The following is a 121896-nucleotide window of genomic DNA, read 5'->3' as shown; positions in this document are numbered from 1 at the left end:
TTACCCATTACATAGCATTGTTCAGAAAGCAGCCGGTTAAACGGAGGAAGACAAATAAAACTTAGAGGAAAAAAAGTGAGACAGATATTCTGCAAATATTATTAAAATTGACTAAATTCAGAGAGCTTTATTTTAGAGGAACACATGCGGCTTACAAAAGGATAACAAATTTGGAGGCATTGAAAATGAGTTTCTTTTTTTCTTCCTGCTATTGCTTTTTCTTTTCTTCTTTTTCTACTGCTCCTCCTTCCTCTTTCAGTTTGCGCATTGCGTAAAAAAGCACCCGTATTTGGTGTCCAAAATTGTGGACCTCCATAGGCGCAGCTAAGGGCGTGCGCATATTTCATTACATATGTACAAATAATGCCATATAATTCTTCGTATACAAATAATGCGTGCGCGAGCCCAATGCTCCAGTTTCGCCACTTCCCAAACTTATTTGGTTCCAAACTTCCAATTCGTCACGAATTTCACCCTCGGACGCATTAACGCCATGCACCCTATTCGAAATGCTGCCGAGATTGCCAAGGACCTGCTCGCGCGCAGTTGCGCGTAGCGCCACCAGATGTCCCTAGGACTGCAGAAGCGGCGGGAGTAACGTCACGCGCATGACATCATCGGGCCGCTAGGAGGAGTGGCGCTCAGCCGGCGCGGCTTTCCCTCGGAACGATCGTACGCGCCGCGCGGAGCGGTCATTGCCGAAGTTGGCTGGCACTTGCCTGGTACGCCGATGTGGAGCGGTCGGTGCCTTTGAAGCAAGCCCTCTTGACAGCGCCGACGGGCTTGACTGCGCCGGCGTTAACGCCGAGATCGCGTGTGTTGACGCGTCTCTAGCGGCTCTAGTGCTTCGACGTAAGATTACCGACAAGCGGCAGCGATGGCTTTGAGTGTATGAGTGTCGCATATCGGAACCCCTGTCTCCCTCCACTGGAATTTTTTTGGTGCGGACGCCGGGAGACTTGACTGTGAGGACGGTCGTCGAAACCTGCGTCGTCTCAGAGAGAGTTGGCGATCGCGAAACGCTCCCGACCGATCGGAACCACCTGGGATCGGTAAGTGCTTTGCCACTGTTGTCTCCTCTGTTCCTTATTGTTTATCTTTTTCTATGTTTTGTTTTCTTAATAACTATACTTGTTTCGTGGACTTGCAAAACGTGCTTGGATTCGTCCGCGCTACATAAGTTCAGGTTACGTACGGAGTGCAACTGCGTCTTCGGCATGAAATCACTTTCGTTCAGTGCAGTCACACCGCGCATGCACTTTGCACGTTGCGGAGGATGAAAACTTAGTCTCTGTTATTTGCGGAAGTACTACGTCGTCTTCACTATAGCTCAATAAAATTTATTCGCTATTCCTTTGAAGCTTGTATGGAGGTTTCGCTTAGATTGCCCCTGCTCGGAAGTGGGGCAATAGTTCTGGCACTTGTAATACTCTTACAACGTTTCTTTCATCTACTCAGGTGGTGACCGGTCATTATATGAAGCGCGTTGTGCGTGTTGCCTGTTTCGTTTAGCGCGTGTCTGCCGGCAGGTCATCCTGACGTGGACGCACGCTGCATGTGTGCGGCTCCTGTGCACAGAGTTTGTAATTGCGACGCGTTTCTTCTTTCTTTCTTTCTTTCTTTCTTTCTTCTTTCTTTCTTTCTTTCTTCTTTCTTTCTTTCTTTGGTGAGTGGGACTCTGCAGTCGCGCTCGTTTATACTGACTCACTTCATGCGTTCCCGCGTACCGCTCATTACAGGACTGCGCCTTCCTCCGCACGTGCAAGTGACACGACGGAAAATTAATTGGTCAACGCCGCTGCAGTTTCATTATAGCATGGGTAGCCCGCAACTCATTTTGTCGCAGCTCGTGCACTTGAGCATTGAATTCGGTTGACATTCGGTGTTTCGCCAAATGTTTCACTCTTTCGTTTACTTATTTTTACTCCCCATTACAAAATTCTCAACCCATGAATGCGTTGAACCTCAAAAACTTTAGTGACGACGCATGGGCGACCGGTTAGTAATTTCTACTGTGTAAGATATCTTGTAGCAGTCGATAGACAAATAAATAAAGGAAAAAGAAGGAAAAAGATAGGTGCGCATATTCTGCATTTCATAATGCTATTGCTTTTGAGCTTTCTGCGTTGGGGACATACGAGCAAATGGGCGTCAAGTAACGCGCACTCTCACCGTGAGCAGGGCTCTCACCGTGAGCAAGGCTCATGAAAACACTGCCGCACCGACGTTCGCGTGGTACGACAGACGTTTTGCCGACTTAGAGAGTGAGAGAGAGAGATAGGAAAAGCAAAACAAGACAGCGCGACGGACTAGATGCAGGAGTAAAGAGAAGCAGATGACACTGACGCAGTCGTCTTCGCGCAGAGCAGCGTTTTTGGAGCGTTCATCTGCGCGTCTCCGCTTCTGCATCCTGTCCGTATGCGATGGTCATGCAATAACTCTCCCTGCTCAACACCCCCGTGTTTAGAAAATATAATCAAACAAAAAGCAGGAAAGGGCGCGTGCATCTCCTTTCGCGAACGTCCGTTTGCTCGGGCCATCCTTCGCGCCCATGTACACGCGCGATGCATCTCTCTGTTTACGCCTGTCCGGCATACACTCTACCTCCCTTCTTCTTCTTCATCATCTCCAGGTGTTTGTCGTTACGGAAGGAGCGAGCGCTCGCTTCAATCGCCGGCGTGAGTGTAAATAGAGAGAGAAGACGACGACGACGACCAAAGAGGAGCCGAGACAGATGACGGGCAAGGAGGGCTGTCTGCACGAGCAAGAGGCGCCCTTCGTTCTCTTTCCATTCGCCGGTTTTTCCTCTCTTCTTCATCTTCTCGTCGTCCTCCCCGCCGGGGCGTGAGAGCAACGGGAGCGTGCGCGCGGCGGTGAAAGAGAGAAAGATCTCATAGACCGCTCGCTTCCCGTGTCGCCACGGACACGCCTTCGCTCAAAAGGAGCAATCAGTCCCCCGCCCGGCAATCCCGGTACCTTCTGTCGTGAATGGAAAGATATAAGAGAGAGAAAGAAGAAGAAAAAAAAGGGAGGAGGGGAGGATCTGGCGAGACCAGCGAGTTCCGCAAGCGTGGGAAAGGAGGAAGATCTGCGGGATGGTTCTCGCAATGCATCTTCTCACAGTTTCCAAAGTAAGGGAAGCGGCTTAACAAAATCTTCATCATCAAGATTCGAACCCAGTACCTGCCGCATACTAGGCAAACGCTCTACCATTTCACTGCCGCTGTGGTTCAGAATGGCAATTTAGGCAAGTTGGTTAGGCGCGATGTAATGATTTTTTAGCATTAACAGACACCGAAAGGCGCCGTGATAAGTTTGGGATGCTTATCTTAAAGTTTGTTTCACGCTTAGTCCGAAGCTTCACAAGAGTGTGAAGGTGCGCTAGTTGGCTGAGCAACATTGCGAGAAAAATATCGGCGCAAAAGAACCTACGAAAACAGCACAGGCGCTGTGTTGCTTCGTCTTTCATTGGTCCGGTTGCTGCGCTGTCTTTCTCGGACTGAAGCTCCAGGTCTTTAACTTCAGATTTCTTCGATATCCACCAAGATTTCGATGATCCGAGCATATCTGACCCTGCTCGATGCGGTTCGCCTCGATTAAAGAGAAATCGAAGAAAGTAGGGAATATGTTGACATGCACTAAATCTTTGATGAAAACGGAAGCATTGAAGTAGCGAATATAGTCTGCAAAAATGTACGAATTTACCCGTAGAGAGGTGCACATCACTGTTCGCGCACGTGAACTCGCATTACCTTTTATTATGCAACCTGTGCAAGGACAAATTCTGCATCCCGCACGAATGCAATGACATTTGACACGCATGCTTAAGATTTCCAGCGCGCAAACAAGGCACATTTTTTCGATAGCTGGCGCTCCCAAATTATCTCTAATTGCGTTGCCCTTTTCGAAGTAAACACCGATGAAGCGAACTGCCTTGTTAGATTTAACAACCACGCTTATGTCCCTCGAGACTCGAATAGTAGACATAATAAAAAGCGAGGAATATGTAAATTTATCAGCACGCTAATTAGACGCTAGGGCTACTGGCATCCATCTTATGCTCTTTGTTACCTTTAATGGTTATTTGTCAAATGAAAGCGACACGGTGTTCAGTTTGGTATGAGTCATTGCAAAGCGATATTGACACGAGAGTACTGAGCGACATTGTCAGCTATACACAGAGCGTATTTTTTTTCTAATTAGCACCTGCTTTCATTGTGGTAACTGCACCGTGCCAATTAATGCACTTGATTTTGCGAGTAGCTGACAGTCACTCCTGAACGTGTCAAACTGCGCAGCCAACTGTCATCATAAGTAGTACTGCTTATTGCAGCGTGCGTTTAGGCGACATCACCATGTGCTATGGAAAAGTAACATCGAACAAAAGGTCATATCGGCTCACTCATTGTCGCACAAATTAATTAACTGGAAAAAAAAGCCTCATATGGTTTGGCAACAACACATCTCATCATCTGCATGCTGCTGTTTCCCTGATCGTATCCCATTACTATTCTTTTGTGCGTGCTGATGTGACGCAGTGCTTAGCACATCATTTAATTGACTCGCGGATGTCTGGAAATCATGATAGTTAAAATGATCTCGGACCCTCGCGTTGGCTAGTTAGTCAAAGTTGATGAGCTGCGGATAGAGTGCCGGAAAAAGCTGATGTCCGTGGGCGCCATCGAAGCCAGACTTCGATGACGGCATTGCCTTTCAGTAGTCGCCACTTTAACCGAAATAATGTTACGAATGGGACCATTGCTAGTATGCTAGCGGCTGAATACTAGTGTCCCGGTGGCGGAATCACAAACGCAGCAGTGTCCGACAGTTTCTCAGCCGCGTGCACGCAATGGGAAACCGCGAACGTGGACATGGCCACGCAATCTTCCTTGTCTCGCCTCGCTTCTTGATTTCCCTACGATCACCACGGGAATGGCCGCATGCACAATGCATCTTTTTTGTTTACGGCAACCTACTTTTTTTGTTTCTAACCCGCACCTAATAAAACTCTCATGTTTCAGCGAGTGACGAACGGTGCTTCGGCGGGAAAAGAATGGGATACAGAAAGAAAGAAAGAAAGAAAGAAAGAAAGAAAAAACTACACTTGTCGCAAATTCGTGGTCACATAAAGCGGCGACCTCGCCGGCACGGCCCCTTCTTTTATATAACGACGCCCGCCAACGCTCGCCGTTAGAGAGGCGACGCGCAATCTGGACTGGGGTAGATGCGCGCGCGCCCGCGCGCGTCAAGTGAAGAGCTGCGCGCGCGATGGGCCGCGCTAGATTGGAATCGCGGCACGGAAGATGGGAAGAACCGAGCAAGTATGAGACACAGGGAGAGGGAGAAAAGGGAAGAGGCCAGCCAGGAAACCACGGAAGCGAAGAGGCGGGACGTAGCTCGGTAAGAAGAATAAACGAAGAAAATAACAAGGATGGGGCGGACGAAATCAAGGCAGGGTTCGCGCGGCGCGCGCGCGCGTGGTGGAGGCAAAGGGGGGTTTCTCCACTGCTTCTGTCAGGCCCGAGCGAAGCCCGGTTATATAGCGTGGCCGGGGCAAGCGCGTCGCCGCTGTGCCGCGCGGAGGAAATTGAATCAATCTCATTTCTGTCTCCCGCTGGCGTGCGTTCGTTCGGCTCTCTCTCGGCGCGGCGGCGGCGGTGGCGGCCGTTTTCGCTCGTTCCCCGACGACGCGAGCGGGCGTGCGTGCGAACGGGAGCCACGCCTCTCGTCGCAGCATGCGGTACCACAATTCCTCGACAAAAAGACGCACGAACAAACACCACCGACGACCCAAGCACGTCTCGAACGCGAGAGCAAGCGAACAAGCAAACTATATAGAGCCGCAAGCGGCACTTCTCGACCCGTATAGTGTCGGCTCGTTCCTTGTCTTGCGCTCGAAGAGTGAAGAAGGTACTCCTACTCTGGGCCTTCATCGCAGTAGTGCATCTTCCCAAGGCGCAGGAAATGAGCCGGCGATTCGTTCGGCGACATTCACCCCCCTTGCTTACATACTGGTCGCCGCTCGCGCGGTGTGCGGCAATTTCGCGCTGTTTGGCTGCGGCGGCCAGCGCCGCGAGTGCGACCGCGGAAAATACGCATCCACCCTTCCCCCCCTCCCCCCCTCCCCTCCCCCACCCCCCACGGATTCTCATTATGCCCTTTCTTTTCTTCCCCCCTCTATTCCCCAGGCCTCAGTTATACAGGTTAAAGATGCCACGCACTAAGGCCCGCTAAGGAAAAAAAAAAAAAAGAAAAAAAAAAGAAAAAAAGATCTCTCGAAGGAATCGACCGAGTCGGCCGGATAGGTTAGCACCACGCACGCATCTTCTTTCTATATGCTCTTTTACGTCTATTTACTCACCTCCTTGTGGCTGCGGCATCGGCGAGTTATTATGCGGTATCGGTATCGCCGAGCCTGCTTTATTATACGATTATCTTTTCGTCCTCCGCTCCTCACAGTTGCCGAAAATATATTCCGTAACCACTGGGCAATCACTTGGGCCGGCCGGTCGGCCGACCGGCCGACACAGTTGGAATGACTGTTTGCGCTCTTATGTATTCCTTTGATTTTGCGCTCATTCATTCTAAAGAACGGGAGGAATGATATGTCGCTTCGCCTTTTTTTCCGGACGGGGCGAACTCTTTTGTCAGAAGCATATGAATTTTTAAACACTGTTGTTATATAGCTACTCATGCGGCGCCATTAAAACATGACGGAAACTTCAAGTGGCGTGATCATTTCCAGCCCATACTTGAGTTATTCTGCTCTTAGTCTTCCAATAAAATTGAGAAGAAAAGGTGGGGAGGCAAACGAGAAGTACGTTTGGTTTGCTACCCTACTCAGTGATAAGGTGGTAAAAGGACTAAAAGAAAGAAACACTCAGTATTTCAAGTTAAGAAGCGTCCTTGCGACCGCAACAAATAGCTGCACATTAGATATACTGCCGACCGTATCGAGCTTTGGAAGCTCCAGAGCAAAATAATTATTTGTGGTGACTTTCAGAAGTGAATCATTTTGGCACGAAGAAAATAAGCACAATATTTTGAACTTGCGCACTAAACATAAACGTAAATAAAGCACGCCGTCGATGTCTTAATTTCGCTGCAATGCACTGAAACGCGGACGGGTCACTTAAACGTTAATGTGATCCTACATAATAACATACTTGCAAGCCCGTCATTTCGCTACACAATTACGTGCTGACAGAAGAAAAAAATGGCTATGAAAGGTCAACATCCGAGGGAAATCAACGCAGACAAAAAGCTCCTTTCTTAAGCGATACCTTAATGCAACGTGACTCAGTTGTCGCTGGAAAATGAGAGACGCGTAAATATCTGTCAAGTTAGAATCTTTGTGAAGCACCGCAGTGTCTGAAGAGAGAGGAAGAACAATCGCTGAGGAAAAAAAAAAAAAAGCACGTAAGCTTGCTCCCTGTCGTTATGTGTACGAGAAGATGGGTTTCCGTCTTTGAAGTTTGCAAGCTCCGAAACACACCGATTGTGTTCGACGAAATAGAAAGCTCATATTAAGGATCACAAAGAAGGTGCAGGCGTTTATAATAACCAATAATAACACAGGAGTAGATTCTCTAGAGTGCCGATAACAGTGCTATGCATAAATGCTTTACAAAGCGGTCACTTTCCATGTTACCAGCGCAGACGAAATGCGGACATTATGGCCAGATTTAGTTAAACACACCTAGCGTCACGAAGTTATTGTTTAATTCTTGATATTTCTTTATGTGTATATTTTTTTCGCCGAATATGCATTGTGAAGTTTAGAGCGAGACAAGGGAGTTATGTGGAAGCAATATGCAGATTACGAGAATGGTATTACAAACAAATGAGGAGTCACCAATTCATCTAGTTAACGTATACGCGCATCTGACCATGGTGATAGCCACAGGACCGAACTTCGCCTATCAGTGTCGCACGGCGAAAGCCGTACATCGTGAAAGAAGGTATAAGGCCTCCAGACGCGGACTCAAGAGAAGAGAACCAGACAGCACAAACGCCGTACACCGCATCTGCCAACCAAGAACTGTAACCCACTACGTGTCGGGGTGAAGGCATCACCCGTTATTCTCTGCTAATCCACCGGTAACGATTTTATTCAACAGGCGTTGTATGCAGCAGGATTAGTGGCGTACTGTGGGGTTCCTTTGCTTCTCTCACACTATTTGTTTACGTGTAGTAAAACTTGCGCTGCACTGCACAGAATTTGTGAAACAGAGCACAGATTTTGAGGTATCACTCATGATCTGAAAAAAAAAAAATGAATTGAAGCCAATAAGTACATCCGTGATGGGGACGTCTTTCTCTTGCTCACGATTATGTCGCCTTCTTAAATTTCGTATATAGCGTTAGCTGGCAGGATTTTTTTTCCAATTATAAGTCATTGACCAGGGCCAAAAGCGTTGTTTGATAATGCCGTGGTTAAACATTTATATACAGCTGGCATCTCTGCGTACGGTTCATCGAATTTGATATTGCACTACGCATGACGCACGCTTGTATACTGGACTGCAGATCGCGAATATTAATAGAAAAGCCGCGATAGAAAGCACATCATACATTTGCGAACGTTCCTCGTCATTCTGCCCATCATGCTTATAATTCATCCTGTTTCCAGATAAACTAATGACGCTGAAGTGACGATGGAGAAATAACTGCTGCACACTCTAATTATGATATAGCGTGCCAGCGTTCAATGAACAGGAAAAGCTTTCTAATTTACGAGGGACATTATACCGTCGGATAATGATAGTTTTGTTCTTTGTCGGGTTTCTCGAGTATCAGAGAAGGTAGGTTGCGTCAAGTCGAAGCTGTATAGAAGCAAAACAAGATGACCTAAGTGGACTACCCCGCCCTTGCTGTGGAGCGTAGAGAAGAATACTAATGCAGACTTGACCTTTCTCCCGTGCGCCGTGTAATTGGCTGGCGCATCCATCACGGGGAGCATTTCACCTCCGGTAACTTCAGCCTCGAGTGGCGGCATGTGAATGGCTTCGGTCGCGCAAGCAGCAGGTGTTAAACGACGGCAGGCCACGGCCCGCGCTAGCAACGCGTTTCATGAACTAGGGATGACCTGTTTCCACCACTTCATCATTCTTTCTCCTGCGTCATCTCTTCGCGAAGTAAATTCTATGTAGAACAACGGGTTCTACCTCTGGGATCGCTTGCAGCAGCAGAGGGCGTTTGCTATCACGTAATAGCTAGGACATCATACATAACAACTTAAACACCAGAGTTTGTTTCACCTACGCTATCAGACCAGCCCTCCCTCCGCCCTTCCGAGATCAGAACCATGGACACCACACTCAGGGTATCAGAGGCCTGATGCTATGGTACGAAATGAGCTTGAATTGCATCTTCTTTCCATCTTCTACGCAGCCCCACTATATACGTTACATGCGCCTCGCGAAAAGAAAGAAAGAAAGAAAGAAAGAAAGAAAGAAAGAAAGAAAGAAAGAAAGAAAGAAAGAAAGAAAGAAAGAAAGAAAGAAAGAAAGCGGGCAAAATAAGGGAGACGACAGGGCGTGAGCAGCGTCGCGCTCTTTTACATACGCTGCGCGTCGCGGCACCACCCTCCCTCCCACCACTCCGAAAAAGCGCACGCGCGTATGTGCTGGTATGGATACGCGAGAACGTATTGTGCTCGAGGCGGTGCATGCTTGCCACCCTTCGTATATGGGAAGCCAGAAGACCGCCCCGGGTTGACGGGAGTGATTGGCAGCCAGCGTGCGCGGCCGCAATGGAAACGGCCGCCCCCGGACAGCAACCACGGCAAGGCTTTCGGGAGGGGAGGGCCTTTTCTTTCTGCCGCGCGGAGATGTGGCCGGCTCGTCTCCCCTGACAGCCGCGCTAATCTGGCGTCTCGGCGCGGACGGCGGCGTTCTCCGGCCCGACGCGTGAGAATCGCGGGGCGCGAGGTTCGTGCCTGGTCAACCCCCGCTCCTTGTACGGCCTGCCACCCAGATGCCCGCCGCGGCTATAGGCGTGAGACTCCTCATCAGCTTCGGGTGCACGCGTGTAACGTTCGCTCGCCTTTGGCCCACACGAGTGAACAGCTGTAGGATGAGATCGCTTGCCCCCACCCATCTTGCCCGGTTGAATGGTTTAGCTCTGTCCCGTAGGGAAGGAGGCAGAGGATCATGGCTGAGTAGCCCTGATCGCCTGACAAGGCGTAGTGGCTGTATAACGTTGCCTGGCGCGTTGCATGCTTTGTCATCTCTCAGTTTCTTTTATACGTTCGAACCTTGGCTCAGCGATGATGGAAGGTATGCCTCGTCGTTGTATTGACCATCTGTTGTTAGGCATTAGCTGAATGAAATTCTTGAAACTGGTGCTACGTAATAAACTAACGTGAGCGGACGTGGTATTGTTGTCTTCATTTGAGCGCGATTTCGGTCAGTACTGATACCAAGTGGTGCGTATTATACAGAGTAGCCTCACACAAGTTTCAGAGTGGCACTGTTTACCAGCAATATCCACTCTGAGGCTCGTGCGATAAGTAGCATGAGTGTCGGGAATAGGCAGATACGCATGTTTGAGTCTTTGCCAGGAGAATATTGACACTGAGCAGTCGCCAGCGAACTGGAGGCGAACGCGGCGATTACTCCTTTCGAGTGGGGTCCGTCTGGAGAGCGCGTACGTTTTCTCCTATATTTCTCGCAGATACCACATAATCAGTGTAAACTCGTAGCACGCTTTGCATATCAAGTTGTTTTTTCTATACTATTTAGCTTTGCTCTCTCTCTCTCTCTATTTTTACTTCCAACTGGGGGATGAAAGTGATCAATACCGGGCGTGAATCAGGCGCCCGCGTGCTTTTCACGAAACAACGTCAAATGTACTTCTTTTCTTTTTCTTCTTCATTTTCATCACCAGTTTTACTCGCTCGAGTGCTTAATGTTCCCGGCGCAGGCGGCGATGCCATGCTTCGGGTGCGGCCCGTGCTTAGGAGGCCGTTGGAGATTCTCAACGGTCGGTCGCCCATAACCCGACAAAAGAGAGAATAAGGTGTGACCCTCTTGCGAGCATGGTGCAAACCGCGAGCGAGGCCGAGCCCCTCGCAGTGTCTGAGCTCTCTCTCCTTGTTACGTTTGCTCACGGCCGCTTTTCGAAACCAGACGAGCACACAAGGGCACAGATTGTTCACCCCTCCACCCCTTCTCTTCGTCCACACCGGAACGAGTCAGCCCCGTCACACGCCCTAGGGTGATTTCGGCTTCTTTCTTTATCCTCTCACTTTCGCCGATGATTAGCCCCATCTGGTATAGAACGATGCGAACACCAGCAGCGGCATGCGGCGGCGCGGCTCGCCAGAGGAGGTGGCAGCAGCAGCAGCAGCAGCAGCGCCAACCGCCATAATTCTCGGCACATAATGCCTCTCGCTGTTTGCCTGACGCAAATGGTTCCTCCCAGTGTTTATTTTGCGCCGGCGTTACCGTGGTAACGAAGCGGCTCAAGCCTCCGGACATGGGACGAAGCACGAAGGCATCACGGGCGATTGTTGTTCGGTACAACGGGGAGGAGGGCCTATTCTATATATCGCCGATTCTTCTATCCCTCTGGCTTTTGCCGGAGTAATGCGATACTGCCCGTTCTCTTTTTTGAAGACTGCCGTAGGCAAGAGGCGTGCAGCACATAAGGGAGGACGGAAAAGGCCAGCAATATAGTGCAAAAAAAAAAAAGAGAAAAGGAAACTTTTTTTCTTTTTTTTTTCGGGATGGGGGTATCGAGGCCGGAGTAACCAAATCGGGTCTTAGTATCCCTTAGAATTGCAAGACCATTTTGGCAACAACAATTCTAGGGTGTAGCGAAGATGTTACTGTTGTGTACGGCAATCGCCGTACAGTTCAGACCGCCGTATGGAAAGGCTGATGCAATAATCTGCGTTTGTCAACGCGTAAAGCAAATAATGCTTGCTACCGTAGAGGCAGTGAAGCGCGCCTTTCCTAACTGTCGTTCGTTCTTTCTTTCTTTTGTTATTTTCTTTGTCCCCCCCCCCCTCCCTTCGTCTTTGTTTTTTTTTTTTATCTTTCCTTCTTTTTTTAGCAGTCATTGTCCGCAATTTGGCTGTGCGCACAAATTTGATCAAAGCGCGTTGCTGACTGACCCCAGCGGAGCCGCGCCACAAACTGAATGATACGCCACGAGACGAGAAGGGAAAAGAAGAAAGAAAGAAAGAAGAAAGAAAAAAAGAAGAAAAAAGAAAGCACTGTATAATCGCAAACCGACACATCTGTGCGCGGGCCAGGGCCACTGACCACTGATGTGACCTCCGAACCTTCCGAACGACGACATCGACGACTTCTAGTGGAGCATACGAGGACGCGACATTGTTGCGGGAAGAGGGAGAAGGACTCCCCCGCCGAGAAAAGCCCTGAGTGTCGCGCGTTAGCTGCGAGGAAGAAGACGGGGCGGTGCGCTTGCAAAGTCCATTCACTTATCTCCCCGGGGCCGCTTCGCCACCGACAAAGGGGGTCAGTTAGCGAGTCTCCCAACCGCGATAAATCGGCGACGCGCCGCTTCTTCCATCCCGCGGACCCTGGTGGAGCTGTCGCGTCGTGCTCGCGTGCTGCTTCCATGCCAGTTGGCTTGGCAGCCTCTCGCTCGCCCCCCGTTTATTATTTCTCGCTTCGCCATCTTTTTGCCCTGTCTTTCTTTCTCTTACTTGTTCCCTTTTCTTTCCCCCCCATCCCGAACGCGACGTCGCACTTCTTCGGTTCTCGCGCTTTTGTGCGATATCCCCTTCTCTATAGTTTCTTTTCTTCGCTCTTCCGCTGCTCATCTCGGTCCCCCTTCTCCTCCGTGCAGAGTGGAACATGCGTTATGGTTTGTATTCTGTTTTCTTCATTTCCTCTATCACTCCTTTCACTTTTCTTTTTCTTTTTCGTATCTCTGTTGTCGGCTAGCGCCCATGAGCCCGTCTTCCAGAACGCGGGGGCCGTTCCCTCTTATGACCGCGCACATGTGCGCACTTGACACCCGGCCATTGTCTACGGTCGTCAAGCCAAGCGCCCCTCTGAGAGTCTCGTCCCCCCCCCCCCCCTCCCCCTCCTCCGGAGACCTCGGGCTGCCGTTCTGTAGCTTCCGTCGTCTCTTGGCTCGCCACTGTCGCTCAGACGCGGCTGCGCCCCGTCTTCCTTTACTGCCTCCGTTCGCGTCTCTTAGTTCTTTTTTTTTTCTAGCTCTTTTGTCTGTTCGTTAGGCCGAAAAGAAAATCTCGTCCCTGACCCCTCCCCGAGCCTCCTCTTTTATCCACTCACTTATCTGGCCGTTTGTGGCGCACCGACCGAGAAGAAGGGGCGAGCATCGTTGCTGTGCCCCGTGTTCTGCTGCCATCTCGTTTTCGCCGCAGGTCGACGAGATAAGCTAAACGCTTCGCGCTTGCATGCGCTTTCCGCGTCTTGCTGGTTTCCTTTCTCCGACTCCCGTGCAGCCAAGCCGCTTCGCTTGCAGCTCCGAGAGTCCTTGACCGCCCGTGCACGTGAAGTAAGAAAGAAGTCGCAGTTTCGTTGAAGTCTTAGGAAACGGCAGGTCGGCAATTTCCCGAGCAGATGTGTCTACAACGTTTCTTCCTAACCTGTCACATGTACGCTCGTTTTCCCCACCTGTTTTTCGCCCAGCGTTTGAACACAGCTTGGTGGTGGCTGTGTTAGGTATTCATTCCAAGGAAGGACGCTTGACAGAAACGGTCTCAGAGCCGTCGTAGAAGACAGGCGTATGCAATGAAGAAAGTGCCACTGACCTGACTCTATCGGTATGTTTTCAACAGCTTTTTTTTTACGTTAAGAGGAAGAAAGTGGGTCGAGTTACAAGTCAAGCTGATACACCCCAACACGACAGCGTTTAAATGCATTTTTCTAACCGGGTTGGGTGAGTCAACCGACCCTTTGGGTTGACAGAACTCGCCTTGGCCTGACCCGCTAGCGTTCGAATGAAGCCGACAACCGGATTTCAGGCCGATAACATGACTCGACGCGACTTTATCGGGTTCACGTAAACATAGCTGAACTTAGCTGGTGAAAAAATTGCCTTTTGTCTCAGGATCTGAACCTCCTACTTAAGATTTCCGTTGAATACCAGAACATGTTTGTTTAGTTGGAGCCCGCGGCTTTGCATTCATCTCTCACATATCCAGGGCATCAAATAATTGTGAACCAAGCACCGAATCTAAATTACATCTGGGTCGATACAAGTCTGTGGAAATCATTGCTTTCTTTTGACGTCACAACAGAAACGCCTGTAATTTGGTACGTTTAAAAGGTCTTCAGGAGGGAGCACTTTATTTGTCCTTATGGCGTCGTATAGTTTCGAAAACTTGCCAAATGACGGCCACGAACGTGCACAGTCCTAATTGTATATTTACAGCTTTGTGCTGATCAAGAATACTGTAGGAAAGGAAATGACGACGTCTGCTTCTAAAATACAAAGTTCAAAGACATTTAACTTCAATAATTCACATCGTAGTATACTGACAACGCTAACTAGCACGAATAAAATGCAGGAGACATGGAAGATCTCGGTTTAATTAACGATAACGAAGACGGTGGCAAAGTCCGTCACCGTCCTTCCCGGTACAATTAATTGCTTTCTGATGAAATAAACCATCTGGGGGCATAAAAAAAATAAGAAACAGCACTTGCAGCATTAAAGAACTGACGTACATTGTATAATGACCTTACTGAAGTTACTGCACTTTCAGCAGATAATATAGTGGCAGGGTATGTATAGAGAACAAGAGAGAGAAAAAAAGAAATGGGGGGGGGGGGGGGGCAGCGCTTTGAGACGACGCATAACTCGTAGTACCACGAAGACGATGAAAAAAGAAAAAAAAAAGAAGCCTTATACACGTGCACGTATGCATACGTATTCACTAATACAGACACGGAATGTGATTGAGAGCATAGCAGTGACACTAGTCGACGACTGTTCAATAGTATTGGTAACATACATAAATAAGAAAATGATAATAGTCATCTTTATGTCCACCGCAAGACGAATGCCTCTTCCATCGATCTCCGATATTACTCCTGTCAGGCACCTGCTGACCCTATCCTATTCCAGCTAATTTCCTAGTTTCATCACAACAGCTTTTTTTTCTTCTGACCTCGACTGTGCTTCCTTTCCCTTAGCAACCATTCAGTGACTCTAATAGACTCTTAATTTCGACTAGAATATCGGCTTGCTCCGTTTGTTCTCTAATCCACATCGCTGTCTTCATGTCTGTTAACGTTACACCTGTCGTCTTTATTCCGTCACTCTAGACTAAACCAGGCAAAATGATGTACGAGCAGGCGGTGAGGCTACATTAGACGAAGCAAAACTTTTTAATTATAGAAAGTGTAAACAGCAAGCAAAAGTGGCCACTACCACAATATCTGGCGAACTTTTGGGCAAAGATGCCCTTGTCTTCTCTATTTCCCTCTTTCCCGTGGTTATACAAGGTGATGCCCACAACCGGACATCCTGGTTCTCTTTCTCGCGTCTGTAAATTCTCTATGACACTCAGCACAGGGCGTTCCGATTTAAAGCAAGACGAAAGAGTAGAAGAGAGCTAGGGCGGTGATACTCGCTGAAAAGAAAGCCGCGTGAAACGGATTTCACCGTCTTTTTCTCCCTGCCCACAGCGTCGAGTGCTACCGGACCCGAAACCAGCCAAGCACGGTGCTTCGAAGCGAAGTAACATAGACGTGTCTTTCATTTCTGTTTCTAATTTTTTGGCGTGCTTGTAAAGCGACTAAGGGTGAACCGAGGACAGCTCGGGGAGCAAGGCAGAGAAGGGAATAGAAAAAAAAGACATAAATGGGTGCCGAGAGCGAGGAAACGAAAGGAACGAAAAGGAAGCGTGCAAGAGAATGCCGGTTACAGAGGCAGCTGCCGACAGACGGAGATTGAGAGTATAGGAGGCGAGGCAAAGGGGTTTCTTCTTAATGGCAAAGTTAACCAGTGCGCTTTTCAAGAGCTGCGAGCACTTCGCGGGAGCTGCTCTAAAGGCTGCTATAAATCAGCGACGTCGACGACGAGACCTGTATTTAGCGCGAAAGGCGGGATGAAATGGCGCTTCTTGTGAGCGCTCAAATAAGCGTTCGGGGCCTCGTGGTGGCGGCTTCCTTGCTACAAAGGTAGACTAGACCCTGGAGGCAAAATTTTTGTTTCAGCGTACGCCTTGGCAGCTCGAATAAACGTATACCGTATTTAAAGAAGTCATTAGTTCGTAGTTTTCTTTTTCTTCACCTCTTCGTCTTTCCTCGTGAAGACCAGTATTATGACAGGTGAAGGCTAAATCAACATCTCGGGTTCATTAAAGACTCTTTCTCTTTTGAGAAAAGTAACTAACTAACTAACTGATTGATTGATTGATTGATTGATTTCTCAGTCATGTGCTGCGAGACCAACGTTGCGATATTCTTTCTTTCTTTTCTAAAGAACATGCACGAGCTCTTTTAACGTACTCTAGAATTTCGGCGCCTGCCACTTGACTTGTACTGCGTACGAGCGCAAAGACCCTAAGGAAACCATGGTCTGGGCGATGATGTTTACGTCGTGAATTATTGAGTCAATATATGCCCAATATTTCTCGGACCTGGCGCTAACCGACGTACATTGTTTCTAAATGTTTATGCATCCATACTAACCATTGCAGATCGGTGCGTTGAAACCTATTGAAACATGTAGTGTGCTGTGAAAGCCAAAAGAAACACAATATGTACAATATTTCAGGATGATCACAGATATTAAGCCTATCTTTATTCTGCTTGAACAGCTTGCTCTTATATAAAGCATATCGTGAGGAGAAGTAAGCGACTATCTGATGGTAGCCTAACACGTCTTTACCGATCAGAGCACATGACAGTTTGTGGTCAGAAACTTAGTGTAATATTGACTCAGCTTCCTAGTTTTCGCAACCATAACAATAGTCCGGAGCTTTCCGTTTTGTTACCATCTCTTCAAAAAAGAAAAAAAAGAAGCTTTTTCTAAAATTCATTTTTTTTGTGACTAGTACGTTTCATACAACAGCAAACTCAAATTTCGAAGTCACCGCTCGCGCGACCGCACTGGCGACACTTTCGCACATTTATTGCTATATACACAAAGACTCAGAGTGTGAAGGACGAGGTTTCTCGTTCTCAAACGAGTCGGAGCACCAGGCGTTTCATACAAGAGCCTGCGCATGCGGCTGGTGTAGCGCCAACAACTTGTCTCTCGCGGAATGCTTTCAAAACTTTTGACGCACACTGCACTAGCCCAGCTCACCCTAATGACTACCTTTACTGTGCCTTCAAATGTCTGGAACACATAAAATGACGCATGCAGCAAGACTGTCTTCTTCGCACATTGTCCTTACCAGAAGAACAGAACTGGCCGATGAACTTTCGATCGCGCTGCTCGCTTCTTTGTATTTTCTCTGAACAAACCAACCGCGAAAATTTGACGGCGCGCGTATATAGGACGAACCTGTTTGGAAGAAGCAATCGCGGAATCCCCCTCAGTTTCTTTATTCTTATTGACGTGCGCTGCTTCATGACTGTGTTTATTTCTCGCCTCTCTGTACCTTCTCCCTCCCTCCCTTCCTCCCTGCCTCCCTCCCTGCCTCCCTCCCTCTTTCCATATACCGCTATTTCTTTGACGAACGTTATTTCGACGGCACATATTTACGATTCATGCCGGCGGCGTGGATCATTCCGCGCCTGGAAAACCATTTTCTCGCATCGGAGCAATACTGCGCAGATTCGGCAATCTATAGTAGCGAGAGAGAAATGGGGTTAGGGGAGGGTTTGGCGGCTCGTGTATGTAGCGGAGGCTGCCCGCACACAACGGTGGCACCGCGAGAAATACGATAAAGGAAAACAGGAGAAACAAAGCGAGATTGTACGTTATCGGAAAATGGCTCTTTGCATGCACTCGTTTCTTTGTAAACGGATCGGGGGATTAATTTTAACATTCAGTTCATTAGGTTCTCTTCTCTTTCTCATGCGCGCAGACGGACGCGCAGGAGAGTTGTGAGCGCCGAAAACGTTTCTGTCGGGAAAAGTAATTGCGAATATGATCATTATGGGGGGTGTGTGGCTTAATTCGCTCTTGCTCTGGTGACAGTGCCTTTTGATATGTCTCAACAGATACCACACTCAGGAATGGAGCTGAAAGCGCAATCCTAGAATTTTTCGAAGTGCTTATTTATTTATTTCTATTTTCGCTGCGTGCTTTAATAAGATAGCCAAAACAATCGCTTCCTCGCTTAGGTGTCCATAGAAAACGCAAAATTTTAATCTTTGGAGTGCGATGAATGTCTGTAAGTTGTGTGTAATTCCCACTTTATGAATTTTCTGACGCATTTTACTTGGCGAAATTCAATTTGTTCAGTCACGCCGATGCGCCACGTGGAGGGCAGGGCCTGCGTGGTTCGGGAAGAATTTTATCTAACGAACAACGACGCCGACCGGGACAGCGGAGTTTCTGCGACAGGGGGCCCTTAACGCTGTCGCGTTAAAATGCATGTTACTAACGCGACATTACGGGCACTCATACTCGGTTCCCTATAAGACTATGATTTCTTGGTGAAACGAAAGGGCCGCGGAGATACGCAGTTCCTCACCCACTTCGCCCATTCCCCTAACGTCGTCATCATCGTAGGGCCAGCTAACACAGTTCTGCAGGGCATTTAAGGATTTCCTTTAGCTTTATGTTTTACATGCAGAAATTGCGCGCGAGCGATAGCAATCAAGCCGAGTCTCGAGACCTACGCGTCCGTGCGGCACCATCTTCGTCAAAGGCAAACGCTGCCGTTCCGGCTACGTGACAGACCGCGAAGCCACGCCGTGAAGTGGCGTCATACCGTGGCCTCGGCCTTTCCTTGGCGTTTGCCGCCGAGGGGCTGCCCGCAGCCGCGGCCTGTGCCGAGGTGAACGAGAAAAGGAAGCGCGCCCACCAGGGCGGAGAAGGCTACCGCGCTGTGTATACTGCAGCAACAGCAGCTCTCGCTCCAGCTACGCAGTGTCAACACTCCATCGTCGCCGTCGCTTTCCCGCGTACAGTGACCCCGCATGGTCGGTTAAATGACGCGAGAGGCGGCTGCGAACGTTCGCTGGCATCGCCTCGCCTCGCTCGATCTCTCGTCGACGAAGGCCGTAGGATGAAGGAGATGGGCGACGCAGCACCACCGGTGGTGGTACTACATGGTCCTGTGCCGTGTGTGACGGGTCTCTCTCTCCTCCATCCCGGCCGGCACCGTCCAAATATTGACGCGCGCCCGGCTCGCCCGTGCAGCGCGATGGGCGAGCGCGCCGCCGTTTCTTGCTGCAAGGGCGGCCGGGATGAATGGGCCGCCGCCGCGCGCCGGTGTGAATCTGGCGGCCCTGTTCTGCCCAGTGACTCGGGCAAACAGACGGGGAGGGGTGGTGGCGGTGCTTCTCCTGTCCTTCCTCTCCGCCCACATATATCATACACGCGCGTGGGTATGCTCGTATTTCCTCGCTCTCTCCTATTGCAGGGGTGCTTTATGGACGCAGCTTCGTCTACAAGACAACCGTATAGTCTGAGCGCCATGTTCCGCGTGTTCACCGTGAACTCGACCTACCCCGCGTCTTCTTTCCACGCGTCGCGCTCGGTGACTCTCTTTCCGCGGAATTGTCACGAATTGCCACGGTACCCAAGGTCTGAGAGATCTGTATACCCCGCGCGGCGCCTTGTGCGTTCGATTGAGCTACCACCGCATACATGCTGCAATACCTTTTTACAGCGAAGCTGTATACCTCTAGCACCCAATGCATTGGTCGTGTTCGTGAACAAAAACTCAACCAATCAGCAAGAGGCGCGAGCCGCGTGCACCGCTGCTTTCCTTGCAGCACCACCAGATGGCGCTCACCTCCGCGTATCCGCGGCAGTGGCGGCGCCGGCCGTGCGGAGGAAAGCAAAAAAAAAAAAAAAGAACTAGTAAGGTCGCCTTCGCGCATAGCGTTCGCCGCGAAGCGTTTCCCTGTAAAGATTAGGTTGCATAAGCTGGAGTTGCCGGGAAATGGCAACTGTAGTATCCGAAGCAGGGAGTGACGTAACTACACTTTCGTATGTAAAATACCAACACGCCTAGCATTTGATTTGTGTTGTGACAGTGCTATGGAAAGGCCACGTATGTAGTGAGGACCCCTGAAGAGACGTGCATGCGAGGCACGGTGAAAGTGTGGTTAAGTGCATTCTCTTGTCTCTGGTCCACTCTTTGTATGTGCACGAAGTAGCGGCGCAAAACAAGTCGCAGGCCTGTTGAAACGTCTTATATCAATAATTAGGTAAAGTGCATGTGAATGTCGCCATGCGAATAATTTCAAGCTACGTCGCAATGGGTAATCGTTCTTGGTGTCGTTTCTAGGAAGTGAGGGAGGAGGTGCAGAGAGGTGATAAATAAACAGTCATGAAGCAGCGCACGTCTAGGTGTCCAACCACTTTCACAACGTGGATTGGAGACCAAGTGGTTTTGTTTCGTGAGCTCTTGTTATGACTATGGCGAGCTAAAAAATTCCATACGAAAGATCCCCCCCCCCCCCCTTGCCGAATCACGGCCCTAACAATAAGACCTTACCTAGTTATGTTGCAATCGCGATGGGCCGTCGTAATCAAGGGGATGACTTTATTGAGGGGCGGGTGCCCGAATGGCGGCCACTGAGCTAGGAAACACTGTGATAAAAGAGAAGGTTAAAAAATATTGGCCCAGTTGAGACTGACACCTGTTTATTGAAAAATGATGTCCGCGAAATCAGTGAGCATTGCCGTGGTTTTTACGTAAGGCAACGGAGGCGTGCAAGGGGCCGAATGTGAGAGAGTTGAAGAATCGGGCCTCGAGGGGGGGGGGGGGGGGGGGAAGACACGTGTTTCTTTTGATATGGGGCGGTGGATGCTGCATAACCGCTCGCATCTGTGAATATTCCTGTTTGTGAGTGCCGGAACTGTATATTTCTATCTGTCAGCAACTCGCAGTAAATTTTGACTAATTGGACAGTGCAACAGCTGTGCCACATGTGTACCGGCGGCCTTTTCACCTTTCGCTGTGGTTCTCTGTCTCTCGTTAAATTTTCTGGTTGTCAGATAAGAGACGAGAAGGGTTTTTTTTCCGAGAGTGCTCTTCGGATTAGCGGGGCTTCGCGCGAGGCCTCGTTGCTTACCGCCACTTTGTATGAGACGAAAGATAAACATAACGAAATGGAAGAGTAGGCCGAACGGGTCCGGGTGAAATCGCCCACGACGCTGGAAAAGCACGCGCTCGAGCGTGGCTGACACTGATGGCGAGGGACGAGAGCGTGAGTTCGAGTGACGTCGAGAGGCGAACGCTCGAAGGGCTCGAGCAGCAAATTGGGTCCCATACATGTAGGACCCATAAGACGCGAGACAGCTGTTGACTGAAGCCAGCACGGCCGCGTCGTCGTTCCATTATTAGCGTCGAAGCTCCCCTCCCGGCAAACACTCGTTCTCCTTGCTTCGGCGCCAATCTCGTGTGAAGTGCATCTGCCGAGTGCTCGGCCGCCGTAGACGAGGACGTGGGAGCGTCGCGCGGACGTAATTATGTTTCTGTCGAGTTCAAATTGGATGCGCTTGTGCGTGATAGGTGGTGTGCGTGTTCGCGAACCGGCACCCGTAGTAAGATGCTCGTAAAGCCTACGGAACAACCGTGAGAAGCGTACTTGTTTTTCAGTGCTCTGTACGCGTCGCGTAGTTGCGTGCGCAATTAAGGAAGACAGGCTGTGCCTGATGGTTATATAGACAGTTCACTTATGCCGTAAATAAAGGGAAACTTTTCAGGACGTGTGAATCCGCTCACAGTATAGTATACGCGGCGTTCCGTGACTAAAGGTTTACGTAAGCGCCCTTTCTGGGTCACTCTTCTTACAGCTGACTATTAGCCATAATTTTTAGGTGAACGTTCTCTACTATTACCCGCTACTCTGCGATTGTGTGCTAGTACCTAACTCTTTCTGAACATTGGGTTAAAAGGTTGCAATGTGGACTTAATTGTTGGTAATCGCGCCACCGTAAACCCTCCAAGCTGGGTTAGAAGCTTTATAGGTCCTCTGTGCCCAAATAAAGCACTAATTACCTCTATAGAGACGTGAATAAATCTTCGCGAAATAGAACTAGGAGTGCCATCGAGCAATTACAGTATGCTTCACTAGGCATACACAGAGCTATCGCAGAAACTTTTCTTTCGACCCTTTCTCATCCAAGCGGCGTGGAGCGCCATCATTTCGAGTCGACAATTGTCAACGCGGACGATGCGTCATAGCTCGTTATTAGCCATTGTGCACTGAGTGCCCGCTGCTCTGGGTCTAAAGCGTCGCGTAACTCGAACGCGTTCACTCCATCGGCCCCGTCACTAGTGTGCTTAGGGACCCCTCCGGGCTACAAGCACCAGGTGTCGAAAAGGAGCCGTTCTTGCGGCGAACCACAATCGAGAGTAAAGCAGCGCCGGCGCGCACCCCTTTTCTCAATCAATAACGGCCGGGCAATCATTCGCGCTTGTGGGCATGTGTCGCGCACCCAGGCCGTGCCCGCACTTAGTGCGAGAACAAGTAGTACCTTCATATAGGGTGCCTTAAATAATAATAATAGTAATCAAGAGGGCTAGGGGGGTGGTAGCAGATACACGGCATTTGTTCCCACACTGAGCGCTTGTATAGCTGCCCTCGAAGCGAAAGATGGTTGTACGCGAAGTGTGTTTTCACAGCCGGCTTCGGACGCTCCTATCTGAAGGGCCCAGGATATAAAACGTGCGCAATGAAAAGGGGAGTGTCTCCTGCAACGGACACTTGAACCAGCCAAAAGTCCCGTCACAGCTGGCGCTGCCAGCGGCGTGTCTAGGCATGCATGCTTGTACGTTGCGTGCGTATAGCTTGATGCGAGAGCCTCTCCAACTTCTCGAGGTGGGCTCGCGCGTTCGTTTCACGATCCTCCACGCATACATAAGCTGAAGGACCGCGCGGCGTCTATGGGACGCCGTCCCACAATAGACCGCCGCGCGCCATATGCGTGCGCGGGGACCAGAGCCTGCAACACACCGCCTTTAGAGCGGTACAGTGTGCATGCGCGATGCGCCGGCGTCTGCAAGGCTCCCGCCCGAGTGTATACATCGATATTCGGAGAGCGAGTTGTTTGTTACTCCTTGGACTCATATTTTCGCATTCGCTGGCCCCGTAACGCGACTATTGTCCTTCGCCTCGCGCTTCTGCCGTGCGCGTAAAAGAGAAAGAGACGGCGGCTCTTTGTCAGCGCTCATACATAGGGAGCCCCGCGCACTGCGCACCTGTCTTTCGTGCCTTCGGAAGGTATGGTAACTATTGGCGTGGTGTATTGCTACAATGGCTCTACAGAATCCCATGCATGCATGCATGCGATCTCAAAGCGTTCCGAGGAACCCTTTTGTATAGGCCTTGTACGATGCTCCTTGTATTGGATCCTCATATATGCACTATAGCGTGACGCCGTTGGGAATATTAGGAGATCCCATTCCTTATAGAACGCAGGTCCGCGAGCCCCCATTTCCTTTTGCTCTCTTGGTTAGCTTTTAGATCGCTGCAATTGGCTACTGTGGCACAACACTACTTTTATGGATGTTTGCACGTATCCGACACTAATATTCCATGTGCTTCTAATTTCGTATAGCAAAATAGATTAAGCAAGGCTTGGGAGTGGGCTATAGGGGAGCACGTGGCGTACGGGGTTCCTTCGGGGTGTCTTCCGCTGCCATCACTCCCTCATAGAAGATTATTCAGAAATGATGCGAAATCTTGTATGGAGACTGGAAGAGACACAAAATTCGGCCCTTATTGTCTCCAAAATGCATTTATTTCTTCCAAATAAATGATAATCAAGGTTTTATGAATAATCTGCTCGGCTAAACAGATTTGGCATTATCTTTTACAGTGTCTATCTCCAGTGTCTGCAGCTTTGTACTGCATGCGGGGACTAACTCTCTTTCGTGACCAACGCTGCCGCAACCTCAACGCTGCATGCTTTATCGTGACCCGTTCTGCGAGGAGGCTTACTCAGGCACTCGGGCAGGACAGCATGAACTAGCGCGCAAGAAACAGCTCAGCGCGATTGCAGTAGGGGGGTCAAAAAGAGAAAATAACTAAATCAAAACAAAACAAGCCACGCTGCGCTGGTGCTGAAACTTACGACTTCAGCAGAGAGCGGACCGCATGAGTGCGCGCCCGATAAGAGAGAGAAGGGAGCTGGGAAAGTGCCGGGGGGGTGTGGGGGTAGGGGGGGGGGGGGGGGGGGCTGGGTGGCTGGAAGCACCTATGCGTACTCACGCATTGTCGCGCTCGAGCGACGTGAACCCGTTGCCAACGTCCCGTCGACTCCCTGTACCGGCTGCGTCCCTTCCTACAAACTTTTGAATCCATGCACCGCCTCCGTGGAAGTGCTCGAACGCGCGCTTTAACAACTCCGTTATGAACGCCCCAACAGTGCCCTTCCCCCCTCCCCCTACCCCAAGAAAATAAAAAAAAAGAACTCGCCTGCCTGCCTTTTCTGCAACCTTTTACTCGCTTTTCTTGCTCCTACACATTTACGAGCCGTGGGTTTACAGCGACCAGTTGTGCAACGACGCGCGCACCGCCGAGGTGATTTGGGCAAGCACGCGCTCGCGTGCCTCGCGCGGTGCAAGAAAATGCGACGCACAGGAAACGCACTCCGTCGGTGCCGCCTCGAAAGCTTCAAAAGCAGCACCGCGCGCAGAGGAAACGAACTGACGCCGAGACGACTCCTCAGGAACAGCGTCGCGCCGAGCCTGTAAGTCAGTGTGCAGCGGTCGGCTGCATGCTTCGCTTGCGTTGGGCGCTTTTCTGCATGCCCCCCTTTTCTGTCATCGTTTCTTTCATAAATGCTCATTTCTCTGTGTCAGTCCGTGGACTCGCGCTCGGTTGACCACTGCGTGCGCACGCAGGTCCCTTTAAATAGGGAGAGGCGGGAAGCGTGAACCGAGAGCCATGGGGTCGAGCGTTTTCGTGCATGCAGCGTCGTTGCGTGGCAGGCAGGCAGTGAGCGCCGCGATTAGCATAGCGCGAGAGCACGCGGCTGCGTATACGAATGGGCTGACGCAGCGGCGGCGGCGGCTGTGCCGTAATGACCACTGTCGTCCGCCAACCGTGCAGACCTGCTTGCGTTCCCCGCGTTCTCCTCTGCATGCTACAGCCCCGCCGTATCCCTTCTCACACCCCCTCTTTCATCTCTGCCCTCGCTAACACTCCCATAATGGCTGTCTAATGGGCGGGCACTCGGAGGGGTTGGCGAAACATGTAAAGAGACCCCCGAAACGTGCAAGCAATCTCTTGTCTCCTTCATTTATTATTAGTATTTTTTTTTTTTGGGGGGGGGGGGGGGGGGGGGCGTTAGACCATTCTGTACATGCTTAGATGGACACGCTCGTTGGTGTCCGCGGCTTTCCTCTTGTCGACCCCTGATGCCCAAAATACTGTAGTGCTCGTCTTCGCAGACGTTTTCGAGGCAAAGGTGAAGGCGGAAGGCTTAGACGACTTTGAGTGATGCGAGGAAGCCGCGAAGTGAACTGGCCAAGGTCGAGAAAAACGTATTTCGGTAACATCATCGTTAATGACCCAGAAAGGGTATGCGAATAGGAAAAGGCAACCACTGGCTTGATCTTGTTGATAGTACGTGAGTTCTGGAAGTTCCATCCGTAGCGTGCATCATACTTCTCCTGCGGTGCAAACTTAGAACCTCAGTTGGAACGCATGTTCGCGCCCTGAACTTCTTAACAAAGCAAGTAGTCGTTCCTAGACCATATATGCCTTTGAAAAAGAAAATAAGCAGATAAAATCAACAGCGACATCAAGCGAAGGCTAATGGTCACGCTGCTTTCCTATTTTCACGTTCTTCAAAAACGGACAAGTCAAATGTATCAACATTGACGAAAGCCGACGGGGCAATGAGGAATTCACTCTATCACCCACCTAATTTGCCTCTGGATGCATGGAGTACAGTGACGTGCGCGCATAATAACAAACGGCACAAGATGAAACACGCTCTTAGCTATGTAAAAGACTCCTAAAGATGGTATTCTATTAGCGAATAAAACTTTACAATCATGGTGAACTCAATCTTCGCGGGCACCTGTATGCATAAAGTGTCACTGACACGTATCAGTGCGGATATACATTTCGTTCGTGATATCTACGTTGATATGTGGCTTAATTAGGATTGTGATGAATGTTATAAACAATATTATAGCGCAGAATTAAGAAAAGCAGTTTGCCTTAGGAATAAAACAAACCATTAAGTGCTGGAGGAATATTGTCCAAATAGGCGTGAAAGTATTTCTGAACACAAAATAAACAAGCGATTCGCATCTGCCGGAAAGCGCTGAGTTGCGTCTACCTTCGCACTCGACTTCCCCCTAATCGACTTCATCCACTCCGGCGTCAATCTCTTTCGTCCCGTGTCAACCCTGTAATGAAAGCTCCTTCTTTTTCTTTTTTTTTATTTTAACATTCGCCGAAGCAGCACAAATCCAGAATCTCATGTATTTCGTCCACGATCGAAAATTCGTTTCGGAAAATGAGACTTCTTTTACACGCTATCAAGGAAAAGAAATAAAACAAATGTATGACAGGCATTATATAGGAAATTTTCAGTCGTGCAAAGCCATTTTCATCGAGCCTGATGATTCATAGGCGCTGTGTTTGGAGAAGTACTACCAATGGGTAGAGAAGGAAAAAAGAAATGAGAAAGAAAGAAGCGGCACGAGATTGGGGGCCAGAAACCTTTCCGTCGCCCTTCCGGGATGACGCCGGCGGCGGAAGCCTACCGCCTCCATCGACACCGGCGTTATAGGAAAAAAGGCGCAGGTCCGCAACGTCGTCCGGCCGGCTCCCTGACTGGCTACACAAAACTCGAATCGCGGCGCGCCGATATCGAATTGCTGTTACGCTATGCGGAGAAGCCCCTCGCGCGTCTTGCGGCGAAGCCTGACGCGTGCGCAGCGCTCTCCGAGCGAAGCGAGACACACTCCCTTCGCCGTCAGAGAACGGTATAGGAGCGAGCGACGGGTATCACTCTCGGGGGGTCTTCCTCCTGTTCCATTAAAAACGGGCGCGCAAATTGAACCCCTCCCGCTCGCGCTCCCTCGCGCGAGAGTGAGCCCGGGTATAATGGGTCTGGGCACCGAAACACGGGGGAAAAAGCCGGTGCGAGCCAGCGCTGCGGGATGAACGACGGAGTGGTGGGAAGGGAAGATGGGACACACAGGGAGGGGGTCGCGCGCGTTCGACTGAGCCGCCGATGCGCGAGGAGAGCGGGCCGTGTCTGCGTGAGGCGACGAGGCAATAAAAATGAAACGAGATTGGTCACGTGTCATTTTTTCGCGCGGCTCCGGTGGCTTGCCGGGCCCCGGCCCGGCGCCTCTGTATTGTTTTCGGCGCACCGCCGGCCGCCGTCATCTCGCGCCGTGGCGCACGCTCGAGCGCCAACGAGATTGGCATCAGTGGCGGCAGGCGCGTGCTCGGTTCGCTGCTGCTGGCTCTCTCGTTGCCGCCGTCGCAGTGGGCGCTAGCCTAACCCCCCCCCCCCCCCCCCCCCTCGCTTCTTCGGGGCACCGGACCGCCGGCTATGAAGCGCGACGCGGTGCAGGCTCCGCTGAAGTCTTTGAGCACCGCGCCCACACCAGTTCTTTCTCTCTTCTTCTCTCTATGCCCAGGCCCACAGACCTTCCACCCTGACAGCGCAAGAGCCATCGTGCTTTGGGGGCGGCACATTGGGGACCATTGCGTGCGCGTTGTGCCTTCGCGCCTCGGAGGTTCCTCTTTTTCTTTCTTCCCCCTCCATGTTTGCTCGGCCTCTCCCAGATTACGCGATTATTATCGCCCCGCCTGCCTCGGTGGTGGTGAAAGGAAAATAAAAGACAGAGACAAAGAAGGGGGCAAGGGCATCATCAGCCCGAGGAGACATCGACGGTGTGTACCCCGCCGACCTCCACTGGTCCCTGCTCTGGGCTGTATAGCTGTTTCTGCACCGACGGCGTAAAAGCTTCTATACAAACCCTGCGAGTGCGCGCTTTCCCCTTCTCGCAGTGCCGAGCGGCCGCCGCGCTGTGGCACTCATTGTTCGAGGCCAGCGAGGCCTGCGCCAAGGCTTATACACTATATATGATGGCAGAGGAGGGGGCGTGCCGTTTTCATTGTGAGCCGGGGCTGTGCCGCACGACTTTCGGACTCCGCGCCTTGCCCCGCTTCTCCCATCGTCTTTTTTCGACGGGAGCAGAGGCGGCATCTCTTGACGAGCGAATGTCAGCGTCCCGGTGAAGGCTCACGCTCGGTTGGGCTTTTAAACGCCGCTGCCACCGCGGGCCTCCCTCCACTGTTGTCGTCGTCGTCGTTGGCGCGGCGGCACGTCTCTAGCGAGCGTTGACGTACACGGTCGGCATGAGTCAGCGAAAGCGGATTTACGACGGCACGAGCGGGCGCGACGCCGAGCTGCAGTCGTGCGTGACCGGTCCTGCGGAGGGGTGGAGTATGCAGTACGGATGAGCGACGGCTCTGATGAAATCGTATAGCCGGGGTCACGTAAGCGACTATACCGGAGGAGAGATGCGGGTTCAGGGTGAGTCGGGAAGGACGGGAAAGGATTGAGCGCGAGCTGGATAATCTAATGCCTGCTTGATGTGTACGCAGCGTTTGGGTTCGTCGTTTTTACCGAAGGGTATCGTGACGCTCCCATCCTGTACGAATCAGGAGAATCGGCCCTCTATCTCTCTTCTCTGTTTACGTTCTCGCCGATACTGTTTTGTATGATGTGCTTAACGTCGCAGCTATATCTGGATTAACTAGGGGCATTTATTTTCTAAAAGGACGCTATCCACAAATGCGGACGCTGTATGCGTTTCTCACGAAAAACCTTACTTACGGAAGGTGTAAGAACATGTGACGGTAATGGAGTACAAACCAAGGAAGCTGCGAATCGCAGACGAGTGTCGTAGCGGCTGCGCCACGGCCTCGACGGGAAGTAGAAGAGAAAGCAATGGCGTTGATGAATTGGCCAAGTAGAGCAGAAATTTTCAGCGAGCTTGATCGATCAGAAGTTCCAATAACTACCTTTGAGATATGAAGTAAACCTGAAGTTCGTATACTTAACTCCACAAAAGCTATTAACCGCCTTGAGGATACAGATTCAGATTTCCTTTCAATAATCGGTTTTACTGTGTTGCGGTTTTCAGAGCATCGATGTCGATCATATAACGCAATATAAACACACGAACTGTACAGCGGCATGATCACTCCCACCGCGGTGACTTGTTCGTCACTCTCATCTTCATTTCGGACACCACTAAAGTACGCCCGAGTTACATCACTATGCTCATTTTTCACATACGACGTAAGACGGTAAGTGAAATAAAATGCTCAAAGGCATGTGCTACAGATTCTAACGATCCGCCATGCCATTTGTCCATTATTTTTGTGACGGTGCTGTATAGTTAAGGGCGAAGGGAGGTATAAGTTCCCATGTATACGGCGGACACTGTATATACTATATGACTGCCTCGCTCGAACACCAGACATTTATACGCGCGGCAACAAAGGAACTACCAGCCCCTGGGCGTTCCCACGTGGTTTACCTAAGAACTGACAAAGAATAATGCTGCTTAGCTTTGATGATGGACAAGAACCAGCGCATCCAGCACGACACGACAGCATCAGTTCGCGCATTTCACTTATTCCGCTTCACTTGTTTACCAGACTCACTATATCGTGTGGAAAATGCGTGCGCATGTGCGTCGAAGTCTCGCAAGATAAAACAAGCAGGAAATAACAAGCAAGCAAGCAAACAAAGGAAACGAGCTGTTTGTCACGACACTCACGAGAAAGCGAGCGGGGCTACGTTCCAGGTTAATTATACATCAACCGCTGGGGCACTCGATAGGCTCCCTCCATGGCTGGAAATCGCCGCGCAATCACCCGCAGCAAACGGAGTGCAAGGAGAGAGAAAAGAGAAAGAAAAGCGCGCGCAGACTGCGTACGCCCGCCGTCGCGCGAAATTACGACGGTCTATCAAGGAAATTAGCGTCACGCGCCGAAAGCCACCTCCAAGGAGGTGAAGGAGAAGTGCAGACCTCTACGAGCGGTAATAAACGAACCAAGGAGCCAACTACCTAGCCGCCGGAAGGAGCCGAGAATAGAGGGAGACAGCGTGCGTGCTGTGGGCTCGCTAATACTCTGCATTGATGTTGAAGCTGTAGAACCCGTGTCAGATAACCACGCAGTCGCTGGACTCAGAAAACCGCTGCCACGTGTAAGAGCGATTCGTGAATGGCCGCCCGAAGCAGTGGCTACGGAGTTCTGGTGCTGGGGTTTCCAGCTCCTTTCCCTGCCGCATAATGGCGCATTTCGATTTGGTGATCCGCAAATTTGGCGTGTGCCAAAGAACGCCGGTTTTCTTTGACGGAGCCCAGCACTATACTGCGCTTCTCATAACATGCCGGCTTTACTTTGCGATGCAAAAATAAACAGAGTAAATAAATCAATAAGTCTGTCAGTCATTCATTCACTTGATTGAGGAACACTCGGTTCCTGAATTGCGTGGCACTGCCTCGGCGGATAGTGATTACTGAGTCTCCAGTCAATCAGGGGTTGTCTCGTGCTCTCTCGTGCGGTGAAACTGCTTGCGGACACAGCCTCCACCGATTGGGTGCTATAACGTTCAGCTTCTACCATGGTGCACGCATCTAGCGAGGCGAGGTAAAGGCATGGTGCAGAGAAGGGAAGGGGAAGAGGGTATAGCGGCCTTCTCCTAAGCGGCGGGGGCAATCTCTTTGGGCGCGAAGATAAATTAGAGCGTGGCCACGGCGCGCGCTGCTGGCGCCCGAGGTCAGTCATTTGTGAGATGACGACGAGATGACGACGACACGCCCGCTGATTGACGCGCGTTTCCTGGGTGCGGTCGTCGTCGTCGCGCGGCGACGCATTCGTACCATTCCCAAATTGGACGTTATTGCGTGGGCTGCCCCCGCAGGTAATGTGGCCTGCGTGGTCTCGGGGAAAAGCACAGCCAGCGCGCATGGCACCAGGGGTGCCTATTTCATGAAACGTATATACGATGTCGGTGCTTGCGGCGCGCGCAATAAGCGGCGTTTAATAGACGAGTGAACGAGAATGAAGACGATGACGAAGATCTGCGATGTGTACGACATGGGCTTTTTTCGTAATTACTATCCTTGACGTCAGCAGATAAGTGCGCAGTGTCGTGACGGAAGACGACAGGAGAGCTGACTAACAGCTGACTCCCTTTTTTGTGCGAGCTTTAGTGTTTGTAAACAAGAGGGACGGTTACGAAGAATGCAATATTGGCGCGCGAATGCGTTTCGCTACATTGAGGAGATTGACGGCAGCAGTTTTTCGTGATTCTCTTGCATACAGTAAACAATTACGTTAGCACCACTGGACTTTCATGACGTGATGCTATAAAACTGTCTGTAGTTGGTACACTTCTAATACTATAGTAAAATGACGTAAAACAAGGAGAAGAAGGGCCTTCCTTCGTAGCTGAGTTCAGCAATTAAGCAATTCAAACGGATTGATGAGCGAGTAACAAACGTTGGGATATTCCCTCAGAGTTCAGGGCGTGTACGAAACGCTAACGAAATCTGCAGCGTCCGATACTTTGACTTTAAGTGACACGTTCGGAAACCGGCACTTCCGGCAAGGGTTCGAAGACCGTCGCAAACCGAAACAATAGTGGTCTTAACAGCTTTGAAACACGCGGGCAAGGCCGGATACCCATAGAGAGTGTCAAGTGGCGTGTGAACGAAGGCGTCGTCCGTAAAGTGCATTCTGTGCACGTGACTTCATCGAACCTATTCGTGACGTTTGCTTAACGTGAACGGATATCACGCACGAAATATATAGACGCATGACTAAACACACGAGCCTATATCTGCTATTTACTGCGATTTTAACGGAAGCCGCCTGGTCGGGAAGATGCGGCACCATTTTGCTATTAGAGAGCTTTAGAAAGCCTTACTCTTCTGCCACTAGATAGGGCTACTGCGTTAAAATGAAGAGCAAGCACGCGTCCGTATTGGATACACTACACCTGAATGTAACTGTACATGTTGGTATAGATGCCAAGATGAGATATCGGTTCTAACGTTTCTTTTATTATACCTTTTCTTTTACTGCGTGATTAAATTTATTCCTATACAAATAAACTTAAATGGTAGTAAGCGCTTGCCTGTCTCTCGTATGAGTCTGTGCTTCGTCCGATGTGCATTGTCAAGCTCTAGCAAGGAAAGTGTGGACTAGCCCAAACTTACATGGCATTCCGCAAGCACTTCTGGCCAAGCATTCTTATTCGAAAGCAAATTCGAGCCACAAAACGCCGAGGTCCTTCGCTCGTCCATGTCGTGTTGCGCAGGGGGCACGCACTTTCCGAGGTTCGGCACCGTGTCTCGGAGAACAATGCTGTACAAAAAAAATTAGGAGTTCACAGCCACGAAAACAAAAAATCCTGATAAAAATAAAGGACAGTTTAACAGGCGCTCCAGAAAAAAAAAAAAAAAAAAAAAAAAAAAACGTGCCTAACGTCGTCCTCGTCGGGTGCCGAGTGAACAAAGACCCAGAGGGAAAGGAGGCAAGGCCTGCTCGGTCTTTACTGTTATTGCTTCCGGCCGACGAGCGACGCTGGAATGGCCGCGGTGGTGTGTTCCAAAGCGGCGATGTGGCAGGGCATCGTTGCTCGCTTGCACGCTGGCGCGAGCGCGCGCGCCTTGCTACTCCCGAGGGTGCGATCAGGACGAGCGTCGCTGGCGCATGGGTCGAGTGCCCGCCGAAACAGCAGGGTCGATGCCGCGGTTCCCGCAAGGGCATCACACCCTCTGCGCGTCAGGAACCCGGTTTCACACTTCCCTTCCCCCGTCACCTCACACATTTCGCACCCCGCGTACTTCTTTCTCCAGGTCCCGCTCGAACTTCCGCGGTGACGTGCCCTTTAAGGATCAACCGGCTGAAATGCGCACGAGCAAAGCGCGATGCCACACCGAGGGAAAAGAGTACCGTAGTTACTCGATCCTAACGGACAGCCATTAAAGTACGATATGCGGGTTAAGATCGAGTACGAAACGAAAAGCGCGATAGGCGGTTTCTACATCCCACCACAAATCTCGAAGGCTATGCTTTGCCGTGCTCCAGATAGCAAAAGCTCCTGCGAGCGCCGTCATCCTCACTCGCCACCTGGCGTCCCAGTCGCAGCACATGTCGACAGCTCAGTTTAAAATTTTCTTCTTCCGAGTGAGAACGGATCGCATTTTTTTTCCTCTTTTACCATGAAAATCAAGTGAAATAATAATTTGGGGTATTGGATTTTGCATTGCTTGAAGTATGACGGGCTGCAATCGATGGCATTGGATTTTGCATTTCTTGTCGTGAAATATAGGGCACGCTCGCACATGGGCGCTGGTAGTGGCTCACTTGGCCGAATACGTGTCTTCGCTGGAGTCGAGAGACATGCCGGGTGTTTCGAAAGAGGCTGAATAAAATGCAGCACTCACTTTTGCAGAACGCCTGCTCGCTATCGACACGCAAGCATGATTTGCTGAAAAGTAGCCGTGTAACATCTATGACTCTTAAAAACAAAACTAAGCAGCTCAAGCGCGGTTCTACTAGCAGAGATGGCTGTAGGAGGGCTACACGCGTAAATAGCCCACGCCGCGCGGAGAGCGTAATCGATTGCGCTTGGCACGCAGCAGAGATGCACATGACTGAACACGTCATTAGGTGTCAAAGTTCAGAGAGCAGCGAGAGAGAGAGAGAGAGGTAGGGGAAATCGATCGAAACGCGTTGCTGAACCGGAACGCGGGCAAGCACAGACGCGCACAAACTCGAAAAGCTATAGGTGAGGGGATCCGCACATTCCGGTATCAGAAGCTTCGGCCTCACGCAACCCCGATCGACTATAGCGCAGAGACCGGGATTCGTCGCGAACGGCTGGGATCCTCGAGGGAGCGAACCAAAGAAAACGTGCTTATGGGCGTCATTTTGGGTGCAGCGCCGAACGTGGCGGCGGCGGCAAAGGGGATATATAAGTATATACAGTGTGGCGCCTTTCCTGCGACGAGGGAAACGACGCTTTTTCGCCGCGCAGGCCTCAGCACCAACAATAACAGCAACTGCCGACTGCACCGCCTCTATCAAACGAACCTCTGGAAGCACGGCGCGGACGTGAGGAGGGGGCCACCCGACGCGCGCATTAGAGAACGGACACATCGGCATCCCGCGCGGCGGCGAGCTCACGCTCGGCCGGGCCGGACCCGGAGTTCGAGCCGCGACGCAATATTTATGGCGCAATATCCATAGCAAGAAGCGAAGGCGGGAGTCGGCGGCAGGAACGGGAGACCCGTGCGCGCTTACACGGCCTGCTGGTCCGCGCACCACCACCACTGCCACCGGCGCCGGCGAGCGGCTGTTCTCTCCGAACGTTCGTCGATGTGGACGGAGGTGAGAGGATGGGGAGCGGGAACGACGGTGCTGGCGCAGGCCGTTCCGGCGTGCGCGCGTCGCGTTCGGCCAAATAAATGGCCCTTTCTGGCGCCTCACGCCCGCAGCTTGCGAGGCGTGGATTGCATGGACGCCAGTACCAGTAGCAACATCAAAAGCATCAGCATCAGCGGCAACTGGACTAGGGGCAGTTCTTGTACCCACAAGTCGTCCAGAAGAGGGGAAGGGGGGCAGACCGTATGGATGTCGGCTGTGAGAGAGGGAGAGGTGGTAGGAGGAGGGGGGGGTGAAGCTGTGGCAAATATGATTTAGGCACCGCAATGTCTACTGCCAAACAGGCATGTCACCTGCCCTACACCTCCACTCCTCATTCTCCCCCTTGTCCCGCATTCGCTCTCCCTCACGCTAACGGGATATACGAGCTCAATTATGCATGGACCAGAAATTTGTACGCACCGCATTCATATTTAGGAGTGCGTTTCCAGGCGCGAGCGCGCGCGCACCCGTCTCCCTGAAGCCCTCCCTTCCGTTCGTCTCTCATACTCCAGCTCTCTTGCTTCTCCCTTCCCCCTTTTTTCTAATCTAGATGCATGAAACGCGCGCCCGTTGTCGGCGATCACGCGCGGTCGTGATGTGCACGCGTATGAGATATATATGCGCGGCGCGAAGCCTCGCCAAGCTCCGCCGAAGCGTGAATGCACGGTACACGCGCCCACCCGCCATCCAGCCAGCCGTCAGGTTGCGCCGATTGCGGACGCCGCCGGTCCGGAGAGAAAGCTCCAGCGGTGTGTGAGGGAGCAGCCCAACCCTCCTGCCCTCTTTCCATTATCCCGTCCTTTCTTTTCCTATCACGGAAACCCCTCCACCCTCCGCTCCGTGCGCCTTCATCCGCCGCCCATTCGTGCTCTTTTCTCTAATGCTCGCAAAATTGGATTGCGAAGTCGCCCCCTCTTCCTCCCCCCCCGTGGCCTGTCGTCCGTGCTCTCCGCCACTCCCGCGCTTCTAGAAGCGCACATCGCGGCGGCGGCGAGGCGCGTTTCTGCGTTATAACGGCGGCGGTGGTCGCTTGTCCCGTCCTTCCCTTTCATTCGCCGGGTCTCCTCGACGTTCGTTATGTATGAACGGCAGGTAATGGTGCGTGAGAGCATGATTTCAGCTGCGATCGACCTGCTGCTGCGTTTGGCAGCGCGCGCAGGGTGGGAGACTCGTCCGGTGAATGAGAACCGCGGTGCTCCTACACACGCGCTCAGTCCCCCCTCCCTCTTTCCCTCCTTCCTCTATTACTTTCGCTCGTTCTACAGCTGGTTCGCCCTCATCTCTCGTCCTACAGTTTTTCTCATGCTTTCTTTCTCACTCCCTGCTTTAACGGCGGGCACCAGTGGGCAAATTGCGAATCGAGCTCGGGACAGGCGCGCCTCGCTTGCACAATGAATGAATAGGGGAGAACATTGCGCGTATACGTGATGATTCCTGCTGGACGGCCGAAAATGAAGGGGAAAAAAAAGTAAAATCAACTTTCGCGCCGGTTTGAATAGCGCGCCGACTCCTCGTGTTCGCTTTTCGTTTTCTCTCCCAGACGACCGTGCAACGGGCCACTTGTACACGGCTTGTGGGACGGATGTTGAGAGGAGTTGCCGCGCGCCCGCGTAATTGCATTTTGACCGGCGAGGCAAATGCGTGTAACGCTTGCCGCCTGCCTACCGAGTTGGCGGCCGGCTGTACATTCGTCACTCGCCATCATCGCATGCAGGTGACGACCTGCCGGTGCGAAGCATAGCGTTTCGTGATGGTGCGAATTGGCGGGGAGCAATGGGCGGTCGCCTTGATTTTTGCTGGGTGTCTGTTACTATTTCTCTTCTGGTCAGATCGGTGAAGGACTGGCAGATTGCTAGAACCTAACAGCGCAAATTAAATATCGAAATTAAATATCGCCTGCACCAAGACCGATGGCAGTTAAAATGACTTCTAGAATTCCCGCCTAACGCCGCGTGCTTCCTGCTAAATCGGTATCTGAGACTAAACATATGGGCGACACTCTCGGGCCGGCTTCGTGCCAGCTAGCGCTTCTACATAAGATTACATCGATCACAATATCAGAGCGAAATGTGCATGAAACAGCCTGTGAAAGCTCTTTGTTATGACTGCAGCTTGTTTTGTCGTCAAATTGTTGCTTTCATCTTGTGTCAGTACTTGTTCTTACGAAGACAGCTTGCGCACGAACATATCGGTGAACTGTCCGTCGTTGGCTTAAACGCTCTGCGGCGAATGCGTTTTACCCCTCCAGAGGACGACATAAGTTCGGAGTTCTCTGTCACTAAACCTGATCTACTGATTTCTAGTTAATTGGTTTTCGCTTGGACGGGTGACGACAAAATACATTTTTTCTTAGAACATCGGTATATTTCTTACTCTTGGACAGTAGTGCGCATCCACCCCCCTTCCTCTATTTAACCGCACCACCAAGAAGTATAAAGCTGTAAGGGATGGCTGGTGGAACCTACAAGTCCTTCTGAGCCACTGACGGACCGTCTGACCGCAAAAGCGCGTCATCGGTATAAAATACGGTACAGGCGCATTAGGCGAACGCACTAGGTAGAACGAAGAAACCATCTGAAACACCCCAAGTTCTATATTACGAGCGTGCTAGGAAGAACAACATTTTGTATCGACTTGAGCGAATAAATTAGCGTACATACAGATCAGGGGGCGTGAAAATTGAAAAGGAACGAGAAAGGGGCTACGAGTAGAGAGAGAGAGAAGAAAAAAAACAAAAAACAAGGAACGCCGGTGGCTGTTCCGCGACGATCGAAATTGAGGTGTTTTTTTTTTTTTTTTTTTTTTTTGGGGGGGGGGGGGGGGGTTTGTGCAATGCGAAAACGGGGCGAAATAAATAAAGAACCCGGACTGAGGAGATTGTATACAAGAGGAAGCGAAATGCGGGAATAACCCTCGTCCCGCAGGCGATAGGATCTATCGACACGAAAAACCGCTCTCTCGAAATTGAGGCCGCCCGGAGAAGGCCAATAAGCGGCAGACATCGTCGCTGCTGTAGCGCGCGCGAGAGCCGCCTTGGGCACCGCGAAATAGAGAAAGCCTGCGCGGATCGCGCGCCAACTACTTCTTTTCTCGTTCGCGCTGTTTCGGTCACGCGAAACGGGCCTGGAGACGACACCTCCGGCATCCGAGCAATTCAAGTTGCCAGAGGCGGTCGTTGCTTCCGTCCTACACGGGGGCAAGCTGGACAACGGGTCGCGCACTTCTGACGCTCTCGGCGAGAAAGCCGCCAACTGTGATGCCCAAGGGTAGGGGGGCTGCGCGATTGAGCGTGGGCGGGGACTGGGTGCGGGGGGGGTCAGAGGTGATTGCCAACAGCGGCGTTGCGACGGTATTGAGCAGGGCTTCCTCGTGTTGATGGCGAAGGGAGGAGAAGGCGTGAATGTAGAGAGCTGAGAGAGGTGCCGTGAGAGGAGGCAAAGAGGAGAAGGTAGTTCGTGCTGCGGCGCCTCCTGCCACTGAATTGACACGCATATTGGCAGCAATAGGGTCCCTCCGCGCCGGCGCTGCCAGCCAGAGAAATAAGGCTCTCGGCAGCGTAGTACGTATGCTGCTGCTGCTGCTGCTGTTGTTGTTGTTGCGGCAGTGACGGCGCGGCGGTGGCCTTTGTAGTGCGTGCCGAGTCGCCCTCTCTGCCTCGTTGCGTGATGATCACGTCTTTCCCCGGTCGACGCGACGTCCCACCACTAGCGCAGCGACCGGGACAGACGGCGCACGGCAATCCAATAAGGGCGGCTACAGTCGTCTCCTCCGCCCGCTCGCGTGATCGCGTGTGAGCGTGCAAGCAGTGGCGCGCGCTTGCGTATTGCCTCGCGCTGCCTGCCCGTATGTCACAGCCGGCCGCGCCGATGCTGCCAACCACGCGTATACGTAAGCGGGCTTTGCCTGCCTGCCTCCACCCTTTCTCTCTATCTATGCTTTTCCTTGCCTCCGCTTATAGCAGGTATACATACTTACACGGCCCACGATCGCCTGCAGTGCTGCTACGAGCAGCAGGCGTCGTTTCTTACGCGGGCAGCAGCATTTGTGTCCCTCTTCGTCCATTGTTGCGCGCGCTCGGGAAGTTCTTGTTTTCCTGCCGCAGCGCCGCTGGATGTCCGTTGTTGGCGTTGCCCACTTGCTCGGCGCGAACTTCTTTGCCTTGTCGGGGGCCTTCGTAGCTTTTATTTCAGTGCCCTCGTCACCGCTGCTGTTCTTGGATTATCGCCCTCCTTGTTGTTCTGTCGTTTTATTTCTTTTCGGTTCCGTGCAGCTGTGCTTTATTGCGGCTATTATTACGGGAGCTATATACACTGACGGACGCACGTACAGCGCGGTTCCTCCTCCAACAGAGCAGGCGCTCGTAGCGCACGCAGATGGGCTGCACATGGACAGCGACTACGTGTCGTGATGCTTTATATATATATATATATATATATATATATATATATATATATATTATTCAATGTAGCCGCATGAGTGGAAGACGAAAGAGTGTCAGTGGAGAAGACTAGAAAGGTTCGGAACGTTTTTGGCCCGACGGAGGCTCGCCCTGAAGCATGTTCAATAAACCCCGTTTTTCTCGCGTCGCGTAACAGTGTATATATATATACATATATATATATATATATATATATATATATATATATATATATATATATAAAGCATGACCGCTTGTTGGCCACTGACGTGTGCAGGACATTGGTTTGCGCTTATCTGTACGAGAGGCAGCGAGCGGGTGCGCACTACAGAGAAACAAAACAGCGGGGGAAGAGGAAAACGCGCAGCGAGAGAGAGGGAGAGAGAGAAGATGAAGAAAAAAGGGAAAACAGTGCGCGGCAGCGGAGAAGCGCGTATAACGCGTGCTTGATAGAGGCACCACGCAGCTCCAATTTCGAAGGCTCGTCGCGTTATGGGGCCGCATACCAGCGGCGGCCGTTCGACAGCAACCGTCGAGGGCGTCACAGGACCCGGCGTTTTTCTCATTTCCTCGTTGGCGCTCCTTTTCAGACGGATAAGCCATGCAGCCGCTTTACCGGCTTTATCTTTCATTACGTTTTTGTCCCTCTTTCTTTTTTCTCTCCGCGGATTCATCGCGTTATTGCGAAGAGGTTTGGCATCGGCATCACACGGGGATCCTGTTTTGCATGCGACATCAGTTTCGAATATGTGTCCTTATATATATATATATATCGTCCTTTTGTACACCCAATCCTGGCGCATACAGCGCCATGCGGGGCCATGCAAGAAATTCCGCGCTCGACAATGAATCATATGGTGAAAGTGAGCCGTGCATCATTGATATGTCTCACGCCGAGCAGCGTGTGGTTAGCCGTGGTCGAGGGAATTGTACTCTGAATATTGAAACGGCAGCTGGGTTGCGATGAGGGCCTCGGCGTGCGACAGTGCTTTGCTATTCGCATGCCTCGATGCAGGTGCGACAGACTCGTCGCGTCGCTGGGGCCCTGCATACTTGAGATTGCCCTGCGGCGGCAGCGATTGGAGATGAATAGTATTTAACGATAACGCCATTGTTCGCGGTGCACCATTATTATATTTCTTGCGACGCTGTCCATACAAGCTAGTGTAAGCAGCGCAAGAATCACATTCTAGCGATAAATGGACGCGAGTGTCCGTGTAATTGCGCTGTTCACCGCTTACCAAGTAGCCTAACTCAACTATTTTCTATAGGCCTTTCATGGAAAGTAATTAGTCCGGGTTCAAGCTTCCTATCTTTCTTTGTGTTCTTTTACTGCGAATAATATAAACGAGATTTCGGCTTGACAAACTGTGACAGCCAGCGTTTGTTTCGGGCAGAGAAAGAAAGCATTGTACAATCAGTTACACCGATTTCAGCCCTCGACTCGTGATTAGAAACTGGTTATGCACATAGTTCTTCTATAAATCTACAAAGAACCATTCCAGGGCACGACAGTCAAAGTAACTTATGCATAAAAAATTATAATTAGACAGTTTTAGAGTAGCGTTTGTCAGCTTACGTACGTTAACCGTAAGCTAGCTTTGCGGGGACGTTACGATGCCCGTCCTTTCAAGACATTTAATTTAGCGTACAGGAACCCAAACGTCGGAAGACGTTGTACAACTAGGGCGCCGCCTGGTGCCTCGTGCCAAACGTATCCAAGCCAAGACAATTCATTAGCAGTCATCCTGTTGTTGCTATGCGGACACGTCTCGTTAGGCCTACGGGCGCCGGAATCGCCGAACAATCTCGAAAATTGGACGCGCTATGCACTCATAACCAACGTTTCACGTAAGTTTAGAGAAAGCGAAAGCTCTTTTCGCAGCGACCATACGGAACATAACGCCGATTGTGTTTTCGGTGTGCCCTCACCCCACCTATTTCGCGCTGCATGTTACTGGCGATGTATACGCGAGTGAGAGCGCAGTCATCACGAGAATTCACACTGAAGCGGGAGACGGGGATGCGGCCATGTTCGACAACGCTATTTCTTTGCGTCCGTATGCATTACAAACGTTAAACTCGCCAAATAAGGTACGTTATCATAGCACCGTAAACACACACACACACACACACACACACACACACACACACACACACACACACACACACACACACACACACACACACACACACACACACACACACACATATATATATATATATATGTGCCGAGAGACGGAGGCAAGTCGCACGAGGGTTGAGCGACAAGCAACGAAACTAGAAGAGAGACTCGCCCAGCGTTCCCTACTCGGCGTACCGCTGGCGAATGAGCCGCGGCACAGTACTCGATTGGCGTCGTGAGAGGCGTCGGGGGAAGCGTGCGCCGATGAGTTTCTTATCCCGAGGCGTGCGGGGAGGGCAACCACCGAATTGCCCATAACCGCGATCTAATTCGAACTCGCCGCCGTCCCGGCGCTGGCGGGAATACATGCGATGGGAAGGGGACAGCGTTCGTCGATGAGGCCGGGCCGAATATACCGAACGGAAAATGAAAAAAAAAAAAAACCAGAAAGAAAGGAACGAATAGGAAACATAGAAAAGGGGCTCAGAACGTAGATGCGCGAGAATGCGCTGGCGCGAGAGGATAAACACAAAAGAAAGAGGGAATGCGGGACGAAGGGATATACGAGGAATGGGTTTTCGGGAATAGGCGATGAACAAGCGCCCCCATCTCTCACGGTCGCCCCTTCCGTGCGCTGCAGAGCAACACGGGAACGAGATTAGGCTAGTTTGCCTCCGCGCCACCACCGCCAGCTACCAACCTCATCCTCGTGCTCTCTTTTATTTTTTATTTTTTTGTCCTGCGCGGAAGATGATGCGGAGAGCAGGGCGCTCCGTGCAGGGGGTCAAAATAATGGCGCCCGGGAGCGGTTTCGCGCCCAAACGTAATAATAGCCGGCACCCACGAGGCGAACCGCCCGCCGATCGAGGTGCGGTTATATGGACAACGTTGACGGCAGGCGCGGGCTTGGACGGGGCCGTGTGCTCTTTTCCCGCATGGCTTCATTTTTTTTTTCTCTGCCCCGTTCGTTCAATTTAATCGTGTCTGTTTGTTTTTTCTTTCCTCTTTTTTGTTGTTGCTGTTTGCTAGTTTGTTTCGTCCATCGAAGATAATGCTGAGAGCCAGGTGAAACTGTGGCGTGAATCTACAAAGTGAACCCAGCTTTTCCCACCACGAAGTTTTCCGGAACCTTGCGAACATCGGCGGGACTCATCTTGTGAATATGTTTCAGCGCAATATATATATATATATATATATATATATATATAGAGAGAGAGAGAGAAGAGAGAGAGAGAGAGATAGTGGGGTACACCACAATCTGATTGGGGGACTCCAGATTCTGACTCTAACTAGTATATATATAAAATCGCATCACTAAATTTAAATAATTAATGTCGCGTCTTGCACTTGACTGACGGGGTTTCATGTCCCGTATAGATGAAAAGTAAGCTGTTAGGAATTACATTGTGGTGGACTAAAAATTCAATTAAGATTCAATTGTTTCCGATATGTTGCTTAAAATAGACGTTCTCGTTCAATATATCTAGCGGGAATTATTGTCAGCCTGCGCGCATGCGCAACCGTGGATACCACATGCCTGTGCATAAGAAGCAACGGGCCTCTTAATATCCACATCAGCACGCAGCAGCACGCGACGATACACGTTGAATTCGAGGCAGCACGTCGCAGTAAATTTTTGTGCGCATATTACGTTCATCCATAGAACGATAATAATTGAGGTTGTGCTACATTAAGTTGACGGCTTGTATATATGTTCGAGACATGTGGCAACTGTTACGTAAGATTTAAAAAAGAAAAAGAAAAGAAGAGGAGAGAGAGAGAAAGAGAAAATGCAGTGGATGTCTCACAAATTAAATACTGGAAATTTTTGGGATCTTCGGGCCTCTTTTGCGCTTATCGCAGTTTTGATGCTGCTGTTGATGCCACATACAGTCTGTTATACTGCAGATCACTAGAGAGAGAGAAAGATGCTGACTTTCATGAAAATCGAGGTTGATGGTGGTTCACAAAAGGCCTGGCATGCTCCTCTTGACGTTACGTGAAAAGAAAATAATGAACTCGTTGTCTCAGTAAAGTCGGTGAAGTCACGCTTTCTAGTGGAATAGACGTAAGCAGCGATTTACACGAACTGGTACTGAAATACTACTGATAACGACGAGTCATTTTCCGGGTCTCATCTTTCTATATATCTTTTTAATTTGCGCCGAATAGAGGTATTGGACGCTGCATACAGCCCGGCAATCTTATCAGCTTCGAAGAGGTCTTCCTTCCGATAGTGTTTGTTGCTTGCTACTCATTCTCACAATAGAAGATTAACGGGATGCTTTTCGTTATCGACAGATAGATGCGGTTTCTTTATTGATTATTGTCGCAGCTTCAAGCACCCAGAGAAAGTGAAGCACTCTATCAACATATATACAGCGTGGTCAGTCTCACTACTCTGTTATCACTGCTAAAAAGTGCTTCTGTTATTCCTGAGAGCTACAGGCCTTAAAAAGACATTCCTGATAACTTTAGCGCGCGTGTGCGTGTTCGTGTGTAGGGTCGTTTGTGCGTTATTAGTATCATTGCGTACACATCATTTGCTACCCATAAGCGCAAGTAGCATGCCAGACCGGGAAGTCGTTACTTTGTGATTAATATCGCGTCGCGTTTAAAGTGCGAGTATAGCAGTAAAGGTTTCAAGCAGCTATATTGTTGAAGTATACGCTGTCTGTATACAGATGTGTGTATCTCTCTGTATATCGTCAGATGACAGCTTCAAGTGGTCCCTTAATGAGTCACATTCGGCACGCCACTGGGCAGGCCACAAACTTCGAATATATAGGAGTAGTGCCTGTTTCCAGTTATTCATTCAGTCCAGCGCTTTTTCAGAATTCGATCTTCAAATGCCCTTCTTTTCTACGGTAATAATTCGCCCAAATCGTCCAAAATCACCTTCTCCCATCTTGCTTCTCGTTTTATTGACTCATTTTTTCTCAAGATTGTCCGCGTACCTATAATCGATGCGTTGGTGAAGCGATAGGTGAAATTATGCACCCTGGCCCTCTTTTACCGACAACACGTCACGCTAATGCTTTTCGCATATTTTGTTGCATGCAGGTGGACTCAGGGCGCACTCTCTGAGTATCAGAGCTCAAGTCCACAACGGACGCATCTCGGAACGGAATGATGGACACGAAATAGTGGAATAAGGTGAGTGTTACAGAAGTATATATGTTGCTGCTGCACACCGCAGTCCTGGCCTAATGTCCACAAAATGCACTCATCAATGAGCCAAAATAGTTATTGATGCTTGCGGCAGTCAAAAAAGCCATTTTTCGCTCTTTCAGACTTGCTAAGATACAATTTGTAGTAGTAACGTCCTAGGAGGGAAATTTAACCTCGCACACATATGAAGTTGATAGTCTCTGGTTTACGTACCCTCCTCCCCCTCCCGCCCTCTCCCCTTAACTACTTCGGGCACATGCCACATTCTGTTAATTTCTCATGCAAGTATGGCGGTGCAATAAATCGGTGATCTGACAACGCAAGTTTTGCGAAACCAGGCCACGTCCAAACATTTTTTTCGATATTTGACCCTAATGACACGGTGCATATGACCGTTGTCCAGTCGCACATGCCGGAGAATGTTTCCCATTACCAGAACCAATTTCCTTGCTGATAAATAGAGAATATAATTAAGTTCCTTGAGTGGGCCGTGGTACGTGTACAAATTCCGACGCGTAATTGACCTGTCAGAATTTTCGGAAGGAATTTTTTTAATGGGAGTCAGACACGCCAACTTCCAAGGCCGAAGTCACGCTCGCCCTCCCACTCGGGGTCTATAATACCAAATTCTCCGGGCCAAAAATCAGTCCTCCCTGGCTTGCCTTTCTTTCACGTTCGTGCTCTGTGATGTGAAATTGATTTGCAACGTCGAACAAATTAGCGCTCGAAAAATGACGCTCCTCCATAGTGCAACTTCGTTTCACCGGCCAAAGCTAACATTGAAGCATCACGGTGATATCAGCAGCGGCCAAACGCGAACGCTTGTTTGTGAGAATGAGTGTGTGCTTTTCGGATGAAATAGTGTCAGCGGTGCAACCTCGACCAGACAAGCGAACAGCGTGTCAGATAAGGTACGCGTGCGTTCCATTTCACTACACTAACTATATGGATACAAATCTGAAGCCCCCTTCCCGTGTTATCTGCACGTCCGAAAGAACAAAACATTGAATTACAACAGTGCATTTTTTTTCTCTTTCTATTTATTTGTTATCCATTCCTTAACGAAGTTTCCGGCGTCCGCGAGTATACGTATATATGCAGCACGCTGTTGCGCCGGGTGACGCACAATATTGCTTTCAGACCGGCGTAATTACACGTCCTCATTACCAGCCACTCTTGAAGCAAGCTCATTTCGACGTGACACACACAAGCACACACACACAACACGATATTTAGTCGACGGTGGACTGACGCGCATTGAGTTGTCAAGCTCGCCAACTGATAGGCGGCGGACTCGCTCGCGGATGAATGGTCCCGCATCGAATGCCTCCTGAAATTTCGTGGCTCTCCCACCTATTACTCCGTGACAGCTATGCCGCGCAATATCGTACAAAAAGACTGGCCTCAAAGTCCACGGTTGAGATTTATGGCGCCGAACGATTGACGCTTTATAATAAACGCGCGCTTGGCCGTCCATGTGGGTACAATGGCGGCACGGGTGATGCGGGTATAGGTTTATTGCGCGGTCGCCTCTCGATGTACTGAGAACCGCAATACGTACGAAAAACAATGGCAGGGCGAACTGATGAAACGACGCGAGCGGATCGGCGAGGGAAAAGAAAACGATGACTGTATAGTTGCCTCCGGCTTCGTGACGACGAAGAGCTCGAGATATGGGCTCCGCCGCGCTATACACTCTGTACTATACGGGTACTTTGCCAACGGCATGCTGGCTTGTCTTGCTCGATGCGGGGCTCGAGCGAGATCAATACCCGTTATATGACTGCTACATGACTGTCAGAAACAGGTGCGCCGAAGCGAGGTTATATCTGGGCTGCCCCAGATGGGAAAGAAAACGACACACGGGACTGAGATGGCCATCAAGTGCAGTTACGTGCAAAAGGACATGTTTGTAGTGTATATGTGCGAGAAGCGCGCTTGTATACCCGTTTTTTGTTTATTTTTTGTTACCTTTCATTCTCAGAGATGCTATGCATGCATATGGACGCGCAATGCACTTTGATTATAAGCAGTAGAGGGCCAAGTGAAGTGAGGGGGCGGGTAGGGGGGGGGGGAGGAGAAGGAGTATGAGTTGGGGGCTGAAATTAACAAACTGTCACAGCCAGTAACAGATACAGATCGACCTTACGCGTGCGCATTCGGAGAAGCATCCCACAGGTGCCATGCGACGGTGCGATCGGTTGCGTAATTTCAGGGCGAGGAGCACGCGGGCAAGGCCATGAGTTATTGAAAGAAACTAGAAAAAGAAAGAGAATACTACCAAGCATAACGAGAAAAAGAAGAAAAAAAAAACTCGGGTGACAGAATGTCGAATACAAATCGCGGAATAAGCGCGAAGAAACAAAAATACTGCGGTGAAAGGAAGGAAATTGCGGATGCGGGTGCCGAGAAAAGGGGGTCACGATGACGACGACGCCGCGAGGAGCGCGAGAGAAGAGGGAGAGAGATAGAGCGTTTAGCGGCGGCAACGGTGGAACGAGAGAGGAGGAAGGAGAGAGCGAAAGAAGAGTAACATGGGGGGGTTTGGGGGTCGACGCTGCGCGAGATCGGAAGCGGAGGAGGCGAGAGGTTATAGCGTGGCCGTGGAGCCAATCTCTAACCGAAATAACGCAGCCGCCGTCGCCGTTGCCGCGGAGCGAGCGACCGTTCTTTCGCTGCTGCCGACGAAGCACGCACGCACACACACGCGCGCACACTCCTTCACGCTACGGAGCCAGCGCAGCAGCAGCAGCAGCGTCGGCGGCGGCGGCGGCGGCAGTTCCACACGGATGACCTCCCGCTGGTTCCAATCATAACTCCTCTCGGCGCCCGGCTTGCTTGCTCGCCTCACCCCCCTTCCTCGCCACCCTGCACGCGAAGAGGGGGCAAGGCAAGGCAGGGAGGCGATTCGAGGATGCAATTCCTCTTTTATATCTCCTCCCGGCGGCGCAGCAGTAGCAGCAGCACCAGTGGTTCCTCGGTGCAGTCGCGGCCAGGGACGCAATATAGGAGACCCCCTCTCTCTCCTCCTCATGCTCCCATCCCACCACACCACCACCGGGCCCCGCTCCTCTTCGAATGAAGTCGAGAAAATGAGCTGGGGGAAATAAAACCTTCCGCCGAGGGGCGAAAGCCCGTAGGGCGGGGAACAGGAAGAAGGGGAGGGGGGGGGGGGGTCGCCCCCCTCTTTTATTTTCTTGCTCGAGGAGCACACAGGCTCAGCGACGGCGGCGGCAGCTCGCATTCGATCGGGCATTTTAATTTAGGAAGGCAGCCAGCGGCAGCCAAGCTCTCCCTCTCTCTCTCTATTTCGCCATCTCCTCTGTTTGTTGCCGGTCGCGGCTTGTGTCCCAGGCGGAGGCGGGTGGCCCATTGTTGCGCGGCTCGGAATTGCGCCGCCGCCGCCACTGTACCACCATCGCAACGAATTTCTTTCTTTTTTTTCCCCTCCCCTGCGCCATCGGACGGTAAGATTCGATACCCCGGCTCGTTATAGGCACACCCCGCTCATCTCTCTCTGCGGTGCAGCGCGACCGCGGTCCTCATAGCCGTAGCGAGAAGAAGAAGCCCGTACATGCGGAACGAGCCCGCGACGTCGCGAGCCTCGGAGCGCTTTCTCATCATCGGCCGCTAGCGAGATGAATCCCGCATCCAGTGAGCCGAGGAATCGAACAGGAGAGGATCGAGGGTTCTCTTCTTCTTCGCCCTCTTTGCGGCATGAGCTGCATTATACCTCGTGTCGCCTGCTTCCGCTGCAGTCGTTGCAGATGCAAGAGGCACCTTGTATGTTTGTTGCAGATACGGTGGTTGGTTGTTATTCTTGTTGGTGGAGTGCTATAATATGATGCTCAACCGGGTGTCGCGCGACCTTAATATGTGACCAGGAGCACAGAGGAACAACAGCAACAAACACGACGACCACGACGACGACACAGAAAACAGCGGTGGGTATACACCTAATTTAACCACCCGATTCATGGACAATCTCTTACTGTGGGTATGCGCCACAACCACTCGGGACAACAACATGTGCCACTTGTGCATAGGAACAACAACAGTGGTGGCACGTATGATTGATGTCAACGGGCCAGCGCCGGTTTCGCCTAGTGCGCATTACCCGTCGTGATTGTTGCGTGGCCGAATGGATGATGATTCGATAACGTACGCTGCTGTCTGACGGACTGCGTTATTTACCCGAGCGTAATTAAGGGCACCGTCTCCCTGCGTGATGCGACATTGGACAGCAGGAGATTGGAGTGTTGCGTACCATGGCAAAATTATGTCGTGATTGTGTAGTGAATCAGAGCTTAGTTAGCTAAACATGGAAGAGCTCGGGGTCCGTGTATTGAGCTGCTCCGGAAATGCCGGAAATGTCGATGAGAGCAAATTTACCGTGCGCAATGCGCTGTCCAAAATTGTCATTGCCGATATGATCGCTGCGCAAAAACACGGCATCAGACCGTGTGCGCGTGGCTTCGTTAATTAGGTTCGCCGTTGCGTTAGAGGATGGATATCGAGTTGCTTCCTGTGGAATCACGAATTCGCTAGATTTAGGCACGTACGTTGTAACAACATTAACGTACGTTCTAATAGTATCGCCTGCTGAATTCGTTTTATGTATTGCTAACCGTTTATTTTGCCTTGTATCTCGTTTCCACCTTTGCAATCTTCGAATCCTGTACTCCCCACACCTTCGAGAGCCCTTCAGCGCTGCAGTATGTTGAAATAAATAAATAAATAAATAAATAAATAAATAAATAATAAATAATAAATAAATAAATAAATAAATAAATAAATAAATAAATAAATAAATAAATAAATAAATAAATAACGTTCATATCTACAATATTACAGATATGTATGGGGGACCGCTGTCCAGCATCCGTGAGGCCAGATAGGTTGTTTGCCCTGACTGATGAAAATAATTTGTAATTTCTCACTTTCACAGGTCTGAAAACACATGAATTCAAAAATCGCACTAAAGAAACAGGAAATTTGGTCCCAAATTTCGAGCTATATATACTGCTCTGAAGTCGGCCGCGCACACTATTATGACGTGGTTCATACGTAACTTAATGCATCTTGTAACCACGGCGAATGATGTAGTGATTCTGGAAACATCGCTTGCCTTAATAAAGCAGTAGCATCAGTAGTGTTATGAGAAATAAGCGATGGCATGGAAGCAATGAACAGTTTCGTAAGAGCTAGCATGGACAAAGTTTACATAGGACAAAAAAATAATAATGGGAAATAGAGGCCAATAAAGAAGTACCTGACCCCTGCGAATCAACCAGCACTTCGACTTGGTAAAGCAAACGCATAGAATACAAGTAGAAAGACATCATCAAATACAAATCCCCATTGCGCGGCGACCAGATGATCAAGGCGGCCGTGCAACTCCAAATCGGGCCTTCCCTAATCCGACCAAATGAAACTCGGATTAGCCAATCCCCGTCCGGATTGACGCGGAAAGCGATGAAGGACGGACGCCGTGCTGGTTCACGCCATGCAGGACGCGTTCACCCGTCACAGCCCGAGAAACCGGAAAATTCGTGATTGCAACATTCATTTTTTAGTTATTTATTATTATTTTTAGAATTCTCCCATATCAGAGCTTGATAGTTTGTTTGCTGGCAATAACCGTTTATCCTTGGCAATTCAGCACCAACAAGAAAAGCCATCTGTTTGATTATAACTGCATGTGTGCTGTGTGCAAACCGTCGTTGTATATACGGCAACAGTTTGCTTACTGAGATGTGTCAACGCATGGTCCTGTCACCAGGTGTGACGCGGTACACGCATGACACGCCAACCTGCACACCGGGCTGCCGCTGCGATAACACCCGCAAATGTCACGTGGTGCTCAGAATAAAACGTACCTGCACGCTACAGTGCGGGCACCATTCGGTTGCTTCGTCTTCTAGCTTGTGTGTGAGATCGAAGATGAAGGTGATGATTAGGCTCCTTTCAAAATAATGCGGCCCTGGATTGCAAGCAAGATAAGCCTTGCCTCTGGCGCTCGAGAGTTTAGGCTCGGGCTCAGTAGGCGACGCAATGACAATCAGGTAACTGTCGACGGAGATCAGGAAATTGCCATTGAGCGCATTCCTTGTTTGTTTGTTTGTTTACTTGTTTGATTGATTTCAAGTGTCTTGTTCCTTTTCGAAATCTTCAGATATAGTCTGTCCGTGTGAAACACAATGAAAGAGAGAGAGATAGAGGAAGGAGTGAGGCAGAACCGATAAAGGACAGACATGCACTTTAACCAGGCTACCTGCAATGAAAACTGGGGAAATGGCACTAAACGATGAGTGGAAGGAGAGAAGAAAAGTTCACTGCATGCCGGCACACATGCACAACAATTCATCGTTCAGCCAGCCACCTGCGGCTGGTAGGTTCAAAGAATGCTGAGCCTTATGTAAACGTTGTTCTTCCGTGCTCACATAATAATGTTGTCGAAACATCTTCCCATCTTTATACTGTTCAAATAAACATGAAAGAAAATGAAACCACAATCGACGCACCTTCTCATGCGTGAAGCGAGGTATCTATATGTCAAGTGTGCGAGGCTGTATAGGTGAGCGACAGAAGTGGAACGCTGGCTTAGACTTCAATCTCGAAAGTCGAGGGTCCTTGCTCCTTCGCGTCTCTATATACGGACGTGCTAGATGCAGCGCAGATTGTGTAAACGTGCGCTGCATCGTATCAGCGAGAATAAAATCGTTGTTGCTGCTGCTGCAACATTGCCGTGGTCCCTGACGCGTGACGCTTCGCGCGTGGTTTGCGTGGGCCGCCAGGACAAGCGATGAAAACTTCAAAAAGAGCACACCGGATCATTCCATTATGAGCCCTGCCATTCGTGCACTTCTCCCTTCCCCCAGCGTAGGGTGGCCAACCGGACTCTTGACTGGTTAACATCCCTGCCTTCCTTATATCCCTCCTCTCTCTCTCTGCGTAGCCTCTCCAAAATGTGCTGCCCACGCTGTGCCATTCCAGCGTAGGTTGCGAGGAGAATGGGAAACGATAGCAGGAAAGAAATACGTGTACAAGATAAAAATAAGTTTATAAAACAGCCTAGGTAAGCGCGGTGCGCTATAGAGATATACATTTGTGTCGCATAAAGCTTTATGTGGAAACTTCAAATCCGTGGTGCCACCCGTTTTTCATTTTTACGTCGACGTATGTCGCATCAAAGATCTGGACCCGAATTCGGGAAAGAGTTCCTTTAGAAGTGTTCGTAAAAGCGGGCGCCAGCCGTTCGTGATGTTGAGCATATCGTGAGCGAGGTTGGCCGGGCAACGGCAAATAGGCCTTTGGTCTTGGTAAATCGAGTGCTCACTACGCAAATTTACTACGACATTTATATTAATTTACCGCGCTCTTCAACCACGTTGCCACGTGCTTCTTAGGCGTGACGTTTTCATCTACATGCCTCTCTATACATGTCGGTCTTATTGCATTCTTGGGCAACCATCACTACGCACTAGTGCCTAATGTGCGGTTTTCAGTGTGTTTGTTCTTCGGTACGATTGATATTGTTGATCGCTGTGCCTTATTCTCGGCGTGAGTGAATCCACTATTTTTATACCCCTTGTAAGACAAAAATAGAGTTACACAGATTGAGAAGTCAGCCGCACCGATTGAGTAATCAGCCCATGGTATTCATCTATCACCTTCTTTTTTGTTCTATATTTTTTTTCTTTCCTCATGCGAGGTCGGCATTTTAAGGCGATTGTAGCATGTTATCCGAAAGCAAGCTTGCAATTTCTCGAGCCAGTTCTTAAAATACGTAGAAAAGTGGCAAAACTAGAAGAAGAGTTAAGAGAGGAGAACGGGTGAATAACGGCTAAATAGAGCCAAAAGGGCGCGCAGTAATACGGAAAGGCGTGTGATTCATGCGTCCTGATTTCGAACAACGATGCTGCGCCCGCGAAAAGTTAACCCTACTCAGCAACTATATAGGGTCCGCGTTACGCCTCTCAACGCCGTTTCTTTCTGTTTGTTTTCCCCTCTTTCTCTGACGCGCGAAAGAGAGAGAAAAAAAATCTTTTGACACCCGAAGAGAGCTGCAGGCTTGACGTCAGCTTTCTTCGCGTTTTCATGCAATTTTTTTTCCCTTTCAAGTTTCCCTCCCTCACCCTCTCCGTTTCAGCCCCAGTCACGGCCCATTCCCAGTAACCCACCCCCACCGGGCCCGCACACCTCGGCCTGTGTGCGTGTGTGTAGTGCTTCTCGCTTCAGCTCCCAACTTTGGCGTGGCCGCCGAAAGCAGCCCGCGCCAAAGAGAGAGGACTCGCGCGAGCGGCGCTCTCCGGCCGTCGCGGCTCGAAAAGCAGCGAACCGGCCAGCGAGGCACGTTATAACGTATAGCTGCACAAGCCGAATCCCAGATTACGCCATAATTTATAGCCGGAGAACCCAGGGACGCCCTATTCTCCGGGCTTCGCTCTCTTTCACCTCCTGCCTCACTGCTTTCATTCCTTCTTCTCTCCATCCTAATCTTTTCCTTTTCTGTCTCTCTATTTATTTATCTTATTTACAACAGCGTGCGTCTCTAGCGCCGTTTCTTTGACTTGCCTGCTTCTCCGGGGCGCGCCGTCTCGTTTTCCCTTTTAATCCGTGTTGCCACAAGAGGCGGTGCTCCCGTTTCCGGCCAGGCGCCGCCGCTGGTTCCACCTCCCCACTCCCTTTGGCTTTATATTCTGTGTCAGATGGAGCTAGACAGTTGTGAGAGGCACGCCGGCAAGTATGGACTTCTGATTGCGTAATCGGCGATTGATAGACCCTGCGGTTATAGCAGTCTTCTCGAAGGAGGCATTACAGGGCCTTGTAAAAAAAAACAAAAAAACAAAACAAACAGCGGTAATGTAAAGTGGCCTTGGTATATATGGAACGCATTTCCGAAGTGCTTTCGGCGCGGCTTCTGCCGACGTTGGCGTGTAAATTTCACGCTGCGTGGTAAGCACGCTATACCGTGGTGGCCAAAATGTGTGTCATGCGGTATCCGCTTTCATGAGTAGCCACGTGGAACGCGTTTCAGCTAGAATTGGGGTGCAGTCATCGGATGCGTGAAATGAATGACGAGCTACGTCACGAGGAAAGTTGGCCTTATCACAGTTTCCGTGCGGATAGTCTTTCAGGCGAGCGGTAATGTGGCTGCGCTACGCGGTAAGCGCTGGGTGCCATTCTAAGGCAACAAGGGTCTTCTGGTGCGGTTAACAGTCTGAGGCAGTTTCGTAAGCTGCTCTGCAGCCAAATAGTCGGGATCGAGATAAATGTTTAATGCAGGTATACTGGTGTTGATAGTTCTGAATAGCTGCAAACTTCATTGCAGGTCGCACAGTTGCTTGAGAAGTGCTGTGTTTTATTTTTATTGAGGAATCGTGCCCATATAACCGTATCGGGAATGAGGAAAAAAGCTGGCGTATACAGCAGCTGCAGACATGATACAATTGTTGTTCATCCTGATGAGAGAAAACTTGGTAAAGATCGTCGCGCAGAGTAGCTACAGAACCAGAAATGTAAATAAGGGATAGTAATCAGTACAAGATAATGAATTACACTTTGGTACGTGAGATTTTGTACATCACATATGAATTTAGGCATAGCTAAACAATGGGTATGTAATCCCGACGACGCTCCGGTCAGGCTGTTAGCGAAACGTGAACAAAACAATGGCCCTCTGAACTACAAACCTCCATCGCATACATTCCCGCGATAACTGAAACACGTCTACGAAGGTCTACGAACTTTTTACAATCATGCGAAAAAAGATAATCATGCGATTAAGTTCAGCAAAACCCAGAACACTGCAGGACACTACTGTAGACCAATGGTTTGCTAACCATCAGTCGTTGTAGAATAATGAGTATGCACGAAAGGGCGAATTCATTGAGTGCTTGCAAGTGCATTTACAGCGACAGCTTGTAACCCGTAAACGCTGTAGCCAGCGATAGTGGTTATGCTCAACGTTACCTAGAGAACCATCACAAGTCACAACGATGCATACAGCACGCACGTCGGGGTAGTAACGCTTATTACTTTGTTTTCAGTCGTATATCGTTGCTTCGAGTGTGAACCTTTCTGTGTCTTAACAGCACCACCGAAGCCAATTGCGATTACTGTTCCGCGTTTGTAGCACTAAGCTGGCTATGGAATTGTTTAACTTTTGCTATAAATTAAAAAGAAAATTCTAGCCAACACCTTCCTTTATCATACACCAAATTTTGCAGAATAGTGGTGTTGTAGTCTTTCTTCGTTTATCCTTAGTTCTACATCCTTCTGCTCTCCAATGCAGGTTAGCAAATCGGGTATTTCCTCCTGGTTAACCTCCTTGACGTTCCCTTCATGTGGATCTGTGTCTCTCTCTTGCAACATGCAATTCACATGATGAGCTGCTAGCCTACTCCCTCTCTCTCTGTCTGTTTCTAAAGGCTTTCACCGAGCACTCACAAAGGAACGCCGGAAAAAGAGTAAAATTCAACAAAGGCCTTCTTTCCCACTTTCTTGCTATTGTACTTATTGCAAAATACTGTCCAAAGAGGAACTAGTGAACTCGCCATTTCGGCATGGTTTCCCCAGCCCGATGGACACGGCGATTCTTGTATAAGTAGAATAGTGCGTGATTTTTTTTTTTTTTTGCCCGAGGGACCATGAAGTATTAAATACATAACGCAGCGTATACTATGCTTTATTTCGAATATGAAGCTTTTCTTGTCGTTAAATGGAACGAGAGGTCAACTGCCGTTATCAAGATCACTACGTAATGGCTGGACACGGTGATATGTCTTTGGGTTACAGCGGCATACTGCTGGCAACCGTCACCGGTAACTATGAGGCAAACGTGAAAAGAAAAGAAAAAGAACAACAAACGCACAGAAGGCTACATAGAAATAAATCTAAAAATACAAACAGCGGCGTTGTCATCCAGTGAGTGAGAGCCGATCCATTCCGTCGGCGCTTGAGGAACACTAGAATCGTGAGCCACGCGTCGACGACAAACCAACATAACCGTTGTATGCCGTCAAGCAGGGCTTCAAGCCTGGAAAGCCAAACGGCACAGATTGAACACCGAAAACAAACAGCATGTATATTATAGGCCAGCCCATTGAACTGTTTCTGTTGTTCGCGCCACCATGTACGACGTATAGGCCTGGTCGTATTCGTGACTGCAGAGCTCCGGCCCAATTTTGCCATCTTCCGTATTGTTCCCTTTTGCCATCTTCTTCCCTTTTGTTTCCTTTCCTCCCCCGCTGCGTGCGGGCCGCTCTCTGTGAGGACAACTTAAATGGCGGCACTCTGCAGTACCGTGCGCGCTGTCACGTGATTCAAAGCGTGTACACTCGAAATGAGCGCGGTGTCAGCGTGCCTCATTTATTTTGCTTGCTGTCACTCACGCAAGCACCCGGCGTCGCTGCGTTTGTTCCGTAGAGCCGTCGGGCTAGAAAATTCTACGACAGCCGCTGCGCTCCCGCTGATCAAAAAGTGGATCTATCTAGGACCGGCCTGCTTCTTGGCGATTTATTTAGAAATCTTAGGTGACACCATCAGTAGCGCAGGCTTACTCTCCTGTTCTTGTTTTAGTATGACAGCAGTTAAGAACGTGACAGCATGGTTTGGCTTGTCCGGTCCTTATACTTCCGTCTGATCCTTCACACAGCGGCGTGCGCCGCCGCCGTGGTCTTCGTGCTACCTCCTGGCAGTGTATTGGCATCTTAGTCGTCGTGTTGTCATCGTTGTTTTCATATATTTGTCACGCATTTGATGACGTCATTATAGCGCCGTAGTCGTAGTAAATGAGCGCAGCGCCAGAAGAATCGCTCAAGTATCTTGCTTTATCGATCTCTAAGGCCATATTGTCTTTCAAATACCTCTCAAACAACAAATGGTAACACATTATGAGGTGGAATGGGGAAAAACAAATAAAAACAAGCAAACAAAAAGACTGTAATGAAGGGATCTTTGTCGACAGTATCGCAACCTGGTGAAACGGTTCTGTATATATTTGCCCTTTTGACAAGAGCCTCGTGGGCGCCGCCATGACCTGCGTTGTGATGCTGTAAGGGCGTTTGAAAACCTGCTCAAGAACACTAAAAGAGTGGCAGTTCCTGCCTTGTGCACCTATACTTGTGCTATTCTACACCTTTTCTGAGGCTAGTGCACAGTGTAGTGCAGCAGGCCATGGAGAGATATAGGCTGTGTGCAAAAATCTGCGGCCTAAATCATGCATCATGTGTGCTCGTTCGCATAGGAATAAATTGTTATAGGCTGGCCCACCTTGGTTAATAATAAGTTCGCTGTTTGTTTCCTCTATTCGGAGGAAAATACTAAATTTCTTCGGTGAACTCTAAATGACCGTCGTCGAATCTGTCGCCGAAGCATCCTTAGTTGGAGTAAATGGAGGGAAAGTATTACGCGTTCTATAGCACGGGGTGCTCGGACGAAGGACGTCGATAAATGGAGTTCTCCATGCGCGGGCAGACACCATCAAATGACGTACATCAGCAGAAATTATCGTTTTAATACTAGCTACAAGCAACCGTATCGTGTACCTGTCACACTGTGTGCATCATTATTTTGGCTAACCTAGCAAAGTTGTTTCTATAAAGGCCACAGATAGATTTGTACTAGAGTTGAGTTGATACCGTACGCTCAGTCGCACACTTTGCAACCTTCTGGCAACAAGTTCTCAAGGATTGAATGAAAACGAGCATCTTAATAAGCGGCAGAATGACAAAAAAAAATGCATATGCAAGAGGCAAGAGTAAAACACTGTCCGAGTGCATGCTGTTGGACACGTACTGAAATCGCTTCTTCGTTAAAATGCGGGCACACGGATCTTCATACCGCCGCTTTGAGATTGTAAAGCGAGATACACAACTCTGAGACGTCCCAGTGACGCTAGCCGCAAGGGGATTAGGTTAGAAAGGAGCCGCGCGAAAGAAACTGCTTGAAGTGTTTCGAGGGAGGAAGAGGGAGACAGTATAGGTATACCGTAGTTTTGCTCACCTAGGATGCAACTGCCGTAAACAGTAGAAAATGAATTCTTAAATTCATATATGTGTATATAGCTCGGGAAGTTAACAGCACCAAAAAAAAAAAATGATGAGCTCCATTTAAAAGTAATGCCAGCGCGTTTACTCCAAGAAAACAGTCTGACCAAAGCATCATATTCCAACGATGAGCACTGTCATAGCTGGCGCGCGTCGATATGAATTAATTGTCGAACTTTGCATGCGGGATGCAGCAGCTTTCTTAGCGTTCACCCTACGAATGTTACGAGTGACGCTGGAACTTTTTTTTTTCTCGTCGGAATCGCAAATGACGCATATGGATACAAACGCACCGATCGCCCACGTGCTCAGAATTAAAAAAAAAAGCAAATGTAGAAAGCATCCACTTTCGTAGTGACCAATGGCTAAATGAGACAGCTTACAAGTATTTGGCTATCGTAATACACACGCTCAGCGCCCATGTTGAAAATAAAAACATAAAAAATAACATAAAAAATAAACGCAGACATGGCTTTCAGAAAAGTCGTACCATCGGAGGTAGTTTCTCGCGAAGTAAATCTTTTTCATAACTTTTAAGTGCCAACTCTACGCTGTCAGCCTGCATCACGCATGGGTGTCAACGCTGATTCAACAAGTAAAAATAAACAGAACGTGCGAGAACGTTCAAAGTGTATACATATGGTTTTTGTCCTGCACAAATCAAATTTTGCTGAAGGTATAGATTTTAAGCCGTATCAAATTAGATACAAAGGGAACTGCAAAGGCTAAGGTACTCGAAATATTGGTGCGCGTAACACGCGGGGCGATACAGGACACGCTGCTTCTTGCAACTGGATTCTGTGCCCATCGACGGCCGGTCAGAGCTTGCACGAGCTTGAACTTTGCCCCGCTGAGATCTCCCGCGGAGGACTCTATACCGACTGTTATGTGTCCCGCCGCGTTTTCTACAGAACTGCACGAACGCCCCTCGGACGTCGGCGTGCAGGGACCTCCGCCGAGCTAAGCGAGCACCCACGGGAACGTTGCCAGATCGAAAAGACGCGGGGAAAGCGAAACAGAGATCAAATAGGCAGATTGGCCGCGCGTACACTTTATAGTGACCACACGGGTCAAAGCTATATAGGTACAGCACCTGTCGCTACTTTCGAAACGACACGCGAGGAAGAAAGCTCACGTAGTACGCTTACACTAGTTTCACAGATTTGCATATCCAGTGCCTGTTGCTTTGCATTCGCGGTCTTGAGGTGGTTCATTACAGGGGGGAAAAACCAGCTTGCAAATAAGACGGTGCCCGAGATACGTTACATGGGTTTCTTTGCGAAAGGTGTTCACGCGATCATTTTTGTTTTCTGATGTTTTTCCAACTTTTTGTAGCTTTCTTTTGGTGACTCAGAGGAAATGAACTTGTGCATGTCCTTGTATGTGTGTTTTTCTTGAGAAGGGTATACATGGGAAGGGGCTAACGATTACCTCACACGCACGCTTTGGCGCCAGGAGCACCCGTTCCCAAGACGCTGCAGTCATATAGTTCTTATCTTCTAGGCTATATACTGTATATATTTCTTCCAACATGCCAGCTACAATTAAATCTCGGAAATTGACACAGGCAGCAAAAGTTGAGGAAACAAGAAAACAAGCTCGCAGCGTCGGCATTGGGAAAAGTGAACACGCCATACCACAAATCTCATTCCCCGAACACCGGCTGTATATATAAACTTTCGAAGAGCAAGTTTGAGGCATGCAGATGCGTGAGACTCGAACTAAGCAAAGCCTTTGCCAAGAAAAGCAGCTTTGGCAGCCCGCGCTGCTCCCACGACGTTCCTTTCTTCGGCCATAGGTCTTGCTGTTAGCTCACACAACCGCCGCTTCTGTTTCTTTTGCTCACGCCGCTGGTGGTGTCGAAGAGGTTGCCTTGCTCGCCCGGCCACGGCACACGGAGAAAGACCTCCTGCATCGCTGACCAGCCAGCGACTAAGGTCGAACGCGGTGAATAATGGCGTGCCGTTCTTCGAAGTCCCAAGCGCTGCTCCCATGCCTCGCTTGTCCGCGTCGTTTGCCGCAGCAGCAGCCTGGATCTTCTTATTTTTGCCCCAGCAAGGGCGATTCGCCTCGTGCCCCTGCGATTTCCTTCTTGAGTCACACGAACGTGGGTCCGCGGGGCGCGTACGCGTATATAGGCTTGTCCCGGCCACAACGCCATGGGGGCCTGCAGCGCACGCCATACCTGGATGAGGACAGACGCCTTACTTGGGGGGCTCCCTCATGCTGTTTGTTTTCTGTTTCGCTCTTCTTTCTTACTCCGTTGGATTTTCCGTTCGCGTGATACACTTTCTCGTCTTTCGAGCGAAAGTGTGGCGAAGGCGCACGGAATCGCGGCACCGTGATGAGGGAGCGCAGCACGAATTCGCGCCGCCGCTGCGGACGACGATGGCTTTGGCGCCGCCGTATACGTGCTATTTTCTGAGACGGCGTTACGGAGGTGATGGCGAAGATGTAAGGGGAGGGGGGGGGGGAGGAGGGCAGTGGCGCGCAGGAACGCATGCAGCCTCGACGCTGCATGCTGCCCAGGCCGTGGCGTGATCGCGGATCGTTTGAGTGCAGCGGCGCGCATCATCGGCTGGCTGCACGCGCCAGCTCGAGCGCTGACTGCTGCTCTTCGGGGTGACGTGCATGTGCTTTCTTCTTCTTCCGCGCCTGCGAGGCGACGACTCAAAGCGCCTGCGCGCCTTTCTTGGCTGACCGTAAAATGAAACAACAGGGGCTCCGCGTTGTTTCTCTTCAGGCGCTGTGTAGGCAGAACTCTATATGGGGCTCGAACAACAGGCGGCCGGGAAAAAACGAAAGAGAATGGAAATCCGAAAGAAAGAAAAGAGCGAAAGAAAATGAAGGGACGGGCTCGTCGTACCATCGACCCCTATACAAGAGCGACGGAAAAGAAGTTGGCGGTGCGTGAGTTGTTCACTCCTGGAACGGCGCAGCTGCATCCAAGCATGGGTCATGCCTGCCTTCTTCCTGCCCGTGTCTGTCCGCGAGATGCAATTGTGCGTGCGTGCGAATCGGCACTAACGCGGGCACCCGCTCGCGTGTGAGTCGAAGCCCAAGGAAGGGGAGGTGTATTGCAAAAGCGAGCAACGAACCGCCGCCGCCAGCGGAGGGGCCCAGCTTAGCATTGCCGATTACCGCTTCAGCTCGAGCTATTGACAAACGCCCGGATTTGCAACGAGGAACGACGGAAGATTGCGGCACCTGGGTCTCTCTTCTCACTCTCGCCGGGCTCCTCCCTTCTTCCTCGTGGAGGCCCGGACTGGAGCACTGGCCTCCCTCGCCTGATGCAGCCAGCGAGCTATGCCCGCGCTCCCAGAGTGTGCAGTTGTTGTGGTTGTTCGGATGTTGTTGTTAGCGGTGGCCCTCGTATATATCCCCTGCCGCAGACGCTAGATCGCGTGCCTTAGTTGCGTCTTCGCTTTCCCATATAAATGTACGGGAGGAGGGGGGACGACGACGAGGTGGGATACAATTGGGTGCTCGGATAGGGAAGGAGGGGGGGGGGGGGAGGGCGAGGTGCGGGATGTGGAGTCAGAGCTGCTGCTGTGGGTCTCATTTTCTGTTTTTTTTTTTTCTCTCTCTCGTGGCGCCCGCATTTCTCGCTAAGCTTCACGGATCACGACGCAGTTTGGTTTCTCCGAGGAGAACGCATAATGCCTTTCGAGTCGCTTGCCTCTCTGCGTTCTGTCTTCCCATCTATCGCTGTCTTTTTTTTTTTTTTTTTCGTTTCTCCTTTACCGCGGAGCTCTTATCAGCGTGGGTGACGTTGAAAGCTTCGACGTTGTATCGTTTTCTCCGAAGCTCTTTCCTTGGCTTCTTTATTGGATGCGTTCGCGCAATTCCGGTGATCCCTGCCAGAGTTTCGTATATACCTAGCTTCCCTTCTTCGTGGCTTAGGGGCACGGATTGACTACTCGGCGATGCAACGGGCGAAGAAGCCGGGCCGTAGACTTGAGGGTGTATAGTAGGGGATGCATGTTGGTTCCCGGACGAATTGAACACCAGGTGGCATTCGCGTCTTTCAGGTGCCAGTTTCGAATGCCGCGCTCGCTGTGGTACCTCGACAAGCTGTTGCGTCACGATGTTGCCTGGTGCGGGGCGTTGAAGATCAAATTCGGAGAGCCAAGAACAAAACCGGTGTCAGTCTGCGGTGTCTGGGCACGCCCCGTTCTTCTGCCGTTGTGCATGTCTCCATGATTCTCTGTCAGTACCACAAACGTTTGCGTTTTGTGGCAGCGCGATTCTTGACAGTTAACAAGAAGCACCAAGAGACGTATACAATTCACAGGAGGCTCTATTACCCCGTTTTCAATCGACAATGCGAGCACCTTCACCGCTGAGATTTGTAATATTTGGAATTAATCGTCAGCCCCTCGCCTCATTCTCGTAGGATAAAAAGCAATAATAAGCACGGGGTGGGTCGCTTTCGAGGGTACGGAAAAGGTTTTTTTTTTTTATAGCAGTATAAAAAATTCACGTTGCCCCTATTTTTCTTTTGTTTTAGTGTAGGCACAGGTGATTTGCTCTTATATTTTCTATGTAATGCCAACGTAACTTCTCCCATGTGTCATTCATTAATTTGTCAAAGGTAACAGGATGGACAGGCAGAAAAAAAAATCAGAAGAAAAAGGAAAACAGTAACATTTCCCTTCAAAATTGATATAGGGCAAACCAAATTTCTTGCTTCGTCAGCGACACAAAGGACGAATTTCTGCGCAATTCTGGTGCGACTTCTCGCAACGCATGCACAGCCGATACGTGTAATGTGTCGTTAACCTGCAGCTATGTGCGTTAACCAGTACATATTTGTATCGATATATATCGAGTACAGTTTGCTTTACTAAGTATTAATGGTAACTGCTTCCGCGGTATCTACCTGTTGTTTACGTGCGCGTTTACGGAGTGGTATGCATGCGCTAGAGGAACAGCGACACCCTATCGCGACTCCAGCCGCGCCCAAAAGCACGGCACCCATGCACTCTATGCCAAAAGATTTGCAGTGCGCGCGCGCGCGCTCGTTTCCACCTTGCCGTGCGGCGTGTGCGCGCCACAATGTTTGGTGTTGCCGCCATCCAATCGCGGCGGCGGTACGCGTGTCTGATCATCGATTCGCACCTTCGCTTTCACGCGCCCCGATTTCCGAGGAAACCGCAGGCGCCTCGCAACCAAAACTGCCGAGCTCCAATCTTCTCCTTTCCAATCTTCCTCTTCTTTTCATCTGCCTTCACTAAAATCACTTCGCTTTCCGTGTTCTTGCTTCGCTTTTTAAACCTTGATTCCGCTGTAGGCCTCCGGGTGCGTTCTTTGTTTGCCCGGTTGTTTGCTTGCGCATTGCTTTGTTTGTAATGTTCCAGGGAAAACCGCAATCTATTGACTCATTTCCTATCTGCCAGACGTTTTCTCTCGGGGCTGATATTATTTTTCTTCCCCTTTCGCCTATAAGGAAGGGATTGGGGCGAGATATTGGTTTGGGGAAGAGCAGGTGCAGTGATACACAGGAACTTGAATATCGCTTCGATAATATGAAAGTCGAGTGGTATAAAGAGACGCGGTTGGAAGGGAAGTGGCGGGAGGGGATGCCAAGCAGGAAGGTAGAGAAAGCGATAGCTCGCGTTCGCTCAATAATATAGAAAGAAAAACGAGATATAGGTTTCGCACAACACCCACAGGGGCACACGAGAAGATAGGGAACAGAGCACCAATAGCATCTTTCCCTTGAGCGCAGCCTGCGAAGCGGCGGCCTCCTCCTTTTCCACCCTAGCTCGACGACGGCGACGGACTTCGAATTTACAATCGATACAAAATTGCCTCGGCGCGCACACAGCCCGCAGCTAGATGCAACAATTGCCGGCCGCTGGGCCCGACGGCGGCGAACATTTCGTCGCTGCGCCGGCGGCGAGAAGACCACCCCCTTCCCGTGCGAGCGAGCGGCAGCAGCGGCGCCTCGAAATCTATAGCACCTGCCGATAAATCACGCCGGCGCGCGCGCGAGCGCGCCGGCAATTGCGCTCTATCGCCGTGCACCCTTCGGCCTTCCATTCCACTTCAATCTGCAATCACTGTCGGACCGCCGCCGCCTGCGTTTTTATTTTGCTGTCGCTTTCGCAGAGCGCCGTGCGTTTTCGCTCGATCGCAGTCCGAGTGATGGGGCGCGGGGGTCTGAGAGGTTGCAGAGATATAAGAAAACGCATACGCGTATATATATATATATATATTAGATGAAATGGGAAAAAAAGAATGGCGTCTACGGGCGTGTGGTGAGAAATTTATTGGGGCGGTATATTCGGCGGAAAACAACAGCGAGCCGAAACGATTGAGGGCAAAGTATTGCAGCACGCGTTGGAGCGGGAAACCGAGTATGTATATAGCTACGCTGTGCGAGCGCTGCGCTTTTGGTGGCGGTTGGTGTCACATTTCTGAGCATCGGCGGGAAGCTTAGGCCGCAGAACTATTGCGCGCCGCGCAGCTGTCGCTTCCACGTGACTCCTACACCGACGACCCATGGAGCGCATTGAAATCTCGTTGTATGCCTTCGTGGCTTCAGCAAAAACACATAGTTAGAAAACTTATAGCGCCTGTAATGTGAACAAGAAACAGCCGCCTCTGTATAGAACTTCCCTTTTGCAACAAAACTATAGGTGTTTTGTTTCAATGCGCATTACGGTCGCAGCGATAGTTGCCGGCACCTTGTCGGATTCATATTCGTCCTTATGTAGGGTTGGTCCCAAAAAATTGCATCCCACTGTATACATGCAGGGACCGCAGTTAGTATAGTTAGGTATGGTCGGTGCGGTTTCAGGAAATAGCCTGCGTTGAGGGTGCAGATAAATTCCCGCTACCTTTAGACTTTTTGGGCCACCGGAGAAGCCTATATAGTGGCTGTGGCCGTAGCAGCAGCGCAGTCGTGTCCTCAAGTTAATTCGAGACGCCGCCGCTGGGGCTACACTTTCTTAGAATAGAGGGTTTCGTATGATGACCTTGTGATAACTTTCTGAATAATCAGGGTGAGCTGTACGGGCAGACGTGTAGCACCTGTCTTGTATTTAATTTCTTTGTGTTTGTCAGAGTTTGCGCTACTGTATACATTCTTCGCATCACCACCAACTAGACCATTACGAATATTAAACGAGTTTTAAACTATTTTAAATAAATTTGGGAAGATTAAAAAAAAAAGTGACTGCTCGTGCCGAGTTTCTCTTGTATCGTTAAAGGACCGCGGGAACTCCTAGAGACGTCCGGCAGACTGATGTGGCCTTTGGCTGAGCATATAATCAAAGAGATCATCAGCGGTTAAGAGGCACTTTCCCCGAATTTCAGCTATGCAAATTCAAACAATTGCTACCAATATCCGCTTCTTTCACCGCGATACCTTGTTTGCTTCCTTTGTAAGTTATTTAAACACTGTATACATGAAGGCCTCGAACTCGTCGTGCCCCACACCCGCACAGGGCATTGGAGTGTTTGTCTTCCGGTGTGCACACAGCATCTGCGTCGGTGCCGTGACAAACAATCAGGGACCGTGAGGAGCACGCCTCGTTTTATATCCGAGTGTGACATCACGCATCGCGCCGTTCCTCATGTCATTGCAAAATCTCCTTTGTGTGGCCGCATGACGTGACTTGAGTACACCTTCGCAACTGCGATTCTGACCCGCGCACTATACGCCACGACGAGCTCCGACACGATAGAGTGCTGCACTCTAAACTATGGCAAATGTTTCTCAATTCCCCCCCCCCCCCCCCCCTATAGACATTTGGAAACTACAGCAAGGGAATTCACAGCGAACGCCTTATCACCGTGCAAATTTTCAATCAGACAGCTCTCACCGATTTGTCACTGTGATTTACAAATTTTAAGAGCACTGGGACGCGCCCCCCTGAACGGCACCTTTTTAGGATTCCCGATCTCTATAGCGTGTCTTCGCGACAGATACATTTTAAACAAGCAACGTTTATAACGTCTGCCAGTCATTATACATACTGCCTTTATATTCTGTTCGTTTTGATCACAGTATGGACACAAGTACATTGTTTATCTTTTTCCGGTAACCGTTTCTTACCGTCGAAGCACTGTTACAAAGGCCCCTCGGCCGAAGACGCGTCTGCATTATATAAATTTCACGGAGAGAGCTATTAAAGAGACGCAGCCCGATAGAAGATAGACGCGTGTATCTTTTGTTATCGTCATCTGTACGCCATCATTCTAGGTTCCTGAATCTCATCAGAAGTTCAAGACGCAACGACGTTATTTTTAGGTCTAGCCTCTATGGGGTAACTGAAATCGAGTTATAGCTAGGAAAACTACCTATTGGAATAATATTCAGTTTGCCGTCGTCCTTGTGCTTCCTATGAGTATCATTTGATGCAGTGCAAGGCTTGGAATAAATTGGGCTACGGCGTTCGTCAACAGTAAAATCAAGATATTTATTTCTGAAATAAAAAGAAATCTAAAGTAAAAATAGTTTTCTTGTACATATATAGATCTCAAAAAACCTTCATTTACATTTAATCGCCAGGGTCGAGCTCTTCAAAAAAAATAGAATCCCATCTACCGTATCTATTTAAATCTTCTTGGTTTGATGAAGGCTTGATGGATTGATGAATTGATGAGCTATTTTATAATGCGGTGGCAGGTGACTGACAGGCACACATACGATGCTGATTTCTCAAGTGCGCTGCATTAATCTGCTGCACGTCTCTCAAGACAGAACGTAAACAAAATCGCTAATTGCGTTCTGTTGTCGACGGTGGTGCGGCGCCTTTTTTTGTTGACGGGAAATCGTTCATTCAAGATGATTAATGAGAGCCGACCATTATAGAGATTTCCTTCTAGGAAAAGTGCCATTAAATCACCCAATTAGCATCGAATGGGAAAGAAAGAAAAACACTATATCGTGCAAGTAAAGAGAAAGTATACATCATTTTTTAAGTCTTTGTATCTTGAGAACAGAACTGCAAACTGAATATATAATATAAATCAGTAATAACTTACTAAATTATCTCAATATTCTTGTGATTTTAGAAAAAGTACTATATCTACGCAGCCAAGATAGAAAATTGATCCAATGTACTAACATTATGTAGAAACCGTTGTGTCGTGAAAAGGTGTTGCACAGAAGTTTGCGTTTATCATCCAATAACAACCTCTCAAACTCCGGTCGGGCCTTAATTAAGTTATGTCCTAGTCCTAACTGTCAACTCAAAGTGCGCTATCTTCTCGGATTCAATGCCCCACAATAAAGTTCGCCTTACTAAAATGTAAAAGCACTGAAGTTACAACCAACTCGAATTAGACGATGACTTCCCGTACGCCCCTGCATATATACAGACATCTGTAAGTAGACCGTGAGATGCTACCTGACGCTCTTCTTCTTTGGGCCATTTACGTGATGTACACATATATGGCAGATTGTGGCAAACAGTATACAATTCGGGAGTAAACTCGTGCTTGAGTTTCGTGCAACGCGTCAGTTATTATCGCGTATATTTTTTTACACTGGTATTGTTAGGAGCATAAAGAGCTACCCTGCTTTCAGTATTCAGTTGAATGAAACCTGAAGTACTCGTATATATAGACGTGCACTGACCATACTTTCTATACGTCGTAAAAGAACCCTGAACAAAAACTGACAGTTAGCCGAGTCTGTGTGAATTCCTTTTTGGGAAACTGAGTGCGAAGGAGTCGACACGAGGACAAAGACAAATCCGGTCTCTTCGCAAAATCCGGACACACACAAAATTGTCAACAAGTAAAGTATCGTTGCATCAAGAGAACGCCTTGTCTTGCATACTGCAAAATAAAGAGTGAGCGGCTGAACTCGCCTGAACCAGCGCACGAACCTGATTGAGTCATAATAAACAAGCACAAAAATCCAACGCGAGTAATTCCACGAGACTGCATTCACGGCGGATCAAAACCACGCTTCGAGGCCCGCTGCGACTTGGAACGCGAGCGTTAATCCATCTTCGTGCATTGACCCTGTCCGGAGCGGCGGGAGAATACGGGCCGGCCTTTGAGCGGACGTCTTCACAACCGGCGCATATCAAAGGCACTCGGGTAAGAAGAAGGAGACGATGAAGAGGAGTAGGCTAACTGCAACCAGCTGCGGACGAGCCCGTGAAAAGGGGTTATTTCTCCGTCCTGTCGTTGCCCCACGGCCCTCCCAAGTATAAACCCCGCGGTTATTATTATTATTTTTTTTTCTCCCGCTCCTCTATATTCGCGTTCCTTCCGGCCCCGCGGCTTTCGCAGCACGCTGACGCGCGCCCGTCTCATCAACGGGCGCGCGACGCCCACGTCGCCGCGGCTGCGGTCATGAAGGAAGCGCACGGACGGACAGGCCCGGCTCACGTCACCCCGAAATGGCCCGGCAACTCTCCCGATCGGGCCCTCGTTCTCCCTGCCGTGCGCCGCGACGACCGCGGTGCCTTTAACTCATCGTGGAGGGTCCCCCGCGAGAAAGAACGAACGCCAGCCGCCGCAGCAGCTTCTTCTTTTGCTCGCGTCCAAGGGGTAGCGGCACGCCGGTGCCGAGCGAGTGGCCCGCGGCCCTGCCTGGCGCGCGCACAAGTGGCCTGGTCTCCCACGACGAGGAAAAAGCGGGAAGAGAAGAGCGAGCGAGCTTTATTGCCGCCGCAGCCGTTGCGCTTGCGCCGCTGGCACCCTGATGTGTTTTCCACGCGGCGACGTCGGCGTGGGCCGCGTGGAAAGAAATAAAAAAAGAACGAATAGTGCCACTCTCTTTCTTAGTCGGCCTGCAGCCGCACTCGATTCCTACAGAGGCGGTCGTCATTAGGGAGCCACGGAGAAGAGTGGCGGCTCTTCGCAGGCGCCCATCGCGCTGCTAACGTCGCCGGTCGGCTGAGAATCGCCCCATCCGCCGGAGCGTGCCGCGCACGGACCGTCCTCCATTGAGCCGAGCGCAAACAAAGAAGGGGCAGTCTTTTTTTACAGCAGAAGGCGGCGCAGTAAAGAGACACGCGTGGGGGGGAAGCAAGCGCCTGCTGCTGCTCCTGCTGTCAGCAACAGCAGCACCGACCGTCATCTAGAAAGAGCAGCGGGCCTCAGTCGCCTAGTGGGCGCGCTGCTTAACGAAGCATTCTCCGGGGAGGAAGCGTGAGGATGAGAGACGCTCCGTGTTCAGCTGGTGGCGCGCACAATCGGCACCCTATTCCTCGGGTGCTTTCTACGCGCTCGCAAGCGACGCGTCTCGGCGTCCGCAAACGAGCTTGCCCTCGCCGCGAGCACTCAGCACCGCTGTACGCGAAGAGAGAGGCGGAGGGGGGGGTTGACAAAGACGGGGCATGGGGGAGGAAGTAGGGGACCTGCGCCCTCCGCCGCCCCGACCCTAACGACTAGCGGGCCGGAGAGTGTCGGCGCGAGGCGTGATGGCCCGGCAAGCGAGCGAGCGGACCATCGCGTGGCCATCATCATCGCGGCGGCAGACGCGCGCGTGTGGCGAAGAGGTGCCGCTCCGCTGGAAGCTTGTGCGGCGGAGGGCGGGGATGTGCGTGGCCGCCGCTGCCGCCGCCGCTCTGGCGCGAAAATGCAGCGCTGATGATGCGCGCACTGACCGGCAGAGACGCTTTCCCATTGATTTCCCGCAAGGCCTGCATGCAGCGGCTGGAGGCAGTGGCGACTGTCCCAGGAAGCGCACGAGGGCGCGCGCGCCCCACGATCCTGTGCCTGCTTTCCGTACCGCGCCATTTGAACAGCGGGAGCACTCGGCTTCCGGAACTGCTGCGCGCCATCCGTGCGACGCGGGCCTCTCGAAATGGGAGGCAGCTGGAAAGAGGCGAGAGAAGTGGAAGAAGAGGTGGGCGGGGCTGGACAGAGAGCTGGGAGACAGAATGAAACGACGTCTTAGAGCGCGCACCGGCGCGCTAAGAATCGAATGCCCGGTACGTCCAGTGCCGGATTCGCCATGTGTGACGCGCAGGCTCACGATGCTGTCTATACCGTATGTGTATATAAGGCGTGAGTTGGCCTACGTTTGTACGCGAGGCGCGTTCATCCGTGCTTCGGCTCCTCCTAAAAGCAGCAGCAGCAGTTTCCCGCGAGCTCCCACGAAGCGAGAAACGACATGGCAGCCCGTCGGCGACGCTCGATTTTCGGGATGCGCCGAGCGAGCTCCTGCCTTGCCCCTTGCTGGCGTCGGGAGAAGGCGGTTGAGCGCATTACGATGACGACGAGACAACGGCGCGAGCGGAGGCGCGGCGATGTCAATTGCAGTTTCGGCTAAGAGGAGGAAGAAACATTGTGCGCGTCGGCACGTTCCTCCAGAGCGGCTCTCTTTCTTCGATTGTGCGGGCTCGCAAAAAGGATGGCAGTGGAGACAGCGGCGGCCCACGGCGGGGATCCTTCGACAATGGGGTTACGCGCAATCAGAGCAAGGGGACTGTGAGCTGCCGCCGATCTAAGCTTTCTTCTCGCGCGTCTCTCTCTTTTCTTTTCCTTTCTTTTTTTGGGGGGTGGGGAGATCCTTGATTTTGCTTGCTTGCCTTTGTTACTTTCTTCGAGACGAAGGCGTTGTTTTCGCGCGCCCGGCCGCGCGCGTCTTGTTCGCTTCGACGCGCAGTTCGGCTCGTCCGAGCGATTCGCCAGATCACCGTGTTGTGTGAGCGCGGCAGTGGTTGTTGTTATTCTCTCCCCCGAACATCTACTCTCGTGCTCCTTCCCCCGGGAAACGATGCAGAGCGTAGTGAAAGGCTCTCGGTTGTTCTTGGGAGCATCTGTTCTCGCCTGCGAATTGGGACGCGCGTGGAGTTCCGCTTGTCGTCGCGAGCTGCTATGATTACTTTTCGGATGTATTGCCGGCGCTGTTGTTGGGAGACCCTGTACCTTGAAGCACGTATCTCCATCTTTCTTTATTTCTTTTTTTTAATTTTCTGTTGCAACTCTGAATTCATATTCAGTAGTACAGTAGCTTGGGTATTTATTTCACCTACATTATGATGCACAGTCCCTAGTTACAAGTTTTTTGATCAAAAGAACTGCTTGTCATTGGTATATAGGCCACCATCGCTCCTTCACTAATAAAGTGCTCGCAATCACGATTGGCCGACACATGTTAAGACATGCTCTAGCACACTAATAACGACTTTCAGAATACGGGCCTATGCAATAAAGGCCAGCGCTCGTCTAGTGTTCCGTGTTTTCGTTGTCCCTGTCTTCTTTGCGTTGCATTCTCCCAACTAACTTTTATTTGGGGTTCACTCCTAAACACTTTTAAAATGAATCGAAATTAGTGTCAGCGGCGCTATGGTTAAAGACGGATGGTGAATATAAGTAGCAGTGCGAGATACGCACCACGCCTTCGACATACTGCGCGCCTAAAGTCAAGGCAGGAAGGTGGACAATTTACTTTCTTGAATCATATCGTACGTTTACTAAGACAAAGACAGAGGCACAAAAAGAAATAGGCACGACGGGCGCTGGATATCAGCTGGTTTCCTAAACCATAATCGTGTAGTACAGAGCAACCGCAGCACCAGCAGAAACAGTCAAAAGAAATTGATGCCATTATCAATCAGTTACAGCAAGAAAACGCGTCACAGCCACGCCGATATCTTTAAATTGACTCTACAATATAGAGCCACCTCGAAAATAAAGGAATAAAGAAAAGGCTTCACTGGTATGGAGCAACGGTACATTGTACTGAAAAATCGACATGCACGCAATAAAACTAACAATAATAATAAAAACAAAGAACGCCCTAGACCGACTTCAGGTTAGAGAATAAACCGCACAATAATGTGACAGAGGAGACCGGTTAAAAAAAATAATAAAGGCGCAGGGTTCGAGCTCACAACCTTCCACCTTTCAAGCTCCGACCGATGTGACGGGTCTACATAGGGCAAGAGCTATAGGCTCGTACACACACCTTATTCCCTGGTGTTATGATGCCCGCAAATCATGATAGCGACTGGCGGAACAGGACAATTGCCGCGGCCAATTCGTGGAGTGCAGCTTTCGCTAGAGCAAGCTTCATAAATGCAGACCTTGCCGTTTCACACCTCTTTCTAACAACGCCCAGCTTCATTTGCCCATACGGACAGTTTAGCAGGAGCTCGAACAAACCTGAGAGAAATATACATAGACGAGGAAATATAACATAGTTGAGATAAGCTGTATAGCAAAGCTATATAGCTGTATAGAAGACAAACTAGCATATTCTTCACTGCCTCGCAGACAGTTATTCATTCCGGGAGTGACTGCAGAAACCTAAGCAGTGCCCTTGCGTCTTTCTATACTCCTCCGATATGCGAGGTCAGGATTTCAAGATCTTAATCCCGGTTAGAGGCGTTCTATATAAAGCTGGCTAAGGGTGGCGCAGAGGGCAACCCGTTGATCTTCGAAGGAAGAGTAGTCAGATAATCAGTGTTGCATTGTTCCTTCGCAAAGTAGGCGGTACAACCAGTGACTTCGGCCATTAATATGGGCTATTAGGATGGGCACAAACCACCAGAGGTTAATTCTGATATCCTCATCCCCTATTGCCACTACCCTCCCCCCCTTCCACCAACACACATGCATCTGAATGAACCTGCGTGGACATACAGCTGTGAAACCATGCATTACGCAGGCATGTGTCCTGGGTTTAAAAATTGGCGCTTTTCTCAACCGCAACGCTACCACTTTGCCATCACATATTATATATAGTTTCTTTATTCGCTGTCATTTCACTTTCACGCCGTCAAGCAGCTACGGGAGCTAAACGCTTTCAATTTTCGGAAACGAAATCTTTGGTGTGCCTACTCGACAATCAGGGCCGACGAGAGTGGCTTTCCCTCTCGGCGCGTGTGGAAGTGATAGCGACTGTTCCGGCTGAAAATAATCAAGCGCACATTGTGCGAGCAGGACCGCGAAAAGACGAGCGTCATTCAGGGAGAGAAAGATCAAATAAAAAAAATGAAGCAGCGGGCCCTAGAGGGGGGAGCGTACGCCGCATGGCAGCCGCCTTCGGTTCGCCGCAATAAAACGCCACATAACGAATCTCCTTTGTCGAGTTCGTGAATCGCGATGCTATTCGCTCGCTCCTCCCTTCTGTCTGGGACGGTCGCGAAGGTGCGTGCTAGGAGCACGGAGAGGCCGCTCGCGGTTTGCACGGTGGGGCAGTGCTGCGCTCACCTGACGTTGTTTCATACGCCTGACATTCCGGCACGGATTTATCCGTCCCCCTTAGCGTAGTAGCGGAGTAAATTTATATGCGCGAGCGAGGGCCCGTATTCGCGAAAAATACTTCTTACGCCAGAGTTGCACGTAAAAGCAGATGACAGCCAATCTGCTGGTTGAGCATTTTACTAGCGAATGCAGTCGGTCAATTGCGCACAGCACTTACGAATGAAAAAAAAAAAAACATAATCAAGACAACCATGACCAATGGCAATGATTAGAGAGTGTAGCAGCTGCGCGATTTGGGTGACAGAATGCAGGCGAAAACGTGGGCAGGTTATTCAGGAAATTTAGTCGAAAGAGACAAATACACAGTCGTTGAAATAGTTTCGAACCTTAGAATGCAATAAGATACCGCAAAATTATGAAGTGAGGCAGAGACGTCTACTCTAAAGCGGCTACTCCGTGTAAGCATTGGACAAAGTGCAAAGGAAGAAGAAGAAACAAGATAAATATGAAACAAGGGATGAAGGTTACGACAGTTCGTAAAATAATTGTGTTGCCTAGCTTAAAGAAGGACGTATGAGCGGTAAATCACGCACGCACGCACGCACGCACGCACACAAACACACACAAACACACACAAACACGTGCGCACGAGCGCGCACGCGGAAGGACGGACGCCAGGTTGTCTCACTCAAAAATGATAATCTCTGGCACACTTTATTGGAGACACTACATTTTCCAGAGTGAGGGAAGAAAGAATGTCCGAGTGCGGATATATCACATGTATTCACAAGTTAAATTTGGAAATAGTTACAAATCCTGAGAAAATTCATTCTAAATTCTTTATGGTAACTGATTTGTGCACAAAGCCCCCTTTTGTTTTCCCACTACCATTCTACCCAATCCGCATTTGTGTATCCGTGCGACCCTATTGGTGCCCGTATATTCAGGGACCTATATCGCCTGTCTTTCAGACTTCAACTACACCTGTTCCGCGGGGCTGCGTTAACACCGCTTTATACGCACAGTCTCTAACCAAAGGCATCGTCATCACTGCCTCGATTCTCGGCAGCCGGCGCACCGCTACTGGCTCGGCGCCGCTCCAGTGCTTGTGAGGCTCCCGAACCGAGCTTTCCTCTCGTCCGCGCCCGGCCAAATTGCGGGCGATCAAGGGAGAATATCTTCGTTTGGATTCCCGTTTGTATAAATATTCCGGGAAACGAGCGGGTCGGGTTCGCCGTGCGACGGCCCTTCCCTCTCTTCCCGCGCCAACTACCTCACCCTTTTACGGTCGCTTCGAGCGCTTTCAGCGAGCCGCTCGCTCGTCTCGCCTTCGCTCGAGGGCGCAGCGCGCGGCGAAGCTCGGCAGCGCGATTTCTCAAAGCGGCACGCGCTCAGCGCGCCGCTGCGTCTACAACGTTCAGCTCCACTAGTTGCACGCAGTGCAGCGGGAGCTCGAACGGCGCCTCTGTGCCACCAGAAGACGGGAGTGGAACCACGGCGGACGTTTTGCGCCTATCCGTGTCCTCGAGTCGTCGCTATATGTCTCTGTTATGTTTCAGCGCTCCATTAAAGTAGGGGCTAAAGAGGCCGTATGCCCCCCCCCCCCCCCCCCCCCCACCTCTTGCAGTATGCGTTGTCAGTTCATGTATCTCGAAGTGCATCGGAAAAACTGAATCTAGCTAGGAGAACGGCGGATGACAGTAACTTGAATGTAGGTAAGTTGGGCAGAAAAGACAGGACAGTTTTCATACCCTTCTTGTAATTCCTATAGGCCAGCTACAAGTGCAGCTGGTGTCTGTAGCTGGTGTCAGTAGGCGGGGACAGATGTGAGTGGGGGGTGGGGGGCAGGAGCTGGGGGGGGGGGGGGGGGGGTGAGGAGAACGTGGTGCAGCGAGCTCTACCAGCCCCGGTGCTTATTTTGCTCACGTAAAAATTTCAGAACTGTTGCTTTCTTTCTAGTTTCACGTTTGCCAGTTTAGCGCAAACTCAGAATGTTGACGATTTTGATGCTACCGACTTATAGTTTCCACTCTATACGCGCTGTGAGCTTGCAAAAGCCCCTGAACGGTGCAATCGTTTTATATGCGTTATCATAGAAAATGAATGTTGCGAAGTGAGCTACCTTCACCTCTGCCAACTCCCCCTGTTATTTTGTTATTAGGCTACCAAAAAGCTATTCACTACCACAATTTCCGCTCTACACATCAACGCAGCCAGGTGCGCTCGGGCACCCAAAACAAAGGTTGCCAAGCGGCCCTTATTTCAGGAATTGGTGGCTAAAACAAAAATAGAAAACATGACGGGGGGAATACGATAACTGTATGATCGGAGGAAATGAAATTGGAAAGACGAAACATCGGTCACTTAGCACGCTTAAATGGGTTAGCATATAGAAACATTTATTTGAGCAGCATGGCTTGGCTGGGAGAGCGTACTGCACGTGGGTGATGACTTACTTGACTCCCTGCACCGTACAGGCAAAAGCGACGACGTGCGATGCATGCGAGTTGCCGCAAAAGCGGCGTTAGTGTTCCGGCTATCATTTTCCTCCGTTTAGGCTTTTACCTCGTTAAATCGTTACGAGAGGCTTCTGCAGCTTGCACTGGCGCCGAATACGTCGCTAGCTCATCGGAGTGTACTTCACAACGGAGAGCCGGTGTTCCATAACGCGCATTCAAATGAGTCGATTTGTTATAGACGTCGGGCAGACTTGGGTGGGCTTAACATTGGCAGCCATAGGGAACTATGCACAAATAAGATAAGACAGACTGTAAAGTTCAAAGCTCCTTCCAAGTTAATTGTTATGGACTAAGTGGTCGTATGTTCTTCGTCATTATGTCGGATCGTTTTATTCTTGTCGACATAAAGTTGCTTGCAAAGAAAGCGAAAAAAAAAAGAAACAAAAGAGCTATAGCTGGAAACGTACTTTTCTGTGCGATGATCTATTTATCCTGGCTTGCCCGAATATGCGAGTTTCTTTCTTTTTTTTTCATTTGTCTTGATCTGTCCTATGAAACAGGCAAGTGTTTTCATGGCTCCGCTTTACCGGCGCGAATAATTTTGTCTTGTGTGCGTCATTTATCGAATCATCGTGGACTTCAATGTCACTGTTTCTTACCTTAACGTAAACGTATATATTTATTACTCAAGTATTATTGCGCAAAAAAAAGACATGGACGGGAGAGAAGAACGCACACACCAAGCGCAAACTTTCAACTAAGTTTATTGTGCCACTGAATCGGTCTATATGTGTGAAGCAGTATAGACTGCGCATGCGCTTACATGAACTAAAAAGGATTGCGCAGTTCATGTAAGCGCAAGAGGCTGCGTTTCTACCAGAAAGCTCGCCTTCGTGCATAGGGTTTGCCGCCAGTGTTTCCCGGTAACCATTACGGTTGCTTAAGCTGCAGTTGTCGGGAAGCGTGAGAAGCAGTCAGGGATCTTTGAATGCTATCGCGTTTCACTCATAAAAGCGAAGCTTAAGCGTCCTCCAATATTTTTCCCAATCTATGAAAAACTCTCGTATTGAACTGGAAACGTCTTGTATTTCTTATTATTTGTGGTGGGCGTCCTTGTTTTTACCTTTGACTAAGATTGTCAACAATGCTCCCACATGGAAGCTGGAACGTCTTCTACTTCTTTACTGTTTGTGGTCATCGTCCTTCTTTTTACCTTTGACTAAAAATCTGCATATTATCCTGAGCCCCCTTGTAGAGTATACTGCATGTTGCCTTCAATCCATTTCAAAATTAACAAATAAGGGATTACGTCAAATATACTACTCGGATATAAAGTTGTATACACGCTGAATTGTATGTGGAAATGGTTTTATCCTATTCTTGCCGTCAGCTTTGGTGAAAACTCATACCGATTTATCTAGATCGTTGTGTGACCACAGACGGCCAAAAGCACCCAGTAAGTGCGTTTCCAATACCGTGAGTAAACATGCAAATCGAGGAAGCACCAATCATCATGCCAACATCATACATGATGTTACATCTTCGCCTTTGTGTTTAAGCAGAGAAAACGGGGTTTCATGCTGGAATAAATAGGAAGATGGGTAGTTTTCCTACGTACATGGAGATGCTACTGTCAGCATGTAACCGTGGTATTCAAATAAAAGCTGAAATTGTCGCGTTCGGAACAAACCAGTAATATGTGATGACCGAAATCCGCGCCCCAGCAACGGCTCTGTGTAACAGACCCGGATCTTGTAGGCTATACTATACTTTTACTGACGGCATGCACCGGAAGCTATTTGGAAGCCGGAAACACGTCTTAAAAGTAATGTTTTGGACCGCACCTATAAGAATTGGTTTGAAAGACGCTTATATGTCCCCGAGCTGTCTTCGGTTCTGAGGAGGATGTAATTATTTTGATTTATTTATTTCGTATAGCTGGTGTCCAAATCGAAAGTCTCTATATTTCCTGCTCTTTTTTAGGTAGCTACATCTAATCCGTCGACCGCCATGTTCTTCTTAACACTCCGAAGCGGCGTATCCGCGTATATAGCATGCGACCGTCAACGACCTCTGCTATCTATGCGGCCGCTGCTATAGCGGGAGCCGACAACACGTCATAGACGCCGGGTTTTGGGCGCCACCTTTTGTTTTAGACACAAATATGGTCTCGGATACGAGCATGCTATCTTCCACGTGATTTCTTATTCCTACCTCTGTTTATTTTCTCCCTTTCTTTGCAGGTAAATTGAGTCGCATATACGCAGTCCTGTGGAGAGAAGTGCGGGCTACGGCCCGGAGAAACAGCGCCATGCTTTTCGGCGCAGGTGAGTCTCGTCTTCTGAACTCCATCTCATTGCTATCGCCAATTTCAGCATTCGGCTATTTTTAAATCCGCTTTAGGACGAATATCGATTACTAATTTAATTTCCTGCCACCGTAGATGGCGTTTCCCTTTATTTAGCAACCCCCATCTGCGTTATATTAAAAGACCACCGGTTACCTCTTCTCAAGCTTACATAACGTACTGAACTTAACTCTGCCTCTTAGTCTAATGGCGTTTTTCACTGGTCGATCTGGGGCAGGATTTTTTGCTCCACGGCGGCGAATCCAAATTTCACTGGTCGAGTTGGAGCGGGGTCGCGCTTTCTACTGGTCATTTCGGATCAACTCGCTCCGCGCCGGATCGCTCTCACTTGCTCCGCTGTCGAGGCGTGGATTCGGGCGGAAATAGGGCGAAAAGCATACGTCACTTCCGCTCGCTGGGGAACGACGATTTTGGTGGTATGGAGACACACATAGCGGAAGTCGATTTTTGTGACGTGTGCTCACAGACTTCCGGTACGACCCAGCGCGGAGCATTTTCGCTCTCCGCTGGCAGATTAGGATTGGTGAAGTGCGAGCACTCGCTCCAGGATTTTGGCGGCCGCTCCAGATCGACCGGTGAAAAACACCATAAGCTAGAATAAGATTCGACCCGCATCTGGGCTTTAGTCGACAGAGCCAGCCATTCCCTTTTAATTTCGTTATTGCGCATATATCACTTGGCCATCGATCACCAGAAAGCGACGTTGCACTTGAGACAAGAATAAGTCGCTCTGTTAGGTAACAGTTTCAGTAGGAACTGGTGTCACTATTTCAATACAGTGTTTTAATAATAATAATAATTATAGTAATATGCGTGTGGATTAAAAAAGTTGGAGCCATTACGTTTGGAAGCACCTTTTCCTCGTTGGGAAATATTATTCTTGTGTTGTTTGGAGCATCCGCATGCTCAGCTGGGAGATTCTGGTTCAAATACCACCGCTGGACGCATTTTCTTTCTTATGTTTAAAATTATTATTATGGTGCTATCTATGCGGCGCCACTGTAGCAGGGAGTAAAAGCAACTCGGCGCAAAGAGGGAGGAAGTGGACAAGAAAGCCACAGATTTAGACTCCTGCGCATATTAATGATTTAACCTGCATCTAAAACATTTCAGATGACAACCGTGCAGCAGTTTCACGTATGCACACTTTCACCACCGTGTCCTTTTGTCCCACAACTACACGAGCGCGCGCACGCACGCGCGCGCGCGCACACACTGTCACCATTGGTAAAGTTACCTTGACGCGAAGCTTCTCCGCATAAGGCATCATTGCACGGAGAAGCCAGCTCTGCGGAACGCAGTAAGCTACGCACGAAGGTAGGGACAGGCGCGAATACAACGTGGCCGGGTGGGAACTACCACATGGTTAAAATAGACGCAGAACTACTGGGTATACATCTAAGCCTAACCTTTAGGCATAACAGATTTTGTCGCATACATTATTTATATCGATGTAATTTGTGATTAAGAAGACAAATTGTCTTCATTTATGGTCTCACGTAATTTGCCACCTAAAAAAAAAAGTTTGGTCCATTCTTGTTGTCTTTCTTTTTCGGTCCTTGAATGTAGGGGAAGAGTCGTTGCATGGTAATTGAGAGCGGAGTTATAGAGAGCAAAGCCGAGGAAGTCAACGAATACTAGAAGATATTGGTTCAAAAGTTATCATGCATGGGTGGACGTTACTGTCTTATGAAGCAATACTCGTATGTATGTACCTCAGTGCCAATAATATGAGCACAGCGTAACGGCGTTTTTAATTTAGTCAGTTCGCAAGCTGGTCTCCCCTTTCGACTGAAGATTGAGGTTCACATCAACGGAGGCGCGTGTGGCATAGAAATGCCGCCCTCAACTGGCATTAACAACTTTTCGTGACACGTCGTTACTCGTCGTAGGAGCTCATATCATCGAATGACTGTCCCAGGGTGCTTCCAAAGCAATATCAGAGGGTTAGACCGGTCCATTTTGCCGCATCGCCGTAGTTCCAATCAGCTTGGCAGACGGACATGCCCCCGAGGCCTCAAAGACGTTCGACGTAAGAAGCAAACCATTGGCTTCAATGCAGCCAGCTGCACACTGCCCTTTTACGGGACAAGGTGCCTTGTCACGGTGCCTTTTCCATTTCCTTTCTCGTCATCTCGCCAGAGGGCGTCTCCCGTGCCTTACTGCTGGCAAAGAGGGGGCGCTGAAGACCCCAATCCGTTGACGAAGGAGAAATGAAAAGCCAGAACGCGAAATCAGAGTTTGATTGCCGATTACGGTTTATATATCTATATTTTTTTTCTACAGGTTCCGAGAAGAACAAAATATGAGACACGTACTTGCTGCCTTCTGACGCAATCAGTCTTTGAAGCGGCGCTGCAAACTCCTCCAAATCATCCTGTATTTTTTTTCCATCAAGGGTGGTCACTACAGCTTCCTCTATCGCCTTCCTCTTTTTTTTTCTTCGCCTGCTACGATGAGGAAACTGGAACTGGACGCTTGGACGATGGGCGAGGGCGGGGGGCTTGGGTCGGAAGGCGGGATGGAGTATTGGGGGTGGAAACGCTTGGTCTACTGCTGAAGGGGGCGGCAGTTCGCTGGAGCGCCTGAGGGACGCACAAATCTCATTTCCTGTCTAGCGGCAGCGAAATTTCCGCCTCGCCCGCTGCATTCAGCTTGTTCATCGCTTCTTTTTTTTCTGTACCCTTTTCATTCATTCTCTGCTCATTGATCGCGTGCGTCCGGGCCCCGCAGACAGGACACCGTCCGCCTCTCGCAGCATCCACTGCCCCATACTCGGTCTCGCACTCGTTCTATAGCCCGCACGAAGCCCTCGATTACCCTTTCATTCTTCCATGAAACGAACTCTGAAAAGTTGGGGGAAAATAATCGCGTACAAGCCTATAAAAACAGAGAGGGATGAAGGAATAACTACAAAACCGATAACCGAAAAAAAAAAGAAATGTCGGAGATACACGGCGTTGAGAAGACGAGGACGAGGTGCAAAAAGGGGGGGAAACGGACTTCCGCATGCATTGTCCGCCTCGCGATGTCCGCTTGGTCGTTACCGGACATTGGAGAGACACAGGCGCGGCCGCCACCGTATTTCGCACAAGGGCGGCGCTCCAAGTTGTGCGGCGTGTGCACAAGAACCGGGCAGCACGAATAAGAGCTGCAAGAATCCATCGCGAATTTTCTCAAGGACCGCCTCTCCACTTCCCGTCGGCTTTTCTTCCCGAAAGCGGCGAGACGGCATTTCGGTCCGCGCGGTGTCAGTCGAATTCGTGCTCGCATTCGTCTCGCAGGCAATATTTTCTGACAGCCGCGCCCGCTGATCGTTCCTTACCCGTGCGCAGCAGGCGTAGCTGCTGGCGGAAGCGACGCTAGAGGGATATACGGGGAAATTGGGGAAAAAAAAGAGGCAATGCAGGACAGAATCGGGAAGCTAAAGGCAATGATGCCTTTTCGCTTCCTCTCTCTCCCTCGGCGTCAACAAGCTAGCGTGCAGCGTGAATGGCTCAAAATCGCCTCTGCTCGCTTGTTTGAAAGAGCGGCTCCTCGCGCCGGCGAAGCGGCGCAGTCGCTGTATCCGACGGCTGTTCGCTAGACCGTTCCGCGAGGGCCGCTGGAGTGGGGCCGAGAGTGCCCCCTTCCCACTCTGCAAGGGCTCTTGCTTTTTGAGAAGTCTGGTTCAGTCTTATCGTCGCTCCCCGCTCCCTCCACCCTCCCTCCGTACGCCTTCTTCTTCTCTTTCTCTATCTGCCAGTGATGCGTACAGTGGTCGTTGTCAGTAGAAAAAATCCGGCACTGCCACAGACCGCGTCGGAAAAGCGGGAGTGTGAGCGGCAGCTCCGGTCCGCCGCCAAGCTTTCGTCGGCGTCTTCGTCGTCGTCTTCTTGTTATGTTATCGTCTAATGGCGGCCGCTCTGCATGGCGGGGCTTCCGGACGTCTCTTCCACTAGCAGCGAGACATGTCCGTTTCTTGCCCGGGGGCCGAAACGAATGCCGAGTCGTGAATGCGAAACGGGAGTCCTTTTACCGCTTCCCTTTCCCCCTTTCTTCTTCTTTCGAGAACCTTGGCGAGACGCGGCGGCCTCTGAAGACACGTTGTGTTCGCTCTTGTGGAAGTTGAATTAGCCTCCCGCGTCGGCATGTTCCCGAAGCGTTTGTGACAGCCCCCTCCACGGTTCGCACGCGTACACGCCACGACTGAGGATATGTGCGCATCGTTCTAGTGTTCCCTTTCTCTCTTCATCTAGGCCTCTTCTTCATCTTGCTGTCCCGACCAACCGACGTATGCGAGGAAATCTTGTGGACAGCTTGGCCTGTCAGCATTCGGGCGGCCTGATATCGAATAAAAAGAGAGAGAGAAAGACTGCCCGAATGCTTTCTTGTTTCGTTGATTTCTTAATTTTTCGTCTTTCTTATGCAATCAATGCGAAAAGTGGGCACACTGCCTCCGAGTCAACGCAGAGACGGCAGCGCTTGTCGCAACTATTTACGCGCGGCCGAAGTGCCTTGAGCGTTTCCTTAACCGGACGCGCGGTCGCGCATTGTTAGGCGCAGATCGACAGCGGACTTCTGCTCGCTCGCAAGAGATGCTTTCGCATGTCGCACTGATTTAGAGCCTTAAAGCGGCAGTTCCTCCCCCCCTCTTATTTTGGCAGCGTCGGGGCAGTCAAAACAGCTGCTGCGTTGACTGCAGCCTTACAAATGTAATCGAAGAAAAAAAAATGCCTGCACTGCCTGCACGCCTTGTATTTGCTCCTCGAGCTGCATTCTGTGCTGCAGTACACAGGTGTTGTCTCTTTACTCGCCCATAAAAAAATTCTGTTCGTTTTCTACGACAGCGTCAGCGTCGTTTCCGTTCCGCAGCCTTTCCACTTCTAGCCTCACCTTTTTCTTGCCCTACACACATGTCGCCCCTTTTGCTCGCCCTTAAGAATTTGTGTGCTGTATACGCCAGTGCCGGTTGTATGTCGTGACTGCGACAACCGGTGTTGCAGCCGCTTTAGTGCAAATGCTTGGCAGAATTGTAAGGTTTGAGAAGTCGCGAAACATTCCCAGCCACCACGAGACATATTCACGTGCAACTGTCCTATAGCCTAATTGCGACATAACTGCTATTGCGGTATATGAAAGACCTGACAACCCAGATTGCAAGTCATCTTTGTAAAGGCTAGGGGTTCTCACGTTAGATTTCAAACGCTTTAGCTACCTCGTTTTTTCCCACTCAATGCTCAAGTCAGCGACCAGGACTTCGTTTGCCAAAACTGGCTAAAGAATCGCGGGAGCACCTCGTGCTGAAGCGCAGCATAAAGAAGACGCTAAATCGACGAGCGAATATTATTCTTGGGGAATGGTATCGTAGCGTTTTTTGAATTATTCTGTTTTGAGTCCTGTACCTGTATTGTCCTTGCTTATCGTTGCTTTTGTTTCTGCTTTTCTATTTATTTATTTTCTAGTGAAAATAAATACTACTTAATTCAGAAAAAAATACAACAGTTGAACGTGTGCGCCTTTTGTATTGCTTTTAGTGTCCTTGGCTATGGGTAGCAATGTTAATTTGTTACATTGAGTTACCACCTAGCCGAAACCCAAAGTTTAACTAAAGTGAGATAGATAGAGACAGTGATTCATTATAAGAGAAAGAGCTGAGAGGTCGGCCTGAACCACTGTGCTCTAAGCAGCTACTAAGCGTTGGGCTATAAGGGGACAGGAAGAGGCGTACGATAGGAAAGGGTTGAAGTGAAGATAATGACGATCAAAATAGAAAAGCTAAATGACATTGAAGTAATTGGGACAATACAACTGGAGCAGAGTGGGGACGACCTGGTCAGCGAGCAGCGCCGCTACAGGATATAGCTACTACAACAAGAAAGATAATATTGGGCCGAATTCACAATGGTTTTAGTTCGTAAAAACGTTTTTTGTATTGGTCGACGGCCTTCACTTATGATATATTCACAGTTCCTATTGGACGGTTTTTGTTCTTACGAACTTTACTAGCGTAACAACGTTTTTGTGAACACGGACCCTGTTATCCACCTGGAATTGGGCTAAAGCCTCGACCCACCGTACAAAATTGCAAAGAGCTTTGCAACATCCACCTAATATGTAAATGCTGGTTTGCGTAGACGGTAAATTCCTAATCTATGGCGGCATTGTGTGAATGCACTCATGACGACAGCCGTTCGTGACGGGCCGCCATGACGCGACGCGAACGATAGGAGAAGGCGACCGTAATGGCATGGGTGAAGACAAGGCGGGCGCACCAGAGCCTCTGGCATATTACCGATCCCCCCCCCCCCCCCCCTGCCCTACACAGGCTCAGCGCCCGCGCCCCGCCTGCCAACGTCGCCGTCGTCGCCTCCGGTTTCGCTGTCGTAATACCACGGGGGACCCAAACACCGCCGTCAGCTGGCGTCCCACTTAGCGCTCGTCGCACTGCCCCGTGCCAGCGGGATCCACTCAATTTCCTCTCGGGGGCGCAACTAATAGCGCCTCTTTCCTCTTCTCGCCCTTCGCAGCGATGGCGCGCAATTCTCACTTCTCCCACGGCTGCGGCAGCAGCCGCTGCGCCGCAAAAACGACTCGCGCGTTATACACGCGGCGAGAAACGCCGAGCACGCGCTCAGCCTTCCTTAATGCCGCCTCTCACTGTACGCTTCCCATTTAATGCGCTCACCGCGAATGAGTCACGCGAGAGCCCGCAGAAGCATGGACTTGTATACACACTGTGCGGCGCGGCTGTGCTCCACCGTCGGCTAACACGATCCGCCCGCAGGCAGCCGGCGGCTCTGTCTCGGGCCGCGCGCATTTTCCCGTCGGGCAGCCTTTCTCCGCGGAAAGGGCCCGCCGCTGTAATCGACCAGGCCTGCCCCGATAATGGGCTGCGAAGATAGTTGGGGTTGACGGAGTCGGTACACCTAAGAGCATCATCCGGCGCGTTCGTGCCGCCAATCTGCTTGCCGGGGCACCGCCTGCATTAGGCCTCCTCCCCATCTCCTTCCTCCCATCCATTGAGCTCCCTTTCAGCGCCGCATGTTCGGGGCACTCTCCCCCTCTTCCTTATTTCGATCCTATAGAGGGAGCGCGAGCGCGCGTGTGGTGTTTCCGAGGCAATCTTCTTCGCCTGCCGCTGATGGCTGAACGACGGGCTCTGCGCTGACGTCGGAAGCGTGACCGTCGTGCATTGGTGCACACACATCGTACTTAAATGCCAATAACACAAAAATAAATAAATAAGAAAGGAATAAAGAAAAAGGAAACATCAACGAGACGTCTAACTACTGACTGTCTCTACTGCGGAGCTAACCGCTTTGCCTCGTGGGGTTTAATCCTGAAGGGTGCACATAGCCTTACGCGGCTGTTGGGGCTGCACTCGCTGGCCATTTGCACGTTGGGGTTAATATGGTTACGCTGTCAGTGACACGTGAGGGAAGTGGTTTCGAAAGTTCCCACCAGAGGTACAAACGGAAAGGAATGGAAAGATGAGTAGAGCTATGCTATTAGAGTGGACTAATAATTGTTAAATACTTTCTCTACGCCTTTGGTGGTTCATGTCCGACCGCCAATAGTGATCTCAAAGCACACTGTCTCATGTGATGTGCACCCGTGACCTATTGCATTTGTTCGGTGGTGACGGTATTCCACCTTCTGCTGTGAGCTCGCAAACCGAGTTCTAGATATACCGGCAATAGCTTTCAGAAAGTTCAAGAAATCGGTGATCTACCTCTTTGGCAGATTTCGCTCACATTAATGAGCACATGTCAGTCAAAATTAACGCGTGCATAGTTGTCAAATTTCAAGCTGTTCGCGCAGACTGTGTAGCGTTCAGTACTCGGCGCACGCACGCAACACAGCCAGCTCACGACGCCCGCCGATCACGGCTTGTGATCCGTACAGGACGCGAGTACCCAGTTACGAGTGCGCCAAGAGTTAATAAGACAAGAAGTGAGGAAAATAAAAAACAACGTTTTACCGAAGTCTTCCCGCAGCGCCAACCACCCGCTTACGCCCAACGCGGGGATGGCCGCAAGGACTTCGTCTACAAACGAATACCTGTCATTTTGCTCGCAATAGCTCGGCGCTTTTCGAGACGTCGCGCGTGCACCCCGCCGAGGGAAAAGGTTGGTGTCGTGATCAAATGCACTCGGCGGCCAAGAAGGCCAGCGCTCTCCTCGTTACACGATGAGGAGGCAAAGCAGGACAAAGCGTGAGAGACAAGAGAAGCGTAGCTGCAAAAGAGTAATAGACGTCTCTCGGAAACGAGAGCCCACACGCTGGTAACGAGTAGCTCGCGTGTGCGTCATCCCCGCATTTATGCGTTATACTGCCCGCCGCGGTCGAGTCAGGGAAGTATCGCAGAAGCATCACCGTCGTTCGTCCTTTTCCTTCATAGCGCTCGCTGTATGCGTGCCTGCAGTCGCAATTCGAGATGCCGGCGGCGTTGGCGAAGGGACCTCGATTGCAGCCGCGGCATCAGCACGGCTCTCGACAGCGGGGGGGCCACTCGGACAGGGAGAGAGGCGCGACGCTGGACGACGCTCGCGCGAAGCAAATGTGTCGTCGCGAATATTCCAGTCAGGGAAGCTAGCGGGCAGCGAGAGCTCGGCTGCGAAGAACGACGAAAGCGAAAGAAAACACGACGCTTGACGCAGCGGCAGAGAAGAAGAAGCTTCGCACGCCAAGTGCGGCGCTCCCGCCTTACGCTGAGTAGTATAGGGTCGCTGGGCAGACGAGTGAAGGAAAAGGGACGGAGCTAGACGGAGCGGAACTTAAATCCGAACGAGCTCCGCGTCTAATAAAAAAATAGAAAAAAAAGAAAAGAAGGAACACCGAGAAGGACAGGAGGAGGACATTTCGGCCTACGCAGCATTGCGCGCGAGTGACCGTGGCGAGCTAGCGAACCTCCACTATATAGAGCTCGATCCTGTGTAGAATACGCTGCGGAGGTGCCGCGTAGACCTTTGTGTATATGTGCGCGTGCGTGTGTGTATGTGTACTGTATATACGTATCCGTCTTGCTCGATGGATGCCGCTGTTTTTGCGTTGTTACGCGATGATGGCGCGCGCGGGGCCCACAAAAGGAAAGGAGCAGCTGTACGGGGGCCACCTCGTGCCGGCGAGCGGGGGCGTCCAGAATGGAAAGAAAACAAGCGGCGCGGGAGGGGCAGGCCTAGACAGGAACAAAAACATGACGAGAAAAGCCCGCTGGTGAATCTTCGTACTGAGCAAAAAAAAAAATAGAATAACGAAGCGAGGAGAAGGTTTTTGCAAGTGCAACGAAAGCTGGAGAAGACGGACGCAGAAAAAAAAAATAAAGAAAGGAGGGAGATGCTGCCAAGAGGACATAGAAGACGAAGGGACGATCTCGGTGTCGGAATTGGAATGGACCGCGCGAGTCAAGCTGCTCTCCATGCAGGTAGCGTCCGCGCAGCCATCAAACAATACCACGGGGACACACCGCGCGGGGTTAGTTCCGCAGGAGCCGAAATGCAACGAACGGGCTCGGAACGAGAGGGAAGAGGAGGCCGGGAGTGGGAGGACAGGATGGGGGGACAGAGGACGCCTGTCCTCGGTGAAGGCAGCAACGCTAGCGAACGAGAGACGAAGGAAGAGAATGAACACGCCCGTGGTCTTCCCGGCGCGACGATCGCGAAAATGCGCTGGGTCGTGGAGAGACGAACCAAAGAGGCGTCGCGCTTCGTGAGTGGATTGATGCATGCGGTGGTGTCGGAGAACGGGGAGGCCAGAAAAAGGCGTATCCGCACAGGAAAAAAAAAAGAGAGACAGAGAAAAAGGAAATCGTGAAATGCTGTTTCGGTGCTATGGGGCGTCATGAATTGGGAGTTCAAGGCAACGGGACGAAAACAACAAGAACGCCAGCGGGCCCGACGGCATCCAAGCTACAGCTTCGGAATGAAATCTTCCCCGGGAACGACTAAGATGGAACGCGTTGAAGGGGCAAGGGCGGCAGGAGACCGCTGGGGAAGAAGAGGGAGCGATCGCTGCTCGGGGGTTCGGCAGATTGCTTGCTGCACTCCGAGCCCAGATGAAAACGGGCACGTGGACGGCGGGACGGAGTAAATTTTAAAGTGGCTCACGTTCCGGGCTGAAATCGTAAAACAAGGGAAGTGTCGATGCGAGTCGTCTCCGCGAGGCGAGGGTAGGGGACGCAATATCGTCGCTTATATGCGCCTCCCATACCATGGGCCCGCTGGCCCTTTCGGTCTTTCTTCTTTTCTTCTTTTTTTTTTGCCTTTTCACCTTCTATGCTGCTTCTTTTTTTTTCTACAAGACTTCCTTCTTGAAATCTCCGGGACGACACTACTTCACTCGTTTCTTGTTTGCTGGCCACGCGGTACACACCGGGCCCCTGTCTCAACTTGATTCTACGAAGTCGTCGTGACTCCCATTTTAATCTCGCGAGCTTTCGCGGCATTATATGCAATATCTCAGCTCGGCCCCGTCCTCAATTCTCTTTTTTTTCTTACTCTCTTTGCCGGTGAACAGATAGAGGGAGGCAGGCCTTGTATACGGAAAGCGCACGTCGTATTTGTAAGAGACGGACATACTCTATAGACTCTTGACACAACCTTCTTCTTTTTCGCTTTCTCGGGAGACGCACTTGGCCGCCGCCGCCAGCGCCCCGAATCTCGGGCCCGATATCGCAAGATTTTATTTCCTACACGACGGGCACAGCGTCTCAGTCCTGCATGTCAGCCAGAAAGAGAGATAGAAAGAGAGCTTGTCGTGCCCGACGGCACTTGACCAGCGACGAAATGAAAGAAGCTTCTATGTACGTCGTGTACGTAACATCTCCTTCGCTTCAGAACGGGCTACAACGGCACGACGGGGTGGCTCGGTCTGCTGCGTTTAAAAATTTTGATCGCTATCGCCTCGCTCCTACGCTCTACACAGCATCGCCCTCATCCGCTCGTCGGCGGGGGTTGTAAATGATGGTTCCCACCGCGTCCAAACAGGTTAACACGCGGCCAGCGGCTCTTATACGACGCTGCACAGGACTGTTTAAAGTGACTCAGATAGAAAAAAAAAGGAAGTTGAAGAAGAGGTGACGGCTGTTTTCATGTTCCGTTCTGCGTCGTCGTCGTCGTCGTCGTTTTTTCGAAGAAAGTGACATTATCACGGACATGTACGAAGGTAAGAGCAAAACAGTGGCAGCGCTATAAACGAGATCCTTACGGCGCGGAGCGCTCGCTTTTGTCTACAGATTGTTATCGTGGTCTCTCTGGAGGACATACTCCGGCATTGCTAGGTGCACAACTGCTGAAGACCGACTTCGAAAGGAAGGAAGAGATATAAACAGAAAATGGAAGAAAGAGACGGCATGTGTATAGTTCATTTGTGCGTTCCAACTGTCTAGCATGTGGAAAGCACACAGCGTTTCTGCTTTCGCTACACTGCTCATGCTGAGAAGATGTGTTAACGCAGCGGTGAATAGAGTTGTGATGACAGGTCTTTAAAGAGCGTGACGGTTTTTATTACCCTGATTAGCTATGCATCGATCGATCCTCGCTCACAAACGAGAATGATTGGGCATGAGGAGACCGATATATTCCTAAGAGGAGATAAACTGCAGCGCTGGTTTTCTTTCTTTCTTTCTTTCTTTCCTTTTTTTTTTTTGCTCTTCTTCCTTCTTTGCTGCCGCTTTAACAAGCGAGCGATCGAATCCATTACCGGGCAGGCAAACTTTAACCTAGAAGGCCGGAGCAGCAGAGGCAGAAATGCGGGGGCTTGACATTTGAGCGTGATCTGCGAGCTAAACAAGCACGACGCTGAAAAGGTATACAACGAGGCCGTCGCGATTATGTGGCAGCAAAAGTCCCGCAGGAAAGGCTGGCGCGCAGGATCTCTGCTCATTACGGCGTAGTTCCAAGATTGAGTTTGTTGATGTCCGTCGCTGATTAATGGCTCAGAATTACTTTTGCTGAGACGCGCAAACGTAAGAGCGGCAAACTAAAGGAACGTCGCAGGTATTGAGGCCGGTTTGCGAGGCACGGTCTGGCTGCCATGGAAGCCTGTGACGACGTTCCCGGAATTTCCATCTCGAAGCAAGAATCAGTAGTAGCACGACGCTCGTGGACGGCAAGCCAACCGCAAAAGAAAGCTCGTCGTAACGCTGATCGGGGACTCGCGTGAGGGCGCTGGCGTTGGCTGTACGACAGCGAGGCAGGAGCATCGCGCGGCTGTTTCCTTCGTACGCGCTCGACTTTCTTTTTCGCCCTTCTCCGTGAGACAGGGCGGGCACAAATCAGAGCGGACACGGGGGACTCGCATTAGTATGGGCTTCTCGGCACGGCGGCGGGCGAAGATATGGGGGCGGCTTGTGCCAGCGAGCGCTTTTTCCATCTCGTCCGACAATGCTGCTGAACGGGAATCGATCCAGGACGCGAAGGAAGGAAGGGACCCCGCTCCATCGTCGTTGTCGTCGTCGTCGCCGCCGCCGTTTCCCCGCCACGCCGTGGCAGCGCCCAGACGGTCAGGACATGACCCGCATCGCAAGAGGCCTCTCGGCAGACGGGCCGAGCGCTTCGCGGGCCATGCGCTCAAATTGCGGGGCTTTGCGCGGGCGAACGAGCGGGGAGGGGTGGTTGCGACGCTGATGCTGTATACCCGTAGGAGCCGCGCGCGCGCGATGGGCGCCGCAGATTGCCTATGGCCCGCCGTCGCGCTTTCCTGCAGCGCTGCTGCGCTGGCTCGCGGAGGGCGCGCGGTGAGTCGTATTTCTGCTGAGGCTCACTAGGGAGTCCCGTGGCCGCGTGTCCACCCCCCCCCCCCTCCCCCCCTGCTCTCGGAAACAGAGCGCGAAAGGCGCTGGCGAGCAGGGGTATAAGGCACGGTGAAGCAGAACCGAAGTAACAAGCTCGAGCAGACTATAGAAGGCGGAGTGAATAGAAGAGAGAGAGTGCGGAAAAAAAAAAACATGCATTAGATGGTGCGCGAGCAAGGCGACATCGTGTTTGTGCGGTGCGAGAGACCCTTATCGAACATCCTCGACGGAGATAACGCCGGTATAGGCGGGGAAGCTTTTCGATTGCCCCGCAGCCGCCGCCACTCTCGTCTTCTGAGAAGGGTGGGCTGCAGCGGCACTTTAGGATCAACCTTTCGAGAGCAGGCACTGAATTACAAGATCGGACCGACGGAGAAGGAGGTGGTGGTAGACAACGACGCTTCCTGGATCGCCGATACTCGCGAAAGCTGGCCGCCACCACGAATGGCCGTCGCGCGCGGACTTTCCAATAGGGAACGTTGCGAGCTAAAGACAGAAAAAAAAGAAGAAAGAAAGAAACGAAAACGGCATAATGTGATCTCCGGCTTATAAGCGTCTATCTTCGTGGGGAGGCAGGGAGCATTTGCCCAAGTTGGATGAAAAGCCCATTTCTCCTCTTCCCTGGATGCTTCTAAGCCATCGTGCTACCGGCGCCCCCTTTCGATCTTTCTCTCGCTTGCATTTTTGCAATAGGCCGAAGCTGTGTACCTCTTCTGTACTCTTCTTGTGTCTAGGGCTTTTCGCTCGTTCCATTTCTGGCCGGGCCTCGAGAGCGAAGCGCAAGAATCCCGCGTGATGCCGCGCCGGGCGCACTTGGCAGGCCCGGCGCGTCGGAACGGTGCGGAAATAAAGGCCTCGAAGGACAGGAAATTTGTTCGAACCACATCAGCAGTCCATTCTCGTTGCTGGCATGAACGAAGACGACGGCACCGATGGAGGCAACAGAGGCGGCGGCTGCGCCGGTATCGAAAAGAGACGACGACGTCTTCGAGTGTACAAAGGACGGGAGAGAAAAAAAGAAAGCGATGAAGGGAAGCTTATATAGTCGCCCCCCCTTTTCGAAAGAGGCATTTAAACGGTGGCCCGATAGGAAATGGCTGTCTCGTCTTTATCGAACGCGCTCGCTCACGCGCACACACGCACTCACGCACTCACGGTCGCCGTGTTTAGTGTGCTTGCCGTGCTGCCGCTGGAGTGTCCTCTTTCGTTGTCCCGCCAGCCAACAGCCGCTCAACTTAGATACGATCACCTGTCGTCCCATTCGGGCGAGGGGCCTTTCCTTCCTCTCACCCTTTTAGCCGCTGCCGCGGCGTCCGCAATGTGTACCTATATATGCGTTGCTGAAGAGGCCGGCCGCCTCCTTTCATTTCTCTATCGGAGCATGTACTCGCTGAACACGAGAACGAGCGTTGAGAACCAGGAGAAAGAAAGATAAAAGGAGTAGAATGTATGAGGAGTTGCGTACGTTGCTGGGTCTGAATACCGAACATCCTCCGCGCTTAACGCTTCTTGCTGCTTTCTATTCCTTCTTCTACGCCTCTAAGTGGAGAAATCACCTGTCTAGCTCGGCTTTGTGAGATGTTAAAAAAACGAGGTACTCGGTGCATTATCCGGACTTCATATGATCAGGAAAGGTCGCATCTAAAAGGCGGAGGTGCAGGTCATCGGCAGGGGTAAGCTATGCCCTTAAGGCTCCCTGTGCACGGCTTCTACAATCCTCTTGGAATTATCGCTTCACTGTATGGCGCTGCCGATGGTGTAGATTTGGGCACTAACAGCATGTCACTTCACATTCATTCGACGCGCTGGATAGTGAAGAGGCTTTTTGTGCGTAGCAATTTTGCAAGGCGCAGCAAGGCGCCTTCGGGGAACTTTGATACGCCTGGAAAATCTGCACCGTTGTGCAAAAGCTATTAGGAAATAAATGAATAGTGGAACGTGTAGCAACACACCGACCATTGGTTTGTGGTGTAAAACCATAACTAAAACATCAACATGCCGACGAAAAAAAAAAAAAAGACAGATCAGACCATGAGGTGTGCTATACTGCTCGGAAAGTTCGCTTTTCAAAACTAATGCGCTTCACTTCAGAGCCTTTTGTTTTTTAATAACTGAAGTATGCAGCCCAGTATTTAGTGCTTATGAGCCTGATCTTCTAGCCAATATAAATTTGAGACAACGAGCGACACCTTGGTTGAGAAACAGAGCTCATAATCACAATAGTAGAGAACCTATACACTACGTCACCTACGTACTACTTTGCTTCAGGTGGGTCTTTTACGTTCCGAAGCTGCACAATAGCCTACATAGTGGACACTGTGACAGAGGGCGCTGGCTTAGTTTTGACCACTTATAGTAATCATAAACTTTCCCCGCAATATTTTGTGATAACAGACAGGGAACAAGAAATGGCCTTTCGAAACAGCTATGATGTTCTAGCGTGGTCTCTAATTTTCTTCGGCTCGTTTCTGACGGCTATCGCGTTTGTTTCCATGTGTTTTAGTCTCTTCCTTGTACTACCTACAGCCTTGAGTCTCCCCTGCCCACTATATGTTCACGTGTTTGCTCCGCATTTCCCTTCGATGTATTCCATTTGCCGCGCCACTTGGTCGCATACCGGCCTCTCTAAACAATGGGGTTTCTGAGTGCAGTGTGCGGACCTCATGCTGTGTTGCAGGTAGGTTCGTGGTGTGCAGGTAGCGGAGTCGGGGGAACACCAATTTGAGAATTGAAAGGACTGTTTTCTGATCAAGGCTAATGTGTTTATATTGTGTCTACTTTCTTTAGTTTGCAATGACGTTTACCGTTTCCATTATAACTTTCTCACTTACACGCCCGCACAAATGCTTCCATTGTACCGGATGACGCCTGTAAAAAAAACAAGAAATTCCTGAAGCGGGTTTCTCCTCACAGGGTATGTTAATGCGGGGAAACCAGATTTCAAGGCAGTGCTACATACGTGCAGACGACTATATGAGTGCTGCTTACGAAACGTTCATATTACGGAGCGTTCATATTACGGAGCAAACCTTCTCACCGCGGATGTGTAGCTTAAGCACCGGGACGGTGCTTCTACTGCTGGGGATGATGATACGGAACAGCCGCCGCAGTGTGGCTGCACTGAAGAGGAGGAAGACGACGTGTTCCCGCTTGATATAGTGTGACGCCATCTTGGCCTCCGTTGGCTTCGGTGTAAATAAATTTTCAATAAGCTTCGGCATCAGCTACACTTAACAATATGCAACATTGTACTCCTCTTTCTCACTATCGCAGATTCAATGGACATGAAGTCCGGCCCCGGGAGGCGCGTAGTCCAGGCAGGTACCCTGAGCATGACACCAGGCGGCAACGGGCTTGGTGCTCTGGGCATGGCCGGTCTTCTACCGGGTCCCGAGTGCGCGGGCTGCCAGAAGCCCATACGCGAGCGGTTCCTGCTCAAGGCGCTGGACCAGCTGTGGCACGAGGACTGCCTCAAGTGCGCGTGCTGCGACTGCCGCCTCGGAGAGGTCGGCTCCACCCTTTTCACCAAGGCAAACCTCATACTCTGCAAGAGGGACTACCTCAGGTGAGGGAGAGGCTGGCACGTTTTACTTTGATATCTGATCGCGGCGGCGCGCTGATCACGTAAGAAAGCGTGTATTTTAAGCGTCACCTCCCAATGTGCCGCTGCCACGTATCCTCCTTCGATGGCAAGGAAGTACTTTAAACGGATGAATGTAAGCGAGGAGAAAAGCGCTTACTTAAATATAAAGTGATCGATTCCGCCACGAGAAGCAGTCGTCTTCAAGACTCACATTGCTAGTATAGCGAATCGCAATCCTCTAAAGGCAAATGTTGTGAAGTTGTAAACGTATAAATGTAAACATATATAACATATGAAAATATAAGAAAAACAAAATATTATGTACTTGCGTAAAACATTTATTGAGCGCGCTAAGGGCACAAACAAAATTATTGCATAACGCAAGCTATATCCAGAGCGTGTACCAAGGATCAAGTGCTACCGCCCTTAAAATGGCTTAAAGAAGTAATGTCATTATATTTTCGACTCTTGAAGCTTTCTATGTTTCTATCTGTCTTTTTAATTGACGAGGATAAACTATTGTGTCGTACTCCTTATTGGCAATGGCGTTTTGCTGACTAGTATGTAAGGCATGGATTCATTATCTTGATGTAGGCTGAATGCATAAACGCTCCTATATCGATGTTTGGGTCCAGGTGAAAGAATCTCAGACGGCCATAAATGATCCGGTGCCCTCAACTATTTCCTCTCTCATAGTGTCGATGTTGGTTTGAGTCGTTAAACTTAATCAATGCTGCTTCAATGCTTAAATGCGGCTTGCGAATATCGCTAATAACCTTAAAACACGCCAAAAGTTGGTAAAAAAATGTAAGCAAGTGCCATCTCAGAAACGTGATGTGGTTTAAGCAAGAATAATAAACAAATAATTTCGACACGACTAGGAATATAATTCTATTTTCCGAAGGTATACGCAGCGTTAATAATGCATCCATATGAATTCGCGTCAAGGCAGTGACTTTGTTGTAAATTGCTTTAAATTACCGTCCGCGTGTCGTTAAAATAGCGCATTCTGTCTTCTTTGCAGGCTCTTCGGCACTACTGGTCTCTGCTCGGCGTGCAACAAAACAATACCGGCCTTCGAAATGGTCATGAGGGCCCGCGGAAACGTATATCATCTGGAGTGTTTCGCCTGTCAGCACTGCAATCACAGGTGCGTTTTCACAGTTGGAGACTCGGGTGGCATCGCGTACACGAAGCAACTAAAACGCCATAGAAGCGAGGGGAAACGAACACTATAGCGTAAGAGCGACTTGTCTGAATGTCGCCTCTTCGCCAGTTCACATAAAAGAAAATGAGTAGCTATTTGTGTTAGCTTTGCCTTTACATCCTACTTTTTCTCTGTGCAGGTTCTGCGTGGGCGACCGCTTCTACCTGTTTGACAACAAGATCCTGTGCGAGTACGACTACGAGGAGCGGCTGTCGTTCCAGAACGTGCCGTTCCCGGGCCACAACCCAAGCAACCAGCAGCAGCAGCAACAAAACGCCAACAACGCCTCGACACCCGGTGCAGGCGGCGGCGGCGGCGGAGGAGGAGGAGGAGGCGGAGGCAATGGTAGCATTGGCAACCACCAGGCGAGCAACCAGGGCAGTAATAGCAACAGCGGCCCAGCAACCGGCACGACGACAACGAACAGCGTCGGTCGCCCGCCCATCGGTACGCCTCCCGGCAGCGCCGGCGGCCCCAATGCTAACAACGGCAACAGCAATAGCCTCCAGCGGCTCAAGCGACACACGTTAGACAGTATGCCCGTACAGGACGACGCGTCCAGCGGCTACGGCAGCCCCGACTCCATGATGAGCGACGGCAAGTGACCCAGGGACAAAGGCGGCCGCGGTCGGCACCACGCCGGACCCGCCGCCCTCGCCTGCAAGCAAGACCTGAGCTAATGCGCCTTTCCTGGCCTGGACTATACGCTGAGGCCACGCGTGCGCGCGCACACTTTGTCACCATAGCCTTACGTTCGCGCGGAGTGCGGCTTAGGGGGGCGCGAATGGACGTCGGGACAACGAAGCGTTGCGCTGACCATCGGGCTCACCCAAAGAAAACCGCTTCTTCTTTCTGACCGGTAAATATACGAAGACCTGCGTGTGACCAGGAGAACAAAGAAAGCAGCGTCGTCGCGGAAAGCCGTGAAAAAGGTTTAACTCCGTGACATTGGGTATAACCTGGACGAATGCGTAAGACTTCACTGAAGTGCGACTGGGCTGAAGTGTGTGTGTGCGCGCGTGTCTACAATTGACTCGGGGTGACATGGGTTGTGCCTGTGGGACCCATATGACACAATGTGCCATGTGATGCTCCTCCTCTTGTTTCCCGTCGTAATCTCGGCGGGGTCTCCCCTGCAACTGCGACACGGTGCCGGACCAAACCGTCCCCCGTCATTGGGGCATCATCGTTGCGTTTCGTCAACTTAAGCTTGCCAGGACAGCGGATGAAGCCAAGCTAAGGACTGGTGGACTCCGGACTGAAAAGAGAATTAGTGCGTCTTCTCCTCCGTGGGACGTGAGGTCGTCTGCAGTTCTTCCAACGTGAACTGGTCAGTTCCTCTCTGCTGAATTATTTGTTGCATAGTAGGCTTACACTTTCTTTTAGCTCTGTCCTTAGTCGTGCAATCTCGTTCATGTGTTAAGCTGGCATCAAAATAGAAATCCCTTGGAAGCACAAGATTAGTCTGTCAAGTAACCTCCACAAAACTGCCTTCGAGATGGCCTTCCGAGGGGGCGGCGAAGAGCGAATAATCATAGTGCGCATGCTCCGTGCCTGTCGGCTGAGGGCAGATGCAGTTACTGGCAGAGTCAAGAGGTTAACGGCTTAACGATATACCCGAGCAGTAAGAAGAATAAATGGTAAAAGAAATGAAGGCAATAAAGTAAAAATTTTCAAGACATTATTTCAGGCCTTGGAAGAAAAGTGGTTCTTGCGGCCATATTACAAGTACGGGATTGGCTTCCCTTGACGGTGTTCTGAACTGCGCTAACCGGGAGAAAGAAGGGAGAAGCGGACAGGGAAGCGTATTTTGATAAAACATAGCTGCAAAAGAGGTGAGATGAGAGAAAAAGAGAGAGAGAGAGAGAGGGGATGCTGAAGAGGGGTGCGAGTGAGATAGGCTGCATGCACGTTGCTGTGAAGATATAAAAGACCAAGATGAGTGGGGGGTGTAGGGAAATAAAAGGTCCGGCGGGGCGGTGGCGATCGAGAGAAAGAGCTCGTGCGCTCGCGGTCGTGCAAATCCCAAGGCAACCGATCCTTCCATTTGCGCCCTGGCGCGCGCGCCCGCTCCGAGAACGCTTCTGAGCGCCCGTCCATTAGCCGGCCGTTCCGTGCGCACTTCCCTACTCTCCCTTATTTACCTAAGTGGCACGACGCCGCGCACTCGGGAACATCCAGGAGAAAGATCAAGAAAGGCAAAAAAGGAAACAGAAAGAGAGGAAAGGAAATCAGCCGGGGATCGAAAGCAAAGCACGCCGTTTCTTTACTCTCTGTCTCTCCATCTCTTGTGTCTCTCTGAGCCACGTCCCATTCGTTTCGCGTGTTTTTGCGGGTGGTGCTCTCAATTCGGTCGTCGGTGGCAGTGCATGCCCGCTGCTGCGTCCCGCCACCATCGGCGCTATATTGCTGGTGCGCGCGAGGAAAAGCGAGATAGGGGAGGGAGAGAGGGTGGGTGGTGGGTGGAGTGAGCACGCGGCAGGCTCGCCTTCTCTGGAACAAACAACTCGACGATGGTTTTTAGTGGACTTAAAAGGCTTTTTAGCCTCTCCCCGCGGGTACCTCGCCGGAAGAGCCGCCGTTGCCTCCATTAGGGCTCGCGCGCGAGCGCGCGCTCTGGGCGGCGGCCGGCGCAACAGAGCGCCGCCGCATTAAGTGCTCCGAAAAGGAAAGCATCTCTTTTCGCTGTGGCGCGCTCGCGCTCTCTCTCTTCTTGCTTCTGTCGCTGCTTGCTGGTGCTCGATAAAAGCAAGCGCGACGACGTCCCTATGGCTGCCGTTCCTGCGTGTGTGTGTGTACGCATTCGTGCGCCCGGCCTGCCCTTCTCCCGTTTCACCCCTCCCCCTTTTTTTTCCCTCTCGAATGCTCCTTTCATCACGTAGGGAGAGGCAGACAGCGGGAGGGGGTTGTCGTCCAGAGACACACTTATTCCTCCTTCCATTTTCTGTCTTCCCCTCTGTCAAGATCCCATTTTCCCATTCGAAGTCCTTCCTCTCTCAGAGTCCGTATTGGGAACGTATACACTGTTCGCCTTTAGATTTATCTTTACTTCTCTTCCTACTCTTTTTTTTTTTGCGTCATTACAAGTTTGCCCGGCGACGACTAATCCTCCTGTGGAACTGTCGCGGCACTTCGGCGGCTGCGACGGTCACTTAAAACCGGGCCGCGGCGCCGGGAACCACTGGAGTGCGGGGGTCGACTGTGGCACAACGAATACCTGCGTTATATAGCACTCTGCAAGGCGTGGTGGCACTCTGCGCCTCGTCGGGAGCGCGTGAATGAGAGAGATCGGAAATGGATTCCCCAAAGCACGCCGAAGAGTGGCGCGCGAAGCTAACAGCCAGATGTGTATGGTCGGTGCATTAGTCCCGTTCGGAAGATTTCTCGGCCTCTCTTTTCTGTGCAGCGTGGATTCGCGTAAGTGAGGAAGCTGTCAGCAGTTTCTGTTGTGATGGTCTTTGGAGTGCCTGAAAAAGAAAAAAAAATTGAAGAAAAAAGAAAGAGTGGTCATTCGTTAACGCGTATACATTTTCGTTGAAGTGAACTGAGTGCTTCTTTTTCAATAGCGGATAACCGACGACCGAGAAACTACCGCGGCTGCCTTGCCCTGTAGAGTGAAGCAGATGTGCGCAATGTTCCACTAGCTCACTTGGTGCACAAACGTGAACACCGAATATTACTTCTCTATTAGGACCGTGCGCAGCTGGTAGAAGAGTAAAAACACATTCGTTTTTTCAGGCGACTTTGGGTGAGTCGTCAATATAGTCGCTATGACAGTACTAACGGCGCAGCGTTACATTAGGTGCTGGCTTGCCGTTTTGCATCATGCCCTATTATTAATGGTAATGTTTTAATGCGAAGCTTTCTTTGCGAACTTCTGACACTTTGAGTGTGTATATCTATCAATCTATCTATGTATATAGCCTACTACGCCGGCGGGGCTGATGGCGGCTACCAACTGGAGCTGCTGTGTGTATGCTCATGTTCGCGTTGCCGCCGTGGTCGCGGCATGTTAAGTAATTCGATCTCCGTCGTCCGACTCTCGCCTCTGATTCCCCTGTACTACCTGCGCCTAGCCAGCTGGCGCGCGTACGAAGATCCGGGTATGTCGGCTGCGGAACACCGGGTGGTGGTTGCCTCCGCACGAACAAGCGATTCAAAAGCAAGTTTCCCACGCCTTGAACGCCAACCGGCTCCTGACGCTCACAAAGAAGCTCTTGGAATAAGACTGCAGCTTCGTCGAGAAATGCGTCAACTCGGACATTGCCTTCCTCAGAGGTTTACTTGAGCAGCTCGAGGATGGCGTACTAGCGGGGTACTACTTCGCGCAGAGGAAGGGCAACGTGTTCGCAATGATCGAGCAGCTAGGCAAGCCAACGTTCTTTCTGACCCTCAGCATGTCCGAACTACTCCACAATGAGCGCCTGCTCGAAGTCATCGGGAGAGTCAAAGAGCCAGTCGAGGCGCGCCGCCGCAGGGTCGATGCCATAACCAGGTATACCTGCAAAATGCTTCGCGTGACATGGATTCCCACACTAAGTGGGATCTGCATAATTTCGTATGCAAGATCATCATTTGCTTTGAGGAAGGTTAAGCTATGGCTACACAATGTCTACAGCTGCACTCAAGTGATTATGGCTGCGAATGAATTGCTGCCCATATCAATGCTGCGTCTGTGTAACATAGCGATGCCTCTGATGCATCTTCAAAGGCGAATTCCACGCCACCTTTCGGTACCATTCTCAGTACCGCAGTATTTGGTCATGTTGACAAGTTCACCAAGGAGGCAATGCAAAACAAGACAAACAGCGGCGTCAACGTTAGTTATGGTCCATGTCAACTAACATATCCTTGGCCGTGCCTCCAAATAAAGTCAACTATGCTCTCCGTTAATCGCGGGCGTTAAAGTACTTTCACCGCACTGGACTCGCAATGGTGACAGAAAAGGGAAGTATCGAGATACAAAGACAGTACGCTATTCTACCATAGTTGCTTTCGACTTTGGAGGGCTTGTTTTTTAAATAAAAAACACAAAAATGTATTTTTGTGTTATATACGTGCACCGTTGCACTGGGCTGCGCAGTGCACCGTTACACACAGTAGTACATTAAAAACACCTTTAGTTTCTCTCTGCGATGTAAAAAAAAGAAAGCTCTGATTGCGTGAGATGCCACTTATGAGCTCCAGCTGCCGTTTCACATGCAGCCACTGTATAACTGTTCATCTGGAGGAAACGAGATTACGGACAGAGCTACAGAAACTAGATCAAGACTGTAGCCGTGTATTCCGATTATGTAGTCGACTGCGATGTTCTCAGTTATGTTCAACTTGTGCCTTGTTATACTATATATGATATAGCATGCGTGTTTATACACAGGAGCCTAAATTGCGAGTACACCCACGAGTTCATCCTGCAGTGTTCGTAACGCAAATATATAGGTAGCCGTTCTTATTTTAAGCTCTACCGAATTTCCAAACATCGCTTATAGAGGTGGACATTATTTGCAGGAAAAATCGAAATGCATATTCGCCTAATCATCTAAATTGCTTCACGGAACATGTGGCAATTTATGAATGTTCTATGCACCTGGTTTATACAATAATGACTACGAATAGACAAGATTTGAAAATTAGGCAAGCTGGTGGTTGGCTCATGATTGAGGGCACCACGTTCATCGCGGACAGAGAAATAATCACACGGGTCAGAGTGCTCGCCTTCTACGAAATTATATTGTCGTGAAACGCATATATGAGCACGCGCACACATAACGCGCTCTAAACTGATCGGCCAGAATCTGTCTTATTTCGTGATGTATTAATAGCGGCTTAGTGTGTGCCATATACGCGTATAACTGCTATTTTTTTTCAATAAAACTTCGTTAAGTTCAGCGTTCGTCCTTCGTGATGTCTTTTTGTGTCCTCGCCGTTCGTATCGGCCTTAAATCAGGAACTACAAATACAAACTCGTCTGCGTCGGACTACGCCAGATTACAACAGTTAAGTTTCCAAACTGCAGAACTAACCCTACCCAAACCAACAGATTTATTGGGCGTAGGTGCACTACGGTGAGCTGGTATGGATGCACTTTGCGAGTGCCTAATGATATCCTGAAAACTATGTGGAAGGGCCTTTTGCGCCGTACCAGCTTGGCCCCTAAAGAAAAAGCACAAATAATCTCGCCAAGGTTGTTGCCGCTTTCTGTGGCTTTTAGTAGCTGCTCACGCGAAAACAGTCACCGAAACTCGCGCCCGCATAAGTGGTGCTCTCCCATTTAAACTCGCATTGAACTGGAACCGAGCCACCCGGTTATTTGCATCCGATAAGGTGTAATGCATATATTTGCTACGATGTAACCGACCCATCTCTTTTTTTTATTATTAGGACGCTGAGAAGAAAGCGAAAAAAAAAAAATACGCAAACGCATTAGCACTTGGCGATCGGCGCCATCTGCACTCGTCGCAGGAACGGCACGAAAAGGAGCCATTAACGCTAATCTAAAATTCAGCCAGCGCGGAGAGTGGCGTCGCGGCAACGGCGGGACGTACGTACACAGCCTGTACAATTCGTTCTCCGAAACGCGCAACCGCTTCCCGCCGAGAGACCTCCACTGAAGGCAATGTATCGGGCTCTACGCGCGCGCGGCACGAAATAAGCGGCAGTAACTGCTTCAGCGGCCGCAGAATAGGGAAGAAAACAAGAATAACGAAAAAGCTACCCCCCCCCCCCCCCTCTCCGTCGCGCGTTACGGAGATATTCAACGGGGTATACATACACTGATGTTCTTGCCTGAAACGTATTTCGCAGTCGCGATTACTCGGGTTCCCATGCCCAGAAGGGTCTTCGCGGTATAGTCGTATAAGTGGAAAGAGAGGTCTGAAGGGGGGCGGGGGGGGGGGGGGGGGGCGAATTGAGCGAGTGCGCCCTAACGAAGCGAAACACGCGTGCCGACTACCAAAGCAGCTCGATTCCACATAAGCGGACATCTGACGTGATTGGGGAAACTGAAAGCCAGCCCGACACTATCGGCCATTGCAGATGAAGCGCTCCCTTCCCCCGCGGCTCTCTGCTCCTGCAGTCGCACGGAATCGCCGCCTTTCGGCCATCCTTGCGTGACCTCCTCTCCTATTGCTGTGCCTTTCATGTGCCCCCCACCCCCCCGTGAGCAGCTTGTCGCCGTCAGCCCCGTCGGTGGCTGCTCGAAGCGAAGGTCTCCCGAGCTGCAATCAGAACTGGCCATCGCGGAGGGAGCCACGTCCGTTGCTGCGGGTTGCAGTGTGACAGCGTTGCTCCTCGTACACGCGGCGTGTATCCCGCTGCGCGAATAGGCAGTGAGGGTGCGCGCGGGGTTTTGCTGCGATGTGTGTCGACGAGCGGGAACGGAACGAACGCAGCGAAAAAGAAAAAAAAATGATAGGGACCTCCTCCGTCCGGTGTTCTTCTGAATGCAGCTGATTGAAATCATAAGCGTGTGCTTTCAGACTAGTCGTTGTTGCGTGTGTTTGGCTTTAAGCTACGACGGCCAGAACGACTAGTATTACGAACAGTAAGACCAAGGCCCGCGTTCACAAAAAATTTAGCGCTATAGAACCCCCGGTAAGAGTAAATGCCAACCGATTGGGATGTCCGACATACTGTTACTGAAGGCGGCCAGCTAGTGGCAGACGACGCTTAAGAACAAAGTGCTTTGTCAATCCAGTCCCAGGACTTGTGGTTTGACTTGCCTCAGTTGGTTAGATAGGGATAGAAAAGTTATTAGAGGGAAGACAAAGAGGTCGGTCTGAGCCAGTAGTTCCTGGCCTGCTGCTCTGCACGGGAATAAGGACAAACATGAATGATTGAAGATTATGTGGAAAGGACAAAAGGATGTCTATGCGCAATTATCACGTAACAGTGGTTTGCTTAAGGCCTTATGTTGAGGCCAATGTTCGGTAAATGATCCATAACAGCCTTCGTGGCCGTTTTTGCTGTTGTGCGGTCACACCATGAGTGCCTGTTGCGCTTTGTAACTGGACAGGACATAGCGGGTTCGTTTGCTTGGCATGACAGCCAGCCACATTCCAATGAGCGTGGTATGCAATAATGCCCGTGTAATTGATATTTGACTACTGGATTAAAGAACCCAAGGGGCCGTATTTTGTAAGGAGTTTTTTTTTTTTTTTCACCTTGTTCTGTTCATTTCACATCACCCAGCCACCTCGCCGTGTGGCTGATCCCAGTGATAGCGCACGCTAGTTCGTCGCGTTATCCAGAGACCATGGGCAACACTGATAGCAAATCACAAGAATTGTTACAATCCAGGATGGTCGAGATTAATTGGAATATATTTACTGCAGCGCCGACCATACCCATGAATTGCGGGATGTTAATCCCACACCATATTATTATTATTACCTGCAAGTTTGCACTTGGGTGTTCTTTAACGCACATAATTGATTTGCTAGATTGTATGACTTGTTGTGACCTGAAATGTCGAAGCATTAGTTCGTCAAATCACTTTCTAAATTTCTATGTCAGCGCTTAATTTCATGCTGTTAGAAAAAAATAGTTCCGCGCGCTATTAGCAGTGGCATTAGGACATCAATGAGAGTAATGTGAGGTGTGCGCAGGTCTCCACTTTTGATGAATGAACTTATCCTGTTCCATTGAGGCTCTGGTCGCCAACTCTGTACGCACGTCATCGTAAGCGGCTTGCAAGCAGTGGGTTTTTGCGTTGTTATTAGATATACTTACCGGAGAAAACTGTCAGAGCAGAGTGTTAATAGGCTTGTAGTACCGAGAAACGGGGAAAATTGTGTCCACAGCCCACTTTACACGGGGATGATGATGGTGATAATAATAATAATAATAATAATAATAATAATAATAATAATAATAATAAGAAGAAGAAGAAGAAGAAGAAGAAGAAGCAGAAGAAGAAGAAGTAGTAGAAGAAGAAGAAGAATTTATTCCACAAAGTTAGAAAGAAATCGTACATATCAGGCCTGGCAAAGCCACATAGCGCTTGAGCCGCAGTGCCTGGCAGGCAGCGGAACCTAACATGATGGCGGGAGCGACATTAGGGCTGGTACTTTGTAGCCATGCGTTATGCTTTATTCTATGATAGTTTTATCATCCACCGCTCACGGCTGGCTGATCCCGTTGATAACGTGAGCGTAACGTCGCTCTGACCACTGACTAAGCGCGCAAAGGCATTAGCATCGGAAAGGCATCGCTACAAAATACCGGCCGAGAAGGGTGCCTTTATTAAAAAAAAAGTAAAAAAAAGAAAGGAAAAAAACTTTGACGCACACGACACGATCACAAAGAAACGAACTAGAATCGAGTAAAAGTCTACAAGACATCAGTGGCGCACCGGGCACGCGATTCCCCCCTAGAAATTTCTGTGTTATAGTATGCGGCCTTCCAACCGGTGGACCATTAGAGTTACAGAATGGATACTAAGAAAAGGGAAGCGCAGTCGAGGACGGCAGAAAACTAGGTGGGGTGATGAAGTTAGGAAATTCGCAGGCGCAAATTGGAATCAGCTAGCGCAAGACAGGGGTAATTGGAGATCGCAGGGAGAGGCCTTCGTCTTGCAGTGGACATAAATACAGATTGATGATGGTGATGATGATACGGTTTTCCCAGCCCCCCTTCCCCGAAATAAAATTTCTGCCTTGCCACTGCAAGATATACCTGCGGAATGGCGGCTCTTTGCTGTGAGGCATGCGAATACTGACAGGAACAACCCTTTAAGAAGCGATTTTTTTTCCCCCTCGACGTTCCGTTCGAAGTGATTTAGCTACATCTGAGTAGCCACCATGGCACTTGCATGCGTTTGGCGGAATTGGTCATTTCGCCTTCATAGAACCTCCGACGCCCAATTCCAAGAATTTGATTCTCATAGCATTACTGCTCCGCTCTATCAGTTCCTGAGCAGCGAGATGAAGGATGGCGACGCTGGTTGCGCACGCACTCTGGCGGTACCGCATCGCCGGGAAAATCGTAAGCGAAAGGAAGCGAGGGCACTCAACACGGGAGCCGCGCTTCCTCCGACATCAGCCTTTCTACACGCCGCGCGTATACGGCGAAGAAGGGGAAAGGAAACGAAGCCGGGGATGACGACAGCAACGACGCCACGCGAGTTCTTCTTTCCCTACAGTCAGTCCAGCTGAGAAGAGCGCGCTCATCGGTCAGGCCTCGGGATCCGAAAGGAGCCTGGAGACACGAAGGGAAATGGCTGAGAGCCACGGCGGCGCCAAAGAGCAGTACGCGCAATGGGCGTGCTTCGTGTGGGTCCCAGAAAATGCCGGCAGCAGCCGCTGAAAGCTTTGTTTCCTGCGCCCGAAGCAGCGGCGAAGGCATCGCGCCGCGCGGGGAGGAAGTTGTCCTCGCTCGCGCCCTTAGCGGGACACCGCGGCACACACGCGCGCGCACCCATTAACTTGAAAGGTATAGCGTCGGCCGCCACCGCCGCCGCCTGTATATCTCTTTATACATTAGGAGAAGGCGAAGAGGGGGCTGGGGGAGGGCGAGCCGTGAGGGCCTGGTATAGTAGTAGTAGTACGCGTCGCCTTCTTGCCCGCCTTGTTTTGGTCCATTTTCATTTTCCTTTAAGTTGCCTCGCGTGTAGCAGCAGGCAGGCAGCGCGGACCGGAAAGGCTTCTAATGGAATCCATTATGGGAGCTCAAACAAGAGCGTCTATATGCTCCTGCCAGGCGTCTCTCTCTCCCCCTAACACTCACAACGCGCCTCCGGCCCTTTTTCTTTCCTCTCTCTCTCTCTCTCTTTTATTCCGTCCCGTACTTCGCAAGGAGTGCATTACGGGAGGCCACGGCAAAAGACACAGGCAGGCACGGCCGGGCACGGGCAAGCCGCCGGCCCACCGCGATGCTACATACTTCTATATGACTCGCATACAGCTCCGCCGCGATGGCAAAAAGCGACGGGCATCTCCGCACGTTGCCGTCGCCAGTGCAGCCGCATCCCGAGCAAAAGAAACAGCGCACCTTGTCGCTCCGGAGCCTCTCTCTCTCATTCCCCTACTCTTTTCTTTGTTTTACTCAGTTCTCGTCTGGCTCTTCGCGATGTGAGGACCTCTGCGAGGGCTTATCGGCGGCAGCACTTCACCGGCCGACTGCCGTCATCAGTATGCGAGTCGCGTCGCTTCCTGTGTTGTGTGTATACCTTGTCGAGGGTGGCCGGAGATGCTTGCACCCTGATAGCCTAATTGCGGTACCTCCGTCCCGTTCGCCTGCCTGCTGTTGCTCACTCGCGCGCTAACGAGTGCTTGCAGTGCGCTCAGCCTGTGGATGGAGGGAGCGAGGAGAGATGCTTCTTGAAGCACCCCATGACAGCGATGGAGCGACGAGAATATTCCTGATGACGGTGCTCGATGGCCTCCGGCGTACCCCTTGTGTCCGCTTTGAACAGGATAATGTGCGCACGGAGGCGGTGTTCAGACTTCCTGCGCCGACGGCAATGCTAAAGCCATGCCGGAATGTTGAAGTGAAGTTAAGGAGCTTTCTGTGCGCCACACGCAAGCCTCTGAAAGCCGGGCCGCGACCATTGCACTTATCATAGATCTGTGTGTCCGGGTCCTTCCAATTTTTGCCGATAAGGAATGACTTCCAAGCGTGTTGCTCGCACTTTTGACATTTCTTTTCCTTATTTCGTGCTTCATAGACCTATACGCCGGCACTCTTTGATCCTGACTATTCAGGAGCGCGCGGTTCGAAAACCGCATTGAAGATTATGAACCTCCGCGTTCCCCGCACGTTCTTTTTGAAGGTTTCTTCATTGTATAAGTTCCTGTTACGAAACTTCTGCAATTGCACAGCTTCTAGGATATCTTTAGATGATTGTAAGGCCGAAAAGCAGATAAAGAGATGCTGTTTTTACTCAAAAACTAGTCATGTTTGCCAGGCTGAAAGCCTGGCTTGCTACTCCAGATGTTGGGGGGGAAAATATGATACGTAGACTCAGGGATCACACAAACACACAAACGGCAGATGCATCCACAGACGCGCACATACATTCATACATTAAAACTGTCTATAAAGTCTCATTAATTCCTGTAGTCCACAAAAAAAATGTCACAGTTTCGCCCTAAGGGCGAAGCAATGAATGCGATAGCAACACAGCAATGTCATACGAAGTAAGGTGAGCGGCTTTGGTAGCAATATGAATTGTAGTAAACATGAGCTGATTAAGTAAGCAGGTGTGCTGCGGCGTAAGTAGACCGACATGAAGAGAGACTCGATGACCACGAGAAGGCGCGTGTGAAACGGTGGTGTTGATGAGAAGCGCATCCCGTGGGCAGCGCGTGCGAAGGGACACACCTGTAGTGCTGCACTGCCGATCTGGGCAGCATTGCACGTGTGGCGTGCGTTGGAAAATATGGCCCGACTATTACTAACTGAATGAACAAGCGTGGTGTGAGCGCGCACAAACAAACATGAATAGATCACACTGAATGACTGCAGACAACGACTGTTAAAACGCTGGCAGCGAGCGCATACGCCGTGCAGCGGGCGAAGGTACGTGCGGTCTATCGCTTCAACGGAAACTGAGCGGCGAATGCACGGCGCATAAAGGTCAGAGCCGTGTGGAGATAAGCGACGGTGCGAGCGAGCGACGAGCGCGGTTGTTGGCAGAGTAGAAGTGCGCCCCCCCCCCCCCTCCCACCCCCTGCGCTCCCTCCGGCGCTGGCTTCCCGCTTCCTTGCTTGCGCGTGGGTGATTGAGTGCGTTCGCTCTCCGTGATAGCGCGCGTCCCCGCACGCTGCCGCTCGGGCATACGGCGCGCGGCGAAGATTTTATCTATAGGGAACCTCACGGCGACGGCGACGACGACGGCGACAGCAGAAATCCGGTTGAAGTGTCCATATAATTGCTATCGCAATAATACAAGAATGACACTGCACTACTCGTTTTGCTTACACAGTGCTGTATGACCGCGAGCTCTCGGTTGACGTAGCTGCGGCGTGCGCGCATGATTTCACCGGCTGACTCGTTCGCTAAGCGCCTGCATGTGTCGAGCAATGCTGTCCCGGTTTGGTTGAAAAAAAAAAGATAAAATGTTCCTTTGACAAACTCAGTCCCAGTAATCGTTCTTCTATTTGAATGGACACGCAGATCAAGGACTTCAAATCCATTGCGCAGCGATTTCATGAGGTCAGTGAGGCCCGTCTTGCATTTCAGGATTTCTGCGTTAGCTGGGCCTTTTGCATATTTCTTGCCGTATCACCTCGAAAATAGAAGGCATTCATATTGGCTATATTTTAATGTTCATCGGGTGTGCAGACAAGTTTACGAGTGTTGTCACCCATGGGGGAAGGTATATGTGTCACGAATGCCACGCGGTGCGAAAGCCAGTAGTCACGTAAGGCGCTTAGTCGTGCTCCCTAAAGAGCTGCAGAAAATAGCGCCTCTTCCTCTTCACAACCACAATCTCTTTTTCTCTCTCTCGTGACAGGTCTCTCCCGACAACGATGATCATTTGAAAGCTGTTTCCTTTAAGATCAAGCTGAATGCTCCTGCGAACGCGTGGTACAAATTCTCACTACCAACGACAGCCATTATTGTGTTTGTCCCGTCAGCACAAGTCAACACAAATGTAGATCCTGGGCCGCATATATGAGACTCTTCTGTATAAAAGACTGGTGTATACGGGACTGAGGAGTGCTTGCTTCGTCAGCATTACCCGACAAGCCTGCAAGACAACAAAAAAATGTTGACCGCATAATAAGAAAGCTAGTACTTTAGTGTTTTTAAGTGGTGCTACTCGCAATGGACAGTGCTTCGTCATCAAGTTTCTTCAAACTATCGAAGCCATCGCTTGCAATATTTTTGCAACCGCGGCTCACGCTTGCGACTACAGACCTCATTTCGTCGGATTGCCATTTTATACCACCTTTGGAAACGAGTCGCATATTATATCCTCCCGCAGCCAGGCCTAGACGACGCAACATCCTGTCGCAGGCATCCAATACACCACGCAGGCAATTACTTGAGCGATTCGCGCGCGGTTTCGGGGCGTCAGCAGTAAACAGGCAGGCCCCCATTTCATCTGGGGAGTTTGCCTCTGCATGAGGCCCGCTCCTTATATAGCCTCTCGCTAGAGTTTCCGGCGCATCCCTTTACTGGCGCTCGCTACTGCCTCCGGAATGACCGAGTGAGTCAGCGATCCGCTCACTCAGGAAGCCGGCGATTCCCGAAAGAGACGCAGCGGTGGGCAATAATACCTTTGGCGCAAAAGTGGTCGCGGGAAGAACGGGTTCGTTAGCTGGGCGCCGACCGCCTCGTGCCTCGCACCGCGAGTAGCGCCGGCAGGCCGGTAAGGTGAGGCCGATCGTCCTCGGCGCTAACAGCTTGGGGGGCCGCAATAAATTACGGTCACCGCTGCCACTCGACGCCGGCGCGTGAAGCCGAGCAAACGCAGGAGCCGCCGCAATGCTGCTGGCACTTATCCGCGGCCACCGCCCGCCCAGGAAGCCTCCCTCGCCCACGCCCCAGCGTGGCCCTCTTTTTACTCACCCCCTCCAAATCCCCGGTCTGAGAGAGCAATACCAATCTCTCCGCGAGAGCTGTAATCCTGGTCGCGAGAGCTCATATATCCGCCGGAGCGGCCAAATTAATATGTATCGCGCCCATAAATCGTCGCTTGTCGTTGGAACGAGGCCCGGCGCCAGCGTCGAGCTGCCGCTTCCCGCGATTCTGCGGGTGCTACGGGCAGCAACAACACTTCTCGCAGCCTCCTTCACCGACTCTCCATCCCGTACACACCCGCGCCCCTCTCCTCTGCCATTCTATTTCGCGTCCTTTTCCGCGAACACGCCGCCGCAAGTGAAAGTGACGCGTGGACTTCGTTAAGGCGCGAGACTGGCGACGCGCGGCGTACTCAACCGCGGGGAAAAGCTGGATTCCCTGGACGAGCACATTCGTAATGCAGTGATACTTGCTGGAATACCGCGAAGGCGACACGCTTCTAGCAGTATTGCGGGCGTCTTCTGCAGCAAGCAGGCTTCTCCGCACGCCATCCCGACACCAGACACACGAAATTCGTCCACAGGAGGACTTTCGGCCGCGTCGAAGAGCGAAGGCACAACCGCTGGCATCGCTTGCCTGCACGGGCACCAACCGTCCGTTCACGGTGTTGATTTTTCGAGGACGATCCGCGCGTAGTTGTAATAGCGCCGGGAACGGCGGCATCAGCGCTGAGAGCACGGACCACGGTAGGGGGCAGCGTGTGAAGCGGAGCAAAGGAGAGAAGGGGGAGGCGAGGACGTGGGGGCGGGTGTGCGCAAGCTGTTTAATTAGCGCCGCGCGCGACGAGAGAAGAATGGGCCCTCTCGCGGAAAACGGCGGGCGCGCTCTGCTGACGGTGTTGCCGCGCCAGGAATCCAATCAGCGGGTGCGGGCGCGTCTTTGGTCGGTCGCTCAGACGTGAAATAGAAGGACGCACTGGAATGCCTCTCTCGTCGTCCCTTCGCCGCCGCGGGGGCCTGCTCCGCTTAATCCGGATGATTCCGTTCGGCGCCGCCGCCGCGGGGGCTGCCGCTCTGCCTCTCCCCCCTTCTCGAAGCACCGCGAGCGTACACGCCAGCGCGCGCGCGCGCGCGCGGACGCTTCCGATCGGACCGTGAACGCCCGCCCGCTTTCACGACGATCTCTTCCACTCGCCTATCTGCGGGCCACAAAACAGCGCCGTCCCGCTCCGGGCACGCCCAGGCGCAGGCAGCGTGTCCTGGGCGCCAAAAACCACGGCGCACGAAGTTTGCCTCTTTTCCTCGTAGTTCTGCATCTTTCCCATCACACCACCATCACATTCATTCCCGTCCACCACCTCCTCACCTTTCTCTCTCTCTCGCTCTCTAGTAGTTGCTTTGTAGATTTCGCTCTCGCGAGATCTCGAGCGCTAACAAAGAGAGCAATTATCGGACTCTTCTGCGCTCGCGCGCCGTCCGGTAATGAGGTAGGCTGGAAACTGTTAGCGCTGCCGCGTGTGATGACGAAACGGCCGGAGAGGAGGAGCGCGTGGTTCTATTTCTCGTTCTTGTTTCTGTTCTGTCCTGTTCGCTTCGGCTTTTCTCCTACCAGCCTCGTCATCTGCGATGTGTCCCGTTGGTTCGCCCCCTCCTGCGCTCGTTATTTCTTTCACTCTCGAGAATTGGGGAAATTGCGAGAAATGCGCTTGCGTTGAAGCAATGTGGCAGAGACGGGAAACTTTAGCTGATTTTTAACGAGTAATTTGCGCGCCCAACGTGTTACGTAACTCCAAATCACCAAATTTCAAACGAGCCGTTTGACATTTTTGGTGCATACTTGATCAGCGCTGTTCTCCTGTCAGAAAACCGATACATCCTTACGTGGTTCGCGATGCACTTGAAGTAAATGAGTAGATGACTGTCACTATATTCATTTTACTAATTTGAACCCCATATGTAGACAGATTCAGGATAACGTCATAAGTATATTGCCCCTTCTCATTCACGACAGCCGTAAACCATTCCACGCCTCTCTCGGTGTTCTATACTAACCAACACTGGCGTGCGGGAAGCTGTACTAATGAGGTTGCTTTCGCTAGGATAAAACGAAATGGCCAGGGAAAAGCAGGAAGCTCAGTTTGAGAAAGGTGTACAGCTTTGGAGAAGAGGGGGGCAAGTGTTGATGAGAAAAGACGCAGGTTGTATAGGGGAAAGGAAGGAAGGGATGAGCTAGCACGTGCGGTTCAGAACCAAGTGAACGAGGGTATAGGTACAGGGAATACCCTCGAAAGAAACAAACACACAAATAGCCAGGCAACACATCACAGGCGCTGAGAGAAGGGTAGAGGGGACACTCTACCCTTCTAGAAGGGTAGAGATGAGAGAAGGGTTGAGGAAAGAGGGACTATGTGGGGGACTTCGCAAGGGCGCAGGAAATGGCGGCTGGTAAGAGAGAGAGGGGGAGAAGGGGTGCAGGGGAGTGCGCGGGGGAGGCAGCGAGTCCAATCTGCGATGCAATTCCCCGGTCCGTCCAAAAAAGTTCCCAGTCCAATTTGCTCGCGCCCCGACGAGCTCGTTTTCTTCCCCTTCCTCGGCAGCGGCGGCGCTGCATTGCGCTGCCGCTTTCTTTTGTTGTGCTTCCTTTTCCCGCGACTGAACTTTAATTAGCGGCGTTTGATTGGCGTTCCGCGGTCTCGGCAGCCAATCCAATCAAGCGGCGGCCGCCTGCGCTCCCTCTCTCGCCCGTTCCACCGTCCGCCGTGGGGCTCGCTCGCACGTGAAATAAGATAGAGGCCCAGTTAATCTGCGGTCGCTCCAGGCGAGGCCCTGGTCACTCGGCGACTGATTGCCACTTGCCGCGCCTCCATTGGACGCCGGCCAGCCAGCCAAGCTATACGGCTTGCGCTATACCGCGCAGCCTCCGAGGCGAAGCTCTCTGACGCTCTTGCTACTGCTTGCCTCCCTTATATACGCGGCCAGGTTTGCGTGATTGCTTGCCGCGATGCTGCAGCTGTCGGGACCAGAACGCGCGGGGGATCTCTTTCGGTCTGTCCTTCTTGTGTTCTTGCTATTCTCTCTCACCGGAACCGTCCATGATTGCGAGGACTCAGTCGTGGCAAAACTAACCTGTCCGATGGTGGAGGGGGGGGGGGGGGGGGGGCAAAAACTGCTCTAATGACCCTCTTACGGCAACAACGCTGCTGGCAATACGCTGCACCACCGGGAATGCGCAGTAGTATAGTGGGCGCAGCACGTCCTGCGGGAACGTGACGTTTAGAAAGCGTCCCACCGATGTCTCTCCGTCCTTTCCTTTGGCTCGACTATATATGAGTGCTTTTGCTTTCCGCCGTTGCGGATGGCGAAGTGTCGGGGAAAACCTTCAATTATGAAACGCGAAATGAGTTTTCGATCGTCAGTCGGGTACGAGCGCGTTTCTCGGAGCGATGGGAGATGCCGTGAAAGCACGTGCGCGACCCGGTTCCCCAACTCAATTATACGTCCTGTTATTGGCTTCACGCGCGGCGAGAGCGATTGGCGAAAATGGCCTGCGTCCGATCTAATTTGAAGCCGTCACTCAGTCGCTCGCACGTGACTGCGTCTGCGTTATACCTCGTTCATGTTTATTCTCAACAAATTTCTCCTCGGGGGGAAAATTAAAATAAGGGCTTTGCAGTGACATAGTGCTATCGGATATGCCAGATGTCAAACCTTTTTAGGCGATTTCTTCGAAGAGGTGTGTTTCGATTTGCACCCGAATTTCTTTTCATCGAAAGTGCGGAGGTACTGAGTCCAAAGAGAACCTTAACAGAAATGAATGAGTTTCAACAGGGTTGAAAGTTTGGCTTGTTGGTGGTTCACGACTATAAAGGTACAGTGCGAGGAAGACAAGGCGGACAGGAAGTAGACGCTGTATGCGTCAACTCCTGTCCGTCTTCCTCGCATTGTAGACTGTACCTGCAGTCTTGAGAGATAAGGCCCGAGTAATGAAACGGCACGTTTACGAGCATTTTATCAAATTGTTCTTATGTGACAAGGCATTGTTGGCTCCACTTCCGAACAGATCTCACCCTTGACACCTGAACGCGCGAACATCTGTCCTGTTCACGGATGCATATATATATATATAAATATTGTGGCCAGCTTGCGCTAGTGGTGCAAGGCTGGAGTAAACAGCGGAGCTGGTAATCGACCAAGCTTCTTCCAGGTTTTACTAGACTTGGCAAGTTTTGCTAGGAAATGTTAAGTGCTGCTAAGCACGGTATTCCGAATCGGCTCGCCGCCGACGCGCAGATTCTCGCTTGGCCGCGCGACGCGCTTCAAGATGAGCGGCTTCTTCTTCGGGTGTCCGGATCTTCTGTGGTCGTCCCATGTCAAGGCTATATGTACTCGCCACCGAGTCAACGAGAGTTCTGCCACCGTCGCGGCGGCTCCGAGCTTTATCTCCCCGGTGACGTCACGGCCAAGCTGCGCCTCCACACTTGCCGGGGCGTGGCTGTTTGAAACCTGCCGAGCCGCCGCCAGAGGCGCCTGCTGCAGTCACGGACACCAGGCATGTTCGGCGCGACCGCGGGGAAACGGGGAAACGCGGACGGCGTCGGCAGCAGCTCTGCGCGTTGCCTCTTTGGTGCTGCTACATTTTTTTTTTTGCTTTCTCTCTCCCAAGCATCGCGCGCGCCGCGCGTATGCTCTCCTTCCCTCTCCTTAACGTCCCACGTCAAGGCAACATGTGCACGGCACGGAGAGGAGGTGAAGCACATGCCGCTCCGCGAGGTGGTTGCTAAGCGCCGCGCAGTGACGTCATCGCCCGGAGCAGTTTTTGTTCGCACTACGCGGCGCAACCAAGAGCTTAAACAGCTCCGCTGTTAAAAATTGACACATAACGAACGCCATGGCAAAGCGTCTTCCGGTTCTCTCACCCTTGTGTAATTCAGCGCTATCTTGGCGCTGAAATATCGTGTATACCGACTTTACCGACAACGCGCTGCCCTCTTATATCGATATCCTGCGCACAAGTTTAATGACTCGACGTTCGGAGCAGGAAATAACTTCCATGAATGGCCTCTGGCTCCATCACCGTGAAAGAGATTTCGAATCGCCGCTCCATTTTCTATAGCAGGGGCGCACCTTTGCTACCGCATTCGTTCATGCAAACGCGAAGGCACCATCAGTTCCCAGGGAGTCATAAATACTGTTTAGTCAGTGAGGCATGTGTGTACAAAGAATGCGTAATAAGCTGAAGGCGGGTGCGGCAGAAAAAATGGCCGACGGAGCGCAGGACAGCACTGACTCTGGCGTGCATGGACACCTGAAAGCGCCGGCGTCGAATTATTCGGAATAAATTGCCCGAGCTTGCCCGAGCTTGCGCGAGCTATGTATACTTGCCTGTTCGTCTTGCTACAGGACCCCCAGTGGCGCTATTTCTTAATTCTGATGGTCAGGAGGCCGAATTCACAAATTCTCTTTGCAGTTGACTGGCCGCTTTCGCTAATCTTATGTCCAGCATCACGAATGGCTGGAATTTGCATTTATACGAACAATCCTAGCATAAGAACTTTTGTGAGAGTGAGCCCATTTGATCCACAGACAATGTTGTGCAAAGCTGGGTCGCAGTTCGCAATGCTATTCGTAGTTCAGAGCGATACGTAAACACAGGCGTCAGGCAATTGTGATAGGGGGAGGAGGGGGTATATCATTAGCGAACTTTGGCCGGTCAGTGTCAAACAGTACTTGCGAAAGAAAAGCATTGCGAATTGGACACGCGGTATGTAGACTGAGGAAAACATTTCACTCCGTGCTCATGTATCGGCCTGCTGTTCTTTTATCGGAAAAATATCAAGTTGTCCTGAGCATGCATGGTAATCATGAGTAGGGAAACACACTCGTGCCTTCTTCTGTTCACATTCCGCTATTCTTGGCTCACACCAACACCAAAGATCGCGGCAGCGCGTACAGTGCTCAGTGACTCAAATGCGATAGCCAGCGCTTTCTGCACAACCGGTTGGCGCTGGGGACACCTAACTAATGCATATATGGTATAGGATTAAAGGAAGGACCTTTCTGATGCTTTTGACTGCATTTGTCCCCACAGCAATCACCCAGTACTAACAACAAGCACCGGCCGCCATGCAGTCCGATTATCGCGTTTGAATCGTTGAGCACTGTACATTTCATCGTTCGTCGCCATCGCGACTTGAATATTGTGCTGCCTTATATGAACAGAATACTCACGCGCAGCCAACGGCCAGCTAAGCAGACACGCGATGAAAGGATATGTTCAACTGGCTACTGCAGCAACGTGCTCTTGCTCTTGAAGCAACGTGCTCTTCGTCAGTGCTGGTGTCAAAAATTATGGAGTAGATGCCATCACCGTGTCACCCCTATCATCATGTGATGTAGAGGGTGTCGTGTTAGGCTGACCGCATACAGTCAATAATTTTCGAGGGTAGCAAGCAACTGAACTTTGTATAGCGTTACCTCGATTTTCGGAAGGTGAACGTACCTACATGCACGACATCAGATGCACACTGAACGAAACCAAAATGACACCGTACAGGACTCGAGCCTTGGTACGCCATGGAGGATACCAGCTACTACCATGATGTGAGGGACGCAGCAATTTGTGGCAGTTAGCTGTGTAGCGCCTTGGAAAATCTCCATCGCAGAGCATTCCACACGGTGTCTTAAGCGGAATAGCTCGAAAGCAGCACGTCACCACGGTCAGCCTTTTAGACACGCAATGCCGATGACTTGAGGCCCCAGAATGATTCGGGGGTCCACCTTATTATAGTTTGGCAGCTACGGCGTCGGCGACAAGAGATTGCCGCCCGTCCCTGTTCTACGCTTGGCAACCATGCAATGTTCCTGCAGAAGTCTGCAACTGCTGTTGTATTATCCTTTTCTATTAAGTTGCTTTGGCAATTGCTTTCGTCTCAAGCGACGCGAAACAACCCCAAGCCTCAATCGTCAGGCAGAATTCACATCACCGCGCCCGACCCAGTTCCATCCTGGAAAGCAGTCAAGCAGCGAGCACGTTGTAAGGTCCCAAGCTGTGTATCGACGGTCGCCACGCGGATAGATCGCAGTACTTGAGGCGCCGATGCTGCAGCTGTTCTTGCTTGCTTGGCATCCTCGCCACTCCATTTACCTTTTTCCTCGCCCGTTCCTCGCCCGGGACCATTAATGGCTTCCTCATTACGTGACGCTCGGTCAAGCCGCTTATCGGCAAGAAACAATTATCGGGGACCCCGTCGTCGCTGAAAGCATCGATCGGCATCATCCTCTCGCGCAGGTCTGCGGGAGTGCCTGTGTCACACGTGCGTGGGCTCCGTTCTCAGGAGATGGGTTGCAGATAGCTCGTTGCCACGGCCCCTGGACCGCGCACGAAAGGTGTACGCATAGGCCGGATCTTAGGCCCATACGAATGCGCGAACGGAAAATACCGTACTTCGGTTGGGCGTCGTAAAAGGCATGGCGTATAGGTGGCAGCAGCGACTGTACAATTGCGTGTTTATCTGAGCGTGCACTGGCGTTACACACGCAGGTCCTTACTGCTGCAATCGCCATGTTGCAGCCTTAATATTTTCTGGATATTGCAACTTTTGACATGCAATTCATGATACTGCCACCTGTACGTGAAAACTTTGATCAGAGTGGCGACTGCGCTAAATTGCCGATGTAGATTTGTCGTGCATTTGTATACCCACCTACAGCTTCTCGAATTGTAGTGCATAACTACTACAGCTGTGGTATTTAAATGCTCTACTACCTCGCTGCTACACCGCAGTATGTCACAACGGCAGTTGCGAAAATATACCTTGTGTTCCTGCTAGCTCCCGCCTAAATGAGCCGTTTAAGATCAATCGTAATTGCTTATATTATATTAGCGAGAAAAACAACTATTGTTTCCACGTATAGTAAAACAGTATGAAACTATCAGTGACTCAGCGAACTGGATGCCCACTCGCCGTGGTTGCTTAATGGCTATGGTGTTGGGCTGCTAAGCACGAGGTCGCGGGATCGAATCCCGGCCACGGCGGCCGGGAAAACACCCGCGTACTTAGATTTAGGTGCACGTTAGAGAACCCCATGTTGTTCAAATTATGCCGGAGTCCGCCACTACGGCGTGCCTCATAATCAGATTGTGGTTTGGGCGCGTAAAACCCCATAATTGTTTTTTTTTTTTTTTGTTGTTGTTGTAATGAATGCGTGGCTCTGTAAAGAGCGTTAATGTGTAACGCTCATTTGGTATTCGAAAAGCCGAGAATCAGACTTCCACAATTACGTTCCGGGAATAATTCCTCAGTTTTCTGGTATGTGTTTCAATCTGTATATGTGAAACGTTTTGAGGGAGCACTACCTGATACTTTCTATTTTTTTAACGCGATAGCGTTAAGGGCCCCGTGTCGCAGAAAATCTGGCGTCGGCGTCGGTGTTGGTGTCGGCGTAAGCATTGGCGTCTGGCGGAAATAATCATGCCGTACCACATCATCCCGAAGCACCCCGACTGGGTGGGTGGGTTAGTGAACAAAAATTGAATTTCTCAAAGTAATATCCGTCAGAAAAATAGTAAAGTACGACTTAACCACAACCTACAGACGTGATAGCGTCGGATTTTAATTTGAATATACGAGAAAAAAGCCTGATAAACAGCCAGGGATCTTTGAATGCTATCGCGTTCCACTCTTAAAGCTGAAGCTTAAGTGTCCTCCAAATTTTTTCCTTACTGTTCGCACTTTTTCAGTTAACTCATTAATATTAAGCTTAAGCCGATTAATCACTTACGTATATTCTACTATAAGCCGAGCGCTGCTGAAGGAGTCAACGATTAAGGCAACGAAGCAATTCTGCCAGACTTCGACATGAACACAAGAAAGAAGAGAAAGAAGAACACAAACACAAAGGAAACGCTTTACAAATTTGCGCATTAACAAATTAGAACGAGCTCAAGATCATTAGTCACATTTAACTTATGTGTCTGCTGATATGCCGCGACACCTTATATGAGATTTCGCGTTCGTCTTTACTTATGCTGCTCCCGAAAATAAAGTAAGAAAGAAAAATAAACGAAAATGCAAGAGCATTTATTCGCATTCTTAGACAACTCGGATCTGTCTCGTTAGCTAAACTGCATCCGCTGCCGACGATATATTCAAAAAAGATTTTGCCATTAGCCCAACACGTAATTTGTGCTCCTCCCTTCTTGTGGTAGCGTTAATTTAAACACTGCATCTGTGGACAGCTAGCTGTCCGTGAGAACCCGTCCTCCCATTTGCCTGCAGTTATTAAACGACCAAAAGAACGTCTTTTTAAAAATTATTATTATGACTCAGCCACGTACCGAGAACTGATAACGCGTAACGAACTTGCCTCTTCGGCAATTTCGCAAGTGCCAATCAAATATATATATATATATATATATATATATATATATATATATATATAGCCTGCATAATGTACATTGCAGCAATCACTTGTATCTTGTAGTTGTCTTGCAATACCTGATTATTGTTGGTTGCTATAGCCTGAAGTTTAGAGTCACAAATTAGAGTCATATTTCGATTTGCTTACGCCTTCAGTTTTCGCATAGAGAAATTATGATTGCGGAAATCAAGCAACACCAGTATGAGCAGCACGTGCCAGTTTCGGCATTTGGTAAACATGAAGCACGCGCACATTTTCAAGCCGAAGCTTCGAAGATCTCCATCAAAGAGAACATGAAATATTTGCATGAAACAATTACGACAGCTTTCGTGCGTATAACTTGTGTATCACACATATCGAAAAAATTGCAATTATATTTTCCATGTACTGGTAACTGGGGAAGGCATACGAGCCGCGTCGACGTGCTATTTTCGATCACGTAATTAACTCAAGTGTCATTACAACTGACCTCTGCTTTTGACTGCGATGCTACGGATGTCACTTGGCATAGATTTGCATAAGGAATACGTGGGCAATGCAGAATGCTTGCTGGACTGGTTTTGTATCATCCGGGACTTAAGGCATCGAGGCTTTTTTTTTACCGCACTAAAACAACAAATGTTTTACGAGACAGTCGTTTTTTGTTTACTAATGACATTCAGTCGACGCCTGTGTTTCACATTCTCGTCATCTGAACTTCACAAAACAAACCGTACCCTTGCGAAAGGATTCCGTATCTGTAGTTCAATACTTCGTTGCCAGCTGTATTCATTTCTACCAATGTATACACACACCCTCATCCCTCACCCCTCTCGTGTGTGCATCGCACCTATCCTTTATCTTATTTGATTTCTTCTCTAAGGCGCGGACTTCGCGTTGAGATTCGCTTCTGCACATTTACAGTGTTGTCCATTGCCGAAATATTGGCGCGGTGTGGCCTTGCCTGCAATGAAGGAAGAGAACAAAATAAATTGCGACGCATGTACTGCATACACCGTCAGCGAGGGCTAAGCGATTCGCGACGAAAGCCTCAAGGCTATAGCCACCCAGCCTTCCATAGCCCCGTCGATTGCTCACTTTCTTACAGTTTGTCCTCTTTTCTCTCGGTCTACGGGTTCTCGCCCCGTCGATATACGGACGGAAGCTCGCGCCGCCGCCCTCTCCGCCTCACGTCAAAGTGCTGCGCAAAATAAAGCTTCGAAACTAGTCATGCGGCGAGGATACGAATGGAAAGAACGACTCGAAAAGGGCTGTATAGCGAGGGATGCGAAGAGAGAGAGCGAGATAGCAAGGTCCCCCAAATGCACCTTTATATCTTTCTTCTCCTCTTTGACGGTCAGGTCTGAATCGATTTCGCAGAAATTCTTGATAGAACGCATTAGTGGCTTTTTAATGGAGGCTCCAAGCGGCGGACAGACAAGTGTTTTCCATTAGGAACACGAACTGGATTGTATAAAAATTTAACGGGCCTCTCCACTGGTCGTCGCGCGAGGGGCGCGGGAAACGCAAAGCCTATATATATATATATATATATATATATATATATATATATGGGTGAGTGTGTGTGTGCGTGCAGAGCTCCGTGCGTCGTTATATAGAAGAGTGGCGAGAACCGAGCGATCGGCAGCACGGAGCAGTCGTTGTGTGACTGCGCGAGGTACGGAGTGCCACAAAGGCCAGGAAAGAGAAAAATGTGTGAGGGAAAGGAGAAGGTGTGTATGTGGGAGGTGGGCAAAAGGGAAGGGGAGGGGGGCGGAGGGGGCACGGTGCGAAAGCGTAACCGGAGAATGTGGCGCTGAGGCGACGACACGGGCGGCGGAGTAAATGCAGTAGCCGTGAATCGCGAGGTGATGCGATGTAGTACACACACATAGAAAAGGTAAAAAGAAAAAGAGCTGGAAAGAGACGGACGGGTCTCCTCTTCGGCGTATACATACGAAGGCAGCGAGGCGAGACAAAGTGCCCTTTGGTTTTGTCTAAGAGCGGCGGCAGCGGCACGGGAGTTGAGTGCGAGCTTTTTGTACGAGGCCTGAGAGCACTTAGCGGAGATAAAATATTGCGTATTTGCGACCCACCGAAAGCTGAAAGCGAATGAAATGTACGGCAGCAGCTATTCGGCAGGGCGAGCGCCCTGTGAACGAGCGCGCGGAAAAACGGCTTGAAACCGTAGATTTTTCGTTTTTTTATTCACGCTTCCCAAGCCTTAAGAGAAGAGACGAGGCTGTTGTTTTCTTCGTTTCTTGACGTTGTTGTTTCGGCTGATGCGCTTTCGCCAGCGATGCTGGCTGCTCGTTCAGTCAACATTGAATGTTTTAGCGCGCGCATATTTGCCATACGCTCCGGGTGGTCTGTTTGCTCGCCGAACATAGGTGCGGGGTGGTAGTAAATGTCTCGGGAGAGGCGCGTGGAGTGGCGAGATCGAAGCCTCCGGGCGACCCGTTGCATGTTTGCATCAACGATAGGACAGCGCGTGAATGGCGTCGATAAACATGCGTCCACCCTACCCTCTGATATCGCGTAACCGCCCTTGTTGAAACCGTTTATGTCATGCATGGGAAATGAGATAGAAGGCTGGGCGCCAACGGTGGCATAGATGTACTACGTGACTCGACAATCTTGACCCCGTCGCGAGGTGTGAACAGCGGTACGACGTTTAGCTCTGGTGCGCTTTTGAAGCACTTGATGTGGTTGAATGTGACTCAGGTAGCTCGACAAGAAACGGGGTCGTGACGGCCTCTTAAATATATTTGTACTGCCACTTGCATACATAGCAGTAATTTTAATTGAAATCGGATTTCAGAAGAGCATCGATGATCAAAAAAAAAAGAAAAACACACACACGCACACGAGAAACAGGCATGCAATTGTGATGTGATGCAGTTCTCAGGGAAGTGCAATAATTTATTCTGAACATCAGCGTTTTTATTTTCAATGATTTGCTAATGGGTAACAGGTATTAGGTTTTCAATGTTTGGTTAATAGGTAGCTTGTGAAATAAAACATGGCGTCAATATACTGTGTTTCACAACAATGTGACTCAGGAATCGACGCCGCAGTCTGCTTCAACCGATCACGAGAGTTATCATGCGAATGTACGCGTCTATACTTGAAGATGAGCCTCGTCTATAGAGTCTTGATCACAGCCCTGAGCACACTCCCAAGCGCCAGGGCACGCGTCTCACCTTCAACTGTC

The 121896-nt window shown here is 50.5% G+C and overlaps 1 protein-coding gene across 1 annotated transcript; it reads left to right on the top strand.

Moving 5' to 3' along the window:
• The first annotated feature begins 663 nt into the window (after positions 1-663).
• LOC119450127 (LIM/homeobox protein Lhx1) lies at positions 664-96137 on the top strand. Its single transcript, XM_037713493.2, has 6 exons — positions 664-1052; positions 44135-44227; positions 77126-77209; positions 93299-93590; positions 94633-94758; positions 94955-96137. The coding sequence occupies exons 3-6, from the start codon at positions 77194-77196 to the stop codon at positions 95418-95420; spliced, it is 900 nt and encodes a 299-aa protein (XP_037569421.1). The 5' UTR covers positions 664-1052; positions 44135-44227; positions 77126-77193; the 3' UTR covers positions 95421-96137.
• The last annotated feature ends 25759 nt before the right edge of the window (positions 96138-121896 follow it).

The sequence above is a fragment of the Dermacentor silvarum genome, chromosome 4, assembly GCF_013339745.2.
Source record: "Dermacentor silvarum isolate Dsil-2018 chromosome 4, BIME_Dsil_1.4, whole genome shotgun sequence".
Lineage (NCBI taxonomy): Eukaryota > Metazoa > Arthropoda > Arachnida > Ixodida > Ixodidae > Dermacentor > Dermacentor silvarum.
Note: the sequence above shows the minus strand (reverse complement) of the source record. Positions and strands in the feature narration are given on the sequence as shown.

Coding starts and splice junctions, on each gene's coding strand:
- LOC119450127 (XM_037713493.2), top strand. Junction 93,591..94,632: donor TGCAAGAGGGACTACCTCAG/GTGAGGGAGAGG, acceptor TCTTCTTTGCAG/GCTCTTCGGCACTACTGGTC. Junction 94,759..94,954: donor TGTCAGCACTGCAATCACAG/GTGCGTTTTCAC, acceptor TTCTCTGTGCAG/GTTCTGCGTGGGCGACCGCT.